Source organism: Aegilops tauschii, chromosome 5 (assembly GCF_002575655.3).
Source record: "Aegilops tauschii subsp. strangulata cultivar AL8/78 chromosome 5, Aet v6.0, whole genome shotgun sequence".
NCBI lineage: Eukaryota > Viridiplantae > Streptophyta > Magnoliopsida > Poales > Poaceae > Aegilops > Aegilops tauschii.
This window is the reverse complement of record NC_053039.3, coordinates 367,053,144-367,197,322: the sequence shown is the minus strand read 5'-3', so window position 1 is coordinate 367,197,322 and position 144,179 is coordinate 367,053,144. Positions and strand designations below refer to the sequence as shown.

The 144,179-nt window shown below is 46.0% G+C and overlaps 5 protein-coding genes and 1 pseudogene across 5 annotated transcripts; 2 read left to right on the top strand and 4 right to left on the bottom strand.

Moving 5' to 3' along the window:
• The first annotated feature begins 39,592 nt into the window (after positions 1-39,592).
• LOC109763227 (receptor-like protein kinase At3g21340) lies at positions 39,593-42,514 on the top strand. The gene is made up of 9 exons (XM_020322077.4): positions 39,593-39,851; positions 39,943-40,501; positions 40,606-41,075; positions 41,197-41,332; positions 41,418-41,489; positions 41,579-41,647; positions 41,787-41,858; positions 41,995-42,063; positions 42,175-42,514. Exons 1-9 carry the CDS (start codon positions 39,779-39,781, stop codon positions 42,206-42,208), a joined length of 1,554 nt encoding a protein of 517 aa, XP_020177666.1. The 5' UTR covers positions 39,593-39,778; the 3' UTR covers positions 42,209-42,514.
• A 2,230-nt stretch (positions 42,515-44,744) lies between these two features.
• On the top strand, positions 44,745-76,337 carry LOC109763239 (galactoside 2-alpha-L-fucosyltransferase). The gene is made up of 3 exons (XM_020322088.4): positions 44,745-44,796; positions 74,151-74,559; positions 74,665-76,337. The coding sequence occupies exons 2-3, from the start codon at positions 74,370-74,372 to the stop codon at positions 76,128-76,130; spliced, it is 1,656 nt and encodes a 551-aa protein (XP_020177677.1). The 5' UTR covers positions 44,745-44,796; positions 74,151-74,369; the 3' UTR covers positions 76,131-76,337.
• Positions 76,338-76,399: 62 nt separating this feature from the next.
• Positions 76,400-80,716, bottom strand: LOC109763250 (protein WEAK CHLOROPLAST MOVEMENT UNDER BLUE LIGHT 1). The gene is made up of 3 exons (XM_020322098.3): positions 80,070-80,716; positions 78,410-79,049; positions 76,400-78,322 (listed from the first exon to the last, which is right to left on the bottom strand). Exons 2-3 carry the CDS (start codon positions 78,977-78,979, stop codon positions 76,523-76,525), a joined length of 2,370 nt encoding a protein of 789 aa, XP_020177687.1. The 5' UTR covers positions 78,980-79,049; positions 80,070-80,716; the 3' UTR covers positions 76,400-76,522.
• Positions 80,717-84,115: 3,399 nt separating this feature from the next.
• Positions 84,116-85,129, bottom strand: LOC109763236 (ethylene-responsive transcription factor ERF109). Its single transcript, XM_020322085.4, has one exon. It carries the CDS (start codon positions 85,086-85,088, stop codon positions 84,348-84,350), a length of 741 nt encoding a protein of 246 aa, XP_020177674.1. The 5' UTR covers positions 85,089-85,129; the 3' UTR covers positions 84,116-84,347.
• Positions 85,130-90,128: 4,999 nt separating this feature from the next.
• Positions 90,129-94,404, bottom strand: LOC120964802 (uncharacterized; annotated as a pseudogene).
• Positions 94,405-116,039: 21,635 nt separating this feature from the next.
• On the bottom strand, positions 116,040-117,575 carry LOC109763225 (GDSL esterase/lipase At5g33370). The gene is made up of 2 exons (XM_020322074.3): positions 117,101-117,575; positions 116,040-116,995 (listed from the first exon to the last, which is right to left on the bottom strand). Exons 1-2 carry the CDS (start codon positions 117,473-117,475, stop codon positions 116,261-116,263), a joined length of 1,110 nt encoding a protein of 369 aa, XP_020177663.1. The 5' UTR covers positions 117,476-117,575; the 3' UTR covers positions 116,040-116,260.
• Positions 117,576-144,179: the final 26,604 nt, after the last annotated feature.

Genomic DNA, 144,179 nt, shown 5'->3' with positions numbered 1-144,179 from the left:
TCAAATACGCAGTATGTTAGGAAGCAACATGATAATTTTGTTTTTACTATTGATTAGTATAAGTTTAGAAACATTTTAGTCTTTTAATTCAAATTTCCACCAATAGCTTCCTTGTACAGAAATTGAAATTGCGTCATATTGGTGCCTGCAGCAAACATGTAACCGATGCGGAAACATTAGGAGACAAACCTGTCGGAGAGAGCGAAACAGAGGAAGGCGGTGCATATGATGCCGGAGCAGAGTTTACTGGTCTTCAGCTACTCTTTTTGACACCAGATGAACGGATATCCCGTTGGAGGCGTCTATACAAGAATAGAGCCAACACGTCCTTGGTTTTCTATCATAAGCATCACCCTGTAAGCTGTTATCTTGCTTTATCTATTCCTACACATGTTTCCTCCTTTATCTGAAAAAATGTTCTATTCATATCTGTCCTTTCCGCTCACATTCTCCATTTTGATTTCCAACTTGTTCTTTTCATCCGCAGGATTGCTATGAGTTTACACACGTGCGCTTGAACGATGTTTTTGATTTCATCGAGGGCTACTTCGCCTATTTGCACATGAACTTCAAGGCAAGGAACGTTGCCACAGGGTCAGAGCAAATCTTCTTTCCTGAGTTGATGGCAGAAATGGATAATAACGACAATGCCTCCAATGGTTATTATCGCGTCAGTGCATGCGACATTGTTGATGGTAACTCTGCTGGTAAGCTCCTTTTCTTTTTATCCACAGGCTTTGATGCCATCACATTATTTCTATTTTATTTCCAGAAACTCTCGAATATGCATTGTTCTTGTACTAATTATTATGCTTCTGACCGTTGTGTAATATGCTAAACTAGTTTTGGACTGAAGTAGACCCTTTTTCTATACCTAATTGTCATGAAAGAATACCATTTCCTTGTAGAGTACCATTGATGGAATGTTTGGCATGACTGGTTGTATTTACTTCTTGGAACCCTAACGTGGTTATTTTTTTCATAGGTGGCCGTAAAAAAGAAGTTGAGTGTAAGTACATCCCAGGATATAAGAATGACATGGAAAATTGCTAAGTGTGTGCTTAGAAAATCAAGCACCCTGTCGGAAGTACATACAAAGGAGGCCATTCTGTTTCGGACTATGGCGTGGAAGAAAATTCTACTGAATGAACCATACAAAACTGCATTGAGGAAGAGTACTGTAAGAAGATGTGCACACAACGTCAGATCGTTTCGATGTTAGCTCCATCAGAGCAGAGAACTTTGTTATGTGTGCTTGGGTGTGTCTTCCTTGTAATCATGAAAAATGAGGCCTTAAACTTTCTTCGAATAGAGGTTGCCTCTAGCATCCACATTGATTAAAAAAAAGCATATTATCTTCGTGGTTGCCTCTCTAACAAATTTGCATATTTACATCGGCTTCGACTTTGACAGTGCTTACAATGGCCACTTCTCCGTTAGCCACCACTACTACTATTACCTCAGCCCCGACCGCTTCTCTGAGCTCGTTCGAGTCCACCTCAACAATGGCTACTACCGTGGCAACTACCATGGTGCCCCCAACATGATCCATGATCTTCAAGCACCATGGGATCCTGGCAAGCTCTTCATGACAGCAGCTTGGGGGCAAGCCGCATTTCAAGAAGGGAGGGATGTTAGGGACGAGTCGGGCCTCCACACATCTTGGGCTCATTGGAGAGTTGCAAGGCAGACACAGTTGGTGGAGGAACAACACTATATAAATAGATGGGCTAAAGCAACAGGAGGGCATCCGCATAGGATCAGGCACGAACGACGGCGACTCCTTTCTCTTTCCCCTACCTCCAGTTCATCCCCTGTTCTTCCTTTTCCAGTAACCACTCCCCTGTAATTGCTATGCTATTGCTACAATTCATCTGGTGAAGTGAGTAGTCGAGAGAGATCATAGCAGACTCCTAACAAAACAATTGATTGATGATATCCCCTAAAATGCGGGGCATGGTCTCCGTTTAGATACGACATGCCAATAAGAGGGTTACCTGGAACCACGATTCGAATAAGCATTAACTGATGCATATGATGTCATGGCAGTGACGCTTCGGGAAAGTTGTCAGTAATTGATTGTCAAACACACCTGCACTTCTAGTCTTCGAGACTAAGTAAAATGCACACTTCAGAAGGAAGATGCGTTTTGGTAGCATGGTCGGATGGCCTTATCCCCTGTTAGAAGGGTAATATCAGCCGATTGAGGATCTACAAGCTTTGTGCGGTTCCTTAGCCTGGGGCATTGAGGGGAACTTGCCTGCTAAGCCGAAGACATTATCCGAAGAAGATTATCATCCTCGGGTTCGAAGACAAGTTCGGGGGCTACTAACGGTGTCCTAGACTAGGGTGTCCCGGCCTAGCTGATCTAGTCCATGGGCCGGACCGCCAACCCAAAAAGGAGAAGAGACTCCGGAGGCCTCTAACCGGCTTCAACCGAAAACTTGGTGTGTACTTCAAGTATATCTATTAGATTCGGCATGTAACCCCTAGGTGGCAACCGACCATGTGTGACCCTAGATACCCCTGGTGCCTATATAAACTGGAGGGTTTAGTCCGTAGAGAGAGACATTCATCATCATCACCATTACCCCCAGGGTTTAGACCACAGCTTACGATCTCGAGGTAGATCAACTCTGTACTTGATACATCCCTAATATAAGCAAGAGGGGGACGTAGGGTTTTACCTCCTTAAAGAGGGCCCAGGCCTGGATAAAAGCATCGTGTACCTTGTCTCTTGTTACCCACCGATTCGATCTCACAGCTCCCCCCTTACCCGAGGTCTGTCAGTTTTGACACCGACAAGGAGGCCGCGTACCAGGCAGCCTTCAAGGAGTGACACAACAGGCCATAGAGGAGTCCGAGTGCAAGGAGATGGCCATGTGGTCTAGCCTCGAGGAGTCGCCGGCCGGCGTCCAGGCCTATGCACCGCCACAGCCACCCGCGCCCGCGCTGCCCATCTACGTGTCGTGCACGTCCATTTGGCTAGGTGCGAAGAAGGAGGAAGAGCGGCAACACCTCTACAAATGGGAGGGTCGTGCGCCCGTTTGGCTGCGGACGGTGGGATTTTTTCAAAGCTTTTATCTATTGTTTTCATTAAGTTTTATTGTAAGTGGAATTTGGTCGGGCGTGTTTTATCTACTATAATTTTATATTTTAAACACTTTATTTGCATTAAGTTTTCTAAAAAAATTGAGATGTTTCTGCCACATGGGCGCATCTAGGACAAGCCAAACTGCTCCGAACATCACCAAGCGCCTGATCGACTCAAATGGACAAAAAAGACGAAAATAGCTTCCGTTGTCCAGTTGAAGTTGGCCTAACAATACCATTTAAATCCCCGTAAAAAACCAATCCCATTAAAATCATGCCCAGTCCATTCCAAGTGTTCCATTCTTTTTTCCACAAACTGTCCGGGGGCTGTTTCGGAGTCTATAAAGCATACTTTGGGTATCTCATGGGAGGTTTTCGATCCTAAGTACTTGGGGCTGCTAGTGCCGCAAGGAAGAATGCATAAAGGCAGATTTGGGAGTACCCAACAAAGGTTGAGTAAGAGGTTCGTGGATTGGAGCGAGCAATATATATCCACCGGTACTAAGGAGATTCTTATAAAGTCGGTGGCGCAGGCAATCCCCACCTACATCAGGAGTGTGTTCAAGCTTCCGGCTTCCGTTTGTGATGACTTAACTCGGCTTATGAGACAATACTGGTGGGGCGTGGAAAACGGGAAGAGGAAGATGGCTTGGTTGAGTTGGGAGAAGATGATCTTACCCAAAGCTAAAGGGGGGATGGGCTTTTGAGATATGTGTGCGTTTAATCAAGCCTTGTTGGCCAAGCAAGCTTGGAGGCTTATTGACACACCGGAAAGCTTATGCGCTCGTCTGCTGCGTGCAAAGTATTATCCCAACGGAAATATTCTTGATACGGTGTTCTCTGGACGAGCTTCGGAGGTCTGGAAAGGAATCAGCCATGGGCTGGAACTTGTGAAGAGAGGTATAATCTGGCAAGTTGGAGATGGGTCTAAAATCCGAACGTGGCGGGACCCTTGGATCCCACGGGGACACGATTGTAGACCAATCACTCCTAAGAGGAACTGAAGGAAATATGCCCTAGAGGCAATAATAAAGTTGTTATTATATTTCCTTATATCATGATAAATGTTTATTATTCATGCTAGAATTGTATTAACCGGAAACTTAGTACATGTGTGAATATATAGACAAACTAAGTGTCACTAGTATGCCTCTACTTGACTAGCTCGTTGAATCAAAGATGGTTAAGTTTCCTAGCCATAGACATGACTTGTAATTTGATTAACGGGATCACATCATTAGAGAATGATGTGATTGACTTGACCCATTCCGTTAGCTTACCATTTGATCGTTTAGTATATTGCTACTGCTTTCTTCATGACTTACATGTTTCTATGACTATGAGATTATGCAACTCCCGAATACCGGAGGAACACTTTGTGTGCTACCAAACGTCACAACGTAACTGGGTGATTATAAAGGTGCTCTACAGGTTTCTCCGAAGGTACTTGTTGGGTTGGCATAGATCGAGATTAAGATTTGTCACTCCGATTGTAGGAGAGGTATCTCTGGGCCCTCTCGGTAATGCACATCACTATAAACCTTGCAAGCAATGCAACGAATGAGTTAGTTGCCGAATGATGTATTACAGAACGAGTAAAGAGACTTGCCGGTAACGAGATTGAACTAGGTATTGAGATACCGACGACTGAATCTCGGGCAAGTAACATACCGATGACAAAGGGAACAACGTATGTTGTTATGCGGTTTGACCGACAAAGATCTTTATAGAATATGTAGGAGACAATATGAGCATCCAGATTCCGCTATTTTTTATTGACCGAAAACGAGTCTCGGTCATCTCTACATAGTTCTCGAACCCGTAGGGTCCGCACGCTTAACGTTCGGTCACGATCGGTAAAATGAGTTTTTGTGTTCTGATGTACCGAAGGTAGTTTGGAGTCCCAGATGTGATCACGGACATGACGAGGAGTCTCGAAATGGTCGAGACGTAAAGATTGATATATTGGACGGCTATATTCGGACACAGGAAGTGTTCCGGATGGTTTCGGAGAAAAATCGAAGTGCCGGGAGGGTTACCGGAACCCCCCGGGGGTTAATGGGCCTTGTTGGGCCCTAGTGGCGAGAGAGAGAGAGGGGTCGGCCAGGGCAGGCCGCGCCCCCCCTCCCCTTGAGTCCGAATAGGACAAGGAAGGGGGGCGGCGCCCCCTTGCCTTCCCCCTGTCCTACTCCTTCCTTCCCCCTGCTAGTGGGACTGGTAAAGGGGAGACCTACTCCCACTAGGAGGAGGAGTCCTCCTCTTGGCGCGCCCTGCAAGGGCCGGCCGGCCTCCCCCCTTGCTCCTTTATATATGGGGGCGGGGGGGGGGGCACCCAAAGACACACAAGTTGATTGTTCCAAGTCGTGTGCGGTGCCCCCCTCCATCATAATCCACCTCGATCATAAGATGATGATGACCATATCATATCACTTATATTGATTGCATGTGATGTTTATCTTTTATGCATCATATTTTGCTTAGATCGACGGTAGCATTATAAGATGATCTCTCACTAAATTTCAAGGTATAAGTGTTCTCCCTGAGTATGCACCGTTGCGAAAGTTTGTCGTGCCGAGACACCACGTGATGATCGGGTGTGATAAGCTCTATGTTCACATACAACGGGTGCAAGCCAATTTTGCACACACAGAATACTCGGGTTAAACTTGACGAGCCCAGCATATGTAGATATGGCCTCGGAACACTGAGACCGAAAGGTCGAGCATGAATCATATAGTAGATATGATCAACATAGTGATGTTCACCATTGAAAACTACTCCATCTCACGTGATGATCGGACATGGTTTAGTTGATTTGGATCACGTGATCACTTAGATGATTAGAGGGATGTTTATCTAGGTGGGAGTTCTTAAGTAATATGATTAATTGAACTTTAATTTATCATGACCTTAGTACCTGATAGTATTTTGCATGTCTATGTTGTTTGTAGATAGATGGCCCGTGTTGTTGTTCCGTTGAATTTTAATGTGTTCCTTGAGAAAGCAAAGTTGAAAGATGATGGTAGCAATTACACAGACTGGGTCTATAACTTGAGGATTAACCTCATTGCTGCACAGAAGAATTACGTCCTGGAAGCACCGCTGGGTGCCAAACCCGCTGCAGGAGCAACGCCAGATGTTATGAACGTCTGGCAGAGCAAAGCTGATGACTACTCGATAGTTCAGTGTGCCATGCTTTACGTCTTAGAACCGGGACTTCAACGACGTTTTGAACATCATGGAGGATATGAGATGTTCCAGGAGTTGAAGTTAATATTTCAAGCAAATGCCCGGATTGAGAGATATGAAGTCTCCAATAAGTTCTATAGCTGCAAGATGGAGGAGAATAGTTCTGTCAGTGAGCATATACTCAAAATGTCTGGGTATAATAATCACTTGATTCAACTAGGAGTTAATCTTCCGGATGATAGTGTCATGGACAGAATTCTTCAATCACTGCCACCAAGCTACAAGAGCTTCGTGATGAACTATAATATGCAAGGGATGGATAAGACAATTCCTGAGCTCTTCGCGATGCTAAAGGCTGCGGAGGTAGAAATCAAGAAGGAGCATCAAGTGTTGATGGTCAACAAGACCACCAGTTTCAAGAAAAGGGGTAAAGGGAAGAAGGGGAACTTCAAGAAGAACGGCAAGCAAGTTGCTGCTCAAGTGAAGAAGCCCAAGTCTGGACCTAAGCCTGAGACTGAGTGCTTCTACTGCAAAGGGACTGGTCACTGGAAGCGGAACTGCCCCAAGTATTTGGCGGATAAGAAGGATGGCAAGGTGAACAAAGGTATATGTGATATACATGTTATTGATGTGTACCTTACTAATGCTCGCAGTAGCACCTGGGTATTTGATACTGGTTATGTTGCTAATATTTGCAACTCGAAACAGAGACTACGGATTAAGCGAAGATTGGCTAAGGACGAGGAGACGATGCACGTGGGAAATGGTTCCAAAGTCGATGTGATCGCCGTCGGCACGCTACCTCTACATCTACCTTTGGGATTAGTTTTAGACCTGAATAATTGTTATTTGGTGCCAGTGTTGAGCATGAACATTATATCTGGATCTTGTTTGATGCGAGACGGTTATTCATTTAAATCTGAGAGTAATGGTTGTTCTATTTATATGAGTAATATCTTTTATGGTCATGAACCCTTGAAGAGTGGTCTATTTTTGATGAATCTCGATATTAGTGATACACATATTCATAATATTGAAGCTAAAAGATGCAGAGTTGATAATGATAGTGCAACTTATTTGTGGCACTACCGTTTAGGTCATATTGGTGTAAAGCGCATGAAGAAACTCCATTCTGATGGACTTTTGGAATCACTTGATTGTGAATCACTTGGTACTTGTGAACCATGCCTCATGCGCAAGATGACTAAAACACCGTTCTCTGGAACTATGGAGCGAGCAACAGATTTGTTGGAAATCATACATAGTGATGTATGTGGTCCGATGAATGTTGAGGCTCGCGGCGGGTATCGTTATTTTCTCCCCTTCACAGATGATTTGAGCAGACATGGGTATATCTACTTGATGAAACATAAGTCTGAAGCATTTGAAAAGTTCAAAGAATTTCAGAGTGAAGTGGAAAATCATCGTAACAAGAAAATAAAGTTTCTACGATCTGATCGTGGAGGAGAATATTTGAGTTACGAGTTTGGTCTTCATTTGAAACAGTGCGGAATAGTTTCGCAACTCACGCCACCCGGAACACCACAGCGTAATGTGTCCGAACGTCGTAATCATACTTTACTAGATATGGTGCGATCTATGATGTCTCTTACTGATTTACCGCTATCATTTTGGGGTTATGCTTTAGAGACGGTTGCATTCACGTTAAATAGGGCACCATCTAAATCCGTTGAGACGACGCCTTATGAACTGTGGTTTGGCAAGAAACCAAAGTTGTTGTTCCTTAAAGTTTGAGGCTGCGATGCTTATGTGAAAAAGCTTCAACCTGATAAGCTCGAACCCAAATCGGAGAAATGTGCCTTCATAGGATACCCAAAGGAGACAGTTGGGTACACCTTCTATCACAGATCCGAAGGCAAGACATTCGTTGCTAAGAATGGATCCTTTCTAGAGAAGGAGTTTCTCTCGAAAGAAGTGAGTGGGAGGAAAGTAGAACTTGATGAGGTAACTGTACCTGCTCCCTTATTGGAAAGTAGTTCATCACAGAAATCTGTTCATGTGACTTCTACACCAATTAGTGAGGAAGCTAATGATGATGATCATGTAACTTCAGATCAAGTTACTACTGAACCTCGTAGGTCAACCAGAGTAAGATCCGCACCAGAGTGGTACGGTAATCCTATTCTGGAGGTCATGTTACTAGACCATGACAAACCTATGAACTATGAGGAAGCGATGATGAGCCCAGATTCCGCAAAATGGCTTGAGGCCATGAAATCTGAGATGAGATCCATGTATGAAGAACAAAGTATGGACTTTGGTTGACTTGCCCGATGATCGGCAAGCCATTGAGATTAAAATGGATCTTCAAGAGGAAGACAGACGCTGATAGTAGTGTTACTATCTACAAAGCTAGAATTGTCGCAAAAAGGTTTTCGACAAGTTCAAGGTGTTGACTACGATGAGAGTTTCTCACTCGTATCTATGCTTAAATCTGTCTGAATCATGTTAGCAATTGTCGCATTTTATGATTATGAAATTTGGCAAATGGATGTAAGGACTGCATTCCTGAATGGATTTCTGGAAGAAGAGTTGTATATGATGCAACCTGAAGGTTTTATCGATCCAAAGGATTCTAACAAAGTGTGCAAGCTCCAGCGATCCATCTATGGACTGGTGCAAGCATCTCGGAGTTGGAATAAACGTTTTGATAGTGTGATCAAAGCATATGGTTTTATACAGACTTTTGGAGAAGCCTGTATTTACAAGAAAGTGAGTGGGAGCTCTGTAGCATTTCTAATATTATATGTGGATGACATATTGTTGATTGGAAATGATATAGAATTTCTGGATAGCATAAAAGGATACTTGAATAAGAGTTTTTCAATGAAAGACCTCGATGAAGCTGCTTATTATTAGGGAACGTAGAAATTTCAAAAAAATTCCTACACACACGCAAGATCATGGTGATGCATAGCAACAAGAGGGGAGAGTGTTGTCTACGTACCCTCGTAGACCGAAAGCGGAAGTGTTATGACAATGCGGTTGATGTAGTCGTACGTCTTCACGATCGACCGATCCTCAGTACCGAACGTACGACACCTCTGCATTCAGCACACGTTCAGCTCGGCGACGTCCCGCGAACTCACAATCCAGTAGAGCTTCGTCAGCACGACGGCGTGGTGATGGTGTTGATGAAGTTACCGACGCCGGGCTTCTCCTAAGCACCGCTACGATATGACCGAGGTGGATTATGGTGGAGGGGGGCACCACACACGGCTAAGAGAGATCAATGATCAACTTGTGTGTTCTAGGGTGCCCCCCGCCCCCGTATATAAAGGAGCAAGGGGGGAGGCCGGCCGGCCCTTGGGGCGCGCCAAGGAGGGGGGAGTCCTCCTCCTAGTAGGAGTAGGACTCCCCTTTCCTAGTCCAACTAGGAAGAGGGAAGGGGGAAGGAAAGAGAGGGAGAGGGAGAGGAAAAGAGGGGACGTGCCCCCCTCCCATAGTCCAATTCGGACTCCTCATGGGAGGGGGCGCGCCACCTCCTAGGCTGCTGCCCTCTCTCTCCCCTCAGGCCCACTAAGGCCCAATACTTCCCCGGGGGGTTCCGGTAACCCCTCCGGCACTCCAGTTTTCTCCGAAACCACCCGGAACACTTCCGGTGTCCGATATAGCTGTCCAATATATCAATCTTTATGTCTCGACCATTTCAAGACTCCTCGTCATGTCCGTGGTCACATCTGGGGCCCCATACTACCTTTGGTACATCAAAACACATAAACTCATAATACCGATCGTCACCGAACTTTAAGCGTGCGGACCATACGGGTTCGAGAACTATGTAGACATGACCGAGACACGTCTCTGGTCAATAACCAATAGCGGAACCTGGATGCTCATATTGGTTCCTACATATTCTACGAAGATCTTTATCGGTCAAACCGCATAACAACACACGTTGTTCCCTTTGTCATCGATATGTTACTTGCCCGAGATACGATCGTTGGTATCTCAATACCTAGCTCAATCTCGTTACCGGCAAGTCTCTTTACTGGTTCTGTAATGCATCATCCCGCAACTAACTCATTAGTTGCATTGCTTGCAAGGCTTATAGTGATGTGCATTACCGAGAGGGCCCAGAGATGCCTATCCGACAATCGGAGTGAAAAATCCTAATCTCGATCTATGCTAACTCAACAAGTACCATCGGAGATACCTGTAGAGCACCTTTATAATCACCCAGTTACGTTGTGACATTTGGTAGCACACAAAGTGTTCCTCCGGTAATCGAGAGTTGCATAATCTCATAGTCATAGGAACATGTATAAGTTATGAAGAAAGCAATAGCAGTAAACTAAAACGATCAAGTGCTAAGCTAACGGAACGGGTCAAGTCAATCACATCATTCTCCTAACGATGTGATCCCGTTTATCAAATGACAACTCATGTCTATGGTTAGGAAACTTAACCATCTTTGATCAACGAGCTAGTCAAGTAGAGGCATACTAGTGACACTCTGTTTGTCTATGTATTCACACATGTATTATGTTTCCGGTTAATACAATTCTAGCACGAATAATAAACATTTATCATGAAATAAGGAAATAAATAATAACTTTATTATTGCCTCTAGGGCATATTTCCTTAAGTCTCCCACTTGCACTAGAGTCAATAATCTAGATTACACAGTAATGATTCTAACACCCATGGAGCCTTGGTGCTGATCATGTTTTGCTCGTGAGAGAGGCTTAGTCAACGGGTCTGCAACATTCAGATCCATATGTATCTTGCAAATCTCTATGTCTCCCACCTGGACTTGACCGCAGATGGAATTGAAGCGTCTCTTTATGTGTTTGGTTCTCTTGTGAAATCTGGATTCCTTTGCCAAGGCAATTGCACCAGTATTGTCACAAAAGATTTTCATTGGACCCGATGCACTAGGTATGACACCTAGATCGGATATGAACTCCTTCACCCAGACTCCTTCATTTGCCGCTTCCGAAGCAGCTATGTACTCTGCTTCACACGTAGATCCCGCCACGACGCTTTGTTTAGAACTGCTCCAACTGACAGCTCCACCATTCAATATAAACACGTATCCAGTTTGCGATTTAGAATCATCCGGATCAGTGTCAAATCTTGCATTGATGTAACCATTTACGACGAGCTCTTTGTCACCTCCATAAACGAGAAACATATCCTTAGTCCTTTTCAGGTATTTCAGGATGTTCTTGACCGCTGTCTAGTGATTCACTCCTGGATTACTTTGGTACCTCCCTGCTAAACTAATAGCAAGGCACACATCAGGTCCGGTACACAGCATTGCATACATGATAGAGCCTATGGCTGAAGCATAGGGAACACTTTTCATTTTCTCTCTATCTTCTGCATTGGTCGGGCATTGAGTCTTACTCAACTTCACCTTGTAACACAGGCAAGAACCCTTTCTTTGCTTGATCCATTTTGAACTTCTTCAAAACTTTATCAAGGTATGTGTTGTGTGAAAGTCCAATGAAGCATCTTGATCTATCTCTATAGATCTTGATGCCCAATATATAAGCAGCTTCACCGAGGTCTTTCATTGAAAAACTATTATTCAAGTATCCTTTTATGCTATCCAGAAATTCTATATCATTTCCAATCAACAATATGTCATCCACATATATATTAGAAATGCTACAGAGCTCCCACTCACTTTCTTGTAAATACAGGCTTCTCCAAAAGTCTGTATAAAACCATATGCTTTGATCACACTATCAAAATGTTTATTCCAACTCCAAGAGGCTTGCACCAGTCCATAAATGGATCGCTGGAGCTTGCATACTTTGTTAGCACCTTTTGGATCAACAAAACCTTCTGGTTGCATCATATACAACTCTTCTTCTAGAAATCCATTCAGGAATACAGTTTTGACATCCATTTGCCAAATTTCATAATCATAAAATGCGGCAATTGCTAACCTGATTTGGACAGACTTAACCATCGCTATGGGTGAGAAAGTCTCATCGCAGTCAACCCCTTGAACTTGTCGAAAACCTTTTGCAACAAGTCGAGCTTTGTAGACAGTAACATTACCATCAGCGTCAGTGTTCTTCTTGAAGATCCATTTATTCTCGATGGCTTGCCGATCATCGGGCAAGTCAACCAAAGTCCACACTTTGTTCTCATACATGGATCCCATCTCAGATTTCATGGCCTCAAGCCATTTTGCGGAATCTGGGCTCATCATTGCTTCCTCATAGTTCGTAGGTTCGTCATGGTCAAGTAACATGACCTCCAGAACAGGATTACCGTACCACTCTGGTGCGGATCTTACTCTAGTTGACCTACGAGGTTCGGTAGTAACTTGATCTGAAGTTTCATGATCATCATCATTAGCTTCCTCACTAATTGGTGTACGTGTCACAGCAACCGGTTTCTGTGATGAACTACTCTCCAATAAGGGAGCAGGTACAGTTACCTCATAAAGTTCTACTTTCCTCCCACTCACTTCTTTCGAGAGAAACTCCTTCTCTAGAAAGGATCCATTCTTAGCAACGAATATCTTGCCTTTGGATCTGTGATAGAAGATGTACCCAATAGTCTCCTTTGGGTATCCTATGAAGACACATTTCTCTGATTTGGGTTCGAGCTTATCAGGTTGAAGCTTTTTCACATAAGCATCGCAACCCCAAACTTTAAGAAACGACAACTTTGGTTTCTTGCCAAACCATAGTTCATAAGGCGTCGTCTCAACGGATTTAGATGGTGCCCTATTTAACGTGAATGCAGCTGTCTCTAAAGCATAACCCCAAAATGATAGCGGTAAATCGATAAGAGACATCATAGAACGCACCATATCTAGTAAAGTACGATTACGACGTTCGGACACACCATTACGCTGTGGTGTTCCGGGTGGCGTGAGTTGCGAAACTATTCCGCATTGTTTCAAATGAAGACCAAACTCGTAACTCAAATATTCTCCTCCACGATTTGATCGTAGAAACTTTATTTTCTTGTTATGATGATTTTCTACTTCACTATGAAATTCTTTGAACTTTTCAAATGTTTCAGACTTATGTTTCCTTAAGTAGATATACCCATATCTGCTCAAATCATCTGTGAAGGCGAGAAAATAACGATACCCGCCACGAGCCTCAATATTCACCGGACCACATACATCAGTATTTATGATTTCCAACAAATCTGTTGCTCGCTCCATTGTTCCGGAGAACGGCGTTTTAGTCATCTTGCCCATGAGGCATGGTTCGCAAGTACCAAGTTATTCATAATCAAGTGATTCCAAAAGTCCATCAGAATGGAGTTTCTTCATGCGCTTTACACCAATATGACCTAAATGGCAGTGCCTCAAATAAGTTGCACTATCATTATCAACTCTGCATCTTTTGGCTTCAATATTATGAATATGTGTATCACTACTATCGATATTCATCAAAAATAGACCACTCTTCAAGGGTTCATGACCATAAAAGATATTACTCATATAAATAGAACAACCATTATTCTCAGATTTAAATGAATAACCGTCTCGCATCAAACAAGATCCAGATATAATGTTCATGCTCAACGCTGGCACCAAATAACAATTATTCAGGTCTAAAACTAATCCCAAAGGTAGATGTAGAGGTAGCGTGCCGACGGCGATCACATCGACTTTGGAACCATTTCCCACGTGCATCGTCTCCTCGTCCTTAGCCAATCTTCGCTTAATCCGTAGTCGATGTTTCGAGTTGCAAATATTAGCAACATAACCAGTATCAAATACCCAGGTGCTACTGCGAGCTTTAGTAAGGTACACATCAATAACATGTATATCACATATACCTTTGTTCACCTTGCCATCCATCTTATCCGCCAAATACTTGGGGCAGTTCCGCTTCCAGTGGCCAGTCCCTTTGCAGTAGAAGCACTCAGTCTCAGGCTTAGGTCCAGACTTGGGTTTCTTCTCCTGAGCAACAACTTGTTTGCTGTTCTTCTTGAAGTTCCCCTTCTTCCCTTTACCCTTTTCCTTGAAACTGGTGGTCTTGTTGACCATCAACACTTGATGCTCCTTCTTGATTTCTACCTCCGCAGCCATTAGCATTGCGAAGAGCTCAGGAATTGTCTTATCCATCCCTTGCATGTTATAGTTCACCACGAAGCTTTTGTAGCTTGGTGGCAGTGATTGAAGAATTATGTCAATGACACTATCATCCGGAAGATTAACTCCCAGTCGAATCAAGTGATTGTTATACCCAGACATTTTGAGTATATGCTCACTGACAGAACTATTCTCCTCCATTTTGCAGCTGTAGAACTTATTGGAGACTTCATATCTCTCAATCCGGACATTTGCTTGAAATATTAACTTCAACTCCTGGAACATCTCATATGCTCCATGACGTTCAAAACGTCGTTGAAGTCCCGGTTCTAAGCCGTAAAGCATGGCACACTGAACTATCGAGTAGTCATCAGCTTTGCTCTGCCAGACGTTCATAACATCTGGCGTTGCTCCTGCAGCGGGTTTGGCACCCAACGGTGCTTCCAGGACGTAATTCTTCTGTGCAGCAATGAGGATAATCCTCAAGTTACGGACCCAGTCCGTGTAATTGCTACCATCATCTTTCAACTTTGCTTTCTCAAGGAAAGCATTAAAATTCAACGGAACAACAGCACGGGCCATCTATCTACAACAACATAGACATGCAAAATACTATCAGGTACTAAGTTCATGATAAATTAAAGTTCAATTAATCAAATTACTTCAGAACTCCCACTTAGATATACATCCCTCTAATCATCTAAGTGATCACTTGATCCATATCAACTAAACCATGTCCGATCATCACGTGAGATGGAGTAGTTTTCAATGGTGAACATCACTATGTTGATCATATCTACTATATGATTCACGCTCGACCTTTCGGTCTCAGCGTTCCGAGGCCATATTTGCATATGCTAGGCTCGTCAAGTTTAACCCGAGTATTTCTGCGTGTGCAAAACTGACTTGCACCCGTTGTATATGAACGTAGAGCTTATCACACCCGATCATCACGTGGTGTCTCGGCACGACGAACTTTGGCAACGGTGCATACTCAGGGAGAACACTTGTACCTTGAAATTTAGTGAGAGATCATCTTATAATGCTACCGTCAATCAAAGCAGAATAAGATGCATAAAGATAAACATCACATGCGATCAATATAAGTGATATGATATGGCCATCATCATCTTGTGCCTTTGATCTCCATCTCCAAAGCACCGTCATGATCACCATCGTCACCGGCGCGACACCTTGATCTCCATGGTAGCATCGTTGTCGTCTCGCCAACTATTGCTTCTACGACTATCGCTACCGCTTAGTGATAAAGTAAAGCAATTACAGGGCGATTGCATTGCATACAATAAAGCGACAACCATATGGCTCCTTCCAGTTGCCGATAACTCCGTTACAAAACATGATCATCACATACAATAAAATATAGCATCATGCCTTGACATATCACATCACAACATGCCCTGCAAAAACAAGTTAGACGTCCTCTACTTTGTTGTTGCAAGTTTTACGTGGCTGCTACGGGCTGAGCAAGAACCGTTCTTACCTACGCATCAAAACCACAACGATATTTCGTCAAGTTAGTGCTGTTTTAACCTTCAACAAGGACCGGGCGTAGTCACACTCGGTTCAACTAAAGTTGGAGAAACTGACACCCGCTAGCCACCTATGTGCGAAGCACGTCGGTAGAACCAGTCTCGCGTAAGCGTACGCGTAATGTCGGTCTGGGCCGCTTCATCCAACAATACCGCTGAACCAAACTATGACATGCTGGTAAGCAATATGACTTGTATCGCCCATAACTCACTTGTGTTCTACTCGTGCATATAACATCTACGCATAAACCTGGCTCTGATGCCACTGTTAGGGAAATAGTAATTTCAAAAAATTACCTACGCACACGCAAGATCATGGTGATGCATAGCAACGAGAGGGGAGAGTGTTGTCTACGTACCCTCATAGGCCGAAAGCGGAAGCGTTATGACAACGCGGTCGATGTAGTCGTACGTCTTCACGATCGACCGATCCTCAGTATCGAACGTACGACACCTCCGCGTTCAGCACATGTTCAGCTCGGCGACGTCCCGCGAACTCACGATCCAGTAGAGCTTCGGGGAAGAGCTTCGTCAGCATGACGGCGTGGTGACAGTGTTGATGAAGTTACCGGTGCAGGGCTTCGCCTAAGCACCGCTACGATATGACCGAGGTGGATTATGGTGGAGGGGGGCACCGCACACGGCTAAGAGAGAGCAATGATCAACTTGTGTGTTCTAGGGTGCCCTGATAACCCACAAGTATAGGGGATCAATTGTAGCCTCTTTCGATAAGTAAGAGTGTTGAACCCAACGAGGAGCTAAAGGTAGAACAAATATTCCCTCAAGTTCTACCGACCACTGATACAACTCTACGCACACTTGACGTTTGCTTTATCGGAAACAAGTATGAAACTAGAAGTACTTTGTAGGTGTTTTTGGGATAGGTTGCATGATAATAAAGAGCACGTAAATAAAAAGTAGGGGCTGTTTAGATAAAGACACAACTAAATTAGTTTTAGTAAAGAGCTTTTTGTCACGAGAAAGTTATTTGTCCCTAGGCAATCGATAAATAGACCGCTAATCATTATTGCAATTTTATTTGAGGGAGAGGCATAAGCTAACATACTTTCTCTACTTGGATCATATGAACTTATGATTGGAACTCTAGCAAGCATCCGCAACTACTAAAGATCATTAAGGTAAAACCCAACCATAGCATTAAAGCACCAAGTCCTCTCTATCCCATACGCAACAACCCCCTTACTCGGGTTTGTGTTTCAGTCACTCACGCAACCCACTATAAGCGAATCATGAACGTATTGCAACACCCTACAGCGGGGATCCCTCACGCTTGCGCGACATGGAGAGCACCATAGGACAGCACCAATAATAAAACATGCAACTCAAACCAATCACGATCATCAATTAGCCCATGGGACAAAACGGATCTACTCAAACATCATAGGATAGCCATACATCATTGGGAAATAATATATAGCGTTGAGCACCATGTTTAAGTAGAGATTACAGCGGGTAAGAGAGAGGTTACACCGCTGCATAGAGAGGGGAAGAGTTGGTGATGATGGCGGTGAAGTTGTTGGTGAAGATTGCGGTGATGATGATGGCCCCCGGTGGCACTCCGGCGCCACCGGAAGCGAGGGGGAGAGAGCCCCCCTCCTTATTCTTCTTCCTTGACCTCCTCCCTAGATGGGAGAAGGGTTTCCCCTCTGGTCCTTGGTCTCCATGGCATGGGAGGGGCGAGAGCCCCTCCGAGATTGGATCTGTCTCTCTGTCTCTCTCTGTTTCTGCGCTCTCCTTCTGCCCTTTCACTGTTTCGTATATATATGGAGATCCGTAACTCCGATTGGATTGAAACCTTCGCCTAGATTTTTCTCTGAAAATTAGCTTTCTTGCGGCCAAAGGAGAGCAGCAACTGCCTTACGGGTGTCCCATGAGGGTCAAGGGCGCGCCCAGGGGGGCAGGCGCGCCCCCTGCCTCGTGGCCACCTCGGGCACCGTCTCGCGTTGATTCTTCTTCCCATATTCTCCAAATATTCCAAAAATATTCTCTGTCCGTTTTTATCCCATTTGGACTCCGTTTGATATGGGGTTTCTGCGAAACATAAAACATGCAACAAACAGGAACTGGCACTGGGCACTGGATCAATATGTTAGTCCCAAAAATAGTATGAAAAGTTGCCAAAAAGTATATGAAAGTTGTATAATATTGGCATGGAACAATCAAAAATTATAGATACGATGGAGACGTATCAGCATCCCCAAGCTTAATTCCTGCTCGTCCTCGAGTAGGTAAATGAAAAAAAAATTGATGTGGAATGCTACCTAGCATAATCTTGATCATGTATCTAATCATGGCATGAATATTAAGATACGAGTGATTCAAAGCAATAGTCTATCATTTGACATAAAAACAATAATACTTCAAGCCTAATAATAAAGCAATCATGTCTTTTCAAAATAACAGGGCCAAAGAAAGTTATCCCTACAAAATCATATAGTCTGGCTATGCTCCATCTTCACCACACAAAATATTCAAATCATGCACAACCCCGATGACAAGCCAAGCAATTGTTTCATACTTTTGACGTTCTCAAACCTTTTCAACTTTCACGCAATACATGAGCGTGAGCCATGGACATAACACTATAGGTGGAATAGAATATGATGGTGGAGGTTGTGTGGAGAAGACAAAAAAGGAGAAAGTCTCACATCGACGCGGCTAATCAACGCGCTATGGAGGTGCCCATCAATTAAAGTCAATGTGAGGAGTAGGGATTGCCATGCAACGGATGCACTAGAGCTATAAGTGTATGAAATCTCAAACTGAAACTAAGTGGGTGTGCATCCAACTTGCTTGCTCATGAAGACCTCGGGCATTTGAGGAAGCCCATCATCGGAATATACAAGCCAAGTTCTATAATGAAAATTCCCACTAGTATATGAAAGTGATAACTCAAGAGACTCTCTATATGAAGAACATGGTGCTAATCTGAAGCACAAGTGTGGTAAAAGGATACTAACATTGTCCCTTCTCTCTTTTCTCTCATTTTTTATTATTTTATATATATATATATATTTCTCTTTTTTTTGGTTGGCTTCTTTGGCCTCCTTTTTTTATTTGGGCTTCTTTGGCCTTTTTTATTTTGATAACCTCACATGGGACAATGTTCTAATAATGATGATCATCACACTTTTATTTACTTACAACTCAATATTACAACTCGATGTCTAGAACAAAGATATGACTCTATATGGATGCCTCCGGCGGTGTACTGGGATGTGCAATGATCTAGCGTAGCAATGACATCAAAAAACGAACAAGCCATGGAAACATCATGCTAGCTATCTTACGATCATGCAAAGCAATATGACAATAAATGCTCAAGTCATGTATATGATGATGATAGAAGTTGCATGGCAATATATCTCGGAATGGCTATGGAAATGCCATGATAGGTAGGTATGGTGGCTGTTTTGAGGAAGATATAAGGAGGCTTATGTGTGATAGAGCGTATCGTATCACAGATTTGGATGCACCGGCGAAGTTTGCACCAACTCTCGAGGTGAGAAAGGGCAATGCACGGTACCGAAGAGGCTAGCAATGATGGAAGGGTGAGAGTGCGTATAATCCATGGACTCAACATTAGTCATAAAGAACTCACATACTTATTGAAAAAATCTATTAGTCATCGAAACAAAGTACTATGCTCATGCTCCTAGGGGGATAGATTGGTAGGAAAATACCATCGCTCGTCCCCGACCGCCACTCATAAGGAAGACAATCAATAAATAAATCATGCTCCGACTTCATCACATAACGGTTCACCATACGTGCATGCTACGGGAATCACAAACTTCAACACAAGTATTTCTACAATCCACAACTACCCACTAGCATGACTCTAATATCACCATCTTTATATCGCAAAACTATTGCAAGGAATCAAACATATCATACTCAGTGATCTACAAGTTTTATGTAGGATTTTATGACTAACCATGTGAATGACCAGTTCCTGTCATCTCTCTAAATAGATATAAGTGAAGCAAGAGAGTTTAATTCTTTCTACAAAAGATATGCCCACGCTCTAACAAATATAAGTGAAGCAAAAGAGCATTCTACAAATGGCGGTTTTCTATGTGAAGAGAAACAGGCAATCCAAACTTCAAATGATATAAGTGAAGCACATGAAGCATTCTATAAAGTCATACTCAATAGATATAAGTGAAGTGCAAAGAGCATTCTATAAATAAACCAAGGACTATCTCATACCAGAATGGTGCTTAAAAGAAAAGTGAAAACAAAATGAAAAAGACGCTCCAAGATTTGCACATATCGCATGGATGAAACGAATCCGAAAACATACCGAGTATTTGTTGAAGAAAGATGGGATACCTTGCGGGGCATCCCCAAGCTTAGACGCTTGAGTCTCCTTGAATATTTACTTGGGGTGCCTCGGGCATCCCCAAGCTTGAGCTCTTGCCTCTCTTCCTTCTTCTCACATCGAGACCTTCTCGATCATCGAACACTTCATCCACACAAAACTTCAACAAAAAACTCGGTAAGATCCGTTAGTATAATAAAGCAAATCACTACTCTAGGTACTGTTGCAAGCCAATTCATATTTTGTTTTTGCATTATAGCTACTTTAATATAACTTTTCCATGGCTTAATCCACTGATATAAATCGATAGTTTCATCAAAACAAGCAGACTATGCATCAAAAACAGAATCTGTCTAAAACAGAACAGTCTGTAATAATCTGAACATTCACCATACTTCTGATACTTGAAAAATTCTGCCAAAATTTGTAAAAGTAAAGAATTTGCATAGAAAGACAGTGCAAAAATAATCAGAACCATTTGACGTTCCAGTAAAAAAATGTAAAATCAAGCACTACACCCAAAGTTTCTGTCCTGCACCGTACAAACCAACAAGCATTGTAAACATCCTAAAGGCAAACCTTGGCACATTATTTTTATAATACAATGGAATTGTACAATGGGATAATTATTTTTGTTGAAAAGTTTCTGTAATCAAGATTTACAAAGTTTCCATGAGCATGAACAAAGTTTAAGGCTAGCTCCCACTTTAACAATGCTCGTCTTTCTCACTTTCGCTTTTCTTTTTGAAAACGTTTTAGGTTCCCCTCTTTATTTTTTTTGTTTTTAAACTATATGAAAGCACTCAACAGAAATAAATGACTCTCTAAAACTTCCGGTTTGTCTCCCTGGCAGCGCTTTCTTTAAAGCCATTAAGCTAGGCATATAGTGCTCAAGTAGTGAATCCACCCGGATCCCAAGGTATATCAAAGCCTATTTTAATTAGCAATGATTTGACATTTAGTAGTGAGCACAAAGCAACATATATCAAGCAATGACGAAGTCTAACTCTCTTCCTATGCATCGGCATGTCATAAAAGAACAATTCATGCACACATAGTAAAGGCCAATGCATAGTATAAGCAGTTTCTTGCAATTCTATCATATTGGAAACATAGAGAGGTGGATATATAGTTCCCCTCTCATAATAATTACAAGTTGGAGCAGCAAGCACATGCATATTATATTCATCAAAATCATCATGTGCAACGGTAAAAGGCAACCCATCAATATAATCCTTAATAAAGGCAAACTTCTCCGATATAGTGTAGTCGGGAGAATTCAAAAATATAATAGGACTATCATGTGTGGGTGCAATAGCAACAATTTCATGTTTAACATAAGGAACTATAGCAAGTTCATCTCCATAAGCATAATTCATATTGGCATCTTGGCCACAAGCATAGCAAGCATCATCAAAAAGGGATATTTCAAGAGAATCAACGGGATCATAATAGTCATCATAGAAATCATCCTTCGGTAAGCACGAAGGGAAATTAAACAATGTATGAGTTGAAGAGTTACTCTCATTAGAAGGTGGGCATGGGTAGCTAATCCGCTCTTCCTCCTTTTGTTCTTCACTCTCCTCATCATCTTTTTCATCCAATGAGCTCACAGTTTCATCAATTTCTTCTTCCATAGACTCCTGCAAAATATTAGTCTCTTCTTGGACAGCGGAGTTGTAGCGACCAGACCTCAAATAGTCTGTGCTGCTGTGCACCAGTGTCATCCCTGGATCAGTAATGCTGACACGCACAGTACAAATGGAGGATTTATAACAGAGTAGCAATCACACACTTATTACATCGAATATCTCCAAAGAGAATAAGTATGATAAATATGGCTTAAGGCCATCTAAATACGATAACAGCGGAAGACTTGGAAGATAAGTGAGTCCATCAACTCAAACGACATCACTGAGTATAAGACCACGACCTAAGGCACCTTACTCGTCGTCTGAAAAGTCTGCAACATGAAACGTTGCAGCCCGAAAACGGGTCAGCACATGGAATATGCTGGCAAAATAACACATGAAGAATAATGAACATAATAATGCTATACTACATGCATATTTGGCTGGTGGAAAGCTCTATGGTTAAAGTTTTGCGAAAAGCCAATTTTTCCCTACTGCAAAGGAATAAATTTTATTTAACTATCATGGTGGTTGTTAAACATTGAGATGGTTGACAGCATCTCAATCCCAATTAAATGTCATCATTAACCCAACAAAATTAATTAAAATAACATTGTGATGAGATTCACATGATAATCCAGGTACTAGATACTCAAGTTGTCCATAACCGGGGACACGGCTAACCATGATTAGTTTGTACACTCTGCAGAGGTTTGCGCACTTTTCCCCACAAGACTCGATCGCCTCCGCTTGATTCTCGCACAACATGATGTTTGAGAAACGGATGACCGAGACACAGTCTTTCAGAAACAATCACTCTTTACTCCGGATGGACAGTTACACCTACTTTCCCCTACATCTGCTAGCCCACCTCTTCAAGAGATCATGTAACCTACTCAACTATGCTAGAGCCCATAATAGCTTGTGGCTGCACACGGAAGTTTCCAGCATGAATAATCTTATGATCCCTTTGAGCCTGGGTGGCGGTCCTTATACAAACAGACAACACTGGGTTCCCCAGGTGCCTCAATCCACCCAGATGTGAGTTTTAGTTGCCACCTTAAGTAAACCATTATTAACAATCTCACATCTGTCATGAATATCACTCAAACCCAATCCACGTCTACGAGCATAGCATGGCAATATAATAGCAACGTAGAAGTAACTCCCAAGGGTGTGAAAAATAAAACAGGTAATAGGTACTACCTCAACTACTTCCCAATACCCACAATTTAATTAGATCCTAACCATGCAATGTTTGAGGATTGATCTAATGCAATGAAAACTGGGTATGGAAAGGTATGATCAAAGTGTTACTTGCCTTGCTGATGATCCGCGAAACCTAGCGATTCGAAGTAACAAGCGGCGCACTCCGGGTACTCTATCGCAAACAAACAAGCAAACAATAAGTACTCATCTAATGCACAGGTAAAACTCGAATGAAAGTTCCAACCAGAAAGTTCAACTTAAGAACTCCGGTTTGCAAAAAGAATCAACTCGAACGAAGCAACGAAAGTCAAATGGCGAAAGAAACAAGCTTTGCTAACTAATCTGGATCTAGGTCAAATTTTACAGTAGCAAAAACTTGTTTGAGTAGGTTAAACGGAAAGAGAATTTCGAGACGAAACTCTAGGCGCTTGAATCGCCTGATTCCGATAAACGAGCGAAAAGTTAAACAGAAACGAAGATCCGATCAGAAATCGAGATCTAAAAAATCGCGGAAAAATCTGACGAAAAAGAAAACTGACGAACGGTTAAAGAACGGACGTTCGTTAACAGCGAAAATCCGACGAACACGTTCGTTAAAACGAACGGGTCGATGAACGTTCACTAAATAATAAAACCGAAGAAAATAAACCGATCTAGGGTTTTAAAAAAACGAACGTTTGTTTTGTTAAAAAAACCGGCAAACGGCGGCGAGTCGGTACCTCGTCGGAACGGAGCTTCGGCAGGGTCGGCTGGGCTCCGGCGGGGGCTCGACGAGGGGCGGCGAGGGCGGCGGGGTGCGGCGGGGCTTGGGGCGGCGAGGGGCGGCGGGGTTCGGCGAACGGGGCGGCGGCTCCTCGGGCTCCGGCGGCGGCGGCGGGTGCGGGTCGAGGCGGGGCTCGGGGTGAGGGGAGGGGGCGGCGGCGGGGGTATATAAGGAGGGGGGCTGCTTGGAGGAGGGGGCAAGGCGGCGGGGCTCCGGCGTGTCCGAGCCGGACACGGGCGCGGCGGCGCTGGCGTACGCGCGGAGGAGACGGCGCGGCTGGGCCGGCCGCTCGGCTGGGCCTCGGCCCGGTCGGGCGCGGCGCGTTTTTTTTAAACATTTCGCCGGGAAAAAAATCACAGAAAAATAAAAAAATCCAAAAAAGATAAAACAAAATTTCCCCGTCTAGTTAAAATAATTAGAACAGGGTGAACATTTTTTTGACACAAAAATGCAGTTTTGAAAACGTGCAATATTTTTAATGAAATTAAAATTGCAAATAAAATCCGAATAAAATCCAATATATGATTTTAATATTTTTCCTCCAATATTTCAATTGTTTTGGAGAAGTCATATTTTCTCCTCTCATTTATTTTAATGTGAAATATTTTTTCCGGAGAGAAAATAATTAAAACCAAAATCCTCGTTTTATTATTTGATAAAATCAAATATGAAAAATCGAGAAAATCCCCAACTCTCTCCGAGGGTCCTTGAGTTGCTTAGGATTTATCGAGGATTTGTCAAAATGCAATAAAAATATGCTATGCATTGAATGATCTATGTATAACATTCCAAATTGAAAATTTGGGATGTTACAGGAGTAGTCCTCAATATATGGTTCAACATAGGCATTAGAAGCATAATTATCATAGCAATATTTAAGTATGGCAAAAATTTTAGGTTTGTAAAGAGTAGCATCATACATTTCAATCAAAGAAACAATTTCGTAAGCACCCTTAAAAGCAACAAATTCTTCAATTTGTTGAACATCATAGTAATTATAAACATCCTTAGCATACGAAGATACGATTCCATTATTAATAAACTCACATTGGTAGGGAAGGTGTTTCTTAGGGTTTTCAGAACAACAAGTAACATCATATATTTCACATAAATTCCAAGCATAGCATTGCAAGCGATGAATTTGATCCAGTAAACGTTTCCCTTTTTCAGATATACGGTGTCGCACATAACAAGCATGCTCATCTAAAGATTTGCCCTCAACTAAGCTAGTTGGGGTTTCAGCACGAGCACATAGGGATCAAAGATGATCCAAGTAATAAGCTTCAGGAGTGTGATAGATTTTGAGTGGTTCTTCAACCATTGGTTCAGTAGGTACAACTAAGTTTTTTGGTATTTTACGTTTCCTACCCATAACTAAAGATACAAAACAACTAAGAACAGCAAATAAAAATTACTTAGTGATAAAGCAAACAAGCACACACGAGAATATTCACCCCACGCTATGACTCCCCGGCAACGGCGCCAGAAAAAGGTCTTGATAACCCACAAGTATAAGGGACCAATTGTAGCCTCTTTTGATAAGTAAGAGTGTCGAACCCAACGAGGAGCTAAAGGTAGAACAAATATTCCCTCAAGTTCTATCGACCACCGATACAACTCTACGCACACTTGACGTTCGCTTTATCGGAAACAAGTATGAAAGTAGAAGTACTTTGTAGGTGTTTTTGGGATAGGTTGCAAGATAATAAAGAGCACGCAAATAAAAAGTAGGGGCTGTTTAGATAAATACACAACTAAATTAGTTTTAGTAAAGAGCTTTTTGTCACGAGAAAGTTATTTGTCCCTAGGCAATCGATAACTAGACCGGTAATCATTATTGCAATTTTATTTGAGGGAGAGGCATAAGCTAACATACTTTCTCTACTTGGATCATATGAACTTATGATTGGAACTCTACCAAGCATCCGCAACTACTAAAGATCATTAAGGTAAAACCCAACCATAGCATTAAAGCACCAAGTCCTCTTTATCCCATACGCAACAACCCCCTTACTCGGGTTTGTGTTTTAGTCACTCACGCAGCCCAGTATAAGCGAATCATGAACGTATTGCAACACCCTACAGCGGGGATCCCTCACGCTTGCGCGACACGGAGAGCACCATAGGACAGCACCAATAATAAAACATGCAACTCAAACCAATCACGATCATCAATTAGCCCATGGGACAAAACGGATATACTCAAACATCATAGGATAGCCATACATCATTGGGAAATAATATATAGCGTTGAGCACCATGTTTAAGTAGAGATTATAGCGGGTAAGAGAGAGGTTACACCGCTGCATAGAGGGGGGAAGAGTTGGTGATGATGGCGGTGAAGTTGTTGGTGAAGATTGCGGTGATGATGATGGCCCCCGGTGGCACTCCGGCGCCACCGAAAGCGAGGGGGAGAGAGTCCCCCTCCTTCTTCTTCTTCCTTGACCTCCTTCCTAGATGGGAGTGAAGGAAATATGCGTAGATGTTATATGCATGAATAGAACACAAGTGAGTTGTGGGCGATACAAGTCATACTGCTTACCCGCATGTCATACTTTGGTTCGGCGGTATTGTTGGATGAAGCGGCCCGGACCGACATTACGCGTACGCTTATGCGAGACTGGTTCTACCGACGTGCTTCGCACACAGGTGGCTGGCGGGTGTCAGTTTCTCCAACTTTAGTTGAATTGAGTGTGGCTACGCCCGGTCCTTGAGAAGGTTAAAACATCACTAACTTGATGAACTATCGTTGTGGTTTTGATGCGTAGGTAAGAACGGTTCTTGCTCAGCCCGTAGCAGCCACGTAAAACTTGCAACAACAAAGTAGAGGACGTCTAACTTGTTTTTGCAGGGCATGTTGTGATGTGATATGGTCAAGACATGATGCTATATTTTGTTGTATGAGATGATCATGTTTTGTTGAAGTTATCGGCAACTGGCAGAAGCCTTATGGTTGTCTCTTTATTGCATAAGATGCAAGCGCCACATAATTGCTTTACTTTATCACTATGCGATAGCAATAGTTGCAAGAGCAATAGTTGGCGAGACGACCATGTGAAGACACATTGATATAGATCAAGATGATGGAGATCATGGTGTCATGCCGGTGACGATGGAGATCATGACGATACTTCGGAGATGGAGATCAAAAGCACAAGATGATGATGGCCATATCATGTCATATATTTTGATTGCATGTGATGTTTATCTTTTATACATCTTATTTTGCTTAGTTCATCGGTAGCATTATAAGATGATCTCTCACTAAATTTCAAGATAAAAGTGTTCTCCCTGAGTATGCACCGTTGCCAAAGTTCGTCGTGCCGAGACACCACGTGATGATCGGGTGTGATAAGCTCTACGTTCATCTACAACGGGTGCAAGCCAGTTTTGAACATGCAGAATACTCGGGTTAAACTTGACGAGCCTAGCATATGCAGATATGGCCTCGAAACACTAAGACCGAAAGGTCGACATATAGTAGATATGATCAACATAGTGATGTTCACCATTGAAAACTACTCCATCTCACGTGATGATCGGACATGGTTTAGTTGATTTGGATCACGTGATCACTTAGATGATTAGAGGGATGTCTATCTAAGTGGGAGTCCTTAAGTAATATGATTAATTGAACTTTAATTTATCATGAACTTAGTCCTGTAGTATTAGCATATCTATGTTGTAGATCAATAGCTCGCGTTTAGCTCCCCTGTTTTATTTTTGATATGTTCCTAGAGAAAACTAAGTTGAAAGATGTTAGTAGCAATGATGCGGATTGGATCTGTGATCTGAGGATTATGCTCATTGCTGCAGAGAAGAATTATGTCCTTGATGCACCGCTAGGTGACAGACCGATTGCAGGAGCAAATGCAGACATTATGAACGTTTGGCAAGCTCGATATGATGACTACTTGATAGTTTAGTGCACCATGCTTTACGGCTTAGAATCAGGGCTTCAAAGACGTTTTTGAAATGCCATGGAGCATATGAGATGTTCCAAGAGTTGAAATTAGTATTTCAGACTCATGCCCATGTCAAAAGGTATGAGACCTTTGACAAGTACTTTGCCTACAAGATGGAGGAGAATTGCTCAGCTAGTGAGCATGTGCTCAGAATGTCTGAGTACTACAATCACTTGAATCAAGTGGGAGTTAATCTTCCAGATAAGATAGTGATTGACAGAGTTCTCTAGTCACTATCACCAAGTTACTAGAACTTCGTGATGAACTATAATATGCAAGGGATAACGGAAACGATTCCCAAGCTCTTCGTGATGCTGAACTCGACGAAGGTAGAAATCAAGAAAAGCATCAAGTGTTGATGATTAACAAGACCACTAGTTTCAAGAAAAGGGCAAAGGGAAAGAAAGGGAACTTCATGTAGAATGGCAAGCAAGTTGTCACTTCCATGAAGAAGCCCAAAGCTAGACTAAAGCCTGAAACTGAGTGCTTCTACTGCAAAGGAAATGGTTACTGGAAGCGGAAATGCCCTGAATATTTGGTGGATAAGAAGGATGGCAAAGTGAACAAGGGTATATTTGATATACAGGTTATTGATGTGTACTTTACTAGTGTTTATAGCAACCCCTCGGCATTTGATACTGGTTCAGTTGCTAAGAGTAGTAACTCGAAACGGGAGTTGCAGAATAAACAGAAACTAGTTAAGGGCGAGGTGACGATGTGTGTTGGAAGTAGTTCCAAGATTGATATGATCATCATCGCACACTCCCTATACTTTCGGGATTAGTGTTGAACCTAAATAAGTGTTATTTGGTGTTTGCGTTGAGCATGAATATGATTTGATCATGTTTATTGCAATACGGTTATTCATTTAAGTTAGAGAATAATTGTTGTTCTGTTTACATGAATAAAACCTTCTATGGTCATACACCGAATGAAAATGGTTTGTTGGATCTCGATCGTAGTGATACACATATTCATAATATTGAAGCCAAAAGATGCAAAGTTAATAATGATAGTGCAACTTATTTGTGGCACTACCGTTTAGGTCATATTGGTGTAAAGCGCATGAAGAAAATCAATGTTGATGGGCTTTTGGAATCACTTGATTATGAATCAGTTGATGCTTGCGAACCATGCCTCATGGGCAAGATGACTAAGACTCCGTTCTCCGGAACAATGGAGCGAGCAACAGACTTATTGGAAATAATACATACTGATGTATGCAGTCCGATGAGTGTTGAGGCTTGTAGCAGGTATCGTTATTTTCTGACCTTCACAGATGATTTGAGCAGATATGGGTATATCTACTTAATGAAACACAAGTCTGAAACATTTGAAAAGTTCAAAGTATTACAGAGTGAAGTGAAGAATCATCGTCACAAGAAAATAAAGTTTCTACGATCTGATCGCGGAGATGAATATTTGAGTTATGAGTTTGGTCTTCAATTAAAACAATGTGAAATAGTTTCACAAACTCATGCCACCTGGAACACCACAGCATAATGGTGTGTCCGAACATCATAACCGTACTTTATTAGATATGGTGCAATCTATGATGTCTCTTACTAATTTACCACTATCGTTTTGGGGTTATGCATTAGAGACAGCTGCATTCACGTTAAATAGGGCACCATCTAAATCCGTTGAGATGACACCATATGAACTGTGGTTTGGCAAGAAACCAAAGTTGTCGTTTCTTAAAGTTTGGGGTTGCGGAGGCTTATGTGAAAAAGTTTCATCCTGATAAGCTCAAACCCAAATCGGAGAAATGTGTCTTCATAGGATACCCAAAGGAGATAGTTGGGTACACCTTCTATCATAGATCCGAAGGCAAGACAATCGTTGCTAAGAATGGATCCTTTCTAGAGAAGGAGTTTCTCTCAAAAGAAGTGAGTGGGAGGAAAGTAGAACTTGATGAGGTAACTGTACCTGCTCCCTTATTGGAAAGTAGTTCATCACAGAAATCTGTTCCTGTGACTCCTACACCAATTAGTGAGGAAGCTAATGATGATGATAATGTAACTTCAGATCAAGTTACTACCGAACCTTGTAGGTCAACCAGAGTGAGATCCGCACTAGAGTGGTACGGTAATCCTGTTCTGGAGGTCATGTTACTTGACCATAACGAACCTACAAACTATGAGGAAGCAATGATGAGCCCAGATTCCGCGAAATGGCTTAAGGCCATGAAATTTGAGATGGGATCCATGTATGAGAACAAAGTGTGGACTTTGGTTGACTTGCCTGATGATCGGCAAGCCATAGAGAATAAAATGGATCTTCAAGAGGAAGACGGACGCTGATAGTAGTGTTACTATCTACAAAGCTCGAATTGTCGCAAAAGGTTTTCGACAAGTTCAAGGTGTTGACTACGATGAGTTTTTCTCAGTCGTATCTATGCTTAAGTCTGTCCGAATCATGTTGGCAATTGCCGCATTTTATGAAATCTGGTAAATGGATAAACAAAACTACATTCTTTAATGGATTTATTAAAGAAGAGTTGTATATGATGCAACCAGAAGATTTTGTCAATCCTAAAGGTGCTAACAAAATATGCAAGCTCCAGCGATCCATCTATGGACTGGTGCAAGCATCTCGGAGTTGGAATATACGCTTTGATGAGTTGATCAAAGCATATAGTTTTATACAGACTTACGGTGAAGTCTGTATTTACAAGAAAGTGAGTGGGAGCACTACAACATTTCTGATAAGTATATGTGAATGACATATTGTTGATCGGAAATAATGTAGAATTATTCTGCAAAGCATAAAGGAGTGTTTGAAAGGTGTTTTTCAAAGAAAGACCTCAGCAAAGCTGCTTACATCTTGAGCATAAAGATCTATAGAGATAGATCAAGACGCTTTATAAGTTTTTTCAATGAGTACATACCTTGACAAGATTTTGAAGTAGTTCAAAATGGAACAGTCAAAGAAAGAGTGCTTGCCTATGTTACAAGGTGTGAGATTGAGTAAGACTCAAAGCCCGACCACGGCAGAAGATAGAAAGACAATGAAAGTCATTCCCTATGCCTCAGCCATAGGTTCTATAAAGTATACCATGCTGTGTGCCAGATCTATTGTATACCCTACACTGAGTTTAGCAAGGAAGTACAATAGTGATCTAGGAGTAGATCACTGGACAACGGTCAAAATTATCCTTATTGGATTAAGGATATGTTTCTCGATTATGGAGGTGAAAAAAGGTTCGTCGTAATGGGTTACGTTGATGCAAGCTTTGACACTGATCCAGATGACTTTTAGTCTTAATCTGGATACATATTGAAAGTGGGAGCAATTAGCTAAAGTAGCTTCGTGCAGAGCATTGTAGACATAGAAATTTGCAAAATACATACGGATCTGAATGTGGCAGACCCGTTGACTAAACTTCTCTCATAAGCAAAACATGATCACACCTTAGTACTCTTTGGGTGTTAATCACATAGAGATGTGAACTATATTATTGACTCTAGTAAACCCTTTGGGTGTTAGTCACATAGCGATGTGAACTGATCACATAAAGATGTGAACTATTGGTGTTAAATCACATGACGGTGTGAACTAGATTATTGACTCTAGTGCAAGTGGGAGACTAAAGGAAATATGCCCTAGAGGCAATAAAAAAGTTATTATTTATTTCCTTATTTCATGATAAATGTTTATTATTCATGCTAGAATTGTATTAACCCGAAACATAATACATGTGTGAATACATAGACAAACATAGTGTCACTAGTATGCCTCTACTTGACTAGCTCGTTAATCAAAGATGATTATGTTTCCTAGCCATAGACAAAGAGTTGTCATTTGATTAACGGGATCACATCATTAGGAGAATGATGTGATTGACTAGACCCATTCCGTTACCTTAGCACTTGATCGTTTAGTATGTTGCTATTGCTTTCTTCATGACTTATACATGTTCCTATGACTATGAGATTATGCAACTCCCGTTTACCGGAGGAACATGTTGTGTGCTATCAAACGTCACAACGTAACTGGGTGATTATAAAGGTGCTCTACAGGTGTCTCCGAAGGTACTTGTTGGGTTGGCGTATTCCAAGATTAGGATTTTTCACTCCGATTGTCGGAGAGGTATCTCTGGGCCCACTCAGTAATGCACATCACTATAAGCCTTGCAAGCATTGTGACTAATGAGTTAGTTGCGGGATGATGCATTACGTAAAGAGTAAAGAGACTTGCCGGTAACGAGATTGAACTAGGTATTGAGATACCGACGATCGAATCTCGGGCAAGTAACATACCGATGACAAAGGGAACAACGTATGTTGTTATGCGGTTTGACCGATAAAGATCTTCGTAGAATATGTGGGAGCCAATATGAGCATCCAGGTTCCGCTATTGGTTATTGACCGGAGACGTGTCTCGGTCATGTCTACATAGTTCTCGAACCCGCAGGGTCCGCACACTTAACGTTCGGTGACGACTTGTATTACGAGTTTATGTGTTTTGATGTACCGAAGGTAGTTCGGAGTCCCGAATGAGATCGGGGACATGACGAGGAGTCTCGAAATGGTTGAGATGTAAAGATCGATATATTGGACGACTATATTCGGACATCGGAAAGGTTCCGAGTGATTCGGGTATTTTTCGGAGTACCGGAGAGTTACGGGAATTCGCCAGGGAGTATATGGGCCTTATTGGGCTTTAGGGGAAAGAGAGAGGGGAGGCTGCGCCCCCCCCCCCAATGCTTAGTCCGAATTGGACTAGGGGGAGGGGCGGCGCCCCCTCCTTCCTTCTCTTCTCTTTTCCCTTTCCTTCTCTCCTATTCCTACTACTTGGAAGGGCTCCTAGTTCTACTAGGAAAGGGGGAATCCTACTCCCGGTGGGAGTATGACTCCCCTAGGGCGCGCCATAGAGAGGGCCGGCCCTCCCCCTCCTCCACTCCTTTATATACAGGGAGGGGGGCACATCTTGGAGACACAACAATTGATCCCTTGGATCTCTTAGCCGTGTGCGGTGCCCCTCTCCACCATAGTCCACCTCGATAATATCGTAGCGGTGCTTAGGCGAAGCCCTGCGTCGGTAGAACATCATCATCGTCACCATGCCGTTGTGCTGACGGAACTCTCCCTCAAAGCTCGGCTGGATCGGAGTTCGAGGGACGTCATCGAGTTGAACGTGTGCAGAACTCGGAGGTGCCGTACGTTCGGTACTTGATCGGTCGGATCATGAAGACGTACGACTACATCAACCGCGTTGTGCTAACGCTTCCGCTTTCGGTATACGAGGGTACGTGGACACACTCTCCCCTCTCGTTGCTATGCATCACCATGATCTTGCGTGTGCGTAGAATTTTTTTGAAATTACTACGTTCCCCAACAGGGAGAAGGGTCTCCCCTCTGGTCCTTGGTCTCCATGGCATGGGAGGGGCGAGAGCCCCTCCGAGATTGGATCTGTCTCTCTGTCTCTCTCTGTTTCCGCGCTTTCCTTCTGCCCTTTCACCGTTTCGTATATATATGGAGATCCGTAACTCCGATTGGATTGAAACCTTCGCCCAGATTTTTCTCTGAAAATTAGCTTTCCTGCGGCCATAGGAGAGCAGCAATCGCCTTATGGGTGGCCCACGAGGGTCAGGGACGCGCCCAGGGGGGCAGGCGCGCACCCCTGCCTCGTGGCCACCTCGGGCACCGTCTCGCGTTGATTCTTCTTCCCATATTCTCAAAATATTCCAAAAATATTCTCCATCCGTTTTTATCCCGTTTGGACTCCGTTTGATATGGGATTTCTGCGAAACATAAAAAATGCAACAAACAGGAACTGGCACTGGGCACTGGATCAATATGTTAGTCCCAAAAATAGCATAAAAAGTTGCCAAAAAGTATATGAAAGTTGTATAATATTGGCATGGAACAATCAAAAATTATAGATACGACGGAGACGTATCATGCCCCCCGCCCCCGTATATAAAGGAGCAAGGGGGGAGGCCAGCTGGCCCTTGGGGCGCGCCAAGGAGGGGGGAGTCCTCCTCCTAGTATGAGTAGGACTCCCCTTTCCTAGTCCAACTAGGAAGAGGGAAGGGGGAAGGAAAGAGAGGGAGAGGGAGAGGAAAAGAGGGGCCGCGCCCCCCTCCCCTAGTCCAATTCGGACTCCTCATGGGAGGGGCGCGCCACCTCCTGGGCTGCTGCCCTCTCTCTCCCCTCAGGCCCACTAAGGCCCAATACTTCCCCGGGGGGTTCCGGTAACCCCTCCGGCACTCCGGTTTTCTCCGAAACCACCCGGAACACTTTCGGTGTCCGAATATAGCCGTCCAATATATCAATCTTTATGTCTCGACCATTTTGAGACTCCTCGTCATGTCCGTGATCACATCCGGGACTACGAACTACCTTCGGTACATCAAAACACATAAACTCATAATACCGATCGTCACAGAACTTTAAGCGTGCGGACCCTACGGGTTCGAGAACTATGTAGACATGACCGAGACACGTCTCTGGTCAATAACCAATAGTGGAACCTTGATGCTCATATTGGTTCCTACATATTCTACGAAGATCTTTATCGGTCAAAACGCATAACAACATACGTTGTTCCCTTTGTCATCGGTATGTTACTTGCCCGAGATACGATCATCGGTATCTCAATACCTAGCTCAATCTCATTACCGGCAACTCTCTTTACTCGTTCTGTAATGCATCATCCCGCAACTAACTCATTAGTTGTGTTGCTTGCAAGGCTTATAGTGATGTGCATTACCGAGAGGGCCCAGAGATACCTCTCCGACAATCGGAGTGACAAATCATAATCTCGATCTATGCCAACTCAACAAGTACCATCGGAGACACCTGTAGAACACCTTTATAATCACCCAGTTACGTTGTGACGTTTGGTAGCACACAAAGTGTTCCTCCGGTAATCGGCAATTGCATAATCTCATAGTCATAGGAACATGTATAAGTTATGAAGAAAGCAATAGCAGTAAACTAAAACGATCAAGTGCTAAGCTAACGGAATGGGTCAAGTCAATCACATCATTCTCCTAATGATGTGATCCCGTTTATCAAATGACAACTCATGTCTATGGTTAGGAAACTTAACCATCTTTGATCAACGAGCTAGTCAAGTAGAGGCATACTAGTGACACTCTGTTTGTCTATGTATTCACACATGTATTATGTTTCCGGTTAATACAATTCTAGCACGAATAATAAACATTTATCATGAAATAAGGAAATAAATAATAACTTTATTATTGCCTCTAGGGCATATTTCCTTCACTTATATATTGGGCATCAAGATCTATAGAGATAGATCAAGACGCTTAATTGGACTTTCACAAAGCACATACCTTGATAAAGTTTTGAAGAAGTTCAAAATGGATCAAGCAAAAAAAGGGTTCTTGCCTGTGTTACAAGGTCTGAAGTTGAGTCAGACTCAATGTCTGACCACTGCAGAAGATAGGGAGAAAATGAAAGATGTTACCTATGCTTCAGCCATAGGCTCTATCATGTATGCAATGCTGTGTACCAGACCTGATGTGTGCCTTGCTATTAGCTTAGCAAGAAGGTACCAAAGTAATCTAGGAGTGGATCACTGGACAGCGGTCAAGAACATCTTGAAATACCTGAAAAGGACTAAGGATATGTTTCTCGTTTATGGAGGTGACAAAGAGCTCGTCATAAATGGTTACGTCGATGCAAGCTTTGACACTGATCCAGATGACTCTAAGTCACAAATTGGATACGTGTTTATATTGAACGGTGGAGCTGTCAGTTGGTGCAGTTCTAAGCAAAGCGTCGTAGCGGGATCTACGTGTGAAGCGGAGTACATAGCTGCTTCGGAAGCAGCAAATGAAGGAGTCTGGATGAAGGAGTTCATATCCGATCTAGGTGTCATACCTAGTGCATCGGGTCCAATTAAAACCTTTTGTGATAGTACTGGTACAATTGCCTTGGCAAAGGAATTCGGATTTCACAAGAGAACCAAGCACATCAAGAGACGCTTCAATTCCATCCGCGACCAAGTCAAGGAGGGAGGCATACAGATTTGCAAGATACATACAGATCTGAATGTTGCAGATCCGTTGACTAAGCCTCTCTCACGAGCAAAACATGATCAACACCAAGACTCCATGGGTGTTAGAACCATTACTGTGTAATCTAGATTATTGACTCTAGTGCAAGTGGGAGACTGAAGGAAATATGCCCTAAAGGCAATAATAAAGTTGTTATTTATATTTCCTTATATCATGATAAATGTTTATTATTCATGCTAGAATTGTATTAACCGGAAACTTAGTACATGTGTGAATATATAGACAAACTAAGTGTCACTAGTATGCCTCTACTTGACTAGCTCGTTGAATCGAAGATGGTTAACTTTCCTAGCCATAGACATGAGTTGTCATTTGATTAACGGGATCACATCATTAGAGAATGATGTGATTGACTTGACCCATTCTATTAGCTTAGCATTTGATCGTTTAGTATATTGCTATTGCTTTCTTCATGACTTATACATGTTCCTATGACTATGAGATTATGCAACTCCCGAATACCGGAGGAACACTTTGTGTGCTACCAAACGTCACAACGTAACTGGGTGATTATAAAGGTGCTCTACAGGTGTCTCCGAAGGTACTTGTTGGGTTGGCATAGATCGAGATTAGGATTTGTCACTCCGATTGTCGGAGAGGTATCTCTGGGCCCTCTCGATAATGCACATCACTATAAGCCTTGCAAACAATGCAACGAATGAGTTAGTTGCGGGATGATGTTTAATGGAACGAGTAAAGAGACTTGCCGGTAACGAGATTGAACTAGGTATTGAGATACCGACGATCGAATCTCGGGCAAGTAACATACCGATGACAAAGGGAACAACATATGCTGTTATGCGGTTTGACCGATAAAGATCTTCGTAGAATATGTAGGAGCCAATATGAGCATCCAAGTTCCGCTATGGGTTATTGACCGAAAACGAATCTCAATCATGTCTACATAGTTCTCGAACCCGTAGGGTCCGCACGCTTAATGTTCGGTGACGATCGGTAAAATGAGTTTTTGTGTTTTGATGTACCGAAGGTAGTTCGGAGTCCCGGATGTGATCACGGACATGACGAGGAGTCTCGAAATGGCGAGACGTAAAGAGTGATATATTGGACGGCTATATTCGGACACTGGAAGTGTTCCGGATGGTTTCGGAAGAAAAACCGGAGTGCCGGGAGGGTTACCGGAACCCCCCGGGGGTTAATGGGCCTTGTTGGCCCCTAGTGGAGAGAGAGAGGGGCCGGCCAGGGCAGGCCGCGCGCCCCCTCCCCTTGAGTCTGAATAGGACAAGGAAGGGGGGCGGCGCCCCCCTTGCCTTCCCCCTCTCCCACTCCTTCCTTCTCCCTCCTAGTGGGACTAGGAAAGGGGAGTCCTACTCCCACTAGGAGGAGGACTCCTCCCCTTGGCGCGCCCTGCAAGGGCCGGCCGGCCTCCCCCTTGCTCCTTTATATACGGGGGCGGGGGGCACCCAAAGACACACAAGTTTGATTGTTCCAAGCCGTGTGCGGTGCCCCCCTCCACCATAATCCACCTCGATCATATCGTAGCGGTGCTTAGGTGAAGCCCTGCGTCGGTAGCAACATCATCACCGTCATCACGCCGTCGTGCTGACGGAACTCTCCCGCGAGGCTCTGCTGGATTGGAGTTCGTGGGACGTCATCGAGCTGAACGTGTGCTGAACTCGGAGGTGCCGTGCGTTCGGTACTTGGACCGGTCGGATCGTGAAGATGTACGACTACATCAACCGCGTTCTCATAACGCTTCCGCTTACGGTCTACGAGGGTACGTGGACGACACTCTCCCCTCTCATTGCTATGCATCACCATGATTTTGCCTGCGCGTAGGAATTTTTTTGAAATTACTACGTTCCCTAACAGGAACTGTCATTTTAACCGTGTGTCAGACTTCTTGGAAGAAAGTGGAGCATGGAACTTACAACGGCTCAAGGATCATTTCTGGGAGATGGACATCAATGAAATTCTAAAGATCAAAGCTTCACCGAGAAGAAGGGAGGACTTCATTGCTTGGCATCCTGGAAAGCACGGCTCTTTCTCTGTGAAGAGTGTCTACCACCTGGCGACCTCGGCTCGGGAGGAGAGCGTTGCACGTGGGGCGTCCAGCTCATCCCCGGATGGTGATCGGAAGTTGTGGAAAATACTCTGGCAGTCTAAAGTTCCTCTTAAGATGCGTATCTCAGCGTGGAAGGCTTGCTCGGGAGCTTTGGCGACAAACGAGTGCAAGGTCTATAGACATATCAGCAGGCGGGGCACTTGTCCTATGTGCGGTATTGAAAGAGAAGACTCATTCCATGCTCTTATCTCCTGTGCACATGCGATATCATTTTGGGAGGCGATGCGGAGCGTGTGGAATCTGCCACCTCGTGAGTGCCTTGTCAATTCGGGTCCTGACTGGCTTCTTCACGTACTTGCTGTGTGCTCAGCGCAGGTACGGGATATGGTTATCCTTCTTTGCTGGCGTATATGGAGTGTGCGCTCAGATGTCACTCATGGCCAACAATATTCACCAGTGGACGCGTCGGTCGCTTTTCTGGACAGCTATCTGAGGTCGCTCAGATTATCGGAACAGTTCACTACTGAGCAAATGATCAAGGGGAAGATGAACGTGGTCCAAGAACCGGAAGTCCGGTCTGAATCTGTTCTAGTGGAAGTGGAAACCTGGCCCCCGCCGCCGGCTGGTTATGTTGCACTGTCTGTCGATGGCTCCTTTCAGCCAATGGACGGTTCGGCAGCTACGGGTTTGCTGTTGCGTCGACATGATGGCTCTATCATTTTCTCGGCCTACCAGGTTTTTTTCCACTGTAAGGATGCTCTGGAGGCGGAAATTCATGCAATTATGCAAAGTATGGCGCTGGCACTCCAGCATTCCGCTCTATCGGTATGGGTACAATCAGACTCTTCAGTAGCGTTATCTTAACTTGTTGATGCAAGTTTGTCCAGATCCATCTATGGTCATCTTGTTGCTAAAATCAAGTCTGAGGAAAGAGAGTTCATTCCGAAAAAAATTACTAGAAGTCAAAATAGGGTTGCAGATTGTTTGGCCTCTTATAGCCACACTGGGTCTTGTACTGCAGTGTGGTTGTAGGAGTTCCGCCGTGTATAAGGGAACTTGTGCCATGTGATTGTATCCCTATGTTCATGGAATAAAACTCACTTTTTCCCGCAAAAAAAAAAAATTTATGCCCAGTCCGGCGTTTCCGGCGGCACCGTGGCCGAGATTGCGGTGCCAATCATTGCCACGTTCCGTTGAACCGATGGAAGCCTCCTGGGTCGCGTTGACACATATCCGCGCCGCGTACAGCGTGCCTAGCCGCCGCTGCTGCTGCCTGGCTGTCCAAAGTCTTATCCGGGTATAGTATCTTGAGATTCGGCTGCCGCGCGCACGGTCACTCGAGGTTCGTTGGTGAGTTGATGCGAGCACGTCGCCGTGCCTGGCTCCTGGTCCTGGGACAGAACGATCGGACGAGCACCCCCTACACATAGAAAAAACAAGGGAAAAACATACACATGGACTTGGCTCGATCGATACAAGCAAGGAACAAAACACCCACGTCCAGGGAGGAACGCCTGACGCAACGAATAAACCCCAGCCTCACCCTCACGGCAAATGGCGATTCCACGACACCCAAACAGCCCGCCCGGCGTCACGGCCACCGCCATCAGAGAGACGCCAACTTTTTTTTTTTTGAGGGGTGAGAGACGCCAATTGGGCGCAGATCGTGGACACTGCGTTGCACTCCAGCTGTGGGCTGTGGCACTCGGAACGGGTCTGAACTTGTGGGCCACCAACCACCCCAGAAATATTCCTTTTTTTTTTTGGACAGAGAACCTCTGAAGAAACTGCCGCCCGGCCGAGGCAAAACGACGCAGAGGTCGCAAGCCGGCAACCCACACCTGTTGTCCAGTCGTCGACGGCTCCTCAATCTTCATTGCAGTTGCCGCCCCCGCGGTTGGCGCGTTCCCCCGATGGTCGCCCCGCTCTCCCTCCTCGCCGCCCTCCTCGCCGTCGTCCATGTCCACGGCGCCGACGCTCTCTCAGGTGGAGTAATTTGGATTCTTGCTCGAGCCTGATCGGCACTCGTTCATGGACCTCACCGGCATTCCTTCGTTCTTTCGTTCCTTCACCGCAGGGTACCAGATAAACTGCGGCGCGGGCGGCGAGCGCGTGGTCGGCAACGTGACATGGGTCCCGGACGGGCCGTTCGTGCGCGTCGGCAGCGCCGCCGCCGTCCCGTCCCCGCCGGGCGGCGGCGGGATGCCGCCGATGCTCTCCTCGCTCCGCTACTTCCCGGACGCGTCGGCCAGGAAGCACTGCTACGTGCTCCCCGCGGCGAGGAAGGCCACGTACCTGGTCCGCACCACGTACTACTACGGCGGGTTCGACGGCGGTGACAAGCCGCCAGTGTTCGACCAGATCATCGAGGGCACGCGGTGGAGCGAGGTGGACACGGCGGCCGACTACGCCCGCGGCCGCGCCACCTACTTCGAGGCCGTCGTGCGCGCCACCGGCCGGCAGGTCAGCGTGTGCGTGGCGAGGAACGCGGGCACCGCGCCCACGTCCAGCCCCTTCATCTCCGCGCTCGAGGTGGTGCCGCTGGACGACTCGGTGTACAACTCCACCGACTTCTCCTCCTACGCCCTCAGCACCATCGCGCGCCACAGCTTCGGCCACGACGCCTCCGTCCTCAGGTAACGCTCGGTCACCATGGCCGCCGTGTTTCTGTTCTCCGCTGCAATCCGCTGCAGGTGTTCGATCATGACTTCATGATCACGCGAAATGCACCATTCTGCAGCCATCCAGATGCAGGAGATGAGTTCAACCGGTACTGGGAGCCGTACAGCGACGGCGCCCCGGTGGTGGAGAGCCAGGGGAGCGTGGCGCCGGCGGCGTTCTGGAACAAGCCACCGGAGGACGTGTTCCGGCGCGGAGTGACTGCCAGCCGCGGGGATACCCTCGAGCTCCAGTGGCCGCCGGCGCCGCTGCCCAAGGCGAGCTACTACCTGGCGCTCTACTTCCAGGACAACCGGGCGCCGAGCCCGCTCAGCTGGAGGGTCTTCGACGTCGCGGTCAACGGCCAGGCCTTCTTCGCCGGCCTGAATGTCTCGACGGCGGGGTCAATGCTGTACGGCGCCGCATGGCCGCTCTCCGGGCAGACCAAGATCACGCTGACGCCCGCCCCGGGGTCGCCGGTCGGGCCGGTGATCAATGCGGCGGAGCTCATGATGGTTGTTCCGCTCGGAGGGAGGACTCATCCTAGAGATGGTACTAATAAAGATCCGATCAATGCAGCATTGCAGCACCTTCCATGCGCCATGGCTGATCCAGCCCCTTTCCTCACGAGAATTCTGTAAATCATCCATGCATTTTATCATTTTTGCTGCAGTGATCGGCATGGAGGGGCTCGCGAGAGGCTTCGCCAAGCCGCCGTCGGACTGGAGCGGCGATCCTTGCTTGCCCGTCGGGAACTCCTGGACCGGTGTTTCCTGCAGCCAAGGCGCACTTGCTCGAGTAACTGCTCTGTAAGTTGCAAACATGATCAGTATGTTCTTTCCAATTTCAATCTCTCAACAATGGACGATGAGCGTTGTGCATTTGCTGCTGCAGCAACCTCACCAATTTCAGTGTTGGAGGGTCCATATCTGACAGCATTGCTAACCTGACTGCAATCTCGAGCGTGTAAGCTTCTTGATACCAACTGATGTCAGATCTGCATGCTAAACTAAATGAGAAGTTAGGTTTCTGATTCGAGAAAGGCTTTGTTGCAGCTGGCTTGTGGGGAACAATCTGACAGGACAAATTCCAGTTATGAGCTCTCTGCATCATTTGGCATCTCTGTAAGTAGAAACATACAACATGATTATTTGCGCAAAATGATTTTCTGGAGATCATAATTATACTACTACTAGTCGACAAAATGAAGACGCTGGCTGTTCCATTTCACTACTTAATCCGGGTTGCATTTCTGACCTGAAGGCACCTGGAGGACAACCAGTTGGCAGGGCCGATTCCTCCGTCACTCGGAGACCTTCCAAGACTTCAGGAACTGTAAGTGGCTTCAACATGCAGTCCATACTTTGCCAAGCTGTGGCTGCATTATCCAGCCATGATGTTGCTCAATTGACATACATGTTGCAATTGAGCTCTGTTGCAATTTCTGACAACTTGAATTCTTGTTCAACAGCTTTGTGCAGAACAACAATTTACAGGGCAGCATTCCGATCGGCCTCAACAGAACGAGCATTACGTTCAAGTGAGCAATCACCAACATTGTATTACAGTATTACTTTTTAGTTGAGCGTTCTATTTTTGTGCCTGTGATACATATAGTCTTGCAGCGAATGACGAATTCATACTTTGACAGGTACACACCTGGGAATAACCTTAACCAACAATAATGCCGCAAGGAACAGAACATGAGATGTTTATGGGATAGTGAGAAGCCATCGACAAAACAAAAGTGTGAGAATGAGGGCATGCATATCTAACTGGCACAAGACAATGTTGGCTTATTTCCCTTTGGTATTGCCAATGTTTTTGTTCTTTCTTTATATTTTTTCTTTTTGAGAGACCAAAGTGTTACTATTGTATATGCAACTGTACACTATGAACTTTGTCGCGCTTGATTCCATTTATTTATGTGTACATGTAAATATCTAAATTTGTTAGAGAGGCAATCACAAAGATAATATGCCTTTTTTTAATCGATGTGGATGCTAGAGGCAACCTCTCTATTCGAAGAAAGTTTAAGGCCTCTCTATTCGAAGACATATTTAGAGCATCTCCAACAGCCGCCGAACGCGCCGCGTGCTAAAAACTACTTTGCCGCACGCCCATCGCCTGATTTGGCGCGGCGCGCAGCGCTGGCTCCAGCAGCCGCGCTAAAATGCAGCGCGCGCGCAGCTCCAGCAGTGCGCAAAAATGACTCTCGCACAAACAACATATGCATTCCAAAACAGGAGCAAAAAGATCAAACACAAACAAAAATAAATCAAAATAAATAGTTCAATTTCGTTATTACAACTCAAACAAACAGTTTATCGTTCAATACAACAAGTAGTGCGATAAACACAACAAATAGTTCAACAATACAATATCGAACGCACAAATCATGATGCTCTTTTGTCGTCCATTCCATGCCCACAACTCCCCAATGAGATCCTTCTGAAGATCATTATGCGCTGCGGGACGTCAAATGGCATGATAGAAGGCAACAAAACGGGCCACCCTTTCAGCCCTCCGTCGCACTCGCACGGGATGTCCCAAGAGCTCATACTGAGAGTAGTCTACATCTTGGCCACGCTCATTCTCGATGATCATGTTATGCATGATCACACAAGCGTGCATGATGTACCAAAGCATTTTCTGATCCCAAAATCTAGCCGGTCCTCTCACAATAGCAAATTGGGCTTGCAAAATCCCAAAAGCTCTCTCCACATCTTTTCTAGCCGCCGCCTGAGCATTGTGGAAATCAAGATTTTTCTTACCTTCCGGCTTTTTCAACGGCTTGACAAAGGTTTGCCACTTTGGATAGATGTCATCCGCTAGATAATAGCCATAGTTGTATGTACGACCATTTGCTACAAACTGCACCGGTGGCAACTCACCATTTGCAATCTTATTCATCAGTGGAGACCGGTTGACAACATTGATGTCATTCAAAGATCCAGGCATTCCAAAGAATGCATGCCAAATCCAAGTCTCTTGATCGGCCACCGCTTCAAGGATTATAGTGGAACCCTTTTTTGGCCGTGGAATTGCCCATGCCATGCCTTTGGACAATTCTTCCAACTCCAATGCATGCAATCTATTGAGCCAAGCATGCCAGGAAAGCCGCGAGCTTTGTTCATCGCCAATAGCCTTGCGGCGTCTTCAACATTGGGAGATCTCAAATACTCCTCGCCAAACACTTGCACAATTCCGACTGCGAAGCGCTTGACACACATGATGGCTTGGCTCTCACCCATAGCCAAGTGATCATCAACTAGATCAGCCGATATACCATATGCCAACATACGCAAAGCGGCTGTCACCTTCTGAAAGGTGCTATGCCCGACTCTCCGGCGGCATTCCTCCTTTGCTGAAAAAAGCGGTCATGGCTCGCTAGTTTCTCTGCAATGCGCCTGAACAACTCGGTGCTCATCCTAAACCGGCGACGAAAATAGGACTCGGCGTATGTGGGATTCTCCGCAAAATAATGCCTGATCAATCTGTTATGGACATCGATCCTATCCCTCCAAATTTTCTGCCGACCCATAACCGAACCACCGTGCTTCGGTTTTTTATTGATATGCATAGCTAGGATCATTGCAAGATCCTCCTCCTCTTCCATATCAAATTCTTCTTCGGAAGAACACGAACTCATCTACAATGTTCAATACTATGCTATAAAAATTACAATCAACATGCACGAAATTCATGGCTTTTGAGCAATACATACCTTCTAGGCGTTTTGTCGAACACCTTGCGGGCGCCGAGCGGCAGCGAGCGCTCGGGCGCTGTTCGTCGGAGGACGGACGCGCGCGAGGGGCGGCGGGACTAGAGGGGGGGCGGAGAAGCCGCCGCGGGGCGGGGATAGGCCGGGGAAGCGCCGGAACGGTCACCGGGTGGCGCGGTCGGCGGCGGCGGCGCGGCTGGATGGGGGGTGGGAGTTGCGAGTGAGCGCGCGAGAGTTCAGCACGCGGGAGCGGGCGCAGCAAATAAGCGGCGCGCGATTGAGTTTCGGCCCGCGCGCTGAACTACATATGCCGCGCCCGCTGGAGCAACTATACCGGTTGCGCACGCGCTAAAACGGGCAATTTTGCGGTGCGGCACTAGTTTGGCGCGGCTGTTGGAGATGCTCTTAGATGGTTAGCTGTGTCAGCAATTCGTGTTTCTTTACCTTGCGCGTGTCTTGATTCTTTACTTCATTTACTTACTTTGGCGCTCCATTTGAAGTGGCGATGATGGCATCGGAGTATCTAGCTGGCCAATATATACTCCCTCTGTTCCTAAATATTAGTCTAATTCTATCCAAAGACATATTTAGATGGTCAGCTGTGTCAGCAATTCGTGTTTCTTTACCTCGCGCGTGTATTGATTCTTTACTTCATCTACTTACTTTGGCGCTCCATTTGAAGTGGCGATGATGGCATCGGAGTATCTAGCTGGCCAAAGAGGAAGCCATCAAGTAAAGAAAGATGTAGAGCGAACGACGTACAGAGTTCGGAGTATGTGCTTAGTTTGTAGGGTTAATTATCCTTTTGCCCTTAGTGGTGTTCATGTGTTCAGTTTTGCCCTCAGTTGCGAATCGTGCTCAGTTTTGCCCCTAGTATGTCCGCACTGACTCATTCCGTGAACACTTCTGTCTCCGTCAGGTCAACTTTTTGACTCGGCCCTTACAGGTGGGACCAGGCAGCAGAGACGCGCTAGACAATCAGACTGTTGCACGCGTGGCTTGTGGGACCCAGCAAAGAGCCGTTGAGCAGAGAGTCGTTGCGGGTGTGCTATATAAGCGGGCGACAGAGAGCGGCGGTGACCACGGCGACAGAGAGAGCGGGCGACAGAGAGCGGCGGTGACCACGGCGACAGAGAGAGCGGGCGGCAGAGAGCACGGCGGTGACCACAGCGACAAAGAGAGCGGTGGTGGGAAGATAGCTGTGGAGGGCGCGGCGGCGTTGAGATCCCATTCGGCTCCGAGCTCCATGTCTTCTTCAAGCTCCCGCGTCACCTTGCGGATGCAGAGCCCGGCACGCGTGGAGATGCCTATCTTCGTCTGTCCACGGTGCTGGGCGGGCGTTGATCGGAGGGTTTCTCACACACCGAAGAATCAGAATCGTCCATTCTACGTGTGCAGCGAGAATGGGGTAAGAATCGGGGCAATTGCACCATTTTCATGGTCGAGATCTTTGAGAAATGGGTTGATCTGTTTGGCGTTCATGCAGGTGAAATGTTTCTTCCTTTGGGTCGATGCTCTGGCCAAGGCTCTGATGAATGAACTGCAAGAAGAGCATGAAGAATGGTTGCCCATGCTGCCACGAACGGCAGTGGCCGCAGCACAAGCTCCGGAAGAAGAGACAGAGGGCGAAGCACGCACTGACAGAGAGCTAGCTGTTGAGCTTAGGATGTTGAAGAAGAAGGTTAGGAAGCTTGAAGATCAAGCACAAATACCCATTTGCAATTACTTTTGGGCATTTGTAGGTATGGTAATCGCACTGGGTGCAATGTTGAAATTGTATGAAAAGGCAATTATGAAGGAATTTGTAAGCTTGAAATTGTATGAGAAATTCACCTTGTTTAAATGTTGGTCAAAGTTGTTTAAATGTTGAAAAAAAGAAATGACCAACATTTAAATATGTTGAAAAAAGGGAGAAGAAATGAGAATCCAGAAACTTTGATTAATGAAATGCAGCTCCCTGCTTTGCCTTTATGTAAAAAAAAGGTTTCTCTGTGGGCCAAATTCAGAGCAGAGAGCCAAGTACCAGCTATACTAATGGGCCAACTGCATCCAATTAGGTCCATTCGGGGGTGGGCAAATGAGATCTCTTGCGTGTTTTTCTGTTTTATGTTCTGATTTAATTTAGGCAATAAATCATTTTATTTAATGCTGAAACTTTTTGTGGAAGCTAATTGAATTATTCCAGAGCCAAACAATTAAGTTTATAATTTTTTTTGGAGCTGTTAAATATTTAATAGCAATTTAATTACTCCAATTCAAATACACCATGATTTAAATCAAAGACCAAAATGTCATGGAAAATGTGCCTCAGCTCTAGTAGAGGTTTACACCTGGTGCCAAAATTAATGAACATTTTTGAAGGGCATTACATTGGGAAAAAAATAATTTGTCTAAAAAAATGAAGGGTGGAAAATGCACAAAAAATTGGTGCGGCTGGGACTCAAACCCAGGACCGCGTGGGTTTGTGGCATTTAGGGTTGCGCTGGTAACCGCTAGGGCAAATGGAAAGACTTTGACATGGCTAGGGAAGCAAGCTATACATAGTGAGACCGTGACTTGGTTTAGGGTTTAAAAAAGCATGTTTGTACTGGATGTTTGCACACACGTCAGAGTGGTTTTCCTTTGTTTTGCACTGAACTTTTGGAGGGTTGGAAATGTATGTTTGCACTGCCACATGATTCTGGTTAGAGTGGCACTTGGTTTAGGATTTAAAGGGAATAAATGTGCATGTTAGTTCATGACTTGATTTAGGGAAGAAAATGATATCTTTGGGACATTTTTGAACACACATAATAACTTAGATAGATAAGATGCAACCCACCATACCCTATATAGATAGATAAGTCCAGGGACACGACACGACACGGCACGCATGACATAGAAAGGCAACAAAATATAAAACTAAAACATGACGAGCTTGACGAACAACTTCACTCCGGGCTCGCACCCCTTCTTGAACATCTTCATTTTAACCTTTCTTCCACCGCCCACAGCCAAACGGGCGCACGATCCTCCGATTTGCAGATGTGTTGCCGCTCTTCCTCCTCTATCACACCCAGCCAAATGGATAGGCACGTCACGTAGTTTGGCAGGAGTAATGCTACACTCATGGATGAGTTTTATGAATACTACAGATTACAGCTAGGTGGTTCTTCTAGTTGGAGATTAAGGGGGAGGCAGGGCCCACCCCCCTAAAGAGTGAGATATTTAACGTTAAGGGGTCTGTAATCAGCCTGTATTCATCCATGGCATTTTCGGTTTGGTAGCGCACTCGTCCAGTAGTAGAGGTCTCAAGCGCGGGTGGGAGGGGTGGCAGTGGCGGTGCATAGGCCTGGACGCCGGCCGGCAACTCCTCGAGGGCCTGCTCGAGGCCAGGCCACATGGCCATCTCCTTGCGCTCAGACTCCTCTATGGCCCGTTGTGTCGCTCCTTGAGGGCCGCCTGCTGGTATGCGGCCTCTTCCTTTTCATCATCCTCCTTCACCATCACCGGCGACATATCGACGACCCCCGGCGAACGAGACTCCAGCGCCGACGGCCGGAGCGGAGGCTGGAGGCCGATGCGTCAGGGACTCACGTACTCCCTCCGGAGTATTGCTGCAACGCCGACTGTTTTTTTAGGTAGACTGTAGTTTCTTTCTTTTTAGGGGTGAAAAGAACTTTTATTCATCACCAAAATCTACATGATGTGGGATACATCGGGGGTCATGGGGAGTGCCAAACCAGACGTGGCGGCCCAGACGCTGAGAAAGCGAAAAGGAGCTAATCTATGTGCTTCATAATTAACAGCACGTCCCTCGAAAATGAAAACAGAATTAAATAAAGTAGCTTTTGCCCGGATCTCGAAGATGATTGCCCCATGAGCCCCTAGAGTTCCTTTAGAGATGTCGGACACCACTTGCTTGTAGTCGCTGGAGATCACACAGTTCGTCAAGTTTAGATCCCCCGCAAGGGCTAACGCCTCCCTGCATGCTATTGCCTCCAGCGTGGTTGGGTTGCACACGCCATAAACGACCAGCGCCAAGCTTCCTAGATAATTTCCTCCGTCATCCCTACAGACCGCTGTTGCTGCTCCACCATGCTCATGCCTAATAGCAGCGTCCACATGGATTTTAGCGTAACCCTGTGGTGGTGCCTTGGCTCTTGGCCGGGTAGATGTAGGGGGTATATTTGCCCGGTCTGCTGGTGGATTTTGATGACCTGCTACTATCTGTAGATCATCGATGAATCTGCGGATGAAGGCTTGAGTAGACTGTGGACTCTGAAAAATCCCTTCGTGTATTGCTTTCCGCCTGGCCGACCAGATGGCCCACAATGTGACCGATAGCAGCACAAACATGTCATGCGCAAGTGTTTCCTTCAATGTAAACAGCCAATGCTTGGCAGAAGGCTCCGTCACCATCATCATTTTATGTACAAGCTCGTTGTCACTCAACGCCCAAACGCATCTTGATGCAGAACATTCCACTAAGGAGTGCCTCCATGAATCTGGTGCTCCACACAATCCGCAGCTAGCCGAGTCAGACATATGTCGGTGTGCTCTTATATCGTTTGTTGGCAAGGAATGTTTTGAAAGACGCCAGAGAAACATTCGAACCTTTGCAGGGACACTCGTTTTCCATAGAGATTTACATGCACCTTCCTCAGCGTTTGTGCTTGAAGAGCCGGAGTTGCCCTCGAGCCAAGCCTCTCTCTGTTGCTTAGTGATACATCTCCGTCGTATCTATAATTTTTTATTGTTCCATGCCAATATTATTCAACTTTCATATACTTTTGGCAACTCTTTATATTATTTTTGGGACTAACATGTTGATCCAGTGCCCAGTGCCAGTTCCTGTTTGTTGCATGTTTTATGTTTCGCAGAAACCCAATATCAAACGGAGTCCAAACGGGATAAAAACGGACGGAGAATTATTTTGGAATATTTATGATTTTTGGGAAGTAAAATCAACGCGAGACGGTGCCCGAGGGGGGCACGAGGCAGGGGCAGGCGCGCCCTGGACCTGTTGGGGAACGTAGCAGAAATTCAAAATTTTCTACGCATCACCAAGATCAATCTATGGAGTTTACTAGCAACGAGAGGGAAGGAGTGCATCTACATACCCTTGTAGATCGCGAGCGGAAGCGTTCAAGAGAACGGGGTTGATGGAGTCGTACTCGTCGTGATCCAAATCACCGATGATCCTAGCGCCGAACGGACGGCACCTCCGCGTTCAACACACGTACGGAGCAGCGACGTCTCCTCCTTCTTGATCCAGCAAGGGGGGAGGAGAGGTTGATGGAGATCCAGCAGCACGACGGCGTGGTGGTGGAAGTAGCGGGGATCCCGGTAGGGCTTCGCCAAGCACTAACGGGAGGGAGAGGTGTCACGGGAGGGAGAGGGAGGCGCCAGGGGCTTAGGTATTGCTGCCCTCCCTCCCCCCACTATATATAGGGCCAAGGGAGAGGGGGGCGCAGCCTTGGCCCTTCCTTCAAGGAAGGGTGCGGCCAGAGAGGAGTCCTTCCCCCCCCCCCCCCCCCAAGGCACCTCGGAGGTGCCTTCCCCCTTTAGGACTCTCCCTTTTTCCTCATCTCTTGGCGCATGGGCCTCTTGGGGCTGGTGCCCTTGGCCCATATAGGCCAAGGCGCACCCCCTACAGCCCATGTGGCCCCCCGGGGCTGGTGGACCCCCTTGGTGGACCCCCGGACCCCTTTCGGCACTCCCGGTACAATACCGATAAAGTGCGAAACTTTTCCGGCGACCAAAATAAGACTTCCCATATATAAATCTTTACCTCCGGACCATTCCGGAACTCCTCGTGACGTCCGGGATCTCATCCGGGACTCCGAACAACTTTCGGGTTACCGCATACTAATATCTCTATAACCCTAGCGTCACCGAACCTTAAGTGTGTAGACCCTACGGGTTCGGGAGACAGGTAGACATGACCGAGACGACTCTCCGGTCAATAACCAACAGCGGGATCTGGATACCCATGTTGGCTCCCACATGCTCCTCGATGATCTCATCGGATGAACCACGATGTCGAGGATTCAATCAATCCCGTATACAATTCCCTTTGTCTATCGGTATGGTACTTGCCAGAGATTCGATCGTCGGTATCCCGATACCTTGTTCAATCTCGTTACCGGCAAGTCTCTTTACTCGTTCTGTAACTCACATCATCCTGTGATCAACTCCTTGGTCACATTGTGCACATAATGATGATGTCCTACCGAGTGGGCCCAGAGATACCTCTCCGTTTACACGGAGTGACAAATCCCAGTCTTGATTCGTGCCAACCCAACAGACACTTTCGGAGATACCTGTAGTGCACCTTTATAGCCACCCAGTTACGTTGTGACGTTTGGTACCCCCAAAGCATTCCTACGGTATCCGGGAGTTGCACAATCTCATGGTCTAAGGAAATGATACTTGACATTAGAAAAGCTCTAAGCAAACGAACTGCACGATCTGGTGCTAGGCTTAGGATTGGGTCTTGTCCATCACATCATTCTCCTAATGATGTGATCCCGTTATCAACGACATCCAATGTCCATGGTCAGGAAACCGTAACCATCTATTGATCAACGAGCTAGTCTCCTAGAGGCTTACTAGGGACATGGTGTTGTCTATGTATCCACACATGCATCTGAGTTTCCTATCAATACAATTCTAGCATGGATAATAAACGATTATCATGAACAAGGAAATATAATAATAACCTATTTATTATTGCCTCTAGGGCATATTTCCAACAGTCTCCCACTTGCACTAGAGTCAATAATCTAGTTCACATCACCATGTGATTAACACTGACAGGTCACATCACCATGTGACCAACATCTAAAGAGTTTACTAGAGTCAACAATCTAGTTCACATCACTATGTGATTAACACTCAATGAGTTCTGGTTTGATCATGTTATGCTTGTGAGAGAGGTTATTAGTCAACGGGTCTGAACCTTTCAGATCCGTGTGTGCTTTTACGAATATCTATGTCATCTTGTGGATGCTACCACGTGCTATTTGGAGCCATTTCAAATAATTGCTCTACTATACGAATCCGGTTTACTACTCAGAGTCATCCGGATTAGTGTCAAAGTTCGCATCGACGTAACCCTTTACGACGAACTCCTTTTCACCTCCATAATCGAGAAAATCCTTAGTCCACTGGATACTAAGGATCAGTTCGACCGCTGTCATGTGATCCATTCCCGGATCACTATTGTACCCCTTGACCAACTCATGGCAAGGCACACCTCATGTGCGGTACACAGCATAGCATACTGTAGAGCCTACGTCTAAAGCATAGGGGACGACCTTCGTCCTTTCTCTCTCTTCTACTGTGGTCAGGTCTTAAGTCTTACTCAATACTCACACCTTGTAACACAGCCAAGAACTCCTTCTTTGCTGATCTATTTTGAACTCTTTCAAAATCATGTCAAGGTGTGCGTTCTTTGAAAGTATCATCGGGCGTCTTGATCTATCTCTATAGATCTTGATGCCCAATAAGCAGCTTTATCCAGGTCTTCCTTTGAAAAACTCCTTTCAAACAACCCTTTATGCTTTCCAGAAATTTTACATCATTTCGGATCAACAATATGTCATTCACATATACTTATCAGAAATGTTGTAGCGCTCCCACTCACTTTATTGTAAATACAAGTTTCCAACAAACTTTGTATAAACCCAAAAACTTTGATCACTCCATCAAAGCGTATATTCTGACTCCGAGATGATTGCTCTAGTCCTTGGAAGGATCGCTGGAGCTAGCATACCTTTTAGCATCCTTAGGATCGACAAAACCCTTCTGATTGTATCACATACAACCTTTCCTTACGAAAACTGGTAAGGAAACTTGTTTTGACATCCATCTGCCAGATTTTCATAAATGCAGCTAATGCTAACATGATTCCGACGGACTTAAGCATCGCTACGGATGAGAAAATCTCATCGTAGTCAACTCCTTGAACTTGTGAAAATACTCTTTTCCACAAGTCGAGCTTCATAGACGGTAACATTACCGTCCATGTCCGTCTTCTTCTTAAAGATCCATTTATCTCGGATTTCATGGCTTCTAACCATTTGTCGGAATATGGGCCCACCATCGCTTCTCCATAGCTCATAGGTTCATCGTTGTCCAACAACATGACTTCCAAGACAGGATCACGCACTACTGAAGTATTACGCATCCTCGTCGTCCTACGAGGTTTGGTAGTAACTTGATCCGAAGTTTCATGATCACTATCATAAGCTTCCACTTCAATTGGTGTATGTGCCACAGGAACAACTTCATGTGCCCTGCTACACCCTAGTTGAAGTGACGGTTCAATAACCTTATCAAGTCTCCACCATCCTCCCACTCAATTCTTTCGAGAGAAACTTTTCCTCGAGAAAGGACTCGTTTCTAGAAACAATTACTTTTGCTTCCAGATCTGAAATAGGAGGTATACCCAACTGTTTTGGGTTTTCAATGAAGATGTATTTATCCGCTTTGGGTTCGAGCTTATCAGCTTGAAACTTTTTCACATAAGCATCGCAGCCCCAAACTTTTAAGAAACGACAACTTAGGTTTCTCTAAACGGTGTCGTCTCAACGGAATTGCGTGGTGCCCCTTTTAAAGTGAATGTGGTTGTCTCTAATGCCTAACCCATAAACGATAGTGGTAATTCGATAAGAGACATCATGGTATGCACCATATCCAATAGGGTGCAGCTATGATGTTCGGACACACCATCACACTATGGTGTTCCAGGCGGTATTAATTGTGAAACACTTTCCACAATGTCTTAATTGTATGCCAAACTCGTAACTCAGATACTCATCTCTATGATCATATCACAGACATTTTATCCTCTTGTCACGACGATCTTCAACTTCACTCTGAAATTACTTGAACCTTTCAATAATTCAGACTTGTGTTTCATCAAGTAAATACACTCAGCATCTACTCAAATCATCTGTGAAGTAAGAACATAACGATATCCACTGCATGCCTCAGCACTCATTGGACTGCACACATCAAAATGTATTACATCCAACAAGTTGCTCTCTTGTTCCATCTTACTGAAAACGAGGCCTTTCAGTCATCTTGCCCATGTGGTATGATTTGCATGTCTCAAGTGATTCAAAATCAAGTGAGTCCAAACGATCCATCTGCATGGAGTTTCTTCATGCATATCTACCAATAGACATGGTTCGCATGCCTCAATCTTTTCAAAAACGACTGAGTCCAAAGATACATCTACATGGAGCTTCTTCATGCGTTCTATACCAATATGACTCAAATGGCAGTGCCACAAGTGTGTGGAACTATCATTACTATTTTATATCTTTTGGCACGAACATGTGTATCACTACGATCGAGATTCATTTTAGGTGCAAGACCATTGAAGGTATTATTCAAATAAACAGAGTAACCATTATTCTCCTTAAATGAATAACCGCATTGCGATAAACATAATCCAATCATGCTCAACGCAAACACCAAATCTCGATGGTAGAGGGAGCATGCGATGCTTGATCACATCAACCTTGGAAACACTTCCAACACATATCGTCATCTCACCTTTAGCTAGTCTCCGTTTATTCCGCAGCTTTTATTTCGAGTTACTAACACTTAGCAACCAAACCGGTATCTAATACCCTGGTGCTGCTAGGAGTACTAGTAAAGTACACATTCATATAACGTATATCCAATATACTTCTGTCGACCTTGTCTGCCTTCTCATCTACCAAGTATCTAGGGTAGTACTGCTTTAGTGACCGTTCCCCTCATTAAGAAGCACTTAGTCTCGGGTTTGGGTTCAACCTTGGGATTCTTCACTAGAGCAGAAAACGACTTGCTGTTTCATGAAGTATCCCTTTTGCCCTTGCCCTTCTAGAAACTAGTGGTTTTACTAACCATCAACAATTGATGCTCCTTCTTGATTTCTACTCTCGCGGTGTCAAACATCGCGAATAGCTCAAGGATCATCATAACTATCCCTGATATGTTATAGTTCATCACGAAGCTCTACTAGCTTGGTGGCAGTGACTATGGAGAACCATCACTATCTCATCTGGGAGATTAACTCCCACTCGATTCAAGCGATTGTGGCACTCAGACAATCTGAGCACATGCTCAACGATTGAGCTTTTCTCCCTTAGTTTGCAGGCTTAAGAAACTTGTCAGAGGTCTCATACCTCTTGATGTGGGCACTAGTCTGAAATCCCAATTTCAGTCTTCGGAACATCTCACATGTTCTGCGATGTTTCAAAAACGTCTTTGGTGCCACAATTCTAAACCGCACTGAACTATCACGTAGTCATCAAAACGTGTATGTCAGATGTTCTGCAACATCTACAGACGACGCTGAGGTTCAGCACACCGAGCGGTGCATTAAGGACATAAGCCTTCTGTGCAGCAATGAGGACAATCCTCAGTTTATGGACCCAGTCCGCATAATTGCTACTACCAACTTTCAACTAAATTTTCTCTAGGAACGTATCTTAAACAGTAGAACTAAAGCGCATGACATAATTTGCAAAGACCTTTTGACTATGTTCATGATAATGAAGTTCATCTGATTATTGAACTCCCACTCAGATAGACATCCCTCTAGTCATCTAAGTGATACATGATCCAAGTCAAACTAGGCCGTGTCCGATCATCACGTGAGACGGACTAGTCATCATCGGTGAACATCTCCATGTTGATCGTATCTACTATACGACTCATGTTCGACCTTTCAGTCTCTTGTGTTCCGAGGCCATGTCTGTACATGCTAGGCTCGTCAAGTCAACCTAAGTGTTTTGCATGTGTTCCGAGGCCATGTCTGTACATGCTAGGCTCGTCAACACCCGTTGTATTCGAACGTTAGAATCTATCACACCCGATCATCACGTGGTGCTTCGAAACAACGAACCTTCGCAACGGTGCACAGTTAGGGGGAACACGTCTCTTGAAATTTTAGTGAGGGATCATCTTACTTACAACCGTCGTTCTAAGCAAATAAGATGCAAAACATGATAAACATCACATGCAATCAAATAGTGACATGATATGGCCAATATCATTTTGCTCCTTTGATCTCCATCTTCGGGGCACCATGATCATCTTTGTCACCGGCATGACACCATGATCTCCATCATTGTGTCTTCATGAAGTTGTCACGCCAACGATTACTTCTACTTCTATGGCTAACGCGCTTAGCAATAAAGTAAAGTAATTTACATGGCGTTATTCAATGACACGCAGGTCATACAAAAAAATAAAGACAACTCCTATGGCTCCTGCCGGTTGTCATACTCATCGACATGCAAGTCGTGATTCCTATTACAAGAATATGATCAATCTCATACATCACATATATCATTCATCACATCTTCTGGCCATATCACATCACAAGGCACATGCTGCAAAAACAAGTTAGACGTCCTCTAATTGTTGTTGCAAGTTTTTACGTGGCTTGTATAGGTTTCTAGCAAGAACGTTTCTTACCTACGTAAGACCACAACGTGATATGCCAATTTCTATTTACCCTTCATAAGGACCCTTTTCATCGAATCCGTTCCAACTAAAGTGGGAGAGACAGACACCCGCTAGCCACCTTATGCAACTAGTGCATGTCAGTCGGTGGAACCTGTCTCACGTAAGCGTACGTGTAAGGTCGGTCCGGGCCGCTTCATCCCACAATGCCGCCGAAACAAGATAAGACTAGTAGCGGCAAGAAGAATTGGCAACATCTACGTCCACAACTACTTTGTGTTCTACTCGTGCATAGAAACTACGCATAGACCTAGCTCATGATGCCACTGTTGGGTAACGTAGCGGAAATTCAAAATTTTCTACACATCACCAAGATCAATCTATGGAGTTTACTAGCACCGAGAGGGAAGGAGTGAATCTACATACCCTTGTAGATCGCGAGCGGAAGCGTTCAAGAGAACGGGGTTGATGGAGTCGTACTCGTCGTGATCCAAATCACCGATGATCCTAGCGCCGAACGGACGGCACCTCCGCGTTCAACACACGTACGGAGCAGCGACGTCTCCTCCTTCTTGATCCAGCAAGGGGGGAGGAGAGGTTGATGGAGATCCAGCAGCACGACGGCGTGGTGGTGGAAGTAGCGGGGATCCCGGTAGGGCTTCGCCAAGCACTAACGGGAGGGAGAGGTGTCACGGGAGGGAGAGGGAGGCGCCAGGGGCTTAGGTATTGCTGCCCTCCCTCCCCCCACTATATATAGGGCCAAGGGAGAGGGGGACGCAGCCTTGGCCCTTCCTCTCCCCCACCAAGGCCCAAGGCGCATGGGAGAGTGGGAGGGGGCAAACCCTAGGTCCAGATGGGCCTTAAGGCCCACCCTAGTGGCGCCCCCCCCTCTCCTCCCCTTGGCCGCCCCCCTAGATGGGATCTAGGGCTGGCCGCCAACCCTTGGGGGTGGAAACCCTAGAGGGGGCGCAGCCCCTTCCCCCCTTATATATAGTTGAGGTTTGGGGCTGCCCAAGACATGAGAACGTCTCTCTTTCGGCGCAGCCCTACCCCTCTTCCTCCTCCTCCTCTCCCGCGGTGCTTGGCAAAGCCCTGCGGGATTGCCACGCTCCTCCATCACCACCACGCCATCGTGTTGCTGCTGGATGGAGTCTTCCCCAACCTCTCCCTCTCTCCTTGCTGGATCAAGGCGTGGGAGACGTCACCGGGCTGCACGTGTGTTGAACGCGGAGGCACCGTTCTTCGGTGCTCAGATCGGAATCAACCGCGATCTGAATCGCTACGAGTACGACTCCCTCATCCGCGTTCTTGCAACGCTTCCGCATCGCGATCTACAAGGGTATGTAGATGCATTCCTTTCCCCTCGTTGCTAGATTACTCCATAGATTGATCTTGGTGATGCGTAGAAAATTTTGAATTTCTGCTACGTTCTCCAACAATTCCACCTATAGTGCTATGTCCATGGCTCACGCTCATGTATTGCGTGAAAGTTGAAAAGGTTTGAGAACGTCAAAAGTATGAACCAATTGCTCGGCCTGTCATCGGGGTTGTGCATGATTTGAATATTTTGTGTGGTGAAGATGGAGCATAGCCAGACTATATGATTTTGTAGGGAAAACTTTCTTTGGCCTTGTTATTTTGAAAAGACATGATTGCTTTATTAGTAGGCTTGAAGTATTGTTGGCTTTATGTCAAATGATAGACTATTGCTTTGAATCACTCGTGTCTTAATATTCATGCCATGATTAGATACATGATCAAGATTACGCTAGGTAGCATTCCACATCAAAAATTATCTTTTTTTATCATTTACCTACTCGAGGACGAGCAGGAATTAAGCTTGGGGATGCTGATACGTCTCCGTCGTATCTATAATTTTTGATTGTTCCATGCCAATATTATTCAACTTTCATATACTTTCGGCAACTTTTTATATTATTTTTTGGGACTAACATCTTGATCCAGTGCCCAGTGCCAGTTCCTGTTTGTTGCATGTTTTATGTTTCGCAGAAACCCAATATCAAACGGAGTCCAAACGGGATAAAAACGGACGGAGAATTATTTTGGAATATTTATGATTTTTGGGAAGTAAAATCAACGCGAGACGGTGCCCGAGGGGGCCACGAGGCAGGCGGGCGCGCCCTGGACCCTCATGGGCACCCCGTAAGGCGGTTGACGCTCTTATTTTGCTGCAATAAAGCTAATTTTATGAGAAAGATCTGGGCGAAAGATTCAATCCAATCGGAGTTTCGGATCTTCGGATATAAAAGAAACGGTGAAAGGGCAGCAGAGGAGAACGCAGAAACAGAGAGAGACAGAGAGACAGATCCAATCTCGGAGGGGCTTTCGCCCCTCCCACGCCATGGAGGCCAAGGACCAGAGGGGAAACCCTTCTCTCATCTAGGGAGGAGGTCAAGGAAGAAGAAGACGAAGGGGCCCCCTATCCCCTTCTCTTCCGGTGGCACCGGAACGCTGCCGTGGCCATCATCATCACCGCAATCTCCACCAACAACTTCACCGCCATCATCACCAACTCTTCCCCCCTCTATGCAGCGGTGTAACTTCTCTCTTACCCGTTGTAATCTCTACTTAAACATGGTGCTCAACGCTATATATTATTTCCCAATGATGTATGGCTATCCTATGATGTTTGAGTAGATCTGTTTTGTCCTATGGGTTATTTGATGATCAAGATTGGTTTGAGTTGCATGTTTTATTATTGGTGCTGTCCTATGGTGCTCTCTGTGTCGCGCAAGCATGAGGGATCCCCGCTGTAGGGTGTTGCAATACGTTCATGATTCTCTTATAGTGGGTTGCGTGAGTGACTGAAACACAAACCCGAGTAAGGGGGTTGTTGCGTGTGGGATAAAGAGGACTTGATACTTTAATGCTATGGTTGGGTTTTACCTTAATGATCTTTAGTAGTTGCGGATGCTTGCTAGAGTTCCAATCATAAGTGCATATGATCCAAGTAGAGAAAGTATTTTAGCTTATGCCTCTCCCTCAAATAAAATTGCAATAATGATTACCGTTCTAGTTATCGATTGCCTAGGGACAAATAACTTTCTAGTGACAAAAACCTCTCTACTAAAACTAATTTAGTTGTGTCTTCATCTAAACAGCCCCTAGCTTTTATTTACGCGCTCTTTATTATCATGCAAACCTATCCAAAAACACCTACAAAGTACTTCTAGTTTTATTCTTGTTCTAGGTAAAGTGAACGTCAAGCGTGCGTAGAGTTGTATCGATGGTCGATAGAACATGAGGGAATATTTGTTCTACCTTTTGAAGGAAATATGCCCTAGAGGCAATAATAAAGTTATTATTTATTTCCTTATATCATGATAAATGTTTATTATTCATGCTAGAATTGTATTAACCGGAAACATAATACTTGTGTGAATACATAGACAAACAGAGTGTCACTAGTATGCCTCTACTTGACTAGCTCGTTGATCAAAGATGGTTATGTTTCCTAGCCATTGACATGAGTTGTCATTTGATTAACGGGATCACATCATTAGGAGAATGATGTGATTGACTTGACCCATTCCGTTAGCTTAGCACACGATCGTTTAGTATTCTGCTATTGCTTTCTTCATGACTTATACATGTTCCTATGACTATGAGATTATGCAACTCCCGAATACCGGAGGAACACTTTGTGTGCTACCAAACGTCACAACGTAACTGGGTGATTATAAAGGTGCTCTACAGGTGTCTCCGAAGGTACTTGTTGGGTTGGCATAGATCGAGATTAGGATTTGTCACTCCGATTCTCGGAGAGGTATCTCTGGGCCCTCTCGATAATGCACATCACTTAAAGCCTTGCAAGCATTGCAACTAATGAGTTAGTTGCGGGATGATGTTTTATGGAACGAGTAAAGAGATTTGCCGGTAACGAGATTGAACTAGGTATTGAGATACCGATGATCGAATCTCGGGCAAGTAACATACCGATGACAAAGGGAACAACGTATGTTGTTATGCGGTTTGACCGATAAAGATCTTCGTAGAATATGTGGGAGCCAATATGAGCATCCAGGTTCCGCTATTGGTTATTGACCGGAGACGTGTCTCAGTCATGTCTACATAGTTCTCGAACCCGTAGGGTCCGCACGCTTAAAGTTTGATGACAGTTATATTATGAGTTTATGTGTTTTGATGTACCGAAGGTATTTCAGAGTCCCAGTTGTGATCACGGACATGACGAGGAGTCTCGAAATGGTCGAGACATGAAGATTGATATATTGGACAACTATATTCGGACACCGGAATGGTTCCGGGGGTTATCGGATATATACTAGAGCACCGGGGGTTACCGGAACCCCCTAAGGGTTTAATGGGCCTACATGGGCCTTAGTGAAGAAGAGGAGGGGTGGCCAGGGCACGCCGCGCGCCCCCTCCCCCTCTAGTCCGAATTGGACAATGAGGGGGGCGACGCCCCCCTTTCCTTCCTCTCTCCCTCCTCCTTCCCCCCTTCTCCTAATCCAACAAGGAAGGGAGGGAGTCCTACTCCCGGTGGGAGTAGGACACCTCCTGGCGCGCCTCCTCCTGGCGGGCCGCCTCTCCCCCCTTGCTCCTTTATATACGGGGGCAGGGGGCGCCCCATAGACACAACAATTGATCATTGATCTCTTAGCCATGTGCGGTGCCCCCCTCCACCAGAATCCACCTCGATAATATCGTAGCGGTGCTTAGGCGAAGCCCTGCGTCGATAGAACATCATCATCGTCACCACGCCGTCGTGCTGACGAAACTCTCCCTCAAAGCTCGGCTAGATCGGAGTTCGAGGGACGTCATCGAGCTGAACGTGTGCTGAACTCGGAGGTGTCGTGCGTTCGGTACTTGATCGGTCGGATCGTGAAGACGTACGACAACATCAACCGCGTTGTGCTAACGCTTCCGCTTTCGGTCTACGAGGATACGTGGACAACACTCTCCCCTCTCGTTGCTATGCATCACCATGATCCTGTGTGTGCGTAGGAATTTTTTTGAAATTACTACGTTCCCCAACAGTGGTATCAGAGCCTGGTTTTATGCGTAGATGTCATATGCACGAGTAGAACACAAGTGAGTTATGGGCGATACAAGTCATACTGCTTACAAGCATGTCATACTTTGGTTCGGCGGTATTGTTGGATGAAGCGGCCCGGACCGACATTACGCGTACGCTTACGCGAGACTGGTTCTACCGACGTGCTTTGCACACAGGTGGCTGGCGGGTGTCAGTTTCTCCAACTTTAGTTGAACCGAGTGTGGCTACGCCCGGTCCTTGAGAAGGTTAAAACAGCACCAACTTGACAAACTATCGTTGTGGTTTTGATGCGTAGGTAAGAACGGTTCTTGCTCAGCCCGTAGCAGCCACGTAAAACTTGCAACAACAAAGTAGAGGACGTCTAACTTGTTTTTGCAGGGCATGTTGTGATGTGATATGGTCAAGGCATGATGCTAAATTTTATTGTATGAGATGATCATGTTTTGTAACCGAGTTATCGGCAACTGGCAGGAGCCATATGGTTGTCGCTTTATTGTATGCAATGCAAACGCCCTGTAATGCTTTACTTTATCACTAAGCGGTAGCCATAGTCGTAGAAGCATAAGTTGGTGAGACGACAACGATGCTACGATGGAGATCAAGGTGTCGCGTCGGTGACGATGGTGATCATGACGGTGCTTCGGAGATGGAGATCACAAGCACAAGAAGATGATGGCCATATCATATCACTTATATTGATTGCATGTGATGTTTATCTTTTATGCATCTTATCTTGCTTTGATTGACGGTAGCATTATAAGATGATCTCTCACTAAATTATCAAGGTATAAGTGTTCTCCCTGAGTATGCACCGTTGCAAAAGTTCTTCGTGCTGAGACACCACGTGATGATCGGGTGTGATAGGCTCTACGTTCAAATACAACGGGTGCAAAACAGTTGCACACGCGGAATACTCAGGTTAAACTTGACGAGCCTAGCATATAACAGATATGGCCTCGGAACACTGAGACCGAAAGGTCGAGCGTGAATCATATAGTAGATATGATCAACATAGTGATGTTCACCATTCAAACTACTCCATCTCACGTGATGATCGGACATGGTTTAGTTGATTTGGATCACGTGATCACTTAGAGGATTAGAGGGATGTCTATCTAAGTGGGAGTTCTTAAGTAATATGATTAATTGAACTTAAATTTATCATGAACTTAGTACCTGATAGTATTTTGCTTGTCTATGTTGATTGTAGATAGATGGCCCGTGCTGTTGTTCCGTTGAATTTTAATGCGTTCCTTGAGAAAGCAAAGTTGAAAGATGATGGTAGCAATTACACGGACTGGGTCCGTAACTTGAGGATTATCCTCATTGTTGCATAGAAGAATTACGTCCTGGAAGCACCGCTAGGTGCCAGACCTGCTGCAGGAGCAACACCAGACGTTATGAACGTCTGGCAGAGCAAAGCTGATGACTACTCGATAGTTCAGTGTGCCATGCTTTACGGCTTAGAACCGGGACTTCAATGACGTTTTGAACGTCATGGAGCATATGAGATGTTCCACGAGTTGAAGTTAATATTTCAAGCAAATGCCCGGATTGAGAGATCTGAAGTCTCCAATAAGTTCTACAGCTGTAAGATGGAGGAGAATAGTTCTGTCAGTGAGCATATACTCAAAATGTCTGGGTATAACAATCACTTGATTCAACTGGGAGTTAATCTTCCAGATGATAGCGTCATTGACAGAATTCTTCAATCACTGCCACCAAGCTACAAGAGCTTCGTGATGAACTATAACATGCAAGGGATGGATAAGACAATTCCCGAGATCTTCGCAATGCTAAAGGCTGCGGAGGTAGAAATCAAGAAGGAGCATCAAGTGTTGATGGTCAAGAAGACCACCAGTTTCAAGAAAAAAGGGCAAAGGGAAGAAGAAGGGGAACTTCAAGAAGAACAGCAAACAAGTTGCTGCTTAGGAGAAGAAACCCAAGTCTGGACCTAAGCCTGAGACTGAGTGCTTCTACTGCAAACAGACTGGTCACTGGAAGCGGAACTGCCCCAAGTATTTGGCGGATAAGAAGGATGGCAAGGTGAACAAAGATATATGTGATATACATGTTATTGATGTGTACCTTACTAATGCTCGCAGTAGTACCTGGGTATTTGATACTGGTTCTGTTGCTAATATTTACAACTCGAAACAGGGACTACGGATTAAGCGAAGATTGGCTAAGGACGAGGTGACGATGCGCGTGGGAAATGGTTCCAAAGTTGATGTGATCGCGGTCGGCATGCTACCTCTACATCTACCTTCGGGATTAGTTTTAGACCTGAATAATTGTTATTTGGTGCCAGCGTTGAGCATGAACATTATATCTGGATCTTGTTTGATGCGAGACAATTATTCATTTAAATCAGAGAATAATGGTTGTTCTATTTATATGAGTAATATCTTTTATGGTCATGCACTCTTGAAGAGTGGTCTATTTTTGTTGAATCTCGATAGTAGTGATACACATATTCATAATATTGAAGCCAAAAGATGCAGAGTTGATAATGATAGTGCAACTTATTTGTGGCACTGCCGTTTAGGTCATATCGGTGTAAAGCGCATGAAGAAACTCCATACTGATGGACTTTTGGAACCACTTGATTATGAATCACTTGGTACTTGCGAACCGTGCCTCATGGGCAAGATGACTAAAACGCCGTTCTCCGGAACTATGGAGGGAGCAACAGATTTGTTGGAAATCATACATACTGATGTATGTGGTCCGATGAATATTGAGGCTCGCAGCGGGTATCATTATTTTCTCACCTTCACAGATGATTTAAGAAGATATGGGTATATCTACTTAATGAAACATAAGTCTGAAACATTTGAAAACTTCAAAGAATTTCAGAGTGAAGTTGAAAATCATCGTAACAAGAAAATAAAGTTTCTACGATCTGATCGTGGAGGAGAATATTTGAGTTACGAGTTTGGTCTTCATTTGAAACAATGCGGAATAGTTTCGCAACTCACGCGACCCGGAACACCACAGCGTAATGGTGTGTCCGAACGTCGTAATCGTACTTTATTAGATATGGTGCGATCTATGATGTCTCTTACTGATTTACCGCTATCATTTTGGGGTTATGCTTTAGAGACGGCTGCATTCACGTTAAATAGGGCACCATCAAAATCCGTTGAGACGACGCCTTATGAACTGTGATTTGGCAAGAAACCAAAGTTGTCGTTTCTTAAAATTTGGGGCTGCGATGCTTATGTGAAAAAGCTTCAACCTGATAAGCTCGAACCCAAATCGGAAAAATGTGTCTTCATAGGATACCCAAAAGAGACTGTTGGGTACACCTTCTATCACAGACCCGAAGGCAAGACTTTTGTTGCTAACTTTGGAATCTTTCTAGAGAAGGAGTTTCTCTCGAAAGAAGTGAGTGGGAGGAAAGTAGAACTTGATGAGGTAACTGTACCTGCTCCCTTATTGGAAAGTAGTTCATCACAGAAATCGGTTCCTGTGACACCTACACCAATTAGTGAGGAAGTTAATGATGATGATCATGAAACTTCAGATCAAGTTGTTACTGAACCTCGTAGGTCAACCATAGTAAGATCCGCACCAGAGTGGTACGGTAATCCTGTTCTGGAGGTTATGTTACTTGACCATGACAAACCTATGAACTATGAAGAAGCGATGGTGAGCCCAGATTCCGCAAAATGGCTTGAGGCCATGAAATCTGAGATGGGATCCATGTATGAGAACAAAGTGTGGACTTTGGTTGACTTGCCCGATGATCAGCAAGCCATTGAGAATAAATGGATCTTCAAGAAGAAGACTGACGCTGACGGTAATGTTACTGTCTATAAAGCTCGACTTGTTGCGAAAGGTTTTCGACAAGTTCAAGGGATTGACTATGATGAGACTTTCTCACCCTTAGCGATGCTTAAGTCTGTCTGAATCATGTTAGCAATTGCCGCATTTTATGATTATGAAATTTGGAAAATGGATGTCAAAACTGCATTCCTGAATGGATTTCTGGAAGAAGAGTTGTATATGATGCAACCGGAAGGTTTTGTCGATCCAAAAGGAGCTAACAAAGTGTGCAACCTCCAGCGATCCATTTATGGACTGGTGCAAGCCTCTCGGAGTTGGAATAAACGCTTTGATACTGTGATCAAAGCATTTGGTTTTGTACAGACTTTTGGAGAAGCCTGTATTTACAAGAAAGTGAGTGGGAGCTCTATAGCATTTCTGATATTATATGTGGATGACATATTGCTGATTGCAAATGATATAGAATTTCTGGATAGCATAAAGGGATACTTGAATAAGAGTTTTTCAATGAAGGACCTCGGTGAAGCTGCTTATATATTGGGCATCAAGATCTATAGAGATAGATCAAGACGCTTAATTGGACTTTCACAAAGCACATACCTTGACAAAGTTTTGAAGAAGTTCAAAATGGATCAAGCAAAGAAAGGGTTCTTGCCTGTGTTACAAGGTGTGAAGTTGAGTAAGACTCAATGCCCGACCACTGCAGAAGATAGAGAGAAGATGAAAGATGTTCCCTATGCTTCAGCCATAGGCTCTATCATGTATGCAATGCTGTGTACCACACCTGATGTGTGCCTTGCTATAAGTTTAGCAGGGAGGTACCAAAGTAATCCAGGAGTGGATCACTGGACAGCGGTCAAGAACATTCTGAAATACCTGAAAAGGACTAAGGATATGTTTCTCGTTTATGGAGGTGACAAAGAGTTAGTCGTAAATGGTTACGTCGATGCAAGCTTTGACACTGATCCGGACGATTCTAAATCACAAACCGGATACGTGTTTACATTGAACGGTGGAGCTGTCAGTTGGTGCAGTTCTAAACAAAGCATTGTGGCGGGATCTACGTGTGAAGCGGAGTACATAGCTGCTTCAGAAGCAGCAAATGAAGGAGTCTGGATGAAGGAGTTCATATCCGATCTAGGTGTCATACCTAGTGCATCGGGTCCAATGAAAATCTTTTGTGACAATACTGGTGCAATTGCCTTGGCAAAGGAATCCAGATTTCACAAGAGAACCAAGCACATCAAGAGACGCTTCAATTCCATCCGGGATCTAGTCCAGGTGGGAGACATAGAAATTTGCAAGATACATACGGACCTGAATGTTGCAGACCCGTTGACTAAGCCTCTTCCACGAGCAAAACATGATCAGCACCAAGGCTCCATGGGTGTTAGAATCATTACTGTGTAATCTAGATTATTGACTCTAGTGCAAGTGGGAGACTGAAGTAAATATGCCCTAGAGGCAATAATAAAGTTATTATTTATTTCCTTATATCATGATAAATGTTTATTATTCATGCTAGAATTGTATTAACCGGAAACATAATACTTGTGTGAATACATAGACAAACAGAGTGTCACTAATATGCCTCTACTTGACTAGCTCGTTGATCAAAGATGGTTATGTTTCCTAGCCATTGACATGAGTTGTCATTTGATTAACGGGATTGTTGGGGAACGTAGCAGAAATTCAAAATTTTCTACGCATCACCAAGATCAATTTATGGGGTAATCTAGCACCGAGGGGAAGGGGAGTGCATCTACATACCATTGTAGATCGCTAAGCGGAAGCGTTGCAAGAACGCGGATGAAGGAGTCGTACTCGTAGCGATCCAGATCGCGGTTGATTCCGATCTAAGCACCGAACCACGGCGCCTCCGCGTTCAACACACGTGCAGCCCGGTGACGTCTCCCACACCTTGATCCAGCAAGGAGAGAGGGAGAGGTTGGGGAAGACTCCGTCCAGCAGCAGCACGACGGCGTGGTGGTGATGGAGGAGCGTGGCAATCCCGCAGGGCTTCGCCAAGCACCGCGGGAGAGGAGGAGGACATGGAAGAGGGGAAGGGCTGCGCTAGAACTTGGGTTGCTGCTGCCCTCCCACCCCCCACATATATATAGGGGCAAGGGAGAGGGGGGCCGGCCCCCTTAGATCCAATCTGAGGAGGGGGCGGCGGCCAGGGGGGTTGCCTTGCCCCCCAAGGCAAGGGGGGCGCCTCCCCTTAGGGTTCCCCCAAACCCCCAGGCGCATGGGCCCTGGGAGGGAAGGTGCCCAGCCTACTAAGGGGCTGGTCCCTCTCCACATACAGCCCATAGGGCCCTCCGGGGCTGGTGGCCCCTCCCGGTGGAACCCCGGAACCCTCCAGTGGTCCCGGTACATTACCGGTGACGCCCGAAACTCTTCCGGTGGCCAAACCGGGACTTCCCATATATAAATCTTTACCTCCGGACCATTCCGGAACTCCTCGTGACGTCCGGGATCTCATCCGAGACTCCGAACAACATTCGGTAACCACGTATATCTATTCCCTATAACCCTAGCATCATCGAACCTTAAGTGTGTAGACCCTACGGGTTCGGGAACCATGCAGACATGACCGAGACGTTCTCCAGCCAATAACCAACAGCGGGATCTGGATACCCATGTTGGCTCCCACATGTTCCACGATGATCTCATCGGATGAACCACGATGTCGGGGATTCAATCAATCCCGTATACAATTCCCTTTGTCTATCGGTATGTTACTTGCCCGAGATTCGATCGTCGGTATCCCGATACCTTGTTCAATCTCGTTACCGGCAAGTCTCTTTACTCGTTCCGTAACACATCATCCCGCGATCAACTCCTTGGTCACATTGTGCACATTATGATGATGTCCTACCGAGTGGGCCCAGAGATACCTCTCCGTTTACATGGAGTGACAAATCCCAGTCTCGATTCGTGCCAACCCAACAGACACTTTCGGAGATACCTGTAGTGCACCTTTATAGCCACCCAGTTACGTTGTGATGTTTGGTACACCCAAAGCATTCCTACGGTATCCGGGAGTTGCACAATCTCATGGTCTAAGGAAATGATACTTGACATAGAAAAGCTCTTAGCAAACGAACTACACGATCTTGTGCTAGGCTTAGGATTGGGTCTTGTCCATCACATCATTCTCCTAATGATGTGATCCCGTTATCAACGACATCCAATGTCCATGGTCAGGAAACCGTAACCATCTATTGATCAACGAGCTAGTCAACTAGAGGCTTACGAGGGACATGGTGTTGTCTATGTATCCACACATGTATCTGAGTTTCCTATCAATACAATTTCAGCATGGATAATAAACGATTATCATGAACAAGGAAATATAATAATAACCAATTTATTATTGCCTCTAGGGCATATTTCCAACAGGGATCACATCATTAGGAGAATGATGTGATTGACTTGACCCATTCCGTTAGCTTAGCACACGATCGTTTAGTATTCTGCTATTGCTTTCTTCATGACTTATACATGTTCCTATGACTATGAGATTATGCAACTCCCGTTTACCGGAGGAACACTTTGTGTGCTACCAAACGTCACAACGTAACTGGGTGATTATAAAGGTGCTCTACAGGTGTCTCCAAAGGTACTTGTTGGGTTGGCGTATTTCGAGATTAGGATTTGTCACTCCGATTGTCGGAGAGGTATCTCTGGGCCCACTTGGTAATGCACATCACTTAAAGCCTTGCAAGCATTGCAACTAATGAGTTAGTTGCGGGATGATGTATTACGAAACTAGTAAAGAGACTTGCCGGTAACGAGATTGAACTAGGCATTGAGATAGCAACGATCGAATCTCGGGCAAGTAACATACTGATGACAAAGGGAACAACGTATGTTGTTATGCGGTTTGACCGATAAAGATCTTCGTAGAATATGTGGGAGCCAATATGAGCATCCAGGTTCCGCTATTGGTTATTGACCGGAGACGTGTCTCAATCATGTCTACATAGTTCTCGAACCCGTAGGGTCCGCACGCTTAAAGTTTGATGACGGTTATATTATGAGTTTATGTGTTTTGATGTACCGAAGGTAGTTCGGAGTCCCGGATGTGCTCACGGACATGACGAGGAGTCTCGAAATGGTCGAGACATGAAGATTGATATATTGGACGACTATATTCGGACACCGGAATGGTTCCGGGGGTTATCGGATATATACCGGAGCACCGGGGGTTACCGGAACCCCCCGGGGGTTTAATGGGCCTACATGGGCCTTAGTGGAGAAGAGGAGGGGCGGCCAGGGCAGGCCGCGCCCCCTCCCCCTCTAGTCCGAATTGGACAAGGAGGGGGGGCGGCGCCCCCCTTTCCTTCCTCTCTCCCTCCTCCTTCCCCCCTTCTCCTAATCCAACAAGGAAGGCAGGGAGTCCTACTACCGGGAGTAGGACTCCTCCTGGCGCGCCTCCTCCTGGCCGGCCGCCTCTCCCCCCCTTTGCTCCTTTATATACGGGGGCAGGGGGCACCCCATAGACACAACAATTGATCATTGATCTCTTAGCCGTGTGCGGTGCCCCCCTCCACCAGAATCCACCTTGATAATATCGTAGCGGTGCTTAGGAGAAGCCCTCGTCGGTAGAACATCATCATCGTCACCACGCCGTCGTGCTGACGAAACTCTCCCTCAAAGCTCGGCTGGATCGGAGTTCGAGGGACGTCATCGAGCTGAACGTGTGCTGAACTCGGAGGTGTCGTGCGTTCGGTACTTGATCAGTCGGATCGTGAAGACGTACGACTACATCAACCGCGTTGTGCTAACGCTTCCGCTTTCGGTCTATGAGGGTACGTGGACAACACTCTCCCCTCTCGTTGCTATGCATCACCATAATCCTGTGTGTGCGTAGGAAACTTTTTGAAATTACTACGTTCTCCAACACCTTTAGCTCCTCGTTGGGTTCGACACTCTTACTTATCGAAAGAGGCTACAATTGATCCCCTATACTTGTGGGTTATCACTTAGTGGCCACAAGCATTCTGTATGCTAATTTTACTGAAAAAACTCCATGCTTCTCGTGATGCCAACTCCAGAAGTCAGGTAAGTTGCGGGTGCATAGGGGAATGCCCATTATCACTCGAGTGTCCATTGGCAAGAAGGTCGCTTCAACCTTAGCCCTGTCCCATGACGCGGACGTGTGGTCAATTAACTCTGACACTCTGGAAGGCGGGTTCGCTGTCAAACACCCATACGAGCGCATCATCTCGTCCCGTGGTAGCCAATTGTCCCGCCATATGTATGTTGACTCCCCGTTTCCGACCCGTCTGATCAATCCTTGTTTCAGGGTATCTCTTCCTTCGACTATAGCTCTCCAGACTTGGCTAGGGTGTCCGCCCAGATTGGCTTGGAGAATGTCAGATTGTGGATAGTAAATGCTTCTCAAAAGTCTAGCACTTAAAGTCTCGGGGTGCTGTAATAACCGCCATGCTTGCCTGGCTAGCATGGCAAGGTTGAACAATTCAAAGTCCTTGAAACCAAGACCGCCCATCCCTTTTGGTTGTGTCATTGTTTGCCAAGCGACCCAATGTGGCTTTCTTTTCCATACTTGCTACCCCACCAAAACTTCCTTATCAACATATTCAGATGTTCACATAGGCCCCTGGGTAGTTTGAAGCATGACATGGAGAAAACAGGCACCGCTTGAGCCACTGACTTGACTAGAACTTCCTTGCCAGCTGTTGACATGGTGTTTTCAATCCATCCCTGCACCTTGCTCCACAAACGGTCTTTTAAATACTTAAAAGCACCATTTTTTGAATTTCCAATATCTGACGGCATCCCCAAGTATTTCTCATTAAGAGTTTCATTGGGAACATTCAACAAAGCTTTTATCTCCACCCTTGTGGTCTCGGACACCCCCTTGCTAAAGAAGATCGAGGATTTTGAGTAATTAATTCATTGCCATGTTGCCTGACAATAGATATTCAGCACCTGGTTTACCTCAGTAGCACCCCACTATTGGCCTTGAAGAACAGCAGGCTGTCATCTGCAAATAGAAGATGATTCACTGGTGGCGCCGTAGGTGCAACCTGTAAACCATGCAAATTGGATGACTCTTCTCTGGATTTTAGAAGGCACGAAAGGCCCTCTGCTGCCAACAAGAACAAGTATGGAGATATTGGGTCCCCCTGTCCGATTCCTCTCAAAGGTATAAACTCTTGCAATTTCTTCCCATTGAAAAGCAGAGAGAACTTCACTGTTGTAACTAGGCTCATCACAATGTCCACCCATCTATCAGTGAAGCCCAGCTTAAGCATTATAGCCCTCAAGTACTCCCACTCGACCCTGTCATAGGCTTTCATCATGTCAAGCTTCAAGGCACAGGACTGATGCTTTTTTGCTTTGTTCCTTTTCATGAAATGCAAGCACTCCTAAGCTGTGATGATGTTGTCTGTTATCAATCTGCCCGGGACGAAGGCCGACTGCTCCTTAGAAATGATGTCAGGTAAAACTAATTTGAGCCTGTTAGCTATTACCTTCGACGCTATCTTGTACAAGACATTGCATAAGCTAATGGGACGAAACTGGGACAATGGTGTAGGGTTTTTTACCTTGGGGATCAATACCAGTACCGTTTCATTGATACACTCGGCTGACTCGGTGCCCTCCACTATTTTTAGTACCACCTTTGTAACGTCGTCGCCACATACTTGCCAATGCCGCTGGAAAAAATGTGATGGATATCCGTCAGGGCCTGGTGCTTTGATAGGGAACATTTGGAATAGTGCGGTCTTGACTTCATCTCGGTTGTACGGGGCATTGAGTGTGTCATTCATAGCCTGAGTCACTTTGCGAGGAACGGTATCAAGGACCTCATTCATATTAGATACCCCCTCCGAGGTGTACAAGTCCTCATAAAAAGAAGTTGCTAGCGCCTCCATCTCAGCTAAATTCTCTGTCATCTGTCCATCTGGTCGCTGTAGCATTTTAATTTGATTTTTCCTTCTTCTCCGGCTAGCACGCAAATGGAAAAAACATGTGTTTTTGTCCCCATGCACAAGCCACTCCAACTTGGCCCGTTGCCGCCAGAGCATTTCCTCCCAGTGGTAAAGCTCAATCAAGTGGTCAATCACCTTTATTTCCAAATGATTGGGGCCTGATCTGCCTGGGATCTCCCGTAGCTCCTGTAGCTGTTTTTTAATTGAGCTATTTCCCGCCTAACATTACCAAAGTGTGTGCGGTCCCAGTGCGACAAATCGCCCGCCAGCGACTGCAGCCTGCCCTGTAGCGTGCTGACCGAATCTGCCGCCGCTCCTCCCCATGCTGTCTCCACTACTGCCGGCAAAGCCTCGTCCCTCTCCCAGCATATTTCGTATTTAAAAGGCCGTGGGACCCTTCTGCATGCATGCACGTCGTTGTAATGAACTAGCAGCAGTACGTGGTCTGAAGCTGCCGTGGTCAGGTGTCGAAGCTCTGCCCCTGGAAAAGCTATGGACCAAGCTGGGTTGGCTACTCCCCTATCCAATCTGACCCTTGTATAAGTACCTCCTGTCACCCTTTTTTCAAACGTCCAACTTGTCCTGAGTAGCCGATATCAGAAAGGCCGCATGTATCTAGTGCATCTCGGAACAAATCCATCTGAGCTTGGCTTCGGTTCCCTACACCATCATGTTCGTGTGCGTGGATTACTTCATTAAAATCACCCAGCACCAACCAAGGCATTGTGCTCGTTCCTGCAATACCACGAAGCATGTCCCATGTTTTGTAACGTTCATTTGTTCTCGCCTCTCCATAGACGAAAGTTACCCTGGTCTGAATGTCCACCATCTCATCAACTATAACATCAATATGATACTTTGAGTAACCCACAACCTCAAGCTTTATTTCTTCATTCCAGAAAATACCTAATCCTCCGCTTCTACCAGAACTGCTTGCAGCGAAGCTTTTATTATAGCCTAAAGAACCGACCAAGTTTTCAACTCTAGAACCCTCTATTTGTGTTTCAAGGATACATGTGATAGAGGGGGCATGTTGCCTCGTGAGATCACGAAGCTCACGAACCGTCGCGGGTTTGCCAGCCCCGCGACAGTTCCAATACAAAAGACTCATTGCGCTAGGCGCGACCCCACTTGGGAGCCCACCAAACGCGCATCATTATCAATGTTTAGAACTAGGTTCTTCACCATGGTGTTGTCGCTCGAGGGTAGAGTCGTCTTGGTCCTCTTCGGTTCTTGCTTCGATGGGGAGCTAGTTGTAGGCTCCGGTGGAGGCGGCAGAAGTAACGGGTTGCTTGCAAGCATAGCTGATGTTGAGCTTTTAAGCACTGCACCCCTCTTCCTATTTTTTTCTGCTTCCTCCATAGAAACATCTCCCTCATGATCTTCAGGCTCCTGATCCTGCCAGTCCCGCTGGTTCCTCTGTGATGCTCCACGTCCACGTCCCCGGCCACGTCCCTGACGACCGCGTCCTCTTCCCTCTCCTGGCCCCCAACCCGGGCCTCTGAACCATGACGCCCTCAGGTTTTTAAAAACCAAGGCTTGAGGTGGATGAACGCCATCACCATGTTCCTTGAATTGATGACCCAGATGGCCACACACAGCACACCAATCGGGCAATCGTTCGTATTTAACCAAGAAAAACTTCCTCTTGCCTTCCTTCACCACCAAGACAGCGTTCTTGAGTGGTTTATGGACATTTATCTTCACCCTGACACGCACAAAGTTTCCCTCAAAATCTTGGGATTTCGGTTCAGCATATATGAGTTCACCAATCTTTCCAGCCAGCGCTTTCACCATCGGAAAGTAACCATCAGGCAGGTCGTGTATCTGGACCCAAATCGGAAAGTAACCATCAGGCAGGTCGTGTATCTGGACCCAAATATCCAGCATGTCCAAGTTAACCTCCGATGGCTTTGTGAATCCATCATACTCAGCCAGCACCACCGCATTGCCCTTGAAAGTCCATGGGCCCTCGGCCATTACACGCTCCCAATCGCCCAAGCACGAGAACTGCATCATGTATAGGTTACTCTCGAGCGGGCGGATTTTAACTTCCTAGGCCAGATCCCACGCAGCCCTCATGTTGCGGAAGAACCAATACTGGTTGTAGTTTTTTGGAGTATGAACCCTTGCTACGGCCTGGAACCTGTTGTTCCTCGAAGACCACATCATCTAGGTATCTTCCGTTAAACCCAGATTCTTCATCATCTCCTCAACATCATCCGGTCCCGAGCCCGCGCCTGAAGCCGAACTCGCCATCAATGCAAAACCCTAACCCGACGAACAAGAGAAAATCACCGGGCGGAGAGACCCTAGCTACCCTCTTACACCCCAAACCCTAGCTAGTCCGAGACCGGGCAGCGATGTGGGATCGCCCCGTATTCAGTCCAAGTCCGGCCAGGGATCAGGGGGAAGATCGGCGAGGGGAGAGGTAGATCTCAACGGCGGCTCCCAGAGTCGCCGAGAGGACGGGTAACCCTAACGAGAGGGGAGCGATACGGCAGACTGTAGTTTCTGATTCGCTCGATCTGTAGTGCTGCAATGCAAATGGGCTTTGTCTGCTGATTGTCTGGGCCCGAGTGACGAAAATGTGCATCCATTTAAAAAAAAACAGAGGACACCGGCCACTCATCTCGAGGCGCTGAATTCACTAGGAAGCATGTGAAAGAAGAGAATACGAGAGTCATCTACGCACATAAACAACGGAAGTTTGTATCTCACACAACTTACGTCGTTACTTCGAGTGGCAAAAAGGTGAAACCTCCAAGTCCGAATTCTCCGTCAACTTTGCTCGGTTGGGCTAGTGAGTTCCAAGCATGCTCGGTTGAGCTCGTGCACCAGCAAGGCGCTCGATCGCGGCGAAGAAGAAACCAATGGACAGCAAGCCGGCGACGCGGGTGTCCCGCCGGCCGCCGCCGCAGCCACCGGCAGCCACGAGGAGCGCCGTGTGGCTCGTCGGCCTGCTCGTGACGCTCTGCTTCTTCTCCCTGCCGCTCTTCCTCGCGCTCTCCCCCAACCTCTCCGACGTGTGGCATCTGGGCCTCAGCGTCACCGCGCGCCACGGTAGTACATGACACGATTGCATTTTCACACATGACCATGATCATGATCATGGAGGCATATGTCCACTCACTCACTCGCTCACTCCTTGACGAACGATGGTTTCAGAGAACGCGACGGCTCAGTCAGAGTCTTCGGACTCGGCGCCGGCGAGCCGGGACAGGCTGCTCGGCGGCCTCCTGTCGCCGGACGTCAGCGAGGGGTCCTGCCTGAGCCGGTACGCGTCGTCCCTCCACCGCAGCAGGGCGTCGCCGCACTCGCCGTCGCCGTACCTGGCTTCCCGGCTGCGCAAGTACGAGGCGCTCCACCGCAAGTGCGGCCCGGGCACGCTCTCCTACAAGAAGTCGCTGATGCAGCTCCCGTCCCCGCACAGCATGGGCCTGGTGGAGTGCCGCTACCTCGTGTGGGCGCCCACCTCCGGCCACATCGGCGACCGCGTGCTCTCCATCGCGTCCGCCTTCCTCTACGCGCTGCTCACCCGCCGCGTCCTCCTCCTGCAGCTCGCCGACGACATGGCCGGCCTCTTCTGCGAGCCCTTCCCGGGCGCCACGTGGGAGCTCCCCGCCGGGGGCTTCCTCGCCGACCGCATCAAGGGGCTCCGCCGCGGCAGCGACCGCAGCTACGGGAACTTCATCCGGGCCGCCAAGAACAACAAGGACGACGACCTGCGGGCGGAGTCGCTGCCGCCGTACGCGTACGTCCACCTGGAGCACGACTACCAGCAGCCGGAGCAGCTCTTCTTCTGCGACGAGGACCAGACCGTCCTCGGCAATATCAACTGGGTGATCCTGCGCTCCAACCTCTACTTCGCCCCGGGGCTGTTCCTGGTGCCGCAGTTCGAGGAGGAGCTCCGGTGGATGTTCCCGGCGAGCGACACGGCGTTCCACCACGTCGGGAGGTACCTCTTCCACCCGTCCAACGAGGTGTGGGAGCTCATCACGAGCTACTACACGCCGTACATGGCCAGCTTCCAAGAAAAGATCGGTCTGCAGATCGCCACCTTCGCCTGGAACCCCGTGCCGTTCGAGGAGTACTTCAAGCAGGTCTCGGCATGCACGAGCCAGGAGAAGATCCTGCCGGAGGTGGACACGACCCCGGGCGTCCTCCATGAGGCTGCGGCGGGGGCGACGTCCAAGGCGGTGCTCGTCAGCTCGGAGCACCCGGAGTACGCCGAGAAGCTCAAGTCCATGTACCACGAGCACGCGACCGTGACCGGCGAGACCGTCAGCGTGCTGCAGCCCGTCGACGTCGGCGGCGGGAACCACTCGCACAACCAGAAGGCGGTGGTGGAGATGTTCCTGCAGAGCTACTGCGACGTGTCGGTGGTGAGCGGCTGGTCCACCGTGGGATACGTCGGGCACGGCCTCGCCGGGGTGAAGCCGTGGCTGCTGCTGGCGCCGAGGAACCAGACGGCGGCCGACCCGCCCTGCGTCCAGGCGACGTCCATGGAGCCGTGCTTCCACGCGGCGCCGAGCTACGACTGCAGGGCCAAGAAGAAGGGGGACCTCGGCGCCGTTCTCCGGCACGTCAGGCATTGCGAAGATGTCGGCGATGGCCTCAAACTATTTGACTGATTTTTTGCTTTCAAATGTCCCCATAAATTTACAAGCAGGAAAGGGTTGCAGAGTGATTCAATGGTGTTGTGTGAACTTCTCTTGTGTTGAAACAAAAATAATACTGTAGTAGTTGTTGTTTTGCTAAATGTAGTTACTTCAAGCAAAAGGAATATAGACCCAACACATTTCATTTTATTATGTATAAATTCTCAGACAGCTTCTGATTCTAACGAAGACAGCTTCATCATTGACAAAGAGAAAAGATTGCAAGGTTGGAGACAAGCTCAGACCGAAACCAGATTTCATTTCTGAACAATAAGTACAATCAGTGTAAAGAAAAAAAATTGTGTAACCTACTTGATACATGTACAGAGGAACCATACCGTAGGAAATTAGCAAACTACGGAGGTTCACTTGGAATGCGTCTTCTTCCTATTCATGAACATGGCCGCTATGGAGCGAGGGAAGAACGACTTCCGCGCCTTTGGCTCTGCTGCTGCAGTTGCCGCGATAGTGTCAGCTCTACCCAGGTCTCCTCCTTGCGTATGAGAAGCGGACGATCCTGCTGCATCAAAAGAGCATGCGCCATTCAGAAGGCAGACATCAGGAATCGCAAGATCAGCATCCCCCGCCGTGTAATGTTGGCCGTGCTTCGCTCTTCTTTTCCTCAGCTCGTTCTCCATTGTTAACTTGTTTTCTTGTGCTGTGATGGATTTCTCATGCGCCTCCCTCAGCGCCTCCCTCCTTTCATCAATCTGTTTGGTCAGCTGATGCAACTTATCCAGGCTCCTCACCTCTCCCTCCTTCGCCTCCTTGATCTTCTCAACTGCCTCCATAACCCGCTTCTTAGCTCGGTCCTCGGCTTCCTTTGCTCTCTTGTTCAACGCATCGTAGTCTTCAAGTGGTACCATCATGCTCTTGTCACTTCTTCGGTCAGCTTGGGGATCTATTTCTCCCTCCTCTTTGTATTCTTGCAGTGCATTTGCTGAGGCCACTGCGATCTCTTCTGATGCTTTAACCGCGAGTATCTCCCTTGAGACTGCTTCTTGCTTCAACTGGACAATGTTGACATCTGCCTTAGCTCGGTCTGCCTCTTCGCTAGCCTTTGTAACCTCATCGCAGGCCGACCGAGCCTTCGCCTTTGCTCGTTGTGTTTCTTGAGTAGCCTGCTGTAGCTCCACGGGCATTTTAGCCGCTTCTGTTCTCTGCTGTACCACGCTGAGCTCACGCGCCGTCTTTCTCAGTTCTTCCTGGAGAGACGAGACAGAAACTGTTGCATGATGCACTTTATCTTTCAATGCTGTGAGGTCTGCCTTCTCCTTCTCTAGATCAGCTCGTAATGCAGCAGCAGTATTCCACAGCCCTTTCACCTCATCCTTGGCCGTTTCGATGTTTGTCCTCATATCCTCAAGCTCTTTCCTGATCTTCGCCAGCTTCATCTGAACACCAACCATGGATCGCACTTCCTCTCCAACCTCACTTTCCTTCTCAGGCAGTATCCCTTCCATATAAGCAGTAAAGTCACGTTGCAGATTTGCCAGCAACGCAGAAGCAGCTTCTAGCTTAGACTCAAGATCTTTATTGGCCGAGATATCGCCATTCAGCTTTTGAATCTCCTCCTCAGCTTGCTTCAACTCATTCTGCGAATCCAGCTTTTCTTGCTCATACGCCAAAGCCACATTTATTCTTCGCTCCTCTGCTATAATGTGGGTAGCGTGCGAAGAGGTAAGTGACTCTTTCAGTGAGATGAGCTCAAGGGTAAGGTCCTCCACGATCTTCTCAATCTCCTGAGACGCGGCAGTGGATTCATGTGCTCTAATCTCGGCACTCTCCCTATGTGTAATTAAAGCTGCGTGTTCCTTCTCAAGCTGCTCTAGCTCCTCTTTAACTGACTGCAAGTCTGCTAAGGCAGTCGCGTGGCGTTCTTTGGCAAGAACAATCTCTGCCTTCACTGCAGCACTCTCTTTGCGAGCAATGCCCTGCTGTATCTCTTTGTATCGTATCTCAGCGAGCTCTGCATCTTGCTGTGCTTGCAATGCTTCAGTTTGTGCTTTCTCTAGGCTTAATTTCAGCCCTTCTATGATCCGCCTGGTGCTACACAGCTCCTGCAGAACTTTGCTTTTCTCAACTTCTTCAGCTATGAATCTTCTCTGGTACTCGGGGCCTTCTTCCCGCACCTTGTCAAGTTTGAGTTGAACATTTTTACGCCTCTGAAAAAGGTATTAAAATCATAAGCCTATAGAGCCAAGACAAGGCAATAAGATGTACAATAAACATTTGAGAAAAAGAGCCATCACCTCTTTCCAGTCAAGAATCCCTCCAAATTTGCTAACAGCATCTTTAACAGATTCAATCGGTGCTGCAGTTTCAACAAGAACTCTATTATCTAGAGCCTGAATGAAACGTTCAGCGATCTCTGCTGCCTTAAAAATGTTTCTTTCAGCTGAGTTATGGCGACTAATTTGTTGTTGTTCCTTCCCTTCAAGCTGGTTATGACAATTTTCCTCTACTTTGTTTGCACGGCATTCATTAATTGTAAGGGAACCTATATCTTCACTGAAATTTCTATTGTGACCATTCCCCTTAGATTGGTTGTGGCAATTCTCCTCCCCATTCACACGTATATCATTAATTGTAAGCGAACTTAAATCTTCACTTAAATGTCTGTTATGACCATCTGCGGAACTTTCAGTAAAACCAACAGAAACAAGAGGCTTTGAATCAGTCAAGTTTTCGAGTGAGCCGACAGTGTTTGGAACAACAGCTACTTGCTGCACCGCTTTAACATTCAGTTCCTCCTCTTGCTGCACCCCTTTGACATTCAGTTCCTCCACTTGCTGCACTCCTTCAACATTCAGTTCCTCCATCCCACGGCATGCAGGAATTACGTGATGGTGAGTTCAAATAATTATCATGGATAGCATTACTATTGGGTACCTGAAAAGTAACTAGCAAGTTAACAAATGAAACAGCATGCTGATATATGTTCATGAATCATGACTACCAAAGTTATATGAGGTAGGTCAGCATTTTTTTTGAACTGTATGAGGTAGGTTAGCATTGCTTGACTGACAACCAGAAAGGATGCATACACTTATAAATCTTAATAATTTCATATGAGTTCAACACTTTCCATATATCAAGTCCATTTATGTCAATCTTCATAAGAGGACAAGAGCAGTAGAACTCTACCAGAAAACTCCATGCGCACTTTTAGTATTTATATCAACAGAATTAATCAAATTTATATATTTGATGGCAGAGCGTCTGCCCAATTCATATTTTTGTTGTTAATTGGCCCTTTGTGCTGGCAAAAATACACCTCTAGCCGAGCTGCCAGGTCAACTGCGTGCTGGCCATCTGATCTCCAAGCAGACGAGATAAGCTATGCATCTCCATGAACTCGGGGTAAGGTATATATTTTGCAAATACTTTAGTTTCTAAGACGATAGCCGCCATGACTTTTTGAGGGCTACTCTGGCGTATCCAGCTTGTGCATCCACTTACATAAGATTGTGTAATACCAGGTAAAGAGCTTATAGTTTGAAAAGCATCAATCTCTACAATGTAATATCGTGTGCAATCCTCATCTATATTTCACATTCTTCCTTAAACTTAAAATTGCTACCGAGATTGTTAATTTTTTTTTTTTAAAAGGACTAACCAGGGGTCCTTGGCCCAACTGAACAATTCCCATTAGGCCAGTGAAACGGCCAAAGTTAACAACAAAGAAAAGCAATTATAGCGACAAATAAAAGGCAAGATTGTTAACTTCGCATGGGTCTTGCAACAATTTGACAGTTTCCAGCAAGAGAAAGCCCCACTCCATCCAGGTGCACAAATACATGCAATCTGTGCCCAGATTGAACAGATGCAGATCATGCCGTAACAGAAAACTAACAACGAGCAAACAAATCAACCTAATAAAAAGGCAGGACATGGAGAAAATTGCAGTACCTCACATGAATCCCTTCTCTTTCCTCCCCATCTTGCCAAGAAGCTCCTCGATGGATGGGGAAAGGAGACGATTTTGGGACTGGAATCCGGGTTGGGGGGAGGACGGGCGGAGAAAGAGAGGGGGATGGTGAGGAGGCAATACCGCGCGCCAAGCATGGAGGCCCCCGAATCCACCAATGATAAGCTTCCGGCTATTTTTGGGGCTCCACAATTTAACCATGCGAATATGGGCAAGAGGCTGCCTTGTTCGGCCCCTTGCTCCATGTTCGAACTCCACCACAGCCCTAACCCCAAGCGCAGAGCGAACGGAGACCCTGAGAAGCGCCGCCGCTTCCCTGGCCTTCGCCGCCGTCGCCACTCCCCCTTACATTACTCCCTCAGGTGCTCTCCGCCGCCGCCCCTGTTGCCTATGGGTGTAGTGGCGTCTGTGCTCGGCATCGGCGCCGAGAGCGTCGGCGAGGAGATTTGATGGGTGGACGGGGAGAGTGGGGCTTCAACGAAATGCAACATCGGGCGAGGCAGCAGGCCGGCGTCGTGGGACGGCATGAGACCAACATCGGCGGCGGCGGCGGTCCTCACGCCCTTCTTCGCGATTGGGCGGTGTGGGGGACAAGCAGGACGTGGAGTCGAGACCCCAGACGCTTGTGATTTGTGAAGTTCCACACTTTTTTTTTTTGCAAAATAGCCAAAATATACGGTACTACCTCCATCCCATAATATAAGAGCGTTTTTTACACTACACTAATACTCCCTCTGTAAACTAATATGATCTAAACGCTCTTATATTAGTTTATAGAGGGAGTGCTATTTTTTCTAATTAATTAGGGCGAACTGACAATGTGAATTTAGTGGGCCTTTAAAAAAGGATCAAATGAATAAAAAATTACTTCCATTTCGTTGAGTTATTTCTAAATATAAATCCAGCGAATTTTACATCCTCAATATGATGGACTTAGAACTAAGATAATTTATAGACACATTTCAGTCGGACAACGTAGAAACACATGATGAGTTTCTATGGCGAAGCCAAAGGAAGAGTAAAGATTGGCAATCTTGATAGGCGATTTGGTGTTACAACCTAGGGCTAGGGGTGCCTCATCATATTAGTAATCGGCCCATGGCCTCCTAGGTCGATTTGTGCCCTAGGTCGTCGTACCGGCCCACGGGCCTATAGCAGATGAAGACCCAGAGGACTTGAAGTGCACGACAAGTAAGCTAGTGTTTAGGAGGACTCCTCCGTAACCTTAACTGATTAAGACCATGTAAACCTATAGGCCTCAATACACATATAAGTCAGGGCTAGGCAGTCGATAAGAGAAAAACCATAGAGTTGATACTTAATCTCTCGATCGTCACTATACACCCTTATACTCAGTCAATACAGCAAGAATTAGGGTTTTACCTCCACCGCGAGGGCTTGAACCTAGGTAAACCTTATCATGTTCCCTCTCTGCTCTACTGCCTAGCCATAATACACCGTCATGGGATCTACCAAAAATACTCCGACAGTGACACTCCAGGAACGGGACGTGTTAGGCGAGCTCAGAGATTGGATGAGGTATACAATTCACGTCGGCATCTTCGCGCCAGGCAGATGTTTGCATTTGCGCGATGTGCTACATCATCAACAGTGGGCCGTATCGGGCTCGTCAAAACCTTTGTCGTAGGCCGGATTTTTCACTTCGGCAACCAGGAGTTCATCGCCGACTCACGCGGCGAGCTCATCCTCCAAGGCCTGCATGGCTTCTAGTCATGGCCAGGAGAAAGCCGATAACCTTCAGAGTTGAGAGGCAACCAACAGGGTGGTCAGTGCAATCCTAGTAGTTGAATGCAAGGAGGAAGGCCACACATACAAAGCCAGAGGCCGCTTTACAATGTTTGTGAGGTGTTTTCTCTATGCAAAATAGATATTTGCAATATCAAAAGATCGCATAAGTTGTGTTTATGGCGTCCCGAAAACTGTAGCACTTTTTTCAAGCCTACCCATGAAGATAAAAAGCCAAGTCCCCCTGTCTAATATAATCAACAACGGGGATGTGGCTGACCTAACTGCTAAGTGGGCCCTGGAATTGCTGTCTTTCGAAGATCAGATCCCTCGACATAATTAAAACTTAGAATTTTATCTCTCTACATTCGCTATGGCAAATTTACGGTAACAACGTTTTTTATAGTTTCCCATGTGACCCCTTTTTCTCAAAATATATACATTTACCATGTCACCAATGATTTTTTATTTTCGCATAAGCCATGTCCTACATTGCTTATTTTTAAAAAGTTGCCATATATATTTTGTGATCTGTTTTTCCTAATTTTGCCATCACGTGTCCTACTCACATGGCAAAACTTACAATATTTCTGTTTTCTACAATTGGCATGGCAAATTTAAGATAAAAATATTTTTTTAAATTAGCCCATGTGACCCTTTTTGTCAAAATTTATGCATTTGCCATGCCAGCGATATATTATTCTTTTTCGCATTTGCCATGACCTATAAAGAGTTTTTTAAGTTGCAATGTCTTTGTTGTAGTTTTTGTGTTTCCTAAATTTGCCATCATTTTAGAGAACAAAATTATAAATTTGGATTTTTTTAATAATTGTGTACTACTCAATGGCAATTTTTATAAATTATCCACATGGCAAAAAATTATTTCCGTAAATCATTGCATTTTTTTGTTTTGCTCAACGTATGAGTTATATATTTTTTATTACATATATAATGGAAAATTAATCATCACAGTGATGGCAACTATTTTTCATGGCAATGTTCTTGTGCATGTTTTTTTGTGCTGTACTGGCCACGGGCAAATTATTTGTAAATAACATGGCGGTTGATTTATTCATACCATGGAAATTGCATATATCATAGTAATAATTACTGCATATATCTTGTGGTTTTTTGTATATAGCATAGTTTCAGACATATTTGCCTTGTCTATTCTCGAAATAAACTTCGGGAGGGGCGAGAGGGGGAGGGGGAGGGCGAGAGTTATGGTGATACCAATTTTTCCTTGAGATCAACCTTGGTGGAGAATAGATCGGACAAAAATAATAATTTTACATGGGCAAATCTCCCCTTTTTCCCAATGGAAATGGCTTTTTGTAGGGAGTAATCACCTCCATGTTGCATTTTCCAAGGATGATTAAGGGTGTGTTCGGATGCCCTATAAGTTCACGAAACTTCACAAATCCAGTTTCTCATCGTAGCTTCTCACACCATGCAGCGATTTCCTTCCATTCGACAGCTAAATCAGCTTCTCCTGCTGATAGCGATTGCTGGACTGTCTAGCACCATACTGGGCCGGCTGGAACCAGCCCCAGACGGTCGTCGAGGGGAGATGTGGTATCGATTCGTAGCGATACATGACCGACGAGGGGATGAATCATTTTCACTCCAGATTCCCGTTTCGGTGGTGTTGGGCCTTCCTCGCTCCGTGTTTTTGCACTACGATCGACCACAGCTTCCTGAAGCTAGCTTCATGGAGCTAGATCCTTCGGTTCGGCTCCACACGAGAAGTTTGTGAAGAGTGGAGCGGGAGGACTTCAGAAGAGGCCCTAAGTCTGGAGTTATCCGCGTCCTTAAATATTACTCTCTATAAGAGCGTTTAGGTCACTAGCGTTTAGTGACCTATATATTTCTATACGGAGGGATTACTACTACGAAGAAATAGTTTGATGCATGTGTTATATGTCTAGTTTATTTGTTTATTATATATTCTGAGAAGACGTGTATTTTTATACGAGACAACATGATACTCCCTCCGTCCTTTGAAGAGTGTACTTTCAACTTTGTTGGAAAGTCAAACTTTTTTATGTTTGACCGTATTTATACAATAATGCACCAACATTTATGCCATCAAATTAGTAGCATTAGATTCATGATAAAATATATTTTCATCGTATACCTATTTGGTTTCACAAATACTGATATATTTTTGCACAAACTCAGTCAACCTTTGAGAGGACAGAGGGAATACATCTGAGTGGCCTCATTCTTTTCACGAGTTACCATTTGAGTGGCAGGCAGGTTTTTCCTACGACCAATGATATAACACCCTGCATGCGTTCGTTTCTTAATTCAGGTGATAAAACAGTACAATCGTTAGTAAACAGAGACAACTTCCTGATGCTTAACAAATGTAACGACTCTGTGCTAGCAATGCTTTGTCTCAACAAATTGAACGAATAAATCACTACTACGGTTCTCGGTTAGTCTATTCTAACAGCTGGTATCTATCACTATCAGTAACCACTAATTTTATACAAAGATCCCAGATACACTTATGCTGGACTCGAAAATGGCGCGAACCATGGGCCCTCTCCATCTATCGTCATGAGATCCTGCAAGCCTTCCCACAGCTGGTCGCCGGCCCCGTCCGCAGCCAGCTGCCATTGTCCCGGCGTCCTCTGGCCGGCGTCCGTGCTGCACGGCGACGGCGTGGTCAGAGTCTCGTTCTGCGGCGCCGCGCCAGCATCACCATCACCGCCATTGCCGCTCCCGTGCACACGCAGAGGCTCGTCGGAGCACGGGAAGTTGAGCCTGGCGCGCGGGCCGCGGAACTCGAGCGCGGCGAGGTCGTACGCCCGCGCGGCATCCTCGGCGGTGTCGAAGGTCCCGAGCCACTTGCGCACCGCGCGGCGCGGGTCGCGGATCTCCGCCGCCCACTTCCCCCACGGCCGCTGCCGCACGCCGCGGTAGACGTTCTTCTTCCTCCGCCGCTTCCTCTGGCCCCCTCCCGCCGCTCCCACGGGCACGGCCGCCGCCTCCGCCTCCGGCTCGGTGGCCCCGAAGAAGTCGCACCCGAGGCAGCCGTCGATGCCGCACCGCCCGCACGCCACGGCCACGACGACCTCCGGCGGCGCCGTGGTGTAGCCGGACACGACGTGCCGCAGCGCGGCGACGATGATGCCGTGCTCCTGCTCGGAGGAGATCGTCCGGCCGTGGAGCTCCGTCGCTGCCGGACCTCCGCGATGGTCGTGGAACTGGAACGTCGCGGCGCAGTCTTGGTTCGCAGTGGCCATGGCTGCAGTGTGTGTAGAGAGGGTGGCGTACGTGCTTGAAATTGAAGTGAGGCGGGAGGTGCTAGCGAAGGGAGGCGGTTATATACCACCCTGGAGACATCGAAAGCTACGCGGTGCGGATGTCGTTGACAGAGCGGCGCCAGGAGGATGGATATCCGTCGTTGATCTTCCCATTTTCAGCACAGGAGGAAAACGTGTGGACGCGGAGCCTCGCTGCTTCTCGATGGTCTTGGCCTCTTGGGCAGTGGATCGCGACGCGCGCGCTGACGTACGTGCGTGGCTACGTTCGTTCAGCCGAGGAGGAGGAGGCTGACTTCGCTGTGGGGTCAGACCGTCAGTGAGAGGTTGAACATGGAGAGAGGAGACAAGTGTGTGATGGCTAGTACTACTATAGTCGACGGTGAAAAGTCAAAGGTCGACGGGCTCATCCGAAGCAGCTGCGCGTAGCGAATGACCGTACGCCGCTCCAGTTGGATAAGGTCAGGATTTTTTATAGCTTAAGCAAATCATTTTAATTGCCACGTCTACTATTACTACCAATGATGCATAGATGACGTCAGCAAAGCTTATTCTGCAACATGGTTGTCGAAATTTCTTTAAGATTGGAGAATTACCTCAAATTTAGATATCCCAAGACAAAGACAATGTTGAGTTGTTGACCATATTCTTACTCACTGCGTGTACGCCAGAGAGGTGTGCCACTCATGCTTCAACCTGCTTAGAGTCAACATCCAGTGCCCAACCTCGGATCAGACTTTGACGACTTGGTGGCTCGACCAAATACAACGGATCGATGGTAGGGCAAAACGAGGCTTCGACTCATTCATCATCGGAGCGGCATGGGCCATTTGGGAGCAACGAAACGCAAGGGTTTTCAACAACGTTGCCAAACAGATGACCGTCACAACTCACGGCTTAGATCCTCGACGATACTGCAGAATAGAGGAATGCGGGACTCGGTGGTGTTGGTGGTCTAGATCCGTTTGTGAGAGTGTAGCCCTTGTATGTTAGGGTGTTGGTGTTGGTATTGTACCATCTGTGCGGTGATGTTCGCATCTCACTAGGGCTCTTGTAATTATTCTTTGACTTCTATAAAAAAAATTGAGAATCACCCGGGGGGGGGGGGGGGCTCCCCCACCTGAATATATTACTCAAAGGACTGCCGAGGCAGTAAGTACAACATTACATAGGCACGGTGCACCGTGCAGAGAGGTAGGAGCGCCACGAGAAGACGTCCTCCTTGTCCTGTGGGAGCACAAGACGATGAGACCAGAAGTCCAGAGCGGAAATAAGGTTTCTAAGGGTTATTACAGAACTTTGATCAATCGTTCTAAATACCATGTCATTGCGAGCAGACCAGATCATCCACAGCAGGGCCAAGAGGACCGAAGGCCATGTGGAGGTAGGGAGGTGAGGAGGGATAGCGACATCCCAGAGGTCTATGATATCGTCAGACTGGGGCAGAAGGCCAAGACGCTGCCAGATCCTATTGGCGAGAGGGCATGTGATGAACAGGTGGCTGGAGTCTTCTGGCATCCTCGCACACCGAGGGCATATATCTGAGGCGGTTATATGCTTGTGTGCAAGGTTGATCCTGGTGTTGAGGCGGTCTTTGAAGAGCAGCCAAGCGAAGACTTTGAGCTTCCGAGGAATCTTTGCGGTCCAAATGAGCGGAGCATGAGGACCGTGATCTGGCTGCTCCATGAGGGCGGCGTATGCATGCTTGGTGGAGAAGGCAATGCCATGTCGAAGGAACCATTGGTCTTCCCCTGCCGAAGGCATAAAGTCCTGCAAAACAGCCACAAGCGAGACAAGTTCTTGTTCTGCCGTGAGAGAGAGACGGTTACGAAGGTTAGCTTGAATACCGAAACGCGGAATGTTAGCCACTTTAACTAGCTTTAGAGTGGAGTGAGAGAATAAGTGGGGGAAGGTAATGGCCAAGGGTTGTGGAGTCAACCAGGTATCTAACCAAAAGTAGGTGTGTGAACCACTGTTTGTTAACACAAAGGTTATATTTTGTAGAGAAGTGAGCTGCTGTGAAATTTTGCGGCAAAGGAAAGAGGTTTGCGGGGGTGGGGAGACTAGAGCATTAGGGTGTTGGAGATCTAACCATTCTAGCCAAGGTGTTTGTGTAGTGGAGAGAGCTTTGGCAATGAATTTCATGAGAAGGCAGTTGTTTTGTACATGTAGGTTTTTGAGCCCTAAACCACCGTATTTTTTTGGTAAGCAAACATTTTTCCATGCAATAAGACATCGAGCACCTGAGCAAGCGTCCTCTCCAGACCAAAAAATGCCCTCCTCAACGAATCCAGAGTTTTGATTGTTTTCTATGGGATGCGGAACACAGACATGAAGTAAACGAGGATTGAATCCAGGACTGAAGAGATGAGGATGAGCCGATCCCCTTTATCAAGAAGCTTGGCACGCCAGCCAGAAAGTAGTTTCCTAGCTCGTTCTAACAGTGGATTGAAGATATTAGTGAGATGCCTGGTGGGTGCGAGGGGGAGTCCTAGGTAAGTTTGCGGGAAGGAGGCGCAAGAGCATCCCATGGCGAGGGCGATGTTAGTAGTCGTGGTTTCGTCGGTGTGTAGGGTGGCTAGGGTAGTCTTAGCAAAGTTGATGGTGAGACCGGTGGCGTGTGCAAAGGTGTTTAGGATGTTTTTGAGGGTTGAGGCGGCGGCAGAGGAGGCGGCTGCAACGATGAGCGTGTCATCGGCGTATTGGAGGACAGTGGGAGGCAGGTGGGAGAAGATGGGATGGTGGAGTGCAGGGTCAGAGTTTTGGAGAATGAGTTGTTGAAGGAGATCGGTGATGATAAGAAAGAGGTAGGGAGAGAATGGATCACCCTGTCTCAAACCATTTTTGCATTGGATCCATTTGTCCGGAACCCCGTTCAGGAGAATGGCCGTTTTGCCTGTGAGGAGGATGTTTTGGATCCACCGGCGGAAGGTGGTAGAGAAACCCCATACTGCCAGAATTTTTTCTAGAGCAGGCCATGCCACAGAGTCGAAAGCTTTTCGGAAGTCCAACTTGAATACCATGGTGGGTTTTTTTGCGAGAGTGGCAAGAGCTAACGAGATCAGTTGCGAAGACAAAGTTTTCAGCGATGTTTCTACCAGAAATGAAGCCGGTTTGATTGCCATGAACTAGCCTAGGAATGAATGGTTTAAGACGAGATGTGATAACTTTTGCAACAGCTTTGATCGGGCAATTTTGCAGAGAGATGGGCCTAAAAGCGTCAGGGGAGGTCGGCGCACCCTTCTTAGGGAGGAGGACAACGTGGGAACGGTTTAGACGTTGTGTGTCTGCGATACCTTGGTGGAAATGTGAGAAGAAAGGTAGAACAATGTTTTTGACTAATGGCCAGAATGATCTATAGAAAGTAGGTCCAAAGCCATCCGGCCTCGAGCTGGCTTGGGGGTTCATTGTGACAAACGCAAGCTTAATTTCTTCTTCGGAGAAGGGTGCATCGAGGGCGTGGAGTCCAGGCACCGTGTGAGGGTATATAGATTTTAGATCAAAGGTCCAGGTTGTCAGGCCTGGGGTGCCAATTAGAGAGACAAAAAAGTCTCTGAGAATTTCCACTTTCTGAGGATGCGCAGAGTATTCGGATCCGTCATGTGTGAGGGTGAAGATTTTGTTCTTACGAAGGCGTTGAGAGGCTGACATGTGAAAAAACTTGGTATTTTCCCCGCCGTGGATAGCGCGAGAGACTTTGGCACGCCAGCGCCAGCATGTCATTTTCTCGTGGATGGCACTCTTGAGTATGGAGATGATAAATTTGCGAGTAAGCGACTCTGGCTGAGATAGAGGTCTAGTTTCTTCAACGAGGTCTAGGGCGGTGATTGCAGCTTGGCAGCGAGCCTCGCGTAGGTGGGTGGGGATACGAGAACGTGCCCAAATCTTAAGGCGGGCACGAGATTTTTTTAGCGCGGAGACGAGGGAGGCAGTGGCATTGGTTGGCGATGAGGGTTGTGTAGCCCAAATTTGAGCAACAATGTCCCTGCAGGGCCGGGAGTGGGCCCAGGCCACTTCGAATTTGAAAAAATTGGATCGAGGGATGGAGGTGGTGACGTGGATGAGGAGTGGAACATGATCGGACGTAAAACGAGATCAAGAGGAGAGGGAAGTGTTAGGGAAAGCATCTTCCCATGCAAGGTTAAAGAAGACGCGATCTAGCCGTTCTAAGGTGGGGGTGGCACGGTTATTGGACCAAGTGAACCTGCGGTCCAGTAAAGGAAATTCGATAAGTGCTAGGTTATCTAAAGTTTGGTTGAACGCGTTGGCTTCGGCGGGGCAGAAGGCGGTGTTATTTTTTTCGGAAGGGAAGCGGATAAGGTTGAAGTCACCGGCGATGAGCCAGAGGGTGTCATCGGGTTGTGCGATTGAGACGAGTTCGTCTAAGAACGCTAACTTGAGAGAGCGCGAGGAGGGGGCGTAGATGTTAGTGATGGCAATGTGGTGGGCGCACGCGGTTGATTGTAGGATTAGTGTGGAGGAGAAGGTTAAATGGGAGAAGGACACAACTTGGAAGGACGCAGAGTTGACGACCGAGATGGTGCCACCCGCTGTTCCGACAGCTGGCAAGGAGAAGACTTAGTCAGCCTGACGTGGTAGGAAGGATTTTGTTTTACTGTCGGAGAGAGAGTCGATTTTTGATTCTTGTAAGAGTGTAATGTGCGGTTTTGTTGCGATTAGTTCGGATAGCACGTCAGAGCACTTGTTGTTATCACCAAGTCCTCGTACATTCCAAGAGCAGATTAGGAAGGCGTCATTACTCATTAAAACCGTTCGAACACCAACAGATAGAAGCGGGATACAGCTGACATACAGTCTCAAAAGCTACAGCTGAGGCCAGAAGTAACATTGGTACATGCGACATAGGAAGCGTAAACCAAAAGAACATCGATCTAACAGCGTCATGCAGAAGAGCTAGGTGAGGCAGGGATCGCACCGTAACTCCAAGGTGGCGAGGAGAGCTGATCATGGAGCGGCGTCATCACCAGAGGCAGCATCCTCGGATCCAAGGATGGCATCCAGCTACTCGTCGTCAGCGCCGCAGAGTAGAGCAATGGCAGCAAGGTCCTCGAAGGAAGCAGGAGGGGCGTCGGGCCCGTGGAGGCGTGCCTCCTGGATAGCACGGCCAATGGCCGTGTCGACATCCGCAGCGGAGAGGCGAGCAGCCTTGTCCTTGATGGCTTTAGCAAGCATGGGGGAGTAGGTGGCTTGCTTGCCAGCTAGCCGCGCACTCCGCCGCAGCTTGTCCTTGGAGACGGACTGATCGCGCTCTGACTTGCGGCGCGCCTTGCGAATGATGCACTCGTGGGTGTCCAGGTCCTGCAGGGGGAGGGCTGCGTCCAAGGCTACATCAGTCAATGGCAGAGAAGCAGAGGGCGAGAGATTAGATTGATTGAGCATGGGGGGGGGTAGAGTGCTTACCAGCCGCACGGGAGGACTCGCCCGCGGTGAAAGTGAAGGAGGGAGGCGCAGCAGTTGCGTCTGCAGGAGTGAGGACCGCAGAGAACGCAGAGGCATTGGACTGAACCAGCGGGCCCACGGCTAGTGGAGCGACAGACATGTTAGTGCACGGGCGAGGTGGCACCACGGAACCCACCTAGGCAACCGGGCGTATGACAGGCGGGGAATGTGTGTCGGAAGGGAGTGCATGCACCACGTCTAGCGAGTCTGAAGCGGCATGCAGAAGCGGTGCATGCATGTCATCCGAGGCGGCCGAATCATCGTCGGAAATGATGAGAGGCTGGCGCCGGGAACCATGGAGGGTGAAAGGTGAGGCCAGAGCTGACTGGTTTGTGTCGGATTCATGAGACTCAGAAGGGGCACGGGGGGCGACCGGCCTAGTGCCACCGTAGGTGGGATCGACACGCCACCCCGCACGTACCACGGAGACGACAGGAGCAAGGTGAGCAGGAGAGAGCGGCCGTGGAGAGGCCCGCTGAGAGAGAGGTGCAGAGTCACCGTCAGAGGATCCATCACTAAACGGATTAGCACCTTCACCGTGGTGCCAACGGGAGACCTCTACAACTTTGGCGATCTTAATCTCGTTTATGGGTGGGAGCTGAATGACAATGCCTGGAGGGGCTGGCTTGCCAGATTGGAGAAGGACGAGGGCACGGACCGACATGTAGTCGATACCATGGAGGCAGAAGTCGTCTATGGCGCACACGTCGCCAAGGAAAGTGAGGGCGAAGCGTATGCCATCCTCATGCCATAGCTCATGTGGAAACTCAGAGACTTCGACCTCTGCAAGGTCAGTGTATGTGGCAATGGAGCGGTCGACGTGCTCGACTGGCTCAATAGTGATAGAGTTTCCCTCGTACTCAATTGGGCTGTGGCTGATCACGTCATCGCGTGAAGCCAGTGTGTGAAAGGTGAGGCAGGCGATCCCCCTCCAGGAGCCGCCCATGATAAATGCGGGGTTGCCGCAAGTATGCTGGATGGCTCGACGGATGAGGGGAGTGGGGTTGGGGACTGGGGTGCGAAGGTGGACGAAAGCAAAGCGTCGTGGGCAGTGAACGAGACAAGGAGGAGCTGCGACTAGTGGCATGTCTCCATAGGGAGGCAGCAGCCCGGCCTCATGGGCCGGACGGGGCAGATCATCCTCCGTGTTTGTCTCGGAGACGTGAGATGAGGCTCTAGTGTATTGTGAGGCGAGGAAAACGTCGGCGAGCCGATCCCTCAGCTCCTGTGTGTCGAAGGGTGGGAGAGCGCGTGTGGTTGAAAGCTGATGGGAGTGAAGTAGGCGTGGGTGGAGGTGCAGAGGATCGTGGTGGAGAGGGAGGTGGCGGGGCTCGTGGGGCGGAGTCGACCGGAGTGCCGTGGAGGATGAATGGTGGGGGGACGCAGAGAGCGGGGAAGGGTTCGGAGAGGATGATGGGGACGTCACCGATCATGAGTGTGTGGGATGCGCGAGCCGCCGTCGATGAGGAGCCGGCGGAGTCCATGCCGTGAGTGCAAAAAGCTGGGTTAGGTTGAGAATGGAAAGCGTCGGGGAGGGGAGGGAAGATAGGCCAGATGCGCCTGTACCTGCAGTCACGGCTGCGGTGGCCGTTCCTCCAACAGCGAGCACAGCGGACTGGGTCACAGCAAGCTTCGACGAGGTGATCTTGAGCTAGGCAGCGGAAGCAGCACTGCTTTCTTTGTGTTGGTGGAGAAGTGTGAGGGCATCGATGCGGAGTGGGGAGACGTCGAGGGGTTATATAGGGGGGAGAGGGTGCGGGTGGCTGTGGTCGAGGGTGGAGGAGAGAAGGGCATCTCTGTACGAGCTCGTCGGATTGTGGTTGGACTGCACGGGTGACATATCCGCCGTCAAGGCGGCTGGGCCCATTGCGTGTGACAGAGAGCGAGGGGGCGACGGGCAGGGGCGTGGTGACCGAGCGGCCGTCGTAGGCTGGGTAGATGGATTAGGCTTGATCATGAGGTCTAGATGCCGGTCATGGGTAGCGAGAGGGGTCTGTGGCGACGGGCAGGCGTGCGGACTCGTCGGTTCCCAAGGCGAGATTCGCTGTAGATACGTTCATCGGGGGCGCGCGTGGGGCGACAGGGGGCGGCGCAGTCGTGCCCGGATTAGACGCGGGGCGGGCAAGCGGTTCGTCCAAAATTGGCACGGACAGAGAGACAGAGAGGAGGTTCTGGGGGCTCGCGCCAGCTCCATCTGCATGCGCCGAACCAGGTGCACATACGGATCTTTTGATAGATTTGGTGGGGCAGGGGGCGCCGCACCGCCATCATGATGCATGGGGTGGGCCAGCGGTGCATGCGCAGCAGGGCGGACGTGCTGCAAGCGTGCGACCGCGGTGGGCTGCAGTGTCGTGCGGGTCTGGAGGTGCCGACGCTCAAAGGGGCCAAGAATGGAGTCTGATCGAGGGGGCAAGGTAGGGTAAGCAAACTTGGTGTGATGATGGAAAAAACGACTGCAGTGAGCAACGGCTTGTTCGAGCTGGTCAAAGAGGAAGATCCGAAACCCTTCAAAACCTATGGACCCAAGATTGAGGATTTGAATTTTAATTGATCGGGAGAGGACGCCAGACTTGTACACATGCTCATGAACTTTGACTGCTAGAAAATCTTGTTTGACCGAAAAGCAGTGGTTTAGGGCAGATTCTACTAGTAGTTCATTAGGTCTAACAGTAATTGGTAGGAAGGTAACCCAAAACAAATGCGTGTGCTGAGTGTAATTTGCATGTGGTGTAAGCTGGCAGGAGCGGATAACATTAAGCATACGGTAGAAAAAGCTTATACCAGGCCGTTGACTACGCTCCTTAGAGAGAACAATAGTTGTGGACGCAGGTGGCAGCAGAGCAGGATCGACTGTCGGCGGCGAGGAAGACGTAGGCCCGAAAGACGAAGGCGAGGCCGACCCCGATGGTGAGCATGAAGCACTCCCCGTAGGCGCAGGCCAAGGGAAGCGGAGCAGGATGCCCAGCTTGTGAAAGTCACCCATAGAGGCGATGAGCGCGGCAACGTCAGGCGAGGCCACAGTGAAGGAGAAGTAGGAGTCTCCGTCGTCCGTGACGTTGAATTGGTGGTGGATGCCGCCGAAAAGGCAAGCTAGGATGAGGCCCATCGTGGCGGCATCAAGGGTGAAAGGGAACTGTATGACGCGCGCATACATGCAGCATCCATGCGGCTGATTTGGTGGACGCTGGGAGACGAGCGAGCGGCATTGTGCCCATGCTACGCTTTCAAAGTGGAGTCCCAGATCCTCTGGAATTTGAAGCAGGTGAGCCAGCGGCATGCACGTGGCAGTGTGGGGCGGAGAAGGTGGAATCGGAGGCAGGGTTCTCACAAAAGAGAAGGAGTATGCGCGGAAGCAGAGTGTGGTTTGGGTGAGGATGATCTTGGCTATACGCGCAGAGGCAACATGGAAACGATAAACGAGGGGAGAGCATTGGGCAACGAAGAAATCAGCAGCAGCACCGCCAAGAACGGCCTGAAGCAGGGCGGCGACGATAGTGGCATCAAGGAGGCGGTTGGAGTAGTGGAAGACGATGTAGAGCGGCGAAGCGAGGTGGATGGCTGGGGTGGTGATGTCGAGGTAGAATGAAGCATCATCCTCGAACTCCAAGCCCATGGCATTGCCACAGCCCAAGAAGCAGCGGAGCGCAACCTACCCGGCTTTCACATAAGGCGGGTCGAAGAATGACGATGGTGGAGGAGATACTGTGGGGAGGAGCTCGTCTAGTGGACTGGTGGCTAGCGTTGGCTCCGGCGAGAAGGTGGCCGGAGGGTTTTTGGAGGCTGGTGGTTGGCCCTCCTCCGGTGAGGTGGAGGAGAGGGGAGCGGGAGCGGGAGCCATCCCCGTCTTCCCCCTTCAAAAATGTATCGGGGGGGTCAGGTTTGATGTGTCCGGCTGTAGATGCATAGAATGGTGGACAGTGCCGGTCGAAATGGTGAATAGTGAGGATCGGAGTCCACTTCTATAAAATTATGCTACGCCATTGGGCGTACTCTCAAATATATTTTTTAGATATCCATATTCTTTCCTATTGCTGGGTGCTTATTAGGTCAGCCTTTTCATCCGGTAATGCTGAAAACTCATGGCCAGTTTTTCCCTTCCTTTCTTCTTTCTTTCCGATGATGGTCACTACATCTTTACAACTTGTACTCCCTTCGGTCCTTTTTATTCCATGTATTAGATTTGTGTCAAGTCAAACTTTGTAAAGTTTGATCAAATTTATATTAAAAAGTATTGACATCTGCAATACCAAATATATATACTATGAAACTACAATTCATATTTTTTTTTCCGAAAAGGGGGCTTCGCCCCAGCCTCAACTACAATTCATAATGAAACTAACAATATTGATTTGGCATTGTGAATGTTGATAATTTTTCTCTATAAGTTTGATCAAAATAGAGATACTTTGACTTTAGATAAAATTATATGCAGACTAAAAATAATCGGAGCGAGTAGTGCAATTTCATCCTTGGTGTACATTAATTATTACGTTATTAGTATGACCTTGTGACCGACTATCATTTGGACAGTTCCTTTCAAAAAGAGGACTTATCTTTTGAACAATCCCAATAGCTTTAGGAGTGTTGTTTACCATGATTATTGTATTATGTAGTTAGTATCAGTGTTTTGTTGGAAGCAGCTACAAATGTTCTGACGAGTACCAAACTACCGAAGTTCACGGACTCCCGCGTCGTCTCCCTGGCGGCTCGGGGGAAAGAACCGCCGCTGACGCAACTCCTTGTCCTCCCCGTCCCAGTCTTGCCTTCACTAGAGGGGCTACCTGGCAAAGCCCGGGACAGCCTCAAGGAAGGTGGCAGCGGGGCACTGGTTCTCCGTCACGGCGCTGGCGTGCAGGTACTTGATACGTCTTTTTCGTATCTATAATTTTTGATTGTTCCATGCCAATATTATTCAACTTTCATATACTTTTGGCAACTTTTTATATTATTTTTGGGACTAACATATGGATCCAGTGCCCAGTGCCAGTTCCTGTCTATTGCATGTTTTATGTTTCGCAGAAACCCCATATCAAACGGAATCCAAACGGGATAAAAACGGACGGAGAATATTTTTGGAATATTTGGAGAATTCCGGAAGAAGAATCAACGCGAGACGGTGCCCGAGGTGGCCACGAGGCAGGGGGCGCGCCTGCCCCCCCCCCCCCCGGGCACGCCCCTGACCCTCGTGGGCCACCCGTAAGGCGGTTGATGCCCTTCTTCGGCCGCAAGAAAGCTAATTTTTGGTAAAAAATCACGGCGAAGGTTTGAGCCCAATCGGAGTTACGGATCTCCATATATATATATACGAAACGGTGAAAGGGCAGCAGACGAGAGCGCAGAAACAGAGAGACAGATCCAATCTCGGAGGGGCTCTCGCCCCTCCCACGCCATGGAGGCCAAGGACCAAGGGGAAACCCTTCTCCCATCTAGGGAGGAGGTCAAGGAAGAAGAAGACGAAGGGCCCCCCTCTCCCCTTCTCTTTCGGTGGCGCCGGAACGCCGCCGTGGCCATCATCATCACCGCAATCTTCACCAACAACTTCACCGCCATCATCACCAACTCTTCCCCCTCTATGCAGCGGTGTAACCTCTCTCTTACCCGCTATAATCTCTACTTAAACATGGTGCTCAACGCTATATATTATTTCTCAATGATGTATGGCTATCCTATGATGTTTGAGTAGATCCGTTTTGTCCTATGGGTTATTTGATGATCAAGATTGGTTTGAGTTGCATGTTTTATTATTGGTGCTGTCCTATGGTGCTCTCCGTGTCGCGCAAGCATGAGGGATTCCCGCTGTAGGGTTTGCAATATGTTCATGATTTACTTATGGTGGGTGGCGTGAGTGACAGAAGCATAGACCCGAGTAAGTAGGTTATTTGCGTATGGGATAAAGAGGACTTGATGCTTTAATGCTATGGTTGGGTTTTACCTTAATGATCTTTAGTAGTTGCGGATGCTTGCTAGAGTTCCAATCATAAGTGCATATGATCCAAGTAGAGAAAGTATGTTAGCTTATGCCTCTCCCTCAAATAAAATTGCAATAATGATTACCGGTCTAGTTATCGATTGCCTAGGGACAAATCACTTTCTCATAACAAAAAGATCTCTACTAAAACTAATTTAGTTGTGTCTTTATCTAAACAGCCCCTAGCTTTTATTTACGTGCTCTTTATTTTCTTGCAAACCTATCCAAAAACACCTACAAAGTACTTCTAGTTTCATACTCGTTCTAGGTAAAGCGAACGTCAAGTGTGCGAAGAGTTGTATCGGTGGTCGATAGAACTTGAGGGAATATTTGTTCTACCTTTAGCTCCTCGTTGGGTTCGACACTCTTACTTATCGAAAACTATTGCGATCCCCTATACTTGTGGGTTATCAAGACCTTTTTCTGGCGTCGTTGCCGGGGAGCAATAGCGTGGGGTGAATATTCTCATGTGTGCTTGTTTGCTTTATCACTAAGTAATTTTTATTTGCTGTTCTTAGTTGTTCTCTATCTTTAGTTATGGATATGGAACACGAAATACCATAAAAATCAGGTTTACTTGCTACTCATGGAGATGGGGAACCTCCTAAAACCCTCGATGCTTGTTATGTGACAGATATTATGTACTACTTTGATAATCCAGAGAAAACCCCATTCAATTTGGTAATGGGAGTAACGTTGGATCAACGTGAATACTTTAGGGATTATCGCTTGACACAAAAAGGGAAACTATTATGGGATCAAATTTATATATTGAAGTGGTATGCTCGGCAAGTATGCTTGAGTTATGATTATACTTGTTGCTCTAGGATGAAGGCTCCACACCTTCCCTTTTCATGCAAATTTAATGATAATAAAACCTTAGCTTCTTATGCTAATGGTATATATGATTACTATGATGTGGAACAAATAGAAGAATTTGTTGCTTTTATGGGTGCTTATGAAATTGAATCTTTGTTTGAAAAGTATGAAGCTTTTGATGATGATGTTTATAGGCCTGAAAATTTTGCTATATTGAAATATTGTTATGAGAATTATGAATACAATTCTGATATTAATGCACTTATTGAGAAAGTCTCCGCTGTCCAAGAAGAGACTAATATTTTGCAGGAATCTATGGAAGAAGAAATTGATGAAGCTGTGAGCTCATTGGATGAAAAAGATTAGGAGGAGAGCAAAGAACAAAAGGAGGAAGAGCGGATTAGCTACCCATGCCCACCTTCTAATAAGATTAACTCTTCAACTCATACATTGTTTAAATTCCCTTCGTGCTTACCGAAGGATGATTGCTATGATGATTGTTATGATCCCGTTGATTCTCTTGAAATATCCCTTTTTGATGATGCTTGCTATGCTTGTGGCCAAGATGCCAATATGAATTATGCTTATGGAGATGAACTTGCTATAGTTCCTTATGTTAAACATGAAATTGTTGCTATTGCACCCACACATGATAGTCCTATTATCTTTTTGAATTCTCCAAACTACACTATATCGGAGAAGTTTACCCTTATTAAGGATTATATTGATGGGTTGCCTTATACCGTTGCACATGATGATTTTGATGAATATAATATGCATGTGCTTGCTGCTCCTACTTGCAATTATTATGAGAGAGGAACTATATCTCCACCTCTCTATGTTTCCAACACGATAAAATTGCAAGAAACTGTTTATACTATGCATTGGCCTTTACTATGTGTGCATGAATTGTTCTTTTATGACATGCCGATGCATAGGAAGAGAGTTAGACTTCGTTGTTGCATGATATATGTTACCTTGTGCTCATTACTAAATGCCAAATCATTGCTAATTAAAATTGGCTTTGATATACCTTGGGATCCGGGTGGATTCATTACTTGAGCACTATATGCCTAGCTTAATGGCTTTAAAGAAAGCGCTGCCTGGGAGACAACCCGGAAGTTTAAGAGAGTCATTTATTTCTGTTGAGTGCTTTTATATAGTTTAAAAACAAAAAAAAATAAAGAGGGGAACCCAAAACTTTCCAAAAAAAGTGTGAAAGTGAGATAGACGAGCATTGTGAAAGTGGGGGACGTCCTTAAAGTTGTTCAGGCCCATGGAAGCTTTGTGAATTTTAATTACAGAAAGTTTTCAATAAAAATAATTACCCCCTTTTACAATTCCATTGTATTATAAAAAGAATGTGCCAAGGTTTGCCTTTAGGATGTTTACAATGCTTGTTGGTTTGTGCGGTGCAGGACAGAAACTTTGGCTGTAGTGTGCGATTTTTAGTTTTTTACTGGAAAGTCAAATGGTTCTGATTATTTTTGCAATGTCTTTCTATACAATTTTTTTATTTTTCCTAATTTTGGCAGATTTGTTCAAGTACCAGAAGTATGGTTAATGTTCAGATTATTACAAACTGTTCTGTTTTAGACAGATTCTGTTTTTGATGCATAGTTTGCTTGTTTTGATGAAACTATCAATTTATATCAGTGGATTAAGCCATGGAAAAGCTATATTACAGTAGATATAATGCAAAAACAAAATATGAATTGGTTTGCAACAGTAGTTAGAGTAGTGATTTGCTTTATTATACTAACGGATCTTACCGAGTTTTCTGTTGAAGTTTTGTGTGGATGAAGTGTTCGATGATCGAGAATGTCTCGATGTGAGGAGAAGAAGGAGAGGAAAGAGCTCAAGCTTGGGGATGCCCAAGGCACCCCAAGTAAATATTCAAGGAGACTCAAGCATCTAAGCTTGGGGATGCCCTGGAAGGCATCCCCTCTTTCTTCAACAAGTATCGGTATGTTTTTGGATTCGTTTCATTCATGCGATACGTGCAAATCTTGGAGCGTCTTTTGCATTTAGTTTTCATTTTTCTTTTATGCACCATGCTGGTATGATATAGTCTTTGGTTTATTTATAGAATTCTCTTTGCACTTCGCTTATATCTTTTGAGTATGGCTTTATAGAATGCTTCATGTGCTTCACTTATATCATTTGAAGTTTGGATTGCCTGTTTCTCTTCACATAGAAAACCGCCATTTGTAGAATGCTCTTTTGCTTCACTTATATTTGTTAAAGCGTGGGCATATCTTTTGTAGAAAGAATCAAACTCTCTTGCTTCACTTATATCTATTTAGAGAGATGACAGGAATTGGTCATTCACATGGTTAGTCATAAAATCCTACATAAAACTTGTAGATCACTGAATATGATATGTTTGATTCCTTGCAATAGTTTTGCGATATAAAGGTGGTGATATTAGAGTCATGCTAGTGGGTAGTTGTGGATTGTAGAAATAGTTGTGTTGAAGTTTGTGATTCCCGTAGCATGCACATATGGTGAACCGTTATGTAACGAAGTCGGAGCATGATTTATTTATTTATTGTCTTCCTTATGAGTGGCGGTCGGGGACGAGCGATGGTCTTTTCCTACCAATCTATCCTCCTAGGAGCATGCGCGTAGTACTTTGTTTTGATGACTAATAGATTTTTGCAATAAGTATGTGAGTTCTTTACGACTAATGTTGAGTCCATGGATTATACGCACTCTCACCCTTCCATCATTGCTAGCCTCTTCGGTACCGCGCATTGCCCTTTCTCACCTCGAGAGTTGGTGCAAACTTCGCGCGGTGCGTCCAAACCCCGTGATACGATACGCTCTATCACACATAAACCTCCTTATATCTTCCTCAAAACAGCCACCATACCTACCTATCATGGCATTTCCATAGCCATTCCGAGATATATTGCCATGCAACTTCCATCATCATCATATACATGACTTGAGCATTTAATGTCATATTGCTTTGCATGATCGTAAGATAGCTAGCATGATGTTTTCATGGCTTGTCCGTTTTTTGATGTCATTGCTACGCTAGATCATTGCACATCCCGATGCACCGCTGGAGGCATTCATATAGAGTCATATCTTTGTTCTAGTATCGATTTGTAATATTGAGTTGTAAGTAAATAAAAGTGTGATGATCATCATTATTAGAGCATTGCGCCAGTGAGGAAAGGATGATGGAGACTATGATTCCCCCACAAGTCGGGATGAGACTCCGGACGAAAAAAAAATAAAAAAAAGAGAAAGGCCAAAAAAAAGAGAAGCCCCAAAAAAAAGAAAAAAAGAGAGAAAAAGAGAGAAGGGGCAATGTTACTATCCTTTTACCACACTTGTGCTTCAAAGTAGCACCATGTTCTTCATATAGAGAGTCTGTTGAGTTATCACTTTCATATACTAGTGGGAATTTTCATTATAGAACTTGGCTTGTATATTCCGATGATGGGCTTCCTCAAATGCCCGAGGTCTTCATGAGCAAGCAAGTTGGATGCACACCCACTTAGTTTCCAGTTTGAGCTTTCATACACTTATATCTCTTAGTGCATCCGTTGCATGGCAATCCCTACTCACTCACATTGATATCTATTGATGGGCATCTCCATAGCCCGTTGATACGCCTAGTTGATGTGAGACTATCTTCTCCTTTTTGTCTTCTCCACAACCACCATTCTATTCCACCTATAGTGCTATGTCCATGGCTCACGCTCATGTATTGCGTGAAAGTTGAAAAGGTTTGAGAACATCAAAAGTATGAAACAATTGCTTGGCTTGTCATCGGGGTTGTGCATGATGTGAATATTTTGTGTGGTGAAGATGGAGCATAGCCAGACTATATGATTTTGTAGGGATAACTTTCTTTGGCCATGTTATTTTGAAAAGACATGATTGCTTTATTAGTAGGCTTGAAGTATTATTGCTTTTATGTCAAATGATAGACTATTGCTTTGAATCACTCGTATCTTAATATTCATGCCATGATTAGACATATGATCAAGATTATGCTAGGTAGCATTCCACATCAAAAATTATCTTCTTTATCATTTACCTACTCGAGGACAAGTAGGAATTAAGCTTGGGGATGCTGATACGTCTCCGTCGTATCTATAATTTTTTATTCTTCAATGACAATATTATTCAACTTTGATATACTTTTGGCAACTTTTTATATTATTTTTAGGACTAACATATTGATCCAGTGCCCAGTGCCAGTTCCTGTCTGTTGCATGTTTTATGTTTCGCAGAAACCCCATATCAAATGGAATCCAAACGGGTAAAAAATGGACGGAGAATATTTTTGGAATATTTGGAGAATTCCGGAAGAAGAATCAACGCGAGACGGTGCCCGAGGTGGCCACGAGGCAGGGGGCGCGCCTGCCCCCTCGGCCCGCCCCTGACCCTCGTGGGCAACCCGTAAGGCGGTTGATGCCCTTCTTCGGCCGCAAGAAAGCTAATTTTTGGTAAAAAATCATGGCGAAGGTTTCAGCCCAATCGGAGTTACGGATCTCCATATATATATATATATATATATATATATATATATATACGAAACGGTGAAAGGGCAGTAGACGAGAGCGCAGAAACAGAGAGAGACAGAGAGACAGATCCAATCTCGGAGGGGCTCTCGCCCCTCCCACGCCATGGAGGCCAAGGACCAGAGGGGAAACCCTTCTCCCATCTAGGGAGGAGGTCAAGGAAGAAGAAGACCAAGGGGCCCTGCTACCTCTTGAGCACTGCGTTGGTTTTCCCTTGAAGAGGAAAGGGTGATGCAGCAAAGTGGCGTAAGTATTTCCCTCAGTTTTTGAGAACCAAGGTATCAATCCAGTAGGAGGCTACGCGCGAGTCCCTCGCACCTACACAAAACAAATAAATCCTCGCAACCAACGCGATAAGGGGTTGTTAATCCCTTCACGGTCACTTATGAGAGTGAGATCTGATAGATATGATAGGATAATATTTTTGGTACTTTTGTGATAAGATGCAAAGTAAAATAAAAGCAAAGTAAAAAACAAAGGAAATAACTAAGTGTTGGAAGATTAATATGATGAAGATAGACCCGGGGGCCATAGGTTTCACTAGTGGCTTCTCTCAAGAGCATAAGTATTTTACAGTGGGTGAACAAATTACTATTGAGCAATTGACAGAATTGAGCATAGTTATGAGAATATCTAGGTATGATCATGTATATAGGCATCACGTCCGAGACAAGTAGACCAACTCCTGCCTGCATCTACTACTATTACTCCACTCATCGACCGCTATCCAGCATGCATCTAGAGTATTAAGTTCATGAAAATAGAGTAACGCCTTAAGCAAGATGACATGATGTAGAGGGATAAATTCATGCAATATGATAAAAAAACCATCTTGTTATCCTCGATGGCAACAATACAATACGTGCCTTGCTGCCCCTACTGTCACTGGGAAAGGACACCGCAAGATTGAACCCAAAGCTAAGCACTTCTCCCATTGCAAGACAGATCAATCTAGTAGGCCAAACCAAACTGATAATTCAAAGAGACTTGCAAAGATAACCAATCATACATAAAAGAATTCAGAGAAGATTCAAGTATTGTTCATAGATAAACTTGATCATAAACCCACAATTCATCGGTCTCATCAAACACACCGCAAAAAGAAGATTACATCGAATAGATCTCCACGAGAGAGGGGGAGAACATTGTATTGAGATCCAAAAAGAGAGAAGAAGCCATCTAGCTACTAACTATGGACCCGAAGGTCTGAGGTAAACTACTCACACTTCATCAAAGAGGCTATGGTGTTGATGTAGAAGCCCTCCGTGATGGATGACCCCTCCGGCGGAGCTCCGGAACAGGCCCCAAGATGGGATCTCGTGGGTACAGAAGGTTGCGGCGGTGGAATTAGGTTTTTGGCTCCGTATCTGATTGTTTGGGGGTACGTAGGTATATATAGGAGGAAGGAGTACGTCGGTGGAGCAACAGGGGGCCCACGAGGTTGGAGGGCGCGCCCGGGGGGTAGGCGCGCCCCCTACCTCGTGGCCTCCTCTTTTGTTTCTTGACGTAGGGTCCAAGTCTCCTGGATCATATTCTTCCTAAAAATCACGTTCCCGAAGGTTTCATTCCGTTTGGACTTCGTTTGATATTATTTTTCTGCGAAACTCTGAAATAGGCAAAAAACAACAATCCTGGGCTGGGCCTTCGGTTAATAGGTTAGTCCCAAAAATAATATAAAAGTGAATAATAAAGCCCAATAATGTCCAAACAGTAGATAATATAGCATGGAGCAATCAAAACTTATAGATACGTTGGTGAAGTATCAAGCATCCCCAAGCTTAATTCCTGCTCGTCCTCGAGTAGGTAAATGATAAAAACAGAATTTTTGATGCGGAGTGCTACTTGGCATAATTTCAATGTAATTCTTCTTAATTGTGGTATGAATATTCAGATCCGAAAGATTCAAGACAAAAGTTTAATATTGACATAAAAATTAATAATACTTCAAGCATATTAACAAAGCAATCATGTCTTCTCAAAATAACATGGCCAAAGAAAGTTATCCCTACAAATCATATAGTCTGGCTATGCTCTATCTTCACCACACAAAGTATTTAAATCATGCACAACCCCGATGACAAGCCAAGCAATTGTTTCATACTTTTGACGTTCTCAAACTTTTTCAATCTTCACGCAATACATGAGCGTGAGCCATGGACATAGCACTATAAGTGGAATAGAATGGTGGTTGTGGAGAACGACAAAAAAGGGGAAGATAGTCTCACATCAACTAGGCGTATCAACGAGCTATGGAGATGCCCATCAATAGATATCAATGTGAGTGAGTAGGGATTGCCATGCAACGGATGCACTAGAGCTATAAGTATATGAAAGCTCAACAAAAGAAACTAAGTGGGTGTGCATCCAACTCGCTTGCTCACGGAGACCTAGGGCATTTTGAGGAAGCCCATCATTGGAATATACAAGCCAAGTTCTATAATGAAAAATTCCCACTAGTATATGAAAGTGACAAAATGAGAGACTCTCTATCATGAAGATCATGGTGCTACTTTGAAGCACAAGTGTGGTAAAAGGATAGTAACATTGTCCCTTCTCTCTTTTTCTCTCATTTTTTTATTTGGGCCTTTTCTCTTTTTTTATGGCCTCTTTTTTTTCGTCCGGAGTCTCATCCCGACTTGTGGGGGAATCATAGTCTCCATCATCCTTTTCCTCACTTGGGACAATGCTCTAAAAATGATGATCATCACACTTTTATTTTCTTACAACTCAAGAATTACAACTCGATAATTAGAACAAAATATGACTCTATATGAATGCCTCCGGCGGTGCACCGGGATATGCAATGAATCAAGAGTGACATGTATGAAAGAATTATGAACGTTGGCTTTGCCACAAATACGATGTCAACTACATGATCATGCAAAGCAATATGACAATGATGGAGCGTGTCATAATAAACGGAACGGTGGAAAGTTGCATGGCAATATATCTCGGAATGGCTATGGAAATGCCATGATAGGTAGGTACGGTGGCTGTTTTGAGGAAGGTATATGGTGGGTGTATGATACCGGCGAAAAGTGTGCGGTATTAGAGAGGCTAGCAATGGTGGGAGGAAGAAAAGTGCGTATAATCCATGGACTCAACATTAGTCATAAAGAACTCATATACTTATTGCAAAAATCTACAAGTTATCAAAGCAAAGTATTACGCGCATGCTCCTAGGGGGATAGATTGGTAGGAAAAGACCATCGCTCGTCCCCGACCGCCACTCATAAGGAAGACAATCAATAAATAAATTATGCTCCGACTTCATCACATAACGGTTCACCATACGTGCATGCTACGGGAATCACAAACTTTAACACAAGTATTTCTCAAATTCACAACTACTCAACTAGCATGACTCTAATATCACCATCTTTATATTTCAAAACAATTATCAAGCATCAAACTTTTCTTAGTATTCAACACACTCATAAGAATTTTTTTACTAATCTTGAATACCAAGCATATTATTTAAGCAAATTACCATGCTATATAAGACTCTCAAAATAATATAAGTGAAGCATGAGAGATCAATAGTTTCTATAAAACAAATCCACCACCGTGCTCTAAAAGATATAAGTGAAGTACTAGAGCAAAACTATATAACTCAAAAGATATAAGCGAAGCACATAGAGTATTCTAACAAATTCCAAATCATGTATGGCTCTCTCAAAAGGTGTGTACAGCAAGGATGATTGTGGTAAACTAAAAAGCAAAGACTCAAATCATACAAGACGCTCCAAGCAAAACACATATCATGTGGTGAATAAAAATATAGCTCCAAGTAAAGTTACCGATGGAAGTAGACGAAAGAGGGGATGCCTTCCGGGGCATCCCCAAGCTTTGGCTTTATGGTGTCCTTAGATTATCTTGGGGGTTCCATGGACATCCCCAAGCTTAGGCTCTTGCCACTCCTTGTTCCAATCCATCAAATCTTTCACCCAAAACTTGAAAACTTCACAACACAAAACTTAACAGAAAATCTCGTGAGCTCCGTTAGCGAAAGAAAACAAAAGACCACTTCAAGGTACTGTAATGAACTCATTATTTATTTATATTGGTGTTAAACCTACTGTATTCCAACTTCTCTATGGTTTATTAACTATTTTACTAGCCATAGATTCATCAAAATAAGCAAACAACACACGAAAAACAGAATCTGTCAAAAACAGAACAGTCTATAGTAATCTGTAACTAACGCAAACTTCTGGAACTCCAAAAAATCAGCCAAAATAGGAAGACCTAGGCAATTTGTTTATTGATCAGCAGCAATTGGAATCAGTATTTTATCACGTTCTGGTGATTTTTAACAATTATTTTCGTGAACAGAAAGTTTCTGGAAATTACAGCAAGATCAAATAACTATCAGCCAGGAAGATCCTATAGGTTTAACTTGGCACAAACACTAATTAAAACATAAAAAAAAACATCTAACCAGAGGCTAGAACAAATATTTATTCCTAAACAGAAGCAAAAAGCAAAAAAAAACTAAAAATAAAATTGGGTTGCCTCCCAACAAGCGCTATCGTTTAACGCCCCTAGCTAGGCATAAAAGCAAGGATAGATCTAGGTATTGCCATATTTGGTAGGCAATCCATAAGTGGCTCTCATGATAGATTCATATGGTAATTTTATTTTCTTCCTAGGGAAGTGTTCCATGCCTTTCTTTAATGGAAATTGGAATCTAATATTCCCTTCCTTCATATCAATAATTGCACCAATCGTTCTAAGAAAAGGTCTACCAAGAATAATAGGACATGAAGGATTGCAATCTATATCAAGAACGATAAAATCTACGGGCACATAGTTCCTATTTGCAACAATAAGAACATCATTAATTCTTCCCATAGGTTTCTTAATAGTGGAATCCGCAAGGTGCAAGTTTAGAGAGCAATCATCAAAATCACGGAAATCTAGCAAATCGCACAAAGTTTTGGGGATAGTGGAAACACTAGCACCCAAATCACATAAAGCATCGAACTCATGATCCTTAATCTTAATTTTAATAGTAGGTTCCCTCTCATCATAAAGTTTTCTAGGGATAGAAACTTCCAACTCAAGCTTTTCTTCATAAAATTGCATCAAGGCATCAACGATATGTTTAGTAAACGCTTTATTTTGACTAGAAGCATGAGGAGAATTTAGCACGGATTGCAACAAGGAAATACAATCTATCAAAGAGCAATTTTCATAATTAAATTCCTTGAAATCCAAAATAGTGGGTTTAGCAACATCTAGGGTTTTGATTTCTTCAATCCCACTTTTATCAATTTTAGCATCAAGATCTAAAAACTCTGAATTTTTGGAACGCCTTCTAGGTAAAGGTGGATCATATTCAGTCCCATCATTATCAAGATTCATATTGCAAAACAAAGATTTAATAGGGGACACATCAATAACTTTTAGATCTTCATCTTTATTTTCATAGAAATTTGAAGAACACGCTTTCATAAAGCAATCTTTCTTAGCACGCATCCTAGCGGTTCTTTCTTTGCACTCATCAATGGAAATTCTCATGGCTTTGAGAGACTCATTGATATCATGCTTAGGAGGAATAGATCTAAGTTTTAAAGAATCAACATCAAGAGAAATTCTATCAACGTTCCTAGCCAATTCATCAACTTTAAGCAATTTCTCTTCAAGCAAAGCATTGAAATTCTTTTGCGGATTCATAAACTCTTTAACACTAGTCTCAAATTGAGAGGGCATCTTATTAAAATTTCCATAAGAGTTGTTGTAGGAATTACCATAATTATTAGAGGAATTGCTAGGATAAGGCCTAGGATTAAAGTTTCCTCTATACGCGTTGTTACCAAAATTATTCCTACCAACAAAATTCACATCCATAGATTCATTATTATTCTCAATCAAGGTAGACAAAGGCATATCATTAGGATCAGAAGAAACACTCTTAGTAGCAAATAATTTCATAAGTCCATCCATCTTTCCACTCAAAACATTAATTTCTTCTATCGCATGCACTTTTTTATTAGTAGATCTTTCAGTGTGCCATTGAGAATAATTAACCATAATATTATCTAGGAGTTTAGTAGCTTCTCCTAGAGTGATTTCCATAAAAGTGCCTCCCGCGGCCGAATCTAAAAGATTTCTAGAAGCAAAATTCAATCCGGCATAAAAAATTTGTATAATCATACACAAATTCAAACCATGAGTAGGGCAATTACGTATCATTAATTTCATCCTCTCCCAAGCTTGTGCAACATGTTCATGATCAAGTTGCTTAAAATTCATAATATCGTTTCTAAGAGAGATGATCTTAGCGGGAGGAAAATACTTAGAGATAAAAGCATCTTTGCACTTATTCCAAGAATCAATACTATTTTTAGGCAAAGACGAAAACCAAGCTTTAGCACGATCTCTAAGCGAAAAAGGAAATAGCTTCAATTTAACAATATCATTATCAACATCTTTCTTCTTTTGCATATCACACAAATCAACGAAGCTATTTAGATGAGTAGCGGCATCTTCACTAGGAAGGCCGGCGAATTGATCTTTCATGACAAGATTCAACAAAGCAGCATTGATTTCACAAGATTCAGTATTGGTAAGAGGAGCAATCGGAGTGCTAAGGAAATCATTATTGTTGGTATTGGTAAAGTCACATAATTTGGTATTATCTCGAGCCATCGTGACAAACAAGCAATCCAACACACGAGCAAACAAAAAGCAAGCGAAAAAGAGGCAAACGGAAAAGAGAGGGCGAATAAACGGCAAGGGTGAAGTGGGGGAGAGGAAAACGAGAGGCAAATGGCAAATAATGTAATGCGGGATATAAGGGATTGTGATGGGTACTTGGTATGTTGACTTTTGCGTAGACCTCCCCGACAACGGTGCCAGAAATCCTTCTTGGTACCTCTTAAGCACTGCGTTGGTTTTCCCTTGAAGAGGAAAGGGTGATGCAGCAAAGTAGCGTAAGTATTTCCCTCAGTTTTTGAGAACCAAGGTATCAATCCAGTAGGAGGCTACGCGCGAGTCCCTCGCACCTAGAAAAAACAAATAAATCCTCGCAACCAACGCGATAAGGGGTTGTCAATCCCTTCACGGTCACTTACGAGAGTGAGATCTGATAGATATGATAGGATAATATTTTTGGTATTTTTGTGATAAGATGCAAAGTAAAATAAAAGCAAAGTAAAAAACAAAGGAAATAACTAAGTGTTGGAAGATTAATATGATGAAGATAGACCCGGGGGCCATAGGTTTCACTAGTGGCTTCTCTCAAGAGCATAAGTATTTTACGGTGGGTGAACAAATTACTGTTGAGCAATTGACAAAATTGAGCATAGTTATGAGAATATCTAGGTATGATCATGTATATAGGCATCACGTCCGAGACAAGTAGACCGACTCCTGCCTGCATCTACTACTATTACTCCACTCATTGACCGCTATCCAGCATGCATCTAGAGTATTAAGTTCATGAAAACAGAGTAACGCCTTAAGCAAGATGACATGATGTACAGGGATAAATTCATGCAATATGATAAAAACCCCATCTTGTTATCCTCGATGGCAACAATACAATACGTGCCTTGCTGCCCCTACTGTCACTGGGAAAGGACACCGCAAGATTGAACCCAAAGCTAAGCACTTCTCCCATTGCAAGAAAGATCAATCTAGTAGGCCAAACCAAACTAATAATTCGAAGAGACTTGCAAAGATAACCAATCATACATAAAAGAATTCAGAGAAGATTCAAATATTGTTCATAGATAAACTTGATCATAAACCCACAATTCATCGGTCTCAACAAACACACCGCAAAAAGAAGATTACATCGAATAGATCTCCACGAGAGAGGGGGAGAACATTGTATTGAGATCCAAAAAGAGAGAAGAAGCCATCTAGCTACTAACTATGGACCCGAAGGTCTGAGGTAAACTACTCACACTTCATCAGAGAGGCTATGGTGTTGATGTAGAAGCCCTCCGTGATGGATGCCCCCTCCGGCGGAGCTCCAGAACAGGCCCCAAGATGGGATCTCGTGGGTACAGAAGGTTGCGGCGGTGGAATTAGGTTTTTGGCTCCGTATCTGATCGTTTGGGGGTACGTAGGTATATATAGGAGGAAGGAGTACGTCGATGGAGCAACAGGGGGCCCACGAGGGTGGAGGGCGCGCTCAGGGGGGTAGGCGCGCCCCTACCTCGTGTCCTCCTCTTTTGTTTCTTGACGTAGGGTCCAAGTCTCCTGGATCATATTCTTCCTAAAAATCACGTTCCCGAAGGTTTCATTCCGTTTGAACTCCATTTGATATTCTTTTTCTGCGAAACTCTAAAATAGGCAAAAAACAGTAATTCTGGGCTGGGCCTCCGGTTAATAGGTTAGTCCCAAAAATAATATAAAAGTGAATAATAAAGCCCAATAATGTCCAAAACAGTAGATAATATAGCATGGAGCAATCAAAAATTATAGATACGTTGGAGACGTATCAGGCCCCCTCTCCCCTTCTCTTCCGGTGGCGCCGGAACGCCGCCGTGGCCATCATCATCACCGCAATCTTCACCAACTCTTCCCCCCTCTATGCAGCGGTGTAACCTCTCTCTTACCCGCTGTAATCTCTACTTAAACATGGTGCTCAACGCTATATATTATTTCCCAATGATGTATGGCTATCCTATGATGTTTGAGTAGATCCGTTTTGTCCTATGGGTTATTTGATGATCAAGATTGGTTTGAGTTGCATGTTTTATTATTGGTGTTGTCCTATGGTGCTCTCCGTGTCGCGCAAGCGTGAGGGATTCCCGCTGTAGGGTTTGCAATATGTTCATGATTTACATATGGTGGGTGGCGTGAGTGACAGAAGCACAGACCCGAGTAAGTAGGTTGTTTGCGTATGGGATAAAGAGGACTTGATGCTTTAATGCTATGGTTGGGTTTTACCTTAATGATCTTTAGTAGTTGCGGATGCTTGCTAGAGTTCCAATCATAAGTGCATATGATCCAAGTAGAGAAAGTATGTTAGCTTATGCCTCTCCCTCAAATAAAATTGCAATAATGATCACCGGTCTAGTTATCGATTGCCTAGGGACAAATCACTTTGTTGTAACAAAAAGCTCTCTACTAAAACTAATTTAGTTGTGTCTTTATCTAAACAGCCCCTAGCTTTTATTTACGTGCTCTTTATTTTCTTGCAAACCTATCCAAAAACACCTACAAAGTACTTCTAGTTTCATACTCGTTCTAGGTAAAGCGAACGTCAAGTGTGCGTAGAGTTGTGTCGGTGGTCGATAGAACTTGAGGGAATATTTGTTCTACCTTTAGCTCCTCATTGGGTTCGACACTCTTACTTATCGAAAACTGTTGCGATCCCCTATACTTGTGGGTTATCAGTACTTAGCGTGATGCGGCTCCATGGGCTGCTCTGTTGCGGTGCGGCTCGATGGGTTGTTCTGTTGCGATGCTTGCATGTGTGCATGTCGCGTCCTTGGTGTTGGTCTGCTGAGCGTGAGCGTGCGCTATGCATGCAGGTTGGGGCCAGGGGTGAGCATTGGCACCACAGGGAATCAGGGTTGCATCTCCACATGCTTCCCTTGTTGCAGCTGCTACTGCCGACTTCTGTCGTGGTCATGGGTTTCTCCGGTTGTCCCCTACGCGTGCAGCAGAGTCTTGGAACCTGGGTGGCGGCCCATAGATTTCTAGGTTGCAAGGGCTCTCCATTACAATGCGAATGGAACGATGGTGGGATTTAACATCGAAGGACCACAACTTTGATGTCCATGGTCGTCTTGGTGTGGTTGTCCTAATTTAGATTTGGAAAACCAGGTTGTGGTGATTAAGATCCGGTCGGCCAGATGGCGATGGTTGCAGACTATGTTGCAACGACCTTCGCAACGGCGGTGGTCACCGAAAGGTCTTCGGAAGGCTTCATCTCTTCAGATCATGTGGTTGACTTCGGCGGTTAGATGCAAACTATGGGCGATGACTTGATGCAGAGGGATGGTTGTGCATTGGCGGCAGTTGCACATTGCTTGTAGCTACTGGGATCGTTGAAAAGTGGTGGTGACAACACAAGAATGACTTCAATGGTGGTGCTACTCAAGCACCCGGTCTCAAGCTCCAGGGTGAAAGCCTAGGTCGGACTTGAGTTGGCTATACCTAGCAATGACGATGTTTGTTTACATTGTTATCTTATTGAAGGCATTGCTCAGATATGCATGAACTATTCATCAGGGTTAAAACCTAGATTCTGGCTTTGGTGGTTGGATCCAATGGCAGCGGCGCTTCAGCGTCTCTCCCTTCCGGAACGCATTGTTGTTGAAGAACATCATTGTCCGTATGGTGTCATGAGATGGTTGGTGCGAAGATGGTCATTGCTGCAGTTTGCCGATCATAGATCTGATCACTTTGGTTTCTTCTTCTTTTTCATCACCTACACATAGCGTTGGTCTTATACGACTTTGCTAGTTGCTGGCATGTTTGTGTGTGTTGGTGTCGGTTGTGTGCATCCTAACTATGCAGAGACCGGGTGTGTGCTCATTATGATATATATATTCTCTTGATGCTCTATTTTGAGCCAATAAAATCCAACCTTTATGGAAAAGTATGAGTGTTTTTGTGTTGGTACTTTTACTCATTATTATGTTGATTTGTGAGCGACTAGCAAGTAAGGCTCAACCAATATTTCACAAAACTTCAGTTTAATTCTTTCGAACAAACAATGTCCTTCATCTGACAACTTAATAAAAAAATAACGGTACTACATAAATTAGCAATTTTATATGTTTATTACAACATAATTCCCTTCACCTTTGGTACTTCTCCTTTTTTGACGATAGTAGAACGAAAAGGCTATGCTCGTCTAGACTCGGGACTCCATGCTCTATCAGCTATCAGTTAGTTGGCTCTAGGCGCGACTTTAGTTGATAAAAGTGAACAAGAGCGCCTTAGCACATGCAGAGAAATTCCATTTGTTTGCTTTCTAAAAGGTCTACTGACCTGCTGGTGAAAAGCCTACTACAAAAGAAAGAGGTATTCAAAAAGTACCAAAACAACTTAAGCCTACATCCACTATATCTTTAACTCTCACGACAATGGTTGATGTTCCCTGGACATGCCTATTGCAGTGTTTTTATACGAAAAAATTATTATTTTATGGACAAAAGCCCAAACTAGTATGATTGGTATGTGATCATGCCCTCATTCGATTTCCATTAAAGGAACCACGAATGTTTACAAGATGCAACAAAAGCAGAACAAAAGAGCAGAAATAAAAACGAGGAAGAGTCACAAACAACACCAAGATGAGTAGCTCATTATGAATCCAAGCTCAGGTCACCACGTAGGGCATGAGCATAACAAGAACACTCAAATTTAGAAGGACATAAATATCATACACCTATCAATAACCAACATCTAAAGTAACATAACAACAAATAAGTGTCAAAGACAGAATGGGAACAATGAAAGTGGAATCCAAGCTAATAAAGAATATGCTCAGCCACCCATGATCCTGGGAACCATATGCGCTCACCCATGTCTTGTATTCTAGATCTCTTGCATCACCATCTTGATCCTCGCAACTCTGAACTCAATGCGTCCTGCCCCCTTGGTTTGTGTGCAAGATTTTCCATTTTGTGAGATGATGACATATGCTAAATATAACAGTCACTGGATCTTCAGACATTTTCCTATCAAAACAAGCCGCATTTCTGGTTTCCAGATCGTCCAGGACAAAGCACTACCTGCCAAGACTGCTAGTTTGCATTGACTAGGGGGGTGGGGAGTTGATCTAGACAACCATTGACATGGTCATGTACATCATCTATAGGTTTGACTAGATCAAAAGCACAAATAATAACTCTTCGAGAGAATTTAGCAAGGCTCGAGCCCAAAAGTAGACGTTTCATTGTTTCTGACTACCACAAAAGTAACACCGGTCATTCCCAGTCTAGAACCAAGTTTTCTTTAGTTAAAATATTGTTTCTTATCATTAGCCACAAGAAGATTTAAATCTTCAAAGGCATTTTGATTTTCCAGATACTTCGATAGCCCATCATTGCAATAACTTTAATTTGGAGGTAAAGCTCTTTCACAGTGAAGAATTTTTTGGCTCCAATTTTCCATCTGACTCTATCTTGTTCACCAAATATTTGAACTAAGTCCACAAGCATTTTTCATCTCATTCTATTGCAGAAGTTCATCTAAATATCAAACATTCCCAACCACTTATCTTTAGAAAGTTCACTGTAACCATCTTGGTAAAGCAAATATAATATACTCTAGACGGATTAAACATGCATTGCAACGAGTTTACTTTGAGGGGTCTGTTTAAACTGGTCAGGTCAACAGAAAGATAGAGTGTCCACTACATGAATTGAAAAGTTCAAAATTATCAAAAGGGACATGGACAGTACAACACCATCATTGTCTGGTTGTATCAGGGAATCGGTTGGAGATTAGCTTTGCTTGTTGGAAGCAAACACTGACTATTATTGTTGGATCAAACACAACCTTGCAGCTGGTCAGTGGTGCATGACATTATTCCGGGAAATGATTCCAGCTGAATGTTGTTGGATGTCCTTATCACTCTTTTTTCCACTGCCAACAAGGCTGGCACCAAATCATGCATATCAGACATGAAATCTCTGTCGTGGCCATTTTATTTTCAAAACGGAGGAAAAATATTTGTCTTATTGATTAGTTAAGGATATAATTGTCTGGTTAATTTACAGAAAATCGGGTAAAAACCGCTACAAACTGACCATAAGAGGACTACTCACAAAGCATGACACCCCACGACCTCACAAGCAGCCCGCCAAATGCTTCACACGCAACAACAACTTTAACCCCCAACACTTGTATAACGCAATGGAACCCCTGTCAAGAACACCTAAAAAAGGCAATAGGCAACACCAAAACCACGGTAATGACCAAAACCATGAGGACGAGTCATGAGACCGAAGATCATCCATCAAGCATCCGGGGGCGCCTTTCCTATGACGCCACTGTTCTTGCCTTTGCACATGAGTGGCTTCTCGTTCAGGATGCTGGTCCGAGGGCAATCGCCGACCTTATTGTTTTGGCCCCTGATTGTCGTTCCCGCCAGGAGGCAAGCAACCTTCCTTCCTAATCCAGGGCTAGGAACCTCCAAGTTGTTTAGCACGTCGCAAAGTTCTTTTGTGAAGAGAGAATCGACATTATTTGCTGATGGGGTGGAGTTTGTGCGAAAGGCACAACTGAGCGCCCAGACGTGTTCACCTGCACCTGCTCCCATGACAAAGGCGAATCCAAAACCTCACACGAGGTCACCGACAAGTCCACATTCGTATGCCTCACTATAGGACGAAAACAGAGCGAAACTGGGTGCTGCCACATTTGATTTCATTTTTTTTTGCAAAGATGAAACGAATAGAGAAACCCCCAAAATAATAAGGAAACAAATATTACCGAAATAAAAACAAAGTGAATACTGAGTGGACATGGAGACAGAAGTAAGTGTACACCGTGACTAAAAGGCCACATGAACCATAGAAAAAATACAAGAAAAGCAACAAAAATATTCAACTTTGGCAGCAGAAAAACTTGAAGACACTAATCAACCAAAAACATCGGCATGGTAGTGCAACTCAAACTACAATAGTGCTCCAGTGACACACCCACGGTACTTGGGCCACACATGGGCCATTCCGCTCATTGTGTTTTCGTTGGGCTAATAAATAGCCATATGCCCATATTTAAAAGGGAAAGTTCTGCGTTCTTGTTCCACTGTAAAACGCAGTTTCGTTTCCGCGTAAAAAATTCCACTTCTATTTCCGTTTTCATTTTTCCTCTCCGTTTCTGTTTCCCACCAGAAAAGCTGAAAGTTTCCTCTCCATTTCATTCCTACTCCAGTAGTAGAGGCAAAGCAAGGCTACACTAGCTTCTGAAGCTCAAGCATGATCTACAACATGGGAGCCAAGACCGCAACGATAGCCTCGCCCTCAGCCATGGACACTGAAAGCCACATTGATTACCCTGTGTCTTGAAATGGTTTTGTTTGTATGATCAATGTGTCATGGATTACACTTGAGTTGCCTTACCATTTGAGACCACTTCTTATAATTGCGGGAGTGGTTCTTGTACTGGCATTGCTACAGAACAGAGTGGTATACTCTATACTGTCCCCAGGTGTTTCCATTTTGGATCATTTCTTATATCCAGTGACTGATCATAGTTAAGATGATTGGAGGCAGAATTTTCAAGAGGATGATAAACAAAAAATAACATAGTTGCTTTATTTTTATTGACTACTCGGTCGAATTAAGAGGACAGATACTCTGCTTATTCAGCAATTTTTATTGCACACGGATGCTACCGGCACACCAAGATAGGGAAAAATACACTAGTAGGGTAATGGATTATGGCATTGCGGCGGCGTCCATGGCGAGGATGGTGGAGAGGTTGAGTGGGTGCATGTAGTCCGGGGAGCCGGCCATGAACTGGCTGACGATGATGCGGTTGGCCCTCTCGGTGGGGTGGAAGTTGTCCCAGAAGGCGTAGAGGGAGCGGTCGGGGCAGACGCTGGACATGGCGGTGCACAGCCCCACGCCGTTGTACGGGCCCTGGCCGCAGCACGCCACCTTGGACGTGACGAAGCCGTACGCCGCCGGGGCGGAGATGAAGTCCATGTGCATCCGGTAGGCGTTGACGGCGACGAACACGTCGGCGCCGAACTGAGCGTTGAGGTCCTTGGTCATCTGCACCAGCTGCGGGTTGTAGAGCGCGGCGGCGCGCTGCAGCTCCAGGTCGCACTCGCCGTTGGCGCTCCGCGTGGCGAGCTCCGCCGGCGCGCAGCCGATGGGCCCGGAGCCGGTGACGAGGACGCGGCGGGCGCCGAGGCCGTGGAGCTGCTGGAGGATGGTCTTGTACTCGGCGATGAGGTAGCGGATGTAGTCCGGGAGCGCGAACTGGCGGGACCTGGCGGAGAAGGGCAGCAGGTAGTAGTTGTTGACGAAGTCGTTGCCGCCGAGCGTGATGAGCACCAGCGCGCTCCGCACCAGCCGCTGCGTCGCCGGCTCGCCGATCAGCCGCCGCACCCTGCTTTGGTACTGCTCGAAGTAGCGCAGCTGCTTCTGTATGCGGATGATGTTCACCTGCAGGGCCGAAGCCAAATATGCAACGCATTCGTTCGTTCGTTCGTTCCTTGTATTTGCAATTTGAGGCACGTAGTACAAGAGGTGCGAAGTAGCTGAGCTTACAAACTGGATGCCGGTGTCGTTGAGGATGCCGACGCCGGCGGACGCGAAGTTGGCGCCGCCGAGCAGCTTGTGGCCGTCGAGGTGGGGGCTGAGGTAGGGCAGCACGGGCTCGGCCCCGAGGTGCTCGCTGATGATGTCGGGGACGTTGAGGCCGTTGGAGAAGCGGCCGGTGGCGCGGTGGGTCGGGTAGTCGAGGCCGTAGGGCGGCGAGTCGGCGCGCGCCGTGGTGGCCAGGTAGTTGTTGTTGCCGCTGTCCACCAGGGAGTCGCCGAACACGAAGAAGGGACGAGGAGCCCTCGCCGTTGCTGCTGCTGCCGCAGCCGCTGCTACCATGGCTGCTGCCATCGTCACGAGGAGGACGCCAAGCGCAGCCATATCTTTGTCGTGGCTAAGCTTAGCTTGGCTTGATCGCTGCTAGCTAGTAGCTGCTCGATGGACTGCGCCTTGCACTGCATGGTATGTCCATGGGTAGCTGTATTTATAGCCTGTGCAGTGCATTCCCAGCATGCGTCGCTGCCGGTCGATCCAATGGCCATCTCGAGTAGGAGTAGTTATCATGGCAACTTTTTGAGGACCCTCGAGAGGGATGCTGTATCTTTCGGTTTACCATATACTCCTTCCGTTCCTAAATATAAGTCTTTTTAGAGATTTCACTATGACTACATACGAAGCAAAATGAGTGAATCTACAATCTAAAATATGTCTATATTTTTTCTTAGAAAAGGAGGATGACCTCCGGCCTCTGCATCTGGGAGATGCATACGGCCACTTTATTGATTATTCTGGAGGACCATACAAAGTGTTACAACAATGTGTCTGAAACCACCATCTTGGCAACATATGTCGCTACTCCTATCCAAAATGATGAGGGGGTGCTAGCTAGGCCACTACCCAAACCACTCACCTAAGCCTAACATCAAAAGCCGGAAGCCGAAACTCATTCGGAAGCCCCAGCCGAGCCACATACCGGGTCTGGGGCACAATCCGGTCAGACGCACTCGTGTGTCGTCGCCGCCATCTTTCACAGGTCCGTCTTCAGATCATATTGAGGCTTCTACCTTGTCTGGCCACTCTGCCATCGACGTCCCCATGACGCCAGACAGTTTCCTCCTCCTGCACGAGTCCATCTCCGCGTATCAGACGCCGAGTCTCCACAGCACCATGCCGCCGAGATCCGCCACCATCAATGTGAAAGATGAAGCACCGCTCCACCAAAGTCGCCGTCCTCTAGTCCCTCGAGCCCGTGTGCACCTCCAAGAATGACGCCCCCAGGGGGGAAACGACACCAGAGAGCCGCCGTCATCCGATCTACTGATCTAGGGTTTCCCCCGGAGGTAGCAGAGAGTGGCCTTGAACTTCTCCACGACGATGCCTTCAGGAAGGGAACGATGCAGACAGCGTCGCCATCGCCGGCCTTGGCAATAGCCAATAGCAGGTTTTCACCCAGATCTGATCGAAGACCTCCATCTCTCGTACACGGGTCGCCGTCCGAGAAAGCCGCCGACGAGCAGACGCCGGAGCTAAGTCCCGCTGCCGCCGCGCGCAGACCGGCCGACCACGTGGTTGCAGCCACGCGGCTGCAATCCACCTCGATGCAGAGCCCACGAGGACCTGCGCCGCCACCCCGCGACGCTCGCTACCGCCAGGGACCAAATCCGCGCGGATCTAGCCGGAGGCGTGCCGGCCCGCCACCGCCCGATCTGACCCGCCGCAGCCGCCGCGCCGCGGCCGCCCACCAGGTCGCCGCCAAGGCAGGCCACCCCGACGGAGCGCCGCCGCGCCGCTAGCCCCTGCCATAGGCTAGCGCCCCCGCTCGGGAAGCCGTCCCGCGCCGGTCATTACCATGGGCGGAGGGGAAAGGAAGGCCCCGCCGCCGCCCCGGCCGGCCGAGCTTCGCCCGGCGGCCCCACCGGGCGGCGGCGAGGGAGGTGGGTAGAGGAGGGAGGAGAGAGGCGGCGGCCGGGATGGGTTCCCCTCGGAGCGCCCACGGGAGCGCCGCGAGAGGTTAGGGTTTTCCCCTGTCCACGGGAGCATTCGTATATAGTTTGTAGTGGAATCTCTGAAAAGACTTACATTTAGGAACGGAGGGAGTATAATCCACGAGAAGGCTATATATTTGAGATGGGATACTGCACCATGCAGTAGACTTTCTGATCATGATGTTAGCTAGTGAAACCCGTATGTTGACAATGACCACAAAACTCCATTGAGGCGACAATGATCTTTATCCAGAACTCGCTCGCGTCACTCTCAGTACAATATCCAGTGCCAGGGGAAACTGAACTGAATGGCATTTTGAATAAACTGAATGACATTTCTATGCATGAAGCGCCCGACTTGTGAATTGTGATTGATACACGCCCGTTTCGATAAAAGATCACCACGCATGCATGATGATAACTACTCCGAAGACGAAGGCCGCATCATATCTCGTATTACTGTCTTCTTGAAACTGGCACACGACACCAATAATTACCATTTGCTCCATTTCCACCGACACCAGTAACCTGAAAGTAAAAGAGTGAGGAAAGGCAGATGTACGTACATGCCATAGGTGTTGCTAGCTATACACTTTTGTGCATGTTGAAATGTGGTCGTAAGGCTAGGTGTAATTGCAGGCCTATCTCACTACAGGAGAAGCTGTCCTTGCGTAACAAACCGGCACCGCGTTTTTCAGGCCATTTAATCGGATTCCACGGTTCCCCTTCTTCCTCGCTTCATGTCTGCCCGCCTGCCCAGCCCAGCATACTATAGATAGATGGAAACCCTGACTCAAACAAATCGGCGAATAACTGCATGCACGCATGCCGCCACGCCAATCATCGATGGAGGAGCTTCTTTCCATCCGGTTATTGTTAAGTGCTGTCATGTTGTTGTATTTCAGGCAGAAATCAAATCAGAATATGCATTGACACATTGACAGTATAGGAACTTAGATTTGCAAGAGAGAGAGAGAGAGAATTTGTGACACGGAGAGGCGGGGGCACGCATGCATCCAACCACATGATTGCGCCAACTTAGTCCCTCCATTTTTGTATACAAGGCCACTACCAAATTTACAATTTGCAACTATACAAGGCCACTAACATTAATCGAGGCAACATTGATTGCATGCATGTAGAAGTGAGAAGGTTGGCTTGCATTCCCAACATTAATCAACCAATAAGGAGTAAGAGGTTTGCTTGTTGTTGGTGGGAGAGAAAACCCACATTAATTAACACGACAAACAAGGTGACAAACTAGCTTGCAACATTGACTTAAACATTGCATCGATTTTTACCTTGGTACCTGTAATATGGGTTTGTGGCCTTGTATATAAAAATGGAGGGACTAAGTTGTTTCGTGACTGAGTTTAACTACGACATGTATGATCATCCAGCTTTGATACAACTTTTGGCAGAGAATGCATGCTCCACCCGCCCATCTTTCATACTTTTCCTTTTGACTTGCAAATTTGAATCTATTACATTTTTCGACTAAAAGAAAAACTTATATTTCGTTTGCATATTAGTGCTCCTTGTGGCGAGGGCTTTGAAACAAACTCACTTTTGAATACTTTTTGACAAGTTTTAAAAACTTTAGAAAATTTAACTATGAAAACTTAATATAACGAATGGTAAATTGAACAAGTTTCAAAACTAAAACTGAAATCCTAAACCCTAATACCTAATCTTAAACCCCTAAAAGCAAATGAAACTTGGTAAAACTTCATATTGTGGCCTAAAGTTTTTATATTTGAAACTTGATAAAAAATAAAAAAAGGTGTCAAAATGAAGGAAATATGCCCTAGAGGCAATAATAAAGTTATTATTTATTTCCTTATATCATGATAAATGTTTATTATTCATGCTAGAATTGTATTAACCGGAAACTTGATACATGTGTGAATACATAGAGAAACAGAGTGTCACTAGTATGCCTCTACTTGACTAGCTCGTTGATCAAAGATGGTTATGTTTCCTAGCCATAGACATGAGTTATCATTTGATTAACGGGATCAAATCATTAGGAGAATGATGTGATTGACTTGACCCATTCCGTTAGCTTAGCACTCGATCGTTTAGTATGTTGCTATTGCTTTCTTCATGACTTATACATGTTCCTATGACTATGAGATTATGCAACTCCCGTTTACCGGAGGAACACTTTGTGTGCTACCAAACGTCACAACGTAACTGGGTGATTATAAAGGTGCTCTACAGGTGTCTCCGAAGGTACTTGTTGGGTTGGCGTATTTCGAGATTAGGATTTGTCACTCCGATTGTCGGAGAGGTATCTCTGGGCCCACTCGGTAATGCACATCACTATAAGCCTTGCAAGCATTGCAACTAATGAGCTAGTTGTGGGATGATGTATTACGGAACGAGTAAAGAGACTTGCCGGTAACGAGATTGAACTAGGTATTGAGATACCGACGATCGAATCTCGGGCAAGTAACATACCGATGACAAAGGAAACAACGTATGTTGTTATGCGGTTTGACCGATAAAGATCTTCGTAGAATATGTGGGAGCCAATATGAGCATCCAGGTTCCGCTATTGGTTATTGACCGGAGACGTGTCTCGGTCATGTCTACATAGTTCTCGAACCCGTAGGGTCCGCACGCTTAAAGTTAGATGACGGTTATATTATGAGTTTATGTGTTTTGATGTACTGAAGGAGTTCGGAGTCCCGGATGAGATCAGGGCCATGACGAGGAGTCTCGAAATGGCCGAGACGTAAAGATCGATATATTGGACGACTATATTCGGACTTCGGAAAGGTTCCGAGTGATTCGGGTATTTATCGGAGTACCGAAGAGTTACGGGAATTCACCGGGGAGAAGTATTGGGCCTTATTGGGCCATACGGTAATAGAGGAGAGAGGCCAAAAGGAAGGAGGCGCGCACCCCCCTCTGGTCCGAATTGGACAAGGGGTGCAGCCCCCTTTTCCTTCTCCCTCTCCCCCTCTTTCCTTCTCTCCTACTCCAAGAAGGAAAGGAGGAGTCCTACTCCCGGTGGGAGTAGGACTCCCCCCTTGGCGCGCCCTCCTCCTTGACCGGCCGCCTCCCCCTTGCTCCTTTATATACGGGGGCAGGGGAGCACCCCATAGACACAACAATTGATCATTGATCTCTTAGCCGTGTGCGGTGCCCCCCTCCACCATATTACACCTCGATAATATCGTAGCGGTGCTTAGGCGAAGCCCTGCGTCGGTAGAACATCATCATCGTCACCACGCCGTCGTGCTGACGAAACTCTCCCTCAACACTCGGCTGGATCGGAGTTCGAGGGACGTCATCGAGCTGAATGTGTGCTGAACTCGGAGGTGCCGTGTGTTCGGTACTTGATCGGTCGGATCGTGAAGACGTACAACTACATCGACCGCGTTGTATTAACGCTTCTGCTTTTGGTCTACGAGGGTACGTGGACAACACTCTCCCCTCTCGTTGCTATGCATCACCATGATCTTGCGTGTGCGTAGGAATTTTTTTGAAATTACTACGTTCCCTAACAGTGGCATCCGAGTCAGTTTTTATGCGTTGATGTTATATGCACGAGTAGAACACAAGTGAGTTGTGGGCGATATAAGTCATACTGCTTACCAGGATGTCATACTTTGGTTCTGCGGTATTGTTGGATGAAGCGGCCCGGACCGACATTACGCGTATGCTTACGCGAGACTGGTTCTTCCGACGTGCTTTGCACAGAGGTGGCTGGCGGGTGTCAGTTTCTCCAACTTTAGTTTAACCGAGTGTGGCTACGCCCGGTCCTTGCGAAGGTTAAAACAGCACCAACTTGACAAACTATCGTTGTGGTTTTGATGCGTAGGTAAGAACGGTTCTTGCTAAGCCCAGTAGCAGCCACGTAAAACTTGCAACAACAAAGTAGAGGACGTCTAACTTGTTTTTGCAGGGCATGTTGTGATGTGATATGGTCAAGACATGATGCTAAATTTTATTGTATGAGATGATCATGTTTTGTAACCGAGTTATCGGCAACTGGCAGGAGCCATATGGTTGTCGCTTTATTGTATGCAATGCAATCGCCATGTAATTGCTTTACTCTATCATTAAGCGGTAGCGATAGTCGTAGAAGCAATAGTTGGCGAGACGACAACGATGCTACGATGGAGATCAAGGTGTCGCGCCGGTGATGATGGGGATCATGGTGGTGCTTCAGAGATGGAGATCACAAGCACAAGATGATGATGGCCATATCATATCACTTATATTGATTGCATGTGATGTTTATCTTTTATGCATCTTATCTTGCTTTGATTGACGGTAGCATTATAAGATGATCTCTCACTAAATTTCAAGATAAAAGTGTTCTCCCTGAGTATGCACCGTTGCCAAAGTTCGGCGTGCCCAGACACCACGTGATGATTGGGTGTGATAAGCTCTACGTCCATCTACAACGGGTGCAAGCCAGTTTTTGCACACGCAGAATACTCAGGTTAAACTTGACGAGCCTAGCATATGCAGATATGGCCTCGGAACACTGAGACCGAAAGGTCGAGCGTGAATCATATAATAGATATGATCAACATAGTGATGTTCACCATTGAAAACTACTCCATTTCACGTGGTGATCGGTTATGGTTTAGTTGATTTGGATCACGTGATCACTTAGATGATTAGAGGGATGTATATCTAAGTGGGAGTTCTTAAGTAATATGATTAATTGAACTTAAATTTATCATGAACTTAGTCCTGATAGTATTTTGCAAATTATGTTGTGGATCAATAGCTCGCGTTGTTGCTTCCCTATGTTTATTTTGATATATTCCTAGAGAAAAATTATGTTGAAAGATGTTAGTAGCAATGATGCGGATTAGATCTGTGGTCCGAGGATTATCCTCATTGCTGCACAGAAGAATTATGTCCTTGATGTACCGCTAGGTGACAGACCTATTGCAGGAGCAGATGCAGACGTTATGAACGTTTGGCTAGCTCAATATGATGACTACTTGATAGTTTAGTGCACCATGCTTAACGGCTTAGAATCGGAACTTCAAAGACGTTTTGAACGTCATGGACCATATGAGATGTTCCAGGAGTTGAAGTTAATATGTCAAGCAAATATCCGAGTTCAGAGATATGAAGTCTCCAACAAGTTCTATAGCTAAAAGATGGAGGAGAATAGCTCAAGCAGTGAGCATGTGCTCAGATTGTCTGGGTACTACAATCGCTTGAATCAAGTGGGAGTTAATCTTCCAGATAAAATAGTGATTGACAGAATTCTCTAGTCACCATCACCAAGTTAGTAGAACTTCGTGATGAACTATAGTATGCAAGGGATGATGAAAGTAATTCCCGAGCTCTTCGCGATGCTGAAATCGAAGAAGGTAGAAATCAAGAAAGAGCATCAAGTGTTGATGATTAACAAGACCACTAGTTTCAAGAAAAGGGCAAAGGGATAGAAGGGGAACTTCAAGAAGAACGGCAAGCAAGTTGCCGCTCAAGTGAAGAAGCCCAAGTCTGGACCTAAGCCTGAGACTAAGTGCTTCTACTGCAAAGGGACTGGTCACTGGAAGCGGAACTGCCCCAAGTATTTGGTGGATAAGAAGGATGGCAAAGTGAACAAAGGTATATTTGATATACAGATTATTGATGTGTATTTTACTAGTGTTCGTAGCAACCCCTCGGTATTTGATACTGGTTCAGTTGCTAAAGAGTAGTAACTCGAAACGGGAGTTGCATAATGAACAGAAACTAGTTAAGGATGAAGTGACGATGTGTATTGGAAGTGGTTCCAAGATTGATATGATCATCATCGCACACTCCCTATACTTTCGGGATTAGTGTTGAACCTAAATAAGTGTTATTTGGTGTTTGCGTTGAGCATGAATATGATTTGATCATGTTTATTGCAATACGGTTATTCAGTTAAGTTAGAGAATAATTGTTGTTCTGTTTACATGAATAAAACCTTATATGGTTACACACCCAATGAAAATGGTTCGTTGGATCTCGATCGTAGTGATACACATATTCATAATACTGAAGTCAAAAGATGCAAAGTTAATAATGATAGTGCAACTTATTTGTGGCACTGCCGTTTAGGTCATATTGGTGTAAAGCGCATGAAGAAACTCCATGCTGATGGGCTTTTGAATCACTTGATTATGAATCACTTGATGCTTGCGAACCATGCCTTATGGACAAGATGACTAAGACTCCGTTCTCCGGAACAATGGAGCGAGCAACTGACTTATTTGGAAATAATACATACTGATGTATGCAATCCGATGAGTGTTGAGGCTCGCGACGGGTATCGTTATTTTCTGACCTTCACAGATGATTTGAGCAGATATGGGTATATCTACTTGATGAAACATAAGTCTGAAACATTTGAAAAGTTCAAAGAATTACAGAGTGAAGTGGAAAATCATCGTGACAAGAAAATAAGGTTTCTACGATCTGATCGCGGAGACAAATATTTGAGTTACAAGTTTGATCTTCAATTAAAACAATGTGGAATAGTTTCACAAATTCGTGCCACCTGGAACACCACAGCTTAATGGTGTGTCCGAACGTCATAACCGTACTTTATTGGATATAGTGCAATCTATGATGTTTCTTACCGATTTACCACTATAGTTTTGGGGTTATGCATTAGAGACAGCTGCATTCACGTTAATAGGGTACCATCTAAATCTATTGAGACGACATCTTATGAACTGTGGTTTGGCAAGAAACCAAAGTTGTCGTTTCTTAAAGTTTGGGGTTGCGCTGCTTATGTGAAAAAGTTTCATCCTGATAAGCTCAAACCCAAATCGAAGAAATGTGTCTTCATAGGATACCCAAAGGAGACAGTTGGGTACACCTTCTATCACAGATCCGAAGGCAAGACATTCGTTGCTAAGAATGGATCCTTTCTAGAGAAGGAGTTTCTCTCGAAAGAAGTGAGTGGGAGGAAAGTAGAACTTGATGAGGTAATTGTACCTACTCCCTTATTGGAAAGTAGTTCATCACAGAAACCAGTTTCTGTGACGCCTATACCAATTAGTGAGGAAGTTAATGATGATGATCATGGAACTTCAGATCAAGTTATTACTGAATCTCATAGGTCAACCAGAGTAAGATCCGCACCAGAGTGGTACGGTAATCTTGTTCTGGAGGTTATGTTACTAGACCATGACGAACCTACGAACTATGAAGAAGCGATGGTGAGCCCAGATTCCGCAAAATGGCTTGAGGCCATGAAATCTGAGATGAGATCCATGTATGAGAACAAAGTATGGACTTTGATTGACTTGCCCAATGATCGGCGAGCCATTGAGATTAAATGGATCTTCAAGAGGAAGACGGACGCTGATAGTAGTGTAACTATCTACAAAGCTAGAATTGTCGCAAAAGGTTTTCGACAAGTTTAAGGTGTTGACTACGATGAGAGTTTCTCACTCGTATCTATGCTTAAGTCTATCCGAATCATGTTAGCAATTGCCGCATTTTATGAAATCTGGCAAATGGATAAACAAAACTGCATCTTAATGGATTTATTAAAGAAGAGTTGTATATGATGCAACCAGAAGGTTTTGTCAGTCCTAAAAGTGCTAACAAAATATGCAAGCTCCAGCGATCCATCTATGGACTGGTGCAAGCATCTCAGAGTTGGAATATACGCTTTGATAAGTTGATCAAAGGATATAGTTTTATACAGACTTGCAGTGAAGCCTGTATTTACAAGAAAGTGAGTGGGAGCACTACAGCATTTCTGATAAGTATATGTGAATGACATATTGTTGATCGGAAATAATGTAGAATTATTCTGCAAAGCATAAAGGAGTGTTTGAAAGGAGTTTTTCAAAGAAAGACCTCGGTGAAGCTGCTTACATATTGAGCATCAAGATCTATAGAGATAAATCAAGACGCTTGATAAGTTTTTTTCAATAAGTTTTTTCAATGTTGTGTACCAGATCTATTGTATACCCTACACTGATTTTGGCAAGGGAGTACAATAGTGATCTAGGAGTAGATCACTGGACAGCGGTTAAAATTATCCTTAGTGGAATAAGGATATGTTTCTCGATTATGGAATGACAAAAGGTTCATCGTAAAGGCTTACGTCGATGCAAGTTTCGACACTAATCTAGATGACTCTAAGTCTCGGTCTAGATATATATTGAAAGTGGGAGCAATTAGCTAGATTAGCTCCGTGCAGAGCATTGTAGACATAGAAATTTGCAAAATACTTACGGATCTGAATGTGACAGACCCGTTGACTAAAATTATCTCACAAGCAAAACATGATCACACCTTAGTACTTTTTGGGTGTTAATCACATAGCGATGTGAACTAGATTGCTGACTCTAGTAAACCCTTTGGGTGTTGATCACATGACGATGTGAACTATGGGTGTTAATCACATGGTGATGTGAACTATTGATGTTAAATCACATGGCGATGTGAACTAGATTATTGACTCTAGTGCAAGTGGGAGACTGAATGAAATATGCCCTAAGGCAATAATAAAGTTATTATTTATTTCCTTATATCATGATAAATGTTTATTATTCATGCTAGAATTGTATTAACCGGAAACTTGATACATGTGTGAATACATAGACAAAAAGAGTGTCACTAGTATGCCTCTACTTGACTAGCTCGTTGATCAAAGATGGTTATGTTTCCTAGCCATAGACATGAGTTGTCATTTGATTAACGGGATCACATCATTAGGAGAATGATGTGATTGACTTGACCCATTCCGTTAGCTTACCACTCGATCGTTTAGTATGTTGCTATTGCTTTCTTCATGACTTATACATGTTCCTATGACTATGAGATTATGCAACTCCCGTTTACCGGAGGAACACTTTGTGTGCTACCAAACGTCACAACGTAACTGGGTGATTATAAAGGTGCTCTACAGGTGTCTCCGAAGGTACTTGTTGGGTTGGCGTATTTCGAGATTAGGATTTGTCACTCCGATTGTCGGAGAGGTATCTCTAGGCCCACTCGGTAATGCACATCACTATAAGCCTTGCAAGCATTGCAACTAATGAGCTAGTTGCGGGATGATGTATTACGGAACGAGTAAAGAGACTTGCCGGTAACGAGATTGAACTAGGTATTGAGATACCGACGATCGAATCTCGGGCAAGTAACATACCGATGACAAAGGGAACAACGTATGTTGTTATGCGGTTTGACCGATAAAGATCTTCGTAGAATATGTGGGAGCCAATATGAGCATCCAGGTACCGCTATTGGGTATTGACCGGAGACGTGTCTCGATCATGTCTACATAGTTCTCGAACCCGTAGGGTCCGCACGCTTAAAGTTAGATGACGGTTATATTATGAGTTTATGTGTTTTGATGTACCGAAGGAGTTCGGAGTCCTGGATGAGATCAGGGACATGACGAGGAGTCTCGAAATGGCCGAGACGTAAAGATCGATATATTGGACGACTATATTCGGACTTCGGAAAGGTTCCGAGTGATTCAGGTATTTATCGGAGTACCGGAGAGTTACGGGAATTCACCGGGGAGAAGTATTGGACCTTATTGGGCCATATGGGAATAGAGGAGAGAGGCCAAAAGGAAGGAGGCGCGCACCCCACCCCCCTCTGGTCCGAATTGGACAAGGGGTGCAGCCCCCTTTTCCTTCTCCCTCTCCCCCTCTTTCCTTCTCTCCTACTCCAACAAGGAAAGGAGGAGTCCTATAGGACTCCCCCCTTGGCGCGCCCTCCTCCTTGACCGGCCGCCTCCCCCTTGCTCCTTTATATACGGGGGCAGGGGGGCACCCCATAGACACAACAATTGATCATTGATCTCTTAGCCGTGTGCGTTGCCCCCTCCACCATATTACACCTCGATAATATCGTAGCGGTGTTTAGGCGAAGCCCTGCGTCGGTAGAACATCATCATCGTCACCACGCCGTCGTGCTGACGAAACTCTCCCTCAACACTCGGCTGGATCGGAGTTCGAGGGACGTCATCGAACTGAATGTGTGCTGAACTCGGAGGTGCCGTGCGTTCGGTACTTGATCGGTCGGATCGTGAAGACGTACGACGACATCAACCGCGTTGTATTAACGCTTCCGCTTTCGGTCTACGAGGGTACGTGGACAACACTCTCCCCTCTCGTTGCTATGCATCACCATGATCTTGCGTGTGCGTAGGATTTTTTTTGAAATTACAACGTTCCCTAACACAAAACGTATTCAAAATTGGTGTTGTTCGAAAGTACTCGTTGCAACGAACGGGAATATGCAAATGAAACTTAATTTGGACCTTTGGTTAAAAAGAAACAATAGATTACATTTTGAGATAGAATGAAAAAGTATGAGAGGTGGAGTGGGTGGCGTATGCAACTCTGCCACAAGCTGGCGTGCATGGACCCCAGTTCAACGGTGAAGAGCTAATGACGTAAATTAGTGCATCAATCTTGAAGCAAAAGGGTGGTCGCATGCATGCATGCTCCCGTCCGTGCGTGCCACTGCGAAATTTTCAGATTTGAGACAACATTACAGATTTGCCACATACGTGAATTCAAAGGATAATCAAGCTACAGTAATTCCCTATTGATGACATCACTTTTACTGTTGCTAGAAATGACCTTTATTCAAACTGGCTCAAATTCAAATTTAAAATAAAGTTAAATAAATAAAATTTTCAAATGTCAAAACTAAAAAGGTGCAAAATGTGGCAAATAATTCATAGGTAATATTGGTGAAGAAACCACATTTGTATAAAAGGTTTAAATGCACTAAAGTGATTAAAACAGTGGCTTAAACAATTAATTAAATGCCTTTTATAAATTACTCCCTCCGTTCCATAATGTAGTGCCTATAGATTTTTTGAGAAGTCAAACTTTGCAAACTTTGACCAAGTTTGTAGAGAAAAATATTTATATCTACAATAGCAAAAATATATAATGTGAAACAACGTCTTATGGAACTTGGCCAAAGTTGATGAGGTTTGACTTTTCAAAAAATCTATAGGCACTACATTATGGAACGGAGGGAGTATAAAATTACAAACTATTTTGTTTAGTGCCAAACTTTTTGTGACAGTAGCATATTTAGTAACACTAATTTAGGTGCTATTAATATATTTCTAAAAACTAAAATAATTAGAAAATAAATAAAAAGAAAATAAATAAAGAAAAGGTAAACCAAAATTAAAAAGAAAAATAAAAGACAACCCCCCTCCACTGGGCCTCGGCCTAGCCGGCCCACTCCCCTGCACCCCCGCCCCCTCTGGCCTATATGGCCCTATCCCCCGAACCGAAACCCTAAGAAAGAGCCGCTTCTCCACGCCTCGCCGCCCCGATCCCCGGCACCGGGGGTGAGAATCCCCTCCTCCCCTCTCCCCCCTCGCCCACTGCTCGTCGTGGTCACTCCGGCCTCGCGCCCGGCCACCCTCGCGGCGGTCGCCGCGTCCAATTCTAGTGCGCGCCCGCGTCGCCGCGCGCGCTCACGCGAACCCCCATCCGCAGCCCCGCGCCCTCGCCGCCTGCTACTCGAGTTGTTGATGCTCCGCATCACTAGCCTGTGCGCCTCGCCGCTGCTACCGCAGCCCCACCTGCTGCTCCTTTGTCGCGCCCGCAGCCTTGCGTCGGCCCCGCACCGCTTGCTGCAGCAGTTGTTGCTGCCTTGCCCGCCCGCCTGCGCGCCGTCGCTCGTCCTCTCCGCCACGGCCGACCCGCCTCTGCCGCGTATATGCACGCGCTCACTGCTCCGCCTCCATCGCGCTTTGGTCCCGTCCTGGCGCGCCCGCGCCCGCTGACCCGTGCGCTGGCTCGCACAGCCACGCGCCCGCGTACCTCCTGGACTACCTCGTCGTGCTCGACCTCCGGCGCCTGCCCGTAGGCGCGCGTGCCCAGCCCCCTGGAGGCCGGCTGGGCCACTGCCATGTGGGACCCATGTCTTTGTCAAAACCGACAGATCTCAGGTAGGGGGGCCCAAGCTGTGAGTCTAGGATCAATGGTAACAAGGGACAATGGGGACACGGTGTTTACCCAGGTTCGGGCCCTCTCAAAGGAGGTAAAACCCTATGTCCTGCTTGATTGTATTCGATGAGTATAGGGGTTACAATAGTTGATCTACCTCGAGATCGTAATGGCTAAACCCTAGCTGTTTAGCCTATGATTATTCTGATGGCCTCTACGGACTAAACCCTCTGGTTTATATACACACCGGAGGGGCCTAGGGTTACACAAAGTCGGTTCACAGAGGAAAGGAGTATAACACCCGGACACCAAACTTGCCGTTCTACGCACATAGGAGTCCTACCCGGACACGGGAGGTGGTCTTCCGCTACGCCTCCACGACCCATCAGTCTGGCCCATATCGAATAGACCGGATACCTGAGGACCCCTTAATCCAGGACTCCCTCAGTAGCCCCCAAACTTGCCTTTCAATGATGATGTAGTATCCGGCTTATGTCTTCGGCTTTGCAAGGCGGGTTCTTCATCATACTCCGGATTAACAACAATCCGGTTTTGGCACCCATGTTCTGCCTTTACGATTCCTTCCTGTCGTCGCCTCGATTTGCACGCGTCGGGCGAATGTGAACGATCCATTTTTTTTACAAATAGACCCCTTACCATGCAAGGGCGGCATCTATATAAGGAGGTTAGATCTCTCAATGCCATCCCATATCGCGCAAAGAACACCAGAGCAAACCATGAAAAACTTCAAAACATGGCGACCGCTCCTGGCTCTTCCTCGCGCCCTCATGGCCCTCAAGCGGGTGATTGGCGAAGCTGCTCGGTGTCTCACCTCCAGCTGAATCGACTTCGGACGCAGGGATATCTCCCTCCCGCAGATCTAGTCTCTGTGCGGTATGGATTGGCCTCGATTGGCAATGATGTGCTAGCAGAGAATTTCCTCAACCCCAACAAGGAGGAGAGGGTGTGCTTCGTCTCGTTTCTTCTGAGGGGCTTAGGATTCCTGACCCACCCCTTCCTCAGAGGTCTATTAGAATTCTATGGGATCCAGCTGCACAACCTTACACCATGTTCTATCCTGCACATTTCGGGTTTTGTCGCTCTCTGCGAACTGTTCTTAGGCTGTGAAGCTCATTTCGAACTATGGAGAAAGTTCTTTTGCCTCGTCCCTCGCCATCAAGGTGGTTCTATATTTGAAGTGGGCGGCGTCGAAGTATGGCGGATAGCCGGATCAGGTTACCCTGTCGGAACTCCCAAAAAGGGATCCGAAGAATGGACTTCAGAATGGTTTTATATGGAGGACGTTCCCCTTCTGGACCCAGTTCGACGTGCCTTCCCGAATTCTCCAGTGCTCCTTTGAAGAAATGCCTCAATTGGCGCCCCCGGAGCCCCAAGCAAGAAGATAGTGCGGAAGTAAATAGCTTGGTTAGCAAGGTCAGATTACTTGCCCATTCCAAACTCTCGATAATCAAAGTCATGGCCATCACGATAAAGCGATGCATCCAGCCCCTTTAGTCTAGAGTTACCCCTTTATGGTGTTACAACGGAGAGGACGACGCATCTCGTTATAAGCGCGAGGGCCCGGATACCCCAGCCGCTCTGGCCGCCATTCTGGCAGATCTTTATAAGGGGGAGAAAGAATAATTCACCCGTTTAAATTGTCGGGAAGGTTTCTCCATGTATAACCCCATTGAATGGGTGAGTTTTTTGATTATCAGCATTGTCCTACCTCATTATCGAGGTATTCTAATCAAATTGTTCTGGTTGTCTTAAAACAGACATGGAGGAAGGTAGTCAAAAATGTGCACTGTCCCTCCCCCCAGCCAGAGGACTATGCTCGCAACGAAGACCCTGGCTTCCGCGAGGATCTGGATATATTTATAGAGTTTGATGATGGAGTCTTTTATCAAGCGAGCCTTGATGGCTCGGAAGTGGCTATTATGGCCGACTACCCCGGCCTTCTCCCTTTCTCCAAGGTAAGTACTCGGAAATCATCCTCAAAAAGTGGAGCCCCCACTTGTGTCTCACCCATCACACTGAATCGTGCTTTATAGGATCGGCGCTCAGCGAGCCTTACTCCATCGAGGGCGGCCCTAGGAAGGTAGCATCTACGCAGGGTGAGCCTTCAAAACGAAAGGAAACCGGGAGCGCCGTCGAGCCCCCTCCTTCATCAAAGAGGTATAACCTTCAATATGTGCCTATGCATAAGACCAGATTGTCATATTTCTCCTCCCATATTATTCCAGGAGGAGCACACGGTGAACCGTGTCCAAAGTCCCAGCTAGCCGATCATCAGCTAATCCGGCACCGGGCTCATCAACCAGGACGAGAGCCAATACGGATGTAGTGCCAACTCATCCACCTCATGAGGATTCGGATGACGTATCCGTCACAAATTCCGAAGTGGAGAGCGTGATGAATCATCGACGACTAAAAGAGACCATGCGTGCTCCAGTTTTTACCGAGCAGGAATTTACTACCCTCAGCACCGTGGATGCATATATCCGAGCCGCCCGGGACGGACTTGCTGGAGTTGCTCACCTGTTTTCAAAAGATATGCAGGTAATAGTTTGTGTAAATTTAATAGATATATGCCAATAGCCCCCGAGACTTGAAGCGGTTTAGACCAACCGATTTAAGGATCGTTATGACCGCAGGTTCTCAAAGAGAAGAACAACGCGCTGTCCCAGGAGCTTGAAACGAGCCGGACAAAGCTAAATGCCGCCACCATAGAGCTAGAGGAAATGAAGAAAGTCACGATGACCATTGATCAAAAGAACAAACTGGAGGAAGAAAAGGATAAGCAAGCCGAAGAGATAGAGGGCTTAAATGCTCAATTATCGGACGCACAAAAAGAGAATAAAAAGTTGAAAGGCAGCATATTCGGTATGACCTTTGAACCATCCAAGGGACTCATATTATCCCGTAATTCGGAGTGTTATAATGATGTTCTTGCAGATCTGTTAACCGGGCGGCATGAAGAAGAAGTATCCGGATTTCGAGGCTACTTGCTAAAAGAGCTGTCCGTGGTGCATGAGTGGGCCCAGAAAGCTATGAGAAGTATGGCCAAGGCCTTATGGCCATCTGATGCCCCTCCAGAAAGTATGGAGGGGTTGGCGAACCTGTTCAAAGGTGCCCGGCGCCGTCTTGAGCTATGGAAGGCGTCAGCATGCCGGGAAGGTGCATGAGAGGCATGGGCGATGGTGAAAACGCGCTACACCGAGCTCGATCTGAATCGTATGGCCCGAGTTGGACCTCAGGGACCGGACGTAAAATAGATTCCCGTGCACTTGGTATATGACCAAGTGATGATAGCTGCGAAATATTCGCAAGAATACTGTAGCTTAAACAGTCTTATAGATGACATAGATAAAGAGTAGGCGTTCAATTCAATGTATCAATGTACTTTACCATCGAACTTATCTCCAACTGAACTTGTCAAAAAATTTCATCGTAGGCCTTTGGCTTCAACCTCCGAACCAAGAAGTTGGAGTGTTTCCGGATACCATCTTGGAATGTAATAAACATTCATTATGTCCGGAAACTAGGCAATCCGGTCATATTGCTCAAACAGACAAAATTTGTTCGGGGAGTTATGTTATATTACTATATAACGTAAGAAACATCTGAAGGAAATATGCCCTAGAGGCAATAATAAATTTGTTATTTTATATTTCCTTATATCATGATAAATGTTTATTATTCATGCTAGAATTATATTAACCGGAAACTTGATACATGTGTGGATACATAGACAAAACACCGTGTCCCTAGTAAGCCTCTACTAGACTAGCTCGTTAATCAAAGATGGTTAAGTTTCCTAACCATAGACATGTGTTGTCATTTGATGAACGGGATCACATCATTAGGAGAATGATGTGATGGACAAGACCCATCTGTTAGCTTAGCATATTGATCGTTCAGTTTTATTGCTATTGCTTTCTTAATGTCATATACATATTCCTTTGACTATGAGATTATGCAACTCCCATACACCGGAGGAACACCTTGTGTGCTATCAAACGTCACAACGTAACTGGGTGATTATAAAGATGCTCTACAGGTATCTCTGAAGGTGTTCGTTGGTTTGGCATAGATCGAGATTAGGATTTGTCACTCCGAGTATTGGAGAGGTATTTCTGGGCCCTCTCGGTAATGCACATCATAAGAAGCCTTGCAAGCAAAGTGACTAATGAGTTAGTCACAAGGTGATGTATTATGGAACGAGTAAAGAGACTTGTCGGCAACGATATTGAACTAGGTATGAAGATACCAACGATCGAATCTCGGGCAAGTAACATACCGATGGACAAAGGGAATTACGTATGTTGTCATAAAGGTTCAACCGATAAAGATCTTCGTAGAATATGTAGGAGCCAATATGGGCATCGAGGTTCCACTATTGGTTATTGACCGGAGAGGTGTCTCGGTCATGTCTACATAATTCTCGAACCCGTAGGGTCCGCACGCTTAAGGTTCATTGACGATATAGTTTTATATGAGTTATGTATGTTGGTGACCGAATTTTGTTCGGAGTCCCGGATGAGATCACAGACATAACGAGGAGCTCCGACATGGTTTGGAGGTAAAGATTGATATATGGGATAATAGTCTTTGGTCTCCGGAAGGTTGAAAGCCCACGAGGCTTTTGGAAAGTGCAAAAGGAAGTTTTGCGGAGACCAGAGGCTAGACGCCAGGAACCCTGGCGTCTAGGGGGTAGACGCCGGGAACCCTGGCATCTAGCCCTGGAGTCCGAGAAGGACTCTTACCTTTCAGGAAGAACCGACTTTGAGGAGGCTTTTACTCCAAGTTTCGACCCCAAGGCTCAACATATAAATAGAGGGGCAGGGCTAGCACCCGAGACACATCAAGATTCACCAAGCCGTGTGCCGGCAACCCCGTCCCCTCTAGCTTATCCTCCATCTAGTTTCTGTAGTGCTTGGCGAAGCCCTGTGGAGATTGTTCTTCATCACCAACCGTCACCACGCCATCGTGCTGCCGGAACTCATCTACTATTTCGCCCGTCTTGCTGGATCAAGAAGGCGAGGACGTCATCAAGCTGAACGTGTGCTGAACACGGAGGTGCCGTACGTTCGGTACTTGATCGGGACGGATCGTGAAGGTGTACGACTACACCAACCGCGTTGATAAACGCTTCCGCTTTGCGATCTTAAAGGGTATGAAGATGCTCTCCCCCTCTCGTTGTTATGCATCTCCTAGATAGATCTTGCGTGAGCGTAGGAAACTTTTTGAAATTGCATGCTACATTTCCCAACAGTGGCATCCGAGCCAGGTCTATGCGTAGACGATATGCACGAGTAGAACACAAAGAGTTGTGGGCGGTGATAGTCATACTGCTTTACCACCAACGTCTTATTTCGATTCGGTGGTATTGTTGGATGAAGCGGCCCGGACCAACCTTACATGACCACGTTCATGAGACCGGTTCCACCGACAGACATGCAACTAGTTTTGCATAAAGGTGGCTGGCGGGTGTCTGTTTCTCCAAATTTGTGGAATCGAATTTGACTACGGCCGGTCCTTGTTGAAGGTTAAAACGGCAAACTTGACGAAACACCGTTGTGGTTTTGATTCATAGGTAAGAACGGTTCTTGCTAGAAGCCTGTAGCAGCCACATAAAACTTGCAACAACAAAGTAGAGGATGTCTAACTTGTTTTTACAGGCCATGTTGTGATGTGATATGGTCAAGACATGATGTGATATACGTTGATGTATGAGATGATCATGTTTTGTAAAAGTTATCGGCAACTGGCAGGAGCCTTATGGTTGTCGCTTTATTGTATGAAATGCAAACGCCATGTAATTGCTTTACTTTATCACTATACGTTAGCGATAGTTGTAGGAACAATAGTTGGCGAGACGACCACGACGCTACGATGGAGATCAAGGTGTCAAGCCGGTGACGATGGAGATCATGACGGTCGTTTGGAGATGGAGATCAAAAGCACAAGACGATGATGGCCATATCATGTGTGACGCCCCCGATTTGACCGTACACTAATCATGCACGCAAACGTGTACGATCAAGTTCAGGGACTCACAGGAAGATATCACAACACAACTCTACAACATAAATAAGTCATACAAGCATCATGGTACAAGCCAGGGGCCTCGAGGGCTCGAATACAAGTGCTCGATCATAGACGAGTCAGCGGAAGCAACAATATCTGAGTACAGACATAAGTTAAACAAGTTTGCCTTAAGAAGGCTAGCACAAACTGGGATACAGATCGAACGAGGCGCAGGCCTCCTGCCTGGGATCCTCCTAACTACTCCTGGTCGTCGTCAGCGGGCTGCACGTAGTAGTAGGCACCTCCAGTGTCGTAGGAGTCGTCGTCGACGGTGGCGTCTGGCTCCTGGACTCCATCATCTGGTTGCGACAACCAGGTGGAAAGGAAAGGGGGAAAAGAGGGAGAGAAGCAACCGTGAGTACTCATCCAAAGTACTCGCAAGCAAGGAACTACACTACATATGCATGGGTATATGTGTGAAGGGCCATATCAGTGGACTGAACTGCAGAATGCCAGAATAAGAGGGGGATAGCTAGTCCTGTCGAAGACTACGCTTCTGGCCAACTCCATCTTGCAGCATGTAGAAGAGGGTAGATTGAAGTCCTCCAAGTAGCATCGCATAGCATAATCCTACCCGGCGATCCCCTCCTCGTCGCCCTGTTAGAGAGCGATCACCGGGTTGTGTCTGGCACTTGGAAGGGTGTATTTTATTAAGTATCCGGTTCTAGTTGTCATAAGGTCAAGGTACAACTCCGGGTCGTCCTTTTACCGAGGGACATGGCTATTCGAATGGATAAACTTCCCTGCAGGGGTGCACCACATAACCCAACACGCTCGATCCCATTTGGCCGGACACACTTTTCTGGGTCATGCCCGGCCTCGTAAGATCAACACGTCGCAGCTCCACCTAGGCACAACAGAGAGGTCAGCACGCCGGTCTAAATCCTATGGCGCAGGGGTCTGGGCCCATCGCCCATTGCACACCTGCACGTTGCGAACGCGGCCGGAAGCAGACCTAGCCTAGTGGCGTTCCAGTCCAATCCGGCGCGCGCCACTCAGTCGCTGACGTCACGAAGGCTTCGGCTGATACCACGACGTCGAGTGCCCATAACTGTTCCCGCGTAGTTGGTTAGTGCGTATAGACCAAATGGCCAGACTCAGATCAAATACCAAGAACTCGTTAAGCGTGTTATGTTGAAGTAACCGCGGACGCCGTCCAGGGCCAGGCCCACCTCTCACCTAGGCGGTCTCAACCTGCCCTGTCGCTCCGCCACAAAGATCCACTTGCGGGTACTCCTACGAGCCGACCCGACTTTAGTCACCACAGGTGTCATGTATAGAGTATATAAGTATAAACCCGTGATCACCGCCCAAGTGACCACGGCCCCATAGTATAGCACAGCAGACGGACAAGAATGTAGGGCCACTGATGGAAAACTAACATCCTATACTAAGCATGTAGGATTGCAGGTAAAGGTAACAACAGTAGAAGCAAGGACAGGCTATGCATCAGTATAGGATTAACGGAAAGCAGTAACATGCTACGCTACTCTAATGCAAGCAGTATAGAGAAGAATAGGCGATATCTGGTGATCAAGGGGGGGGGGCTTGCCTGGTTGCTCTGGCAAGTAGGAGGGGTCGTCAACTCCGTAGTCGAACTGGGCAGCAGCAGCGTCGGTCTCGTAGTCTACCGGAGAGAAGGGGGAAGAAACAGTAAATACAATGCAAACATAAGCATGACGATGCGTGGCATGACAATGAGCGGTGCTAGGTGTGTCCTAACGCGGCAGTAGGTGGTACCGGCGAAGGGGGGGAACATCAGGGAAAGTATTCCCGATGTTTCGCATTTTCGGACAGATGAAACGGAGGCGGAAACTTGCGAATTCAATATGTTAGGAATGTGTGGCGGATGAACGGGCTGCGTATCCGAATTCGTCTCGTCGTTCTGAGCAACTTTCATGTAGAAAGTATTTTCATCCGAGATACGGATTATTTTATATGATTTTCTAAAGATTTAATCATTTTAGGATTTATTTAATCATTTTAAATCAACATTATCCAGAATAGTAAAAGATGACATCAGCATGACATCATGCTGACGTCAGCAGTCAACTGTGCAGTTGACTGGGTCAACTACGTGTGGGTCCCGCATGTCATACACTGCTTAGTTTAATTAGGGTTTAGCTAATTAATTATTGTTTAATTAAATTAACTAATTAATTAGATTAATTTAAATAGGATTAATTAACTTAAATAATTTACTAATTAATAATTTTATTAATTACATTTTCATTTCCTTTTTTTATTTTCGTTTTAGGGGTGTGGGGCCCCTACGTCAGTGGCCCAGGGGCATCGGGCCCCACCCGGCAGTGGCCCAGGAGGCCGACCGGGGCGGGCGCGTGGTAACAGGAGTGGGCGCCCGTCGGGGCTGACCCTAGCGCGGCGGGCACAGCCCCGGGGCGCCGGATCGGGGCGCCGACCGGCCGGGGCCGCGGTTGGCGGCGACGGCGAGCGAACGGCGGGCGTGATGACGAGCCCAGGCGGGGTCGAGAGCACAGAGAGGCCGGGCCAGGCCACGGTGGGAGCGGGGCCAGCAGCGGGCGGGCGCCGGAGCGGGGAGAGCAGGGGATGAGGCGGCACGGGCCGGCGAGGCCGCAGCAGCGCCGACGAGCAGCGGTGCAGCGCACACGCGCGGGCGAGCGGCGAGTAGCCGGAGCGGTCGCAGCTGCGGGTGTACGGGGCGGAGTGCGATCTGGCAGCAGGAGCCGAGAATGGCTGCGACGCGGGACGCGGGTGGTGTGCGCGCGTGGGACGGCGCAGGCGCGCGCGGGCGCGCACGTGCACGGGACATGGGCGAGCGGCGGACGGCGCGCATCGGCCTGGTCATGCGCAAGAGAAGAGGGCGCTCACGGGGGGTGTAGGGTTCGAGGCAGCGGGTGTCGAGGTGGGGGACGGGGACGACGGCGTAGAGGAGAAGTAGGCCGGCGGGGGGGGGAGTGCTCCGGGCGGCGGCGGCGACCGGTTTCCCCTCCTCGATCCCGATCCAATCGGGGGAAGAGAGGGGGATATTTTGCGCGGGGGGGGGGGGGGGAGTGTGGGGGTGTCGGTGGTGAGTGGGGGAGTGGGAGAGGTTATGGGGTGCGGGGTGGGCCGCGTGGGCTGGTGGCTTGGCCCAGTTGGGCCATTGGTCAGCTGGGCCGAAGCCCGGGGGGGTTTCTCTTCTTTTTTTTCTTTCTCTTTTGTATTTTCTTTTCTTTTTATTTATCTTCTTTTCTGTTTTAAATCATTTTAAATTATCTTGGCATTTTATAAAAATGTGTTTATTACACCATATTTACTTATGCAAAATATGGCACCTCCCGAACATTTTTGTTGTAAATTTTGAAAAACTTTTATTGTTGACATTAATTTGAATTTGAATTTTGAAACGGTTTGACCTAACGGTAGATTAGCAACAGTAACTGTGGTGACGTGGCACCAATAGCGTGGGATTACTGTAGCTTGATTATCCGGGCGTTACAAAACTCCTCCACTACAAGAAATCTCGTCCCGAGATTTAGGAGGTAGAAGGAAACAGTGCGGGGTATTCATCACGCAGGCGATCCTCGCGTTCCCAAGTGGCTTCATCTTCAGAATGGTGCGACCACTGGACTTTGAGGAACTTGATCGCCTTCTGACGTGTGCGGCGTTCAGCTTGGTCGAGAATGCGGACCGGATGCTCCTTATAGGAGAGGTCCTGCTGCAATTCGAGCACTTCATGATCCACTGCTCGGATTGGGTCCTTGAAGCAACGGCGGAGCTATGACACATGGAACACATCGTGAACCTGAGAAAGGTTCGGCGGAAGCTCCAGTTGGTATGCCACTTTTCCACGCCTTTCGAGAATAGTGAATGGGCCAATATATCGAGGCGCTAGTTTGCCCTTGATTCCGAAGCGGTGAGCACCCTTCATTGGCGTGACTCGAAGATAAGCCTTTTCGCCAGGTTGATAGACCATGTCTTTATGATGACGGTCATACTGACTCTTCTGACGTGCCTGAGCAGTCTTGAGATTCTCACGAATAATGCGGACTTGTTCTTCGGCGTGTTGGATAATATCCGGACCAAAAAGTGGACGTTCCCCAGTTTCTGACCAGTTCAGAGGGGTTCGGCACTTTCGTCCATATAACACTTCGAAGGGGGCCATCTTCAGACTAGCTTGATAGCTATTATTATAAGACAACTCAGCATACGGAAGAGATTCCTCCCATTTCTTGCCGAAGGAAATAACACAAGCTCGAAGCATGTCTTCGAGAACTTGGTTGACACGTTCAACTTGCCCTTGCGACTGAGGATGAAACGCAGTGCTGAATGACAGATGAGTTCCCATAGCTTCTTGGAAACTTGCCCAGAATCTTTAAGTGAATAAGCTGCCACGGTCTGAGCTGATAACCAATGGAATACCGTGGAGTGAAGCAATCCTGGACATATAGAGCGTTGTCAGCTGACTAGCAGTGATCGTTTCTTTGACCGCCAGGAAATGTGCAACTTTGGAAAGCCGGTCAATGACGACAAGAATAGCATCATTACCTTTCTGTGATTTGGGAAATCCAGTGACGAAGTCCATCTCAACATGGTCCCATTTCCATTCAGGAATAGAGATAGGTTGTAGAGTTCCAGCAGGCCTTTGATGTTCTACTTTGATACGACGGCAAACGTCACACTCAGCAACATAACGAGCAATGTCTTGCTTCATATTAGACCACCAGAATCTCTGACGGATGTCTTGGTACATCTTCGTACTACCAGGATGGATACATAGAGGCGTATCATGAGCTTCTTTCATAACTTCCTGTGTCATATCCAGGTTTTTCTCTGCACATGGCACCACTAGGCGGCCCTTGAAGTACAAAGTGCCATCTTCAGCAATAGTGAAGAATGAGGGCTTTCCTTCTGCAAGGTAGCGCTTAATCTTGTGGGCTTCAGAGTCATATCCGTGTATTCTCTTGATGGAGTCCAAGAGATCTGGTTCGACGGCCAGGGTATTGAGGGAACCCTAGGAAACAACACGGAGGTTCACCTTGCGAAACTCCTTAGGAGGGGGAGCGAGTGCACCCGGAGGAACAATATGGAGGTTCAGCTTCCTAAATTCTTCAACAAGCGAGGGCTGAACTTTGTGAACCTGGAGGTGGTTGCAGTAAGACTTGCGGCTCAAGGCATCAGCCATTACATTAGCCTTGCCTGGCGTATAGGAAATACCCAAGTCAAAGTCTGCAACAAGCTCCATCCATCTCTGCTGACGGAGGTTCAGGTCTGGCTGAGTAAACAGATACTTCAGACTTTGGTGGTCAGTGAAGATCTCGCAACGATTACCGAGAAGGTAATGTCGCCACTGCTTCAGCGCATGAATGACAGCAGCAAGTTCGAGGTCGTCAACTGGGTAGTTCTCTTCGTGAGGGCGCAATTGCCGAGAGGCATAAGCAATCACTTTGCGGTCTTGCATTAGGACACAGCCTAATCCTTGACGGGAAGCGTTGCAGTAAATGACGAAGTCCTTCTTAGTATCAGGTGGAGCTAGAACTGGGGCAGAAGTCAACTTGTCTTTGAGTGCCTGGAAACTTTCCTGACATTTGTCTGTCCATTGGAACTTGACGCCCTTATGCAACAGGTTAGTCGCAGGCCTGACGATCTTGGAGAAGTTCTCGACGAATCGACGGCAATAGCTGGCGAGGAAGAGAAAACTTCTGACTTGCTTAGCGTTCTTGGGAGGAGTCTAATCAAGGATAGCCTGGACTCGTTCAGGGTTGACGGCAATACCATCCTTAGAGATGAAATGCCCAAGATAGGTTACTTCGGGTAGCCAGAATTCACATTTGGAGAACTTGGCATATAGTTGATGCTCTCGTAGCTTTTCCAGCACAAGCCGAAGATGTTCAGCATGTTCCTCTTCGTTCTTGGAAAATACCAGGATATCATCCAGATAAACCACGACGAACTTGTCGAGGTAATCCATGAATATATAGTTCATCACACGAGAGAAGGTGGCTGGAGCATTGGTTAAACCGAAAGACATGACGGTGTACTCGTATGAAACATATCGAGTAACGAAGGCGGTCTTTGGGATATCCTCTTCGCGAACACGGATCTGGTGGTAACCCAACCTCAAGTCGAGCTTAGAGAACACTGATGAACCCGCCAGTTGATCATACAGATCATTGATCCGAGGAAGAGGGTATTTATTCTGAATGGTAGCTTGGTTTATAGGACGGTAGTCTTGAACTAATCGGTTTGTCCCATCCTTCTTCTGACAAAGAGAGAAGGTGCTCCCCAAGGAGAGCAACTTGGGCGAATGAATCCTTTGCGAAGAGATTTGTCGATTTCCTCCTTAAGCTCAAGGAGTTCATGCGGCAGCATCTTGTAGGGTCGCTTGGCTATAGGAGTGGTGCCTGGTTTCAAGTCGATGATGAATTCGACAGCTCTAGCAGGGGGAATCCCTGGAAGTTCTTCAGGAAAGACGTCGAGGAATTCACGCACGACGGGAATGTTTTCAATGCCCTCGAGTGGTGCAGCGTTCAATGCATTCAATGCATAGAGCCTTGCCTCGGCATTTTGCACCAGAAGAGCTTGGTAAGTAACTATTTCATCTGAAGGGTGTAGCAGATGGACGGTCTTAGTGGCGCAAACGATTGAAGCAGTATGCGCTTTTAACCAATTCATTCCCAAAATGAGATCAATGCTACAGGACTTCAGTACTATGGGAGAGACAAGAAATTCCAGTCCTTCAATTTCAACAGGAACGTCGTGACTAACCATAGAGGTTTGACATTGGCCCACAGGGGTGTGTACCACTAGCGGAGTGTTCATCTCTTCGTATTTAATGCCATGCAGGAATGCAAATTCTGCTGATATGAATGAATGGGATGCTCCTGTATCAAATAAAACGGAACCTGGTACTGAATTTACGAGGAGTGTACCCATCACAGTAGCAGGCTGGTCTTGAGCTTCGTTGAGATCAACGTGGTTGGCATGAACACGACCATAAGACTTGGCCTTGTTGCTGCGGGGCTGGTTGCTTCCATGGCCAGTTGCTGGAAGGGCCAGTTGATTCTGGTTCTGGTTGCATTCTCTAGCACGGTGTCCTGGTTGACCACACCTGAAGCACATGCCATTATTGGGAGTGGG

Bases quoted from the DNA above. Each gene is read 5' to 3' on its own strand.
- LOC109763227 (XM_020322077.4), top strand. From the start codon at position 39,779: ATGGTCGCCCCGCTCTCCCTCCTCGCCGCCCTCCTCGCCGTCGTCCAT. The intron at 41,076-41,196 runs GTACTAATAAAG...TTTTTGCTGCAG, and splicing joins GAGGACTCATCCTAGAGATG to TGATCGGCATGGAGGGGCTC. The intron at 42,064-42,174 runs GTGAGCAATCAC...ATACTTTGACAG, and splicing joins AGAACGAGCATTACGTTCAA to GTACACACCTGGGAATAACC.
- LOC109763239 (XM_020322088.4), top strand. From the start codon at position 74,370: ATGGACAGCAAGCCGGCGACGCGGGTGTCCCGCCGGCCGCCGCCGCAG. The intron at 74,560-74,664 runs GTAGTACATGAC...CGATGGTTTCAG, and splicing joins CAGCGTCACCGCGCGCCACG to AGAACGCGACGGCTCAGTCA.
- LOC109763250 (XM_020322098.3), bottom strand. From the start codon at position 78,979: ATGGAGGAACTGAATGTTGAAGGAGTGCAGCAAGTGGAGGAACTGAAT. The intron at 78,323-78,409 runs GTGATGGCTCTT...TACCTTTTTCAG, and splicing joins GGATTCTTGACTGGAAAGAG to AGGCGTAAAAATGTTCAACT.
- LOC109763236 (XM_020322085.4), bottom strand. From the start codon at position 85,088: ATGGCCACTGCGAACCAAGACTGCGCCGCGACGTTCCAGTTCCACGAC.
- LOC109763225 (XM_020322074.3), bottom strand. From the start codon at position 117,475: ATGGCTGCGCTTGGCGTCCTCCTCGTGACGATGGCAGCAGCCATGGTA. The intron at 116,996-117,100 runs GTAAGCTCAGCT...TCGGCCCTGCAG, and splicing joins ACGACACCGGCATCCAGTTT to GTGAACATCATCCGCATACA.